Below are 136,714 nucleotides of genomic sequence, written 5' to 3' on the forward strand. Positions count from 1 at the left end.
GACAGGCTGTGGGTAGGCACATGGGGCTTCTCCCGATGTCGATGCACTGGCTGCTGCTGCGGCCCACTCCTGCGGGGTGTCAGTCGTGGCCTCCCGTCCTTCTTCTCCAGCTGAGATGTCCAAATCTCTGGGGCCTCAGAGACTTTGACCCTGAGTGTGACGGGTCCACCCATGTTCAGCTGTCTTGATGGCTGTTTATGTGGTCAGTAACACTTGGAAAGGTCCACGCCACTTTGCCACCAGTGGTGCTTCTTTCCACTCCTTAACTAGGACCCAGTATCCTGGCTGAATGTTATGAGCAGCAAAGTCCAAAGGCAGGGTCTATGCAAGCTGAGCTTCCTGTCGAAGAGATTTCATAAGGGACAGTATCCGGGCCACATATTGTTTTAAATAGACATTATTTATTTCTACCCTCCCACTAGGCTGAGAATTACAAAGGTAAGGAATTCCAAACATCAATTCAAAGGCAGATAATTGAATGTCTCCTCTGGCTCTGGCCCTTATTCTTGCTAAAGCCAGTGGCAAAAGCCATACCCATGGCATCTTGGTCTCTATCACCAGCGTCAGAAGGTGTTCCTTTATTTCTCCATTCATTCTTTCAACCCAGCCTGACTCTGGGAGTGCCAGGGGCTATGGAGGTTCCATTGTATTCCTAAAGCAGTCCTAACCCCTTGAAAATTTTTCCTGTAAAATGAGTTCCCCTATCTGAGTTTATTGCTTCCTTTATAAACAACCCAGATCTGATATGGCAATGAGTTATTACAATTTGTTGAGAACTCAATAAAAACGGCAAAGCAAAAGGGGACAGCGCTGGGAGCATGGCTGGGTGCCAGAGGCTCGCCCAGAAAATGGTGATCCTGCCTTTCATACCCTTGTGATTGCATCAGCCTGATGCACATTTGTTGACAGCTTTGCAGAGTCTCGCCCCCTTGTCAATCTTTTGGGAGCCCGTGCTTTTCTGGTGCTGTGGCCTTCAGGCTCCTCGTTGGTTGGAGTCCCATTCCTTTTGTGGTGGTGCTTTCGAAGTCTGGCTGGCAACAGCCCGGCCCTTTGCACACCCCACAGAACTGGTATTACAACACACAGATCATACAGCCCCTAGAAAAACCAACCTCACAACCAGACCACCCCAACTACCAATAAACAAGTCTCAATATGTAATATTATAACTCATAATCCATAACCCGGACAACATGTGGCAAAAGCCAACTCTCAATCATTCATCTATAACAATCTTATTTTTTTGAAAATACATTTGGCTTGAGCTGTATGTTGAATTTGACACCTGTGTTCCTAATTCATACCTTTTGTATATCTGTTGTGCTTCCTCAAGTGGGTCTCTCATTTTGTTGTTTCTTTTTAGAGCCATGATCTTTTGGAGGCCCCACAGACTGTTTTGGATCCATAGGTATTGTTACCAACTGCGTGTGTTGTAGCACATGGTTTATTAGTCTAATAAAACAGGATATAAGGCAGGGGAGATACAAGAATCCCGCTAAAGAGCATAATACCATGAATCCAAAGCTTTCCCACCATGCTCCTCCAAATAAATTATTCCACCAGTCACTGTTTAACATGGATTCCCACTTCTGAACAGGTACATGTGCAATTTTTCTTCATTATTTGGCCAAATCAATCACTGCCTCTCTATTATCATCTATGTGTAAGCAGCAGTCTGATGTGTTGAATTTTCCACATGTAATAAATGAGGGCCAGTTATCCGCAAAGGTGACTAACTGGTGATTTATTAAAAGAAAAGAGAACAAAACAAACAGACCAGGTGGAAGAACCAGGAGGGGAAGTAGCCCTCTCCTCTTAACCCAGAGGTGGGAGGACCTCGCTGTGGTAGGCTTCAATCACAGGAGGACTTCACTGTGACAGACTCGAAGCCACAGGAGGCCCAACTCTCAGGTGAACACCGCCTTTTGTGCTCTCTTGCAGTCCTTCTGATTGGTCAGTCCACGGGGTTGCTGCTCAGCAACTCAGTGCATTGGCTTAGATTTCCTGCTTCTCAGGTGATGGTTGGCTCGTCACTAGGTCTCTCCCTCTCCCCTCACGATGACTGGTGCAAGGTCCGGCTTGGAGGGAGGCTGGTGATTGGTGGGTGCAGCTGCCTCTCTCAAGGCTGATGTCATCCCGAGGGGGCTTAGGGACCTTCAGTACTCTACATCAACACCTCCTGGCCTCCTTTATTAACTGCAGTCCTCCAAACAAAGGGCTTCTAACTCCATTCAACACTTTGAACAGCATAACTTCATACAACCCAAATCATAACATTCAACCATCCTACCTAACACCTGTACAACCCGAATTAGGACGCACAAAACCGCCTAAACTGGAATAGCTCCTATAACAACTCCAGCCTCTAAAATGTGATGGGACTTTCGCCCGCATCAGTTCTTTTCCTCTTTTCACAGGACTCTCATAGTCTTTGTATATTTTTCTCCGCTTTTTATACTGCTTTTCCAGCTTCTTAGCACTCCATGGGGTATCTGGGAGAGGACTTCTTTGCATCAACATAACTTTTGTCACTTTTTCTTCAGACATCTTTTCTAATGACTGTTGTACCACAGAAGTGCTCTCCGACTAACTACTTTCAGCGTTGTAGTTACTGCTCTGATAACACAAGGGAGAATACATGGAAGAAAGATTATTCCTGAGAGTACAAAGATACCGATTACCACAGCCTTCCTCCACCATTCCCCTCTAAACCATTTTTCTAACCATGTACCTTTAAATAAGGGGGTCCATGTTTGAGGGGGAACATGTGCTAATTTACGGGTGTTGCTGGTAATATTGCGGATGATTTCCCCGTTACCGTCGATCTCCAAGCAGCATTCGGAGGTGTTAAACTCTCCGCATACACCCCCTTCCTCGGCCAATCAGTAATCTAAGGCTAATCTATTTTGGTAAATTGCAGTCCTTATCTGATCCTGTTGGGTGGTTAACAGATCGATGGCCAAAGCACTTCGATTGGTGACTATATCTAAGACCACTTGCAATCGGATGATGAGGTTTATCATCGACATCGGGGTCCTTGGCCCCCCCTTGGTCCTTGGTCATTAGTGGTCCTCCACACACCCAACAGTGAGGTTGAATTCCTTGCTTATCCGTTCCCCCAGGTCCACAAATAAGTTCCGTCCCCGCCGGGGTAGTTCTATTTCATTTTTCAATGTCTCTTGCATCTGTGCATGTATGTCTGGTTTCTGTAGCTGAGTGGATACAGGTGGGCTCACCTGTGGCAAGCCTTTTGGTGGTATTCTGTATTATTTCTTGCTTTAGCAGATCTTGTACTCCACCTCCATCTGAGATATCCCAATGTCCACTTTCAGTGAAACAAATCCATCCTTCTCCTCGGGGGCATCCTAATCCTTTTCTTATTCCCCTAGGTCCTAAGTTTTTTGCCACCCAGTAGGGTGGTCCCTGAATGCTGCAAGTCTCTAATCTCTTTGGATCGTAACACTGTTGATGTGAGTGTGGGCCACCAGATAAGAACCCCAGGTCTTTCCAAAATACAGGTTTTGATAGCACTTCCAGCAGGAGTCTGCTTGAGTCTCTGAGCAGATAAGAAGTAAAATCAACATCGGAGGTCCAAGAGGATTCCCAATCCCACCGCCGTAGCTGGTGGGGTTGCTGCCCATAGCTAACTTCTTGCGTGGCAAATGGGGATATCCATCTGGCCTTGCCCTCTGCTCCTGTAGACTCATATCCACATCAGCTGGAGTTCCTGCTGGTAGTGGGAATACGGGGTTTGACTTTTTCTGGTGTCCTTCCCCCATTTGGATTTGGTTAATTATTGATTCTCTTGCAGCAATGCTTTGAACTCACAACATCAATTACAGAGAGGGTTGGTTTGTTGGAATAATGATACTATCAATATTGGTCACACCTTTGTATTTATATTCAACCCAATTAGCATGTGTCACATTGGGATACTTCAGATAAGGTATGTAGGTTAGAGAGAACTCCCTAAATTTCAAAGGGTCACGTGGGGTTTTCCTTCTCCTATACTTCACAAAGGCAAAAGTTTTATTGTCCTTTGAAGTTAGTGCTGGATATGTCCCAGAACTCCCATTTGTAGAGGGATCAGACTATCGCAGGGATGATGTCAGGACTTAGACAGTTTTCTTTGGCTATCTCAAACCACCAATATAGTCTGTAAGGAGCTTCCCAAGTCTCTTTAATGGGAGCGCAGTCTACTTGCCACACCAGAGGCTGGTGTCCTTGTGCCGGTTTGGGCAAATTTGGAAATATATCCTCTGAGAGAAGGCAGGTTACAACCATCTCTCCCCCCACCAGGTTCAGGAAAAAAAGAATTTTCCTCGAAGGAAAGTGAAAGAGATAAAAACTATTTCTTTAACAAACACACAGGAAAAGAAGAATAATGCTAAATAATAAAACCTCTCGCTCTGCTGAGAGAAACCTGGGAAAATTTCAGAGTCCATCCGTAGATCTCTCTCCTCTCTTTCCCTCGGAGCTGGGACGGGGTGGGCTCCCTCCTCCAGGGCCTCCACCTCAGTGAAAAAAGTCCCAATGTGTTCTGATGTTGAAACAGTACAAAAAAGAAGAAGGAAAAAACCCCCCAAAGTCCCAGGAAAACCAAGGTTCAACTCTCTGTTTCTCTCCAGAGAAAAAGGAGCTGAAAAACTGGCTGGAAAGCAAGCTGCTTCTTCCTGCTCCCCCTGCTGCTGTTAGAGGCAAGAGAGGTTTATCTGTGTCCTTGAAAACATGAAAACAAAGTGCAAACTGCTTTGAAAAAGTGCACTTTTCTCTCCCCCCTCTCAGGCTCAGTTTAAAGGCATAGAAAGGCACCAATTTAATTTCTGGGCATACAACAGCGATATGGGATACAACATTATAAAGTCACCCCAAGACAGTCCTGCTTTTAGAATCGTCCTCAATTGTCCCAGTGATAATGTCACAGTCCACTGGCAGGGTTCCTCTACAGATCCTTTGGTTCTGTTGGCGTGCGTCTACCTTCACTCGACAGTTCTGACTGCTGTCTCTGCTGTTATTAGCACCTGAAAGGGACCTTCTCACTGTGGTATTAATGGTTGTTCATTTCAAGATTTCAAAGGTTATATGAATTAGTGACCACAGGGTATCAGTCAAAAGTCCTCTTATTTTATTCTCGTAATTCTTGTACCTATCCATAGGTACCATCTAATTTCTTAATAGGCACATAGGGGTGTTATAATGTATACAGCTCAAGGATTCCTCTTTAATCAAAGAATTGTTAACAGATAATTCCTATGCCCTTCTGAGAAAATAGGATATCAATGGATTTGTATTGGGCAACTTTTATTAGTTCTTTTAATCATATTGAGTATCATGTCTAATTTACCCTGATTCTTTGATCCTGCCCACACAATTTGGTTTATCCAATTTTCATCCCTTTTAATTGGAGCAATTTAACTACCATTTCCCTTCTTTTTAGCAACGCCCCAATTCCTAATTGTACTTACAAGCCCCTCCCGAGGAAATGCCATTCTACTCCTGGTATTAGTAATATACCTCCCATTCCTGTTCCATAACCTCCCTTTAAAATCACTTGTTTAATACTAATCACTGAAAAGCCTTCCCCTTTCTATACTTCCCTGAAAACCTCCAGATCTTGACTCCTCTGAGGGCAATCCCTCCTTAGATATCCCCTCCTTTTACAATCAAAACGTACAGGACTGTGACTGGTATTTTGTCCTTACTTCACCCTGTTTGTTATTATTTCTGAATGTCTCCTGTTGACACCTCCTATCCTGTCGAGGGGTTCCACTTCTCATAGGTCGATTCCCTTCTCTCACAGCTGCTGCCATAACTTTGGCTTTTGTCTTTATTTTCTCCTTCTCCCTTCCAACATGGACCTTCTGAGCCTCCCTCAATAGTTCATTTAATTCTCGTTCCTGCCAGTCCTCAAGCTTTTGTAACTTCCTCCTGATATCCGGCCAGGCGTGTGTGACAAAGTTGACCTTTAACAGGGCCTGGCCAGCCAGTGTCTCTGGATCTATGCTGGAGTATTGCCTCATTTTTCTCCTGAGCCTTCCCAACCGTTCTGTGGGGGTTTCCTCTTTCCCTTGCTGTTCACCAAAAGCCTTATTAGCATTCTGATTTCACGGGGTTGCCTCCTTTATTCTCCTAATTATCAAAGCCATATAGTCCTCCATATTCCGTCTTCCCTCTCCGTTGTTGTGATTCCAGGGAGGACGTCGGATTGACATTTTCTCCTCCCCATTTTGTTGCCCATTTTGGTGTTCCCTGTCCCAGATTCTCATACCTGCCACCCTGACTGTTATAAACGAGGCATGAACTTTTTGGGTGGGGTAAAAGTCTGCTCGTTTATTTAAAAAGAAAAACCAGGAGCAGAGACTCGAGATAAGCCCGAGTCCCACTCGGCAACCCAGAAAAAGACAACAGTGCGACGCACAGGGCGTTCCTTCAGACTCAGGTTCCTCAGGAAGACCCCCGGGGGCTGAGCCCCGGGGTGGTTTTATAGTCCCTCTGATGTTCTGATTGGTGGAGCTGGAATCCTCCCTCTGATGGCTCATTGCTAGGGTCCTCATTGGTGGTCTGCTCCGTCAGTCTCTGGGGCGTCGAGTGATTGGTTTGCCCCCTAACCAGTAATTCTTCAAGATGTTTACCTCATAGATCATTAAGTCATCTTAAGAACATTCCAGAACGTTCCCCTCTTCTCTATAGACCCATCACTCTTCCCCATTGGTGTCACCATCTAGCGATCACATAGCAGCATTACACCCGCACGGTCGCAATAATAATCAACTTATTAACTGTATATAACAAGTAAATATTAACTTCTTTTTAACCAAAAGAAAAAAACTTGTAACCATTTATTACAGGAGCGCATGGAAAAGCTCCCCTGGGGAATCCAGGATTGACTTCAGCTCATCAGGAATGCAGGGAAGTGTGGAGATACAGCTGGAAAGCAGAAGTGAGAGCACTGCTAACCTCATGTCAGAAGTAGACACGCTAACGCTGCTGGGCTGCAAACCGTGGCAGGCAGTACGGCCTGTAATGAAACAGTCAGCATAAAAGGCATGCTTGGTATGTACCTGTGATAGTCAGTGCTAGCTTCTAGTTTTGCAATGTTATTAAACACATAGATATGGTTGTTATAGGGATTGCTGCTTATATAACTGCTGAAAAGGTATAAATACTCAGCTCAGTATCAATAAAATCGACTCATTGCATCCAAGCAATCTGCCCCGTCTCTTTCATCGCCGAGCGTCTCACAACAACTGGTGCCTGCGTGTGAGGACTGGGCTTCCTCCTACGGGACAGTCGGCGACGCCCTGCAGAACTTCAGTCACTTCACCGAAGGTTAAGCCGCAGGAGAAGCGGGAGCCTTCGGAACTGTGGTTAAGCCGCGGGGAGAAGTGGGAGCCTTCGGAACTGTAGTTAAGCCGCGGGAGAAGCGGGAGCCACGCCGGCCGGCAAGTGATCCTCTGAAAAAGAGGTGAGTCACTGCGGGAACTATGGGCCAGGGTCAGGGTCAGGGGATGAGCACCCTAGAGAGAGACGTGCTTGAGCTTATGTCTATGCTGCTTGGCAAGCAAGGCAAATCTTTGCCTGGACACAATTTAAGAACTTTACTCCGATGGACTGCTTCTAAACTGGAAGGAGTAACTCAGTCCATGATTTTTACGGCAGATTTTTTGGGATAAAGTAGGGGTGGAACTTTGGAATGCTGCGGCTAACGGTGATAAAAATGCTGCACAAATGATTTCCTCCTGGAAAGTAATTTTTGAAGCTTTAAAACTCAGGAAAGATCTCTTGCTAAAGATAACGGGGATGCCCCTTGCTCCCCCTCCGCAGAAGCGGGGCCTCAGAACTCTTTGCACTTTGAAGAGACTGTGCCTCCTTCACCAAAGGCTTCGGCCCCCCTTGCAACAAAAAGGGAGAAGGGCTCCTCACGATCTATAAAAGCACTCACTGCTGGCTACGGTCCAGCTGAGAGCAGCGAGGATGAAGGAGAGGAGGATCCCTTTGACCCTGGATCTATCAATCCTGAAAGAGAGCCAGATTTATTTCCCCTCAGCCCTCACGAGGCCTGGGTCCGCTTGAAACAACAAGCATTAAAAGAAGGGGACTTAGACTTTGCAGACAAAATTGTGGCACCTGTCTTGTACATGGGACCGAGAAAACGGAACGCCCATTGGGGACAGATATCTTTCTCAGAGATCAAAGAGCTTCAGCGGGCAGCCACAGAGCACGGTATCAGTTCACCGTATTTTGTGACCCTGCTAGATTCTGTGCTTGCAGCCCATATTGTGACACCATATGATTTAAAAACAGTGGCACAGCTGCTGCTATCTCCCGCTCAAAACGCTTAATGGGAAAAGGAGTGGGAAGAAGGTCTACAGGACCTGCTCCTAACTTACATGGGTCATGCTACTCAGACCCTGGTGGCCCTCACAATTAGACAGCTTATGGGAATGGGACCATATATCAACCCTAATGTCCAAGCTGGAGACATTCCTTAGGGGACTCTTGAGGGAGTCTGAAACGCGGCTCGCCAAGCTTTCCTGAAGGTCCCTGATGCAAAGACGCCTCAGAAATCATTTACGGTCGTTGTCCAGGGGCCCCAAGAATCCTATATGCAGTTTATGGACCGTCTTAAGCAGGCGCTCGAACGCCAAATTGATAATGCAGCAGCCCGTGAAATTTTGCTTCTGAAGCTCGCAGTTGAGAATGCCAACGCAGACTGTAAAAAACTCCTTAAGTCTCTGCCTAAGCAGAATCCAACTCTGGTTGAAATGATTGAAGCCTGCAATCGTGTTGGCACCCTAGAACACCAATATTCAGCCATGGCTGCAGCCCTTGCAGCCATGAGAGGGCCCCCTGCAACTTCAGGAGTCTGTTTTGGCTGCGGCCAACCCGGTCATTTGAGAAGGGACTGTTCTGCTCCAAAAAGAGATAAACCCAAAGCCACTCCTGTGTGCTCACGGTGCCGCCCAGGCCCACATTCTGCTGACCAATGTCGCTCTAAGTATGATTGCGAAGGTGTCCTGCTCCAAGGATAACAGGGAAACTGGAACTCTTAGGAAAGTCCTCCAACAGCCTTCCAGGGCTTTCTGTTCTCCCTGCAGTTCTGGACTTAAATTTTAAGGACAAACTTAAGATCATAGTTTGGACCTCCAATCCACTGTGTTTTATCCCACAAGGTACCTGTATTGCTAAATTAATTCCTCTCCCATATGATTCACCATCCTTTGTAGAAAAATATGAACCCAAAGTGGGAGCATCTGGTTTTGTAAGGACCCCACTATGGGCACAAACAATTTCTGATGAGCGTCCTGCCTGGCAGTGCACCCTGTCATTGCTGGGACAACAAATAACGCCACCGGTATTTTAGATACCGGAGCTGATGTTACTGTCATTTCTCAAGATACGTGGCCCTCTAACTGGGCCCTTATGGAGGTGGCCATGGCCCTCAGCGGGATAGGAGGAAGCAGTCACAGTTATCCAAGTTTCCATTTGATTCAAGTGACAGGACCAGAAAACCACCCAGCCTCTGTAAGGCCATTTGTTCTAGCTGTGCCCATCGTGTTATGGGGACGAGATGTACTCTCACAATGGGTTTCAGAATTCAGTCAGATTTTTAATAGGGACCATTGAGGCACGGAACAGCCTGGAATTAACCTGGAAAACTGAGACACCCATTTGAGTGAATCAATGATCCCTGCCACTGCCTAAACTGCGTGCACTCACTGAATTGGTCCAGGAACAACTTCAAAAGGGACGTATAGTCCCCTCCGCCAGTCCTTGGAATTCTCCTGTGTTTGTTATTAAAAAACAATCTGGCAAGTGGCGCTTGCTCCATGATCTCTGCAAAATTAATGCTGTTATGGAGGACATGGGAGGCCTCCAGCCTGGCCTCCCATGTCCTACCATGATCCCCCAAAATTGACACTTGACAGTCATTGATTTAAAAGACTGCTTGTTTGACATTCCCTTGCATCCTGATGATGCACTGAAATTTGCCTTTTCTGTCCCGAGCACCAATATGCAGGCACCCTTGCAAAGATATCACTGGGTTGTCCTGCCCCAAGGCATGCAAAATAGCCCCACTCTTTGCCAGTGGTTTGTTGCCAAAATCCTCGGTCCCATTCGCTTAGACATGCCTGACACTCTTCTGTATCATTATATGGATGACATTTGAATTGCTGCAGAAAAACAAGAAGTCATGGAGAAAGCCTTAGCCCTTGTCAGTAATGCTGTAACTCAAGCAGGACTTTGCGTTGCTCCTGAAAAAATTCAGTGTCAACCCCCTAGGAAATACCTGGGCTGGTGAATTAGAACCAAGAGTATTTCTCCTCAACCTTTACAAATTCAAACTAACATTTCTACTTTACATGATGCTCAGAAACTTCTGGGGACAATTAATTGGGTTCCTCCCCTGTTAGGAATCTCAAAGGCAGACTTGAGCCCTCTGTTTGCTCTGTTAAAAGGAGAGCCTGATTTACTGTCACCTCGGCAGCTTACGCTGGAAGCTCGCCAAGCATTGCAAAAGGTAGCTGATGCTATCTCAAACCGGCAATCAACCCATTGTGCTCCAGAGTTGCCCTTTCCTTTAATCATTTTAAATCCAGCTAAACAGCCTCTTGCTTTGATTTTTCAGTGGGACCCTAACTTGCCAGACCCTTTACTAATTATTGAATGGATTTTTCTGCCACAGCACATGTCTAAAACTGTTAGTACCCACCACAAAATGTTAGCTTTGCTCATTGTAAAAGCTAGACAGAGACTTGTTACACTTGCAGGTGTTGATTTCTGCTTGATCTGTTTGCCTGTTACTGCTGTTTATTTACAGGGGCTTTTTCAACAGTGCAAAGTGTTTCAGATGGCTCTTACTGATTTCTCTGGACAACTTTCTACACGCCCCCCCCCAGCACAAGCTCGTGGCAGCAGGTTTTAACCTTCTAACACAACCCAAAAGAAGCGAGGTTCCCTTGCAAGCATTAACTGTTTTTACAGAGGGGTCTGGTCTCAGCAACAAATTTGTGTTGTTTGGTGGGATTCCAATCTCAACTGATGGGACTCGGATGTCACCGCTGTCTCAGGATCCCCTCAAATTGCAGAATTAGCGGCCGCTGTACGAGCCTTTGAACGCTGGTCTGTTCCTTTTAACCGAATAACTGATTCTGCTTATGTTGCAGGACTGGTGGAAAGAGCTGAAGCTGCTGTGTTGAAAGATGTGCCTAATGCAGATTTGTTTTATTGGCTGCAACAACTTGTTTTTCTTTGAGATAACAGACAGGAATCATATTTTGTGAGGCATGTTAGATCTCACACTACCTTACCTGGTTTCATTGCAGAAGGGAGCTGCCAAGCGGATTTACTTACGCTACCTGCGCAAGTAGTGCCTGATCGCTTTTCCCTGGCAAAAATCAGCCACTCATTTTTCCATCAGAACGCTGCTGCACTTGCGAGAACTTTTGCTTTGCCTTCTCGCCAAGCCTCTAACATTGTGGCTGTGTGCCCAGACTGCCAAAGACACTCCTTTCCCTCTCTAGCGGGAGGTGTTAACCCTAGAGGACTCCAGAGCCTCGACATTTGGCAAACAGATGTTACTCACTTTCCTGAATTTGGCAGACTTAAATATATACACTCCTCTAGAGACACCTTTTCAGGTGCCCTGTTTGCACCTGTCTTGTCCTACAGGAGAATCGGCAAAAGATGTTTGCTGTCATTTCGCAAGTGCCTTTGCAGTCTTGGGAATTCCTTCACAAATTAAAACTGATAACGGCCCAGCGTATATTTCCCAGAGAGTTGCCAAGTTTCTTGCCCTCTGGCGAGTGAAACACAAGACAGGGATTCCTCATTCCTCCACAGGCCAAGCTATTATTGAGCAAGCCCACTGTTCACTAAAGCGTCTTTTATTACAACAGAAAGGGGGACTGGGGAATGCTGCCCCAGCTGAACGCTCACAGAAGGCACTGTAGGTGTTTAACTTTTTAAATTGTTCCCTGATGGATCCCAAGCCTCCGATTGGAAGGCACTTTGGCAGTAACCGACAGTTGGAGGTTAAAGAAAAGGCCCCAGTCCTTGTTAAAGATCCAGAAACAGGTCAGATCCTGGGACCTTATCCCCTCATCACATGGGGAAGGGGTTTTGCCTGTGTTTCTACAGAGAATGGCCCAAGGTGGATCCCTGCCAAGAACGTGAGGCCCTTCAGAGAATCCTTCAAAGCTTCTCCTGAGGACTTTGAAGATCTCAATCACCCTGGCACACTATCAGCAGAGACCCCGGCCATCCCGGCCTCTGCCTCGGTTCCAGAGACCACAGAGGACACCTCACCCCAACCATCAGCTCAACCAGCTTCTACTTGATTCCAGGGCACTTTCTGACTTTACACCACCTTTTGATTTCCAGGGACAACCCACTCCAGCAGCAGTACAAAATATAATTGCAGGGCAAGTCTCTCTCCATGAGCAGTCCTGGAAACGGTTTAAAGAGAGACTTGGAGTTGAGAGCAACCCTATTCCTTGTTTTATTTGCAAAAATTATGCTCATCAAGTGTGGGTTTTGTGTTGGTGTCGAAAGTGTCAGAAGCGGTGGTATTGCATATGGCATCGCCGCCGTGGCAACTGTCCACACTGTGATCCTTTGTGCCATTCCTATGGTAACTGTCTCATTTGAAAATTTGTGTGTGGACATGAAGATGGCTGGCCTCCACAATGGTATCTTTGGGAGCCAGAGCTGCCTTGTCAGGCTGGTCCTCTTAGCAGGACTCCTTCTCGACGACGGAGAAGCCACGCAGTGCCACCCCTCCCAGAACGCAATGCTTGGCTTACGCTTGCTGAATCCTTAAAGGAGTCTACGCTGTGCCTGCCCATGACCTCCCCTGGTGACCCTTTCCAAACCTGTTTGGTGGCTCTGCCCCTAGGGAAAAGTGAATGGGATACCTTATTCAATGTAACAGTTCGAAGGGAGTGCACTGCCATGGGCCGAATTGAGCCAACCTGGTGGTGCCAGGAAAGCTGGCGAAAAAGGGCTGGTGAATCGGCTGGATGGTGCTTTTCTAGCAACAAAGGTTTAGGGGTAAATAAGGTCCTTCATTTTCCCCCTCTTCCTATGCAGCCCCAAGAGTTGGATAATTTTGGGTCCACGCAGTCCTTTGCATGTTTTTACCTAAACTATACTAACAGCCCCAACAGAAAACTTGGCTTAGATGTGTCAGGAACAGGAGTTTACACCAATGCTTCTGCCTGGTGTAGTCATACTTTGCCCCAACCTATCCCTCCTGGAAGTGATGCTATTGGACTGCTGGACAATATATTCTTGATATGTGGAAACAGAGCATGGAAAGGGATACCAGGCAGTGCTATAGGAGGTCCTTGCACTTTTGGGTGACCAACCATGGTTTCACTCCTTTTGGGGAAACTTGCCATCTCTGCATAAACTGATGTGAGCAAAACGCAGCACGCACACATATAGCCAAGATTGTGATGAGAATGTTCAATCTTGGAACCTGGGAGCCCGAGTGTTTGCATCTATCATTCCATCTATCAGAACAGCTCATGCCCTGAAAACCCTGAATAACCTTGGCTGCTGGCTTGCAACACAAACTAATGCTACCAGCTGTGCTTTAACAGGCTCATTAACAGACATAGACAGCGTGAGACGTGCTGCACTGCAGAATAGAGCTGCAATTGACTTTTTGCTTTTAGCGCATGGACACGGCTGTGATGAATTTGAAGGCTTATGCTGCATGAACCTGTCTGACCACTCCCTGTCCATTCATGCTAACACACAAGCCCTTTGGGATAGTGTTAGCAAACGGAGAGTTGTAAAGGAGAACGACTGCCTTGGAAGCATACTTGGAGGATGGGGACTGACTGGCTGGCTTAGGCATTTAGCTAAAGCAGGAATTTACATTTTATCCATGCTGCTGCTTATGATGATTTGCCTGCCATGTGTTTTGCAACGTGTTCAGAGACTGATGGATAAGCCAACAGAGAAAATTTTACTCGTGGATAAGAAAGGGGGAGATGTGGAGATACAGCTGGAAAGCAGAAGTGAGAGCACTGCTAACCTCATGTCAGAAGTAGACGCGCTAACGCTGCTGGGCCGCAAACCGTGGCAGGCAGTACGGCCTGTAATGAAACAGTCAGCATAAAAGGCATGCTTGGCATGTACCTGTGATAGTCAGTCCTAGCTTCTAGTTTTGCAATGTTATTAAAAAGCAAAATATGGTTGTTATAGAGATTGCTGCTTATATAACTGCTGAAAAGGTATAAATACTGAGCTCAGTCTACATAAAATCGGCTCATTGCATCCAAGCAATCTGCCCCGTCTCTTTCATCGCCGAGCGTCACACGACAGGGAAGTGGAGGGGAGGATGGGTGCCCCGAGGGTGACTGAAGCACTTGGCACTGGGAGGCCACTTGCCCGAGAGAGAATGGGGGACCCTGGTGTTAAGGACACCCACCCCTTCAAGGTGCCACATCCCTCGGCCTCCCAGCGAGCCCTGTCCCCCAAAAAGGAATTGTGCCAGCCCTGGGGGTGCTGCAAAGGCCAGAAGAGCCCTCTACAAAGAGAGATAACACGGCTTTGGGGCTCCCAGGCAGGGCGGTGAGGTGTTAAAGCCCCGGGGCTCCTGATGAGCCCAGCCCCACTCAAGAGGGCTGTCATTACCGCGGGGGTCCCGTGGAGAGGGGGTGTAATCACTACAGGAGGATCTCAGAATTTGGGGGGTTGATGGTCCTGAGTGTCCTGATGAGCCCTGACCCCCAAAACGGGGCTGCCACAGTTCTGCGAGTCCTACTGAGCCCGGGCTCCCCTCAGCAACGGCTGTGCCAGCCCTGGGGGTGCTGCAAAGTTCAGGAGTCCCCCTAAGAAAAGACAGGATCCTGGCTGTGGGGGTCCCAGGGAGAGGGGTGCCATGTCACCACCCCAAGTGTCCCACGGGTCCTGCCTGCAAGCCCAGCATGCTCAGGAAAGAGGGTCCCGTGGAGGTCCAGGGCCATGCTGCTGCCAGCCCAGCACGCAGGAACAGCAGCCACGGGGCCAACGCTTGCCCACGTGTCCCTGGGGAAGTCACCACGCCCCACAAGGAAGCCAGCACCTCAGCCCTGTCCCCTGCCAGCAGCTGCCCCTGTCCCCAGACCCCCAGCAGAGCCCTCCAGCCCGGCCTGGCCATCCCACCAGCCCCGCATCGGGGGCTCCCACCCCTGCAGCAGCCTGGTGCGGGCAGCGAGAGCTCAGGACACGCCTTTGTTCTCCTGCAATCGGACTTTATTAACAGAGACTGCAGCGAACAATCCTAACAACGGAGACACTCAGAAATATTGATAACAACGAACACAAAACTATTCCTAACCGGAAACAAACACAAAAGTATTTAGAACAACAAACAAACGCAAAAATATTTATAACAACAAACAAACACAAAATATTTCGAACAACGAACAAAAAAATATTTGCAACAACGAACAAACACAAAAATATTTGCAACGAACAAACGCAAAACCGCTCTGAACAAAAACTACCACCCCAAAGCCATCGCAGCAAACCCGAGCGAGCAGGCGAGGCGCATCCGCAGCCAAGGGAAGCCTTCCTCCGTTCCCAGCTCCAGCGCTGCCCCGACGCGGCTGAGAGACCCCCGGGCGCTCACAGGTCCCGCCCGCGGCTGAAGAGCGCCCGCCGGCCGCGCTCGCGGAGCCGCCTCTGCCCGCGGAACTTGCGCAGCTCCTCCTTGAACGCGGAGTGCAGCATGGGCCGATAGTCCCGGGGCTCGCAGTGGCTCTGCAAGCCACGGACGGCTCCGTCAGCCCCCGCAGCACAGCAGCCGCCGGCCCTGCAGATCCCCGCCCGTGGCGGCGAGGATGCTCAGAGCCACAGCTGCCCCTCGCCACCGCCGTGTGCCCCCGCCACTTCTTCCCTCTCGGCGCCGACCGCCTGCCACCGAGGGGACACGGGGACGGCACTCACCGGGAACTGGAGGAAGAACTCCCGGTAGCCGCCCTTCAGCACGTACAGCTCGGGGTAGTGCAGCTGGGGGTACTCGTGGCAGCGGCGATCCCTCTCCCGCAGGAACTTGCACCTGTGCCACGGACAAAACGCGCGGCATCACCCCCGTGCCGGGATCCGCGGCTGGCAGAGCCCAGCGGGCCCCCCGGGCCATCACTCACATTTTGGGCCCCCGCTCAACAGAGAACTCGCAGTGGAAGATGACGATCACCCTCCTGCTGGAGTCCAGGGGCACGATGGGCTGCTCCAGCAGCGATTCCTCCACGTCCCGCTGCAGCGGCAGGTTGACAGCGCCCTGGCGAGGCAGAGAAGGCGCCTTTTCCCCCTCCGTGTCCCATTGCATTTTGTGCAGCGACTCAAGGACGCTGCCCCCAAGCCTCCCCCAGCAGCACCGTCACCCGCGGTCCTGGGACACCGTCACCCTCCTCCTTGCAGCTGCGAACCAGCCCTTCAGGGGGTGGCTCGGCACTGCCCAGGGGCTGCTCCACCCCACCGGGCGGCTCAGTGCCCTCCGGAGGGGCTGCTCGAGCCCTCGCCGTGGGCTCAGCACCTCCGAGGGTGCTTCGGACCCCGCCCTTCCTCCCGGCCCCAGGGCCACGAGGGGCTTCTGACCTTGACGTGGCCCCCCTCGTACTCGTAGGGATAGCGGCAGTCCACGACGAGGCTGCTCTCGATGCTGCTGCTGAAGTGCCCCGCCAGCACCGCCGCCAGCTGCGGGGGGAGCGCGTCACCAAAGGGGGGGACAGCCGGGGGACAGGGCGAGAGCAGGCAGGCAGCCCCTCGGGGGGGCCGGGGAGGGGCTGCAGCCCCCTTACCGTCTCAGGGGAGATGTACTTCAGGCCCGGCTCCTTGCCCTCCACCGTCGGCAGGAGGTGAGGCTGCAACAGACAGGCTCTGGGCTCAGCCCCATTCCAAGGACACCTCCCAGGCCTGCAACCTGTCGCCCCAGCCCACAAGCCCCCGAGCGGCCAGCTGTGCCCCCGCGGGAGGGCAAGGGCCACATAGACGGGGCTGTGCCACACGGCTGGAGCAGAGGAGCGGCCATGGGGCTCTTCATGCACCGCAGCGATGCTGCAGGCTGGCAAGTCACGGCCCCAAGGCCCCGTGGCCCCAGGCATGGGCCACCAGCTCGCTTTGGGCTCTCACAGCGCTGCGGGGCTCCAGCCATGCTCCCCGTTCCGAATGATGGGGGCACCCCCTCACCTGCCCCATCCTCGTGGCCCTACCTTGGAGAAATCCCCGATGAGCTCCTGGTCATCGTTGGCCAGCAGGTTCTCGAGCTCCTCACGCCGGGCGGAGCGGGAAGGCTCCAGCCACGCTCCCTGCCGAGGCACCAGCCAGAGACACCCCCAAATGTCAGCAGCGGCTCTGCCAGAGCCGGGCCGGGGCCCAGGCCCGCCAGGGACACGCTGGCTCTCAGCCCACACCTTCCCCAGCACCCACCGGCTCCAGCGACGCCTCCTGGCCAGGGCTGCCGGCCACCCTCCTCTGCCGCTTGGCCTCCACAGGGCTGTCGCTGTCCGAGGGCTGTCCCCGCTTCAGGACGGGCCTGGCGACACTGCCCGGCTCCGAGGGCGAGCGGGACAGCTGCCGGCACTGGCTGCGCTTCCCCGGCCGCTGTGGGGAGAGCCCGCGCTGCTGCCTGGCGCTCTGGCAAGCCCCAGCACCAGCAGGGCAGCGGCCAAGGCTCCCGCTCCCCGTGACCAAGACAAGCCCACAGTCTCTGGGCTGCTGCTGCTCACCAAGCAGCGGCCCCAGACGCCCCAGTGGAGACCCCAAGAGGGGATTGTGGGGCTCTGTCCACTTCCCAAAGGCTCCCACGTACCAGCTTTGCCTCCTCCTTGCTCATCACCGGCGTGCTCACCACGTTCTCCTTCTCCTGGGGCACGGTGGCATCGCTCTGCCAGGGCAGCAGCTGGGGAGACTTGGGGCACAGGCAGAGGAGATCGTGAAATGGGCACAAGTCCTGCCAGCTGCTTCCCAGCCGCAGGCAGGCACGGATCCCATAGGCGAGCTCCATCCACCACCTGCCGGTGCCTTCCAGCTTTGGAGACGCACGGGCTGTCCCCGTGACCCCCCGGCCCGGCCATCTCCCACTTCCGCAGCTCTCCAGGCCACGCGGGCAGCTCGGAGCGGCAGCTCCCACGCGTGCAGCCCCGGCATCACCCATCGCTGCTGCCCTCCCGAGCCCTCCAGCCTCTCTCACCAGCAGCTCTGATGCGGCCCAGGGGCTCTCGGCAAGGGGCTCCCTCCTGGCGGCCCCATGGCTCCGCTGGCCCGGCCTCGGCAGCTTCTTGGCCACAAAGCCCTCCTGCAGCGGGGGGGACACGGCGTCAGCACCCCTCTGTCCCCTCCCTGCCCCCCAGCTCTCGCTGCCCCCCTCACCTCATCCTCGGGCTCCCTGCGGCGCCGCCGCGCTCTGTCCCTGCGCTCCTGCAGCTGCGAGATGTCCTTCAGGACGCGGCTGCCGTCCCGCTGCCACGCCTGTGGGACAGCCAGCGGTGAGAGGTGCGCACCAGCCCTGCCCCCTCTCCTGCCTCCATCCTCCTCGTCCCGGCTCGCCCAGGGACTCGGCAGGATCCTGCCTCGCTCTGCTCAGCCCTGCGCAGCCTCCAGCACTCACCGGCAACGCGTGCATCCTCTGCCGAAGGAGCTTCCTGCTGCAAGAGCCGGCAGAGGAAAGGGTCAAATGACAGCAGGTGGCCTGGGCCGCTGAGTCCCACCCCTCTGCCATTGCCACCTCTGTCCCCCACGTGCTCAGGGCGGGGTGAGACGCCCCCCCCCCCCCCCACCCGGGGCTGTCACAGCTCCCCAAAGGGACCTGGGGCAAAACCACCTCCAGGCACTGAGGAAACACCAACGGCCTGAGCGGGACCCCAGCAGGGGGAACGGGGACAGCCTGGCTTTTGGCTGTGGGACAGGGACAGCCTGGGCACGGGGACAGCCCGGCATTCATGTCCTGCGGCAGGGACAGAGCCCCTGCACTTACTCTTTGAGCGCTCTCCCGAACGCCGGCATCGTTCTCTGGGAGCTGTGGGGAGAGCAGAGATGGGGTCAGTGGCGGTGGCATCCACGTCGCCGCCCAAGCAGGCCAGCTTGCCACCGCCCAGGCACAGCCTGGGGCTCACAGCTGGCTGCACAGCCGCCAGCGAGGCTGAGAGCGGGCCCTGCTGCGCGGGGGAGGGACAGGGGGTGTCCCCGGGAGGACACGGGCATGGGGCCGCTCACTCTTCCTGCGCGGCCGCGGGCTTCTGCTGCGTGGGGAAGTCCGGCTCCAGTCCTGCGGGAACAAGGCACTGGGCTAGTAGCCCCGCTGCGGGGATCGGCCTCCTGCCCCCAGCCCGGGGCCCCGGGCACTTCGGGGCCGGGCACGGAGTCCCCCAGCAGGCGGGTGCCAACGGCCCTGCGAGCACCGCTGCCCATGGAATGTCGCGTGTCCCCCGGAGCAGGCTGTCACCGCAGCGCTTCCCGGCTGCGCCCCGGCCAGCGCAGCTCTAGGCTCCCGCCCATCCCTCCCCACCAGCTGCCCCGCCTCGAGCCCCTCGCCAGCCCCTCGGCCAAGCCCTCCCGCCACAGCCCTGTCCCCTTAGGCTAACACCCTCTGCAGGAGCCCAGGCCCGGGCAGCGCCCGGGGACGGAGCAGCCGCATCCCTCACCTGCATCCGGGGGCTGGCAAGAGAGCGAGTGGCGGCCACAGTCCGAGGCCAGCGGCTGCGGGGACGGCGTGTGCCACAGCCGCGGCAGGGGCAGCCCCCCGTGGCCCCGCTTCGGGGTGTCCCGGTGCCTGCGGGCGGTCAGGACGGGGCAGTGTCAGCGGCCCGCTTGGGCCTCGCCCCTTGTGGCCCTGCCGGGCCGGGGGCAGGAGCTGCAGCAGGGGATCCCCAAAGCGTGCCAGCCCCCTTTGGCACGGCCCCGCCGCCGAGCCCCGCGCGGAGCAGCCGTGTCCCGTCGGGGCAGTCCCGCGTGCGGCGGGCGGCCAAAGCCCCTCCCAGCCGCTGGCCCTCGGCCACCCCCTCACCTGGCGGGGCCCGCCGGGTCACCCTTGTCCAGCGGCGTGAGCGGGGCCGTGCCCGGCGAGGGCAGCGGGGAGATGGCCGCCAGCCCGGGCAGCCCGCGGCCGCCGCACAGTGACATGGCCCGGGCAGGGAGCGAGCGAGCGAGCGACGATCGAGCTGCGGCAAGAGAGCGGCGCCAGGGGACAGGGGACAGGTGGCAAGAGATGGTAAGGAGTGGGAGGGGAAGAGAGCTAAGAGGTGAGAGGTGCTAAGAAGGGCCCAGAGGCGATAAGATGCGCTAAGTGGCGAAGAGAGGGGACGAGAGGTGCCAGGTGAGCCCCGGGCCGCTCCTGCTGCCAGGAACAGCACGAACAACAACAGCGGCGCCCGCAGCCAATGGCAAAGCGCAGCCGGCACGAGGCGACGGCGGCAGCCAATGAGAGGTGGCGCTGGGCGCGAGGGGACGGCGGCGGCCAATGAGAGCTGCGGAGGGCGCGTGGGGGCGGAGCCTGAGCCGAAGGGGCGGTTGATGGTCGAAAGGGGCGTGGCCAACGAGGAAAGGGGCGTGGCTAACGAGGAAAGGGGCGTGGCTAACGAGGAAAGGGGCGTGGCCAACGAGGAAAGGGGCGTGGCCAGCCCGGTCCCCGCGCCTGGCCTGGCCGGACCTTGGCACTGCAGGGGACACTCGGTCACCCCTGATGGCCCTCGAGTGTCACCTGCAGGGTAATAAAGTTATGACCTAACTGTTATTAAAAAGAAACAACTCCTGAATGTCCTCAAAAACAGGTAATTTACTGAAGAAGAGGAAATTCAGAAATTATTACAGAAATGAAAAGATTTAAAATTGAAATATTTTAAAATCCCGGGCACCGAGATAAAAGACCTTTGAGCCGTTCCGGCTATGAGCCCTAGGCCAGCAATCCAGCAGCTCTCTCTTGGCTTTAGCCATTCCAAAGGCAGGAATATTTATTCGGGTCTCTAGGGTGAGACTTGGACCGAGAGTCACAGCGCCGGCTCCCGCCTGCGCCCAGTCCAAGGAGAAAGGACACTCCCTCCGGAGGAGTTCCATTTTTCGAAGCTTTGTTCCCTCCCAGATCTGCCCACAGTCCCGCCCACAGTGCAGCCCAGGAGGCTTCACTTGATTGGGGCCGGTGGTCGATGAGGTGATGCTCTGTATGCAATGGCTCGGGCTTACTCGGGGTCAGTCCTTGGGGTGATGGCGCTGGGTCGAGTGGTGGGAAAAGTCCCTCCTTTGCATTCATGGTGTCCGTGCTGTGGGGTTACCGTCCCTCAGAGGGGGTCTAAAAATAGTCTGGGAGTTGTTAATATCAACACTTAACTGCTGCAGCTCCTGGAAGGGAGACACTTACAACAAGGTTCTTAACTTTTCCATGAAACATTCCAACATTAACTAATTTAATAACAAGCGGTTGATAGAAACATCCCACTTAGATCTATCACTGATAACCTTCGATAGAATTATTGTAACTGTTACTTGAGGGGTGTAAGCAATCAGTAGTGTTAAAAGCCATCACTGAGACAGGCAACCTATTTGTAACAAGGAATTTAACACTAACCAACCACCTTTAAGCAACCAGAAGATGTACGTAATTATTTTATTAATTTATCATTTGAATCTTAAACAACTCACCGTGAAAAAGCCAACCAAGTCTACTTTATGCATGACCTAACAGCACCCTGAGAACCAGGCCATGGCACTGAGCGCCACGTCCAGGGTTGAGAAAGCAGGGTTGAAATCTCGGAGGCTGGGTTTTTATTGGTGGAGTTTCTGGTTTCTAAAGGCACTTGTGAACAGCCTGTTATAAACGAGGCTTGGACTTTTTGGGTGGAATAAAAGTCTGCTCGTTTATTAAAAAGAAAACCAGGAGCAGAGACTCGAGGGAAGCCCAAGTCCCAGTCGACAACCCAGAAAAAACAAACGGTGCGAGGCACAGGGCGCTCCCTTGGACTCAGGTTCCTCAGGAAGACCCCAGGGGGCTGAGCCCCGGGGCAGTTCTTATGGTCTCTTTTGATGCTGTGATTGGTGCAGCTCAGATCCTCCCTCTGAGGGCTCATTGCTAGGCTCCTCATTGCTGTTCAATTCTGTCAGTCTCTGGGGCGTCGAGTGATTGGTTTGCCCCCTAACCAGTAATCCCCCAAAGTGTTTACCTCATGATTATTGGGTTATCTTAAGAACATTCTCGAACATTCTCCTCCTTTCTATAGACCCACTACTTTCCCCCATTGGTGTCCCCATCTAGTAGGCACATGGCAACATTACACCCGTTCAATCGCAATACCAATTAACTCATTAACTGCATACCCCCACTCCTCTAACAAGCAACTTTTAACTTCTTCTCAACCAAAAAAAAGAACTTTTACCCATTTATTACAAGCCTGCTCTGTTCACCTGCTGAAAACTTTTCTTTCTGTACCAGACTTCAAAGAAACCAAATCTGTTTGTTGCCACTTGTGCTTAAGGGCACTTGATTTCTTTGCTCTTCAAACGTGCCCTCGACATGGAGTCCCTGGTGTTGATGTCCTCGGTGGTTCCAACCTGCCTCACTTTCCTCATGGATGTGCCAAAGCAGATGGAACTTTAGTGGAGCTGAAGACTGGGGGCAAAAAGAATCATGACCTAGAACTAATCCCAAAGGTGTTCGACTGGGCCTCCCTTTCCTCCCACCTGGAGATCAAAGCCGGCCAGGGAGTCCAAACCCACTTTGTGGGTGTTGGGAAGGCGCCCCGTTCCTTTGTGGAGGGCCAAGAGCTCTGACAGGAGCCTGCAGAAAGCACCACTTCCTCCTGCTCACGGTGAATTTCCGTGTATTTTTCTAGATACCTGTATTTCTATAGAAATCAGGAATTCTGAGAAAGCTGGGTGTCACGCCCGTGACCTTTGATGCTATTCAAGCACTGCCGACTGCTGCCCTGAAACATTTGAAGAGCTGCAAAGGGATTATTTGACAAAGAATAAAATTGCGGGTGATTTTAGGAAAGGTCTTGGTTTTTTGCCATTTTGTGCTGATGCCTTTTCCACTCTTAAAATCAAGAGTCATACACGGTTAGAAGGGGAAAAGGGATTTTACCTTGGTGTTCGTTTTTAAGGATTCTTAGGTGTACACGTCCAGGTCATATGCATCGAGATGCACCCCGCCGAGACTCTCTGTGTCCCCCTCTCCCCCAACATTGGGTATAACATTATAGGTTTTACTAATTAGCATAACTATCAAAGATTCCCCAATGAAAGGCTCAAGTGAGCCCCCCTCCCCAAGGAACCTTCCCCTGTTTGGTTCTATCTTGCTTTACAGAATGTGTTCTGGAGAGGACCTTGGGCTCTGGGGCACACTGATCCCTAGCTACGAAGCTTCTAAAATGTTTAGTCTCTTAGCTTGACAAGCAAGTCCAAGACTGTGGGGAAAAAGCACTAGGAATAGAGAAGTTGTAAAAGGGTATAACTGGGTTATAAAAGAAAAGGCAAAAATCTTCATGGCATCAGTGCAGTCCTCTGTTTTGCTCTTGTGACTTCTCATTGGCTTTGCTGTTTTCTGCTTGAGCTACTCAGCTGTGTGGCCTTCCTGGCACCCCAAAGTCCTCTGATTACTCACCCCCCCAAGGTCTTCTTCAGTAGAGGATGCGCCTCTTTGCCCGTGTGTGTGCCAGTGCTCCTTGTCAGACTTTCAAACCAGGATTGTGCGTGAGGCAGGAGCTGATCCAGGAGCCCATTGGCAGTTTGGGATGGAGCAGGATGTGGATATGGGGCCAAGGAGGTGCAGGCGGGAGCCAGGGCAATTTTGGCCAGAGATGGATTCTCTGGTGGGGCACAAAGCAAAGGCCAGGCCCAACACCCATAACCAGGCCCCTGTCACCTGGCTGGGGAAGGGAGGGCATGGAGAAGCCCCCCTGGGGCATCCAGGAGTGACTTCAGCTCATCAGGAACACAGGGAAGTGGAGGGGAGGATGGGTGCCCCAAGGGTGACTGAAGCACTTGGCACTGGGAGGCCACTTGCCCGAGAGAGAATGGGGGACCCTGGTGTTAAGGACACCCACCCCTTCAAGGTGCCACATCCCTCGGCCTCCCAGCGAGCCCTGTCCCCCAAAAAGGAATTGTGCCAGCCCTGGGGGTGCTGCAAAGGCCAGAAGAGCCCTCTACAAAGAGAGATAACACGGCTTTGGGGCTCCCAGGCAGGGGGATGAGGTGCTAAAGCCCCGGGGCTCCTGATGAGCCCAGCCCCACTCAAGAGGGCTGTCATTACCGCGCGGGTCCCAAACCCCCAAACTCAGCAGTGGGAGGCAGATATTGATTACGTTGAGGGTTTCCCTCAAATTGCTGAGTTGGCTGCTGTCGTCAGAGCCTTTGAGAGGTTCCCTGAGCCATTCAATCTGGTAACAGATTCGGCTTCTGTTGCAGGAGTGGTAGCAAGAGCAGAGAATGCTATTCTGAAAGAGGTGTCAAACCAACATCTCTTCCGGTTGCTCTCAAAGTCAGTATCTCTTGTCTCCCACTGAGAGCACCCGTTCTTTGTGAGGCACGTGAGGTCGCACACAGAGTTGCCAGGCCCGATAGCCGAGGGCAATGAGAGAGCAGATGCCCTCGCCGCCCCCGCAGAGATGGCCAGGACGCCGAAAGTTTTTCGAGCAGGCGAAACTGAGCCATCAAATGTTCCAGCAAAACGTGCCGGGGCTGGTCCGTCAGTTCCACCTGACGCGGAGTCAGGCGAAGGCCATGGTGGATACGTGCCCACATTGCCAGCGGTCAGCCCTCCCCTCATGAGGCACTGGGGTGAACCCCAGAGGGTTGGCTAGCTGGGAGCTGTGGCAGACTGATGTCACACACTTTCCCAAATTCGGCTGACTGAAGTATGTTCATGTCAGCATAGATAGCTTTTCCGGAGCAGTCTACGCCTCTGCCCACGCAGGAGAAAAGGCTGAACACGCCAGGAAACACCTCCTCCAGGTGTTTGCAGTCTTGGGGGTCCCCAAGGAAATCAAAACAGACAATGAGCCCCGCATATAGATCTGAGGCTTTCAAGGAGCTCCTGGACGAGTGGGAAGTAAGACATAAGAAGGGCATCCCTTACTCCCCGACTGGCCAAGCGGTGATTGAGCGGGCTCACCAAACGCTCAAAACCACCCTGAAGCACCAATGGGCGAGCAGTAGAGAGCTTTCCCCACAGGATCGGCTAAGCAAAGCTCTCTTTGTGATCAACTTTTTGAGCTGCTCGTTGAACAGCATGAACCTGCCAGTGGCAAGACACTTTGGCCCACACAGCAATTACCCTCTGCGTGAGCATCCGCCGCTCCTCATTAAAGATCCAGAGAGTGGCAAGGTTGAGGGACCGTACAAGCTGGTCACGTGGGGTCATGGATACTCTTGCATGTCCACACCCCTAGGTGTAAGGTGGATCCCACAAAAATGGGTGAAACCTTACACTCCCAAGCATCCAGTGAGAGCCCCAGACCCCCAGGTAGACGTGTGCAGTGGGAGGAGGAAGCGGCATCACCATCCCCAAGACTTCCCCAAATCCCTATTTATCCCTGAGTTTTCATGTTTATGTTTTGATTTTTTTGCTAGTGATTTTTAAGCCTGTTTTTAGTCACTAACCAGAAAGGAGATGCAAGACCTCCCCCACCTGCTCATCCTGCTAGTCCTGGACTTCCCAGCGTCGCCGTGGGTCATCCCTCAAACGAAGACCAACGTCTGGGTGCTCCTGGCAAAGACCCTCGGGCAAGACCACATTTGCCTAAATATGGCAGCCGCAAATAACCCTACGTCGACCTGCCTGGGGGGGGTTCCCTTAAATGTTTCTGGATACCCTCCACGTTTGATTTCAATCCAAGAGAATTGGAACCGGCAGACTCACTGGGTAGCTTGGTCCTTTATCGCCAGGACCATAAAGACCCCGGTAAAGAAGCCCCTACTCCTCTGGTGGGACTGGCTTGGGAACCTCCCAAAGCTACCCGAGGAGCCTGCTGGGTTTGACATCCTTAGTTCTTCACCCGCCCCGTTTTGTGTTCATTTTATGCTTAACCCCAAGACGCAGAAAGAGTCTTATATTTCCGTTGTCCAGCACGATCAGAAGTACCAGGCCGCCCAGTGGTGCAGAGGCATTGCCCACGTTCAAATGGCCTCCACCCTGGATGGAGCACCCCGGCTGTTACCAAAGGGGGTGCTCCTTATCTGCGGCCATCGTGCTTGGGCAGGCATCCCCTTTCGCCTTCTCGGAGGGCCGTGCACATTTGGGCCACTGTCGCTGTTTACCCCCAACATGTATCAAATTAAAAATTGGCAAAACAAAACAATTGGCTTGCCAAAAGAGAGACACCTAAAATTTGGACGAAAATTGCGCCTCTGAAATTTTTCACTGGTCACACCTAAAAAGATCCTCCGTGTCTCTCTTTTTGCCTTGGGTAGCAGCGCCAAAGGCTCTAGGGGAATTGGGCACCCTAGAGGGTTGGGTGGCTAAACAAGCCAATTTGACTTCAGCCGCTGTCAGTGACCTCCTCGAAGACGAGGAAATAACCGGGAAGGCGACATTGCAGAATCGGGCTGCCATCGATTACCTGCTGCCACTACACAACCATGAATGTGCAGAGTTTGAGGGTCTTTGCTGCATGAGCTTGTCATCCCAATCCCCAGACGTACACGCAACGCTGGGGAAGATGCAGGACATGGTCCAGCAAATCAGAGAAGAATCAAAGGATGGTTCGAAAACTGGCTGAACCAGTGGGGACTTTCTGGTTGGACTTCCTCAATTATTAAGGACCTTCTTTGGATTGTTTTGGTTATTCTGTTAGTTTTGGTTATGCTCAGCTTGTTGAAAAGATTTTGTTTTGCGGCTGTCACCACCGCACCCCCTCAAGTGAACCACATGCAGATGGCTGAAGATCACAGAGAAGAGATAGGTGCACCTCCACCAGAATGGATGTGTGAAGCAGACAGTGTCAAGACAGTTTTTAAATTTTTAAAAACAAAAAAGGGGGAGATGTGATGATGCAAGGTCTTTTATTGTATTTTTATATCTTCTCTGTACCCCGATGGTTCAGCCTTACCTTCCCCACTCCTGTTCCCAGATGGTTTATCCCAGACCCAAGCCACCCACCCGGGGTTCCCTACATGGTTGTTCTCCTCCCCTTGTTCTAGCTCTTTCCCTATCAATCACCCAAACCCCTCCTGTTGTTCTGGAAAGTTCAGTGTCCATCACCCAAACCCTCCCAGTTTACCCTTATATGGTCCCCATCAATCCCCCGAGACCCTACCCCTCTAGATACGTCCCCCTTTGGAAATGCCCTAAACCTCGATGCCCCATTGGGGCATGTGATCCCTTTCCCTCCTCCCCTTAAGGCTATTGGCCCAAGGAAATGTCTATCCTTGTCCCTATCCCTCTCCTAAGGATTTCTATTGGTCCCTAGTTAAGCCATCCCCATTGGACCACCTCCCTTTATAAGGGGTTCCCAGGAGCTGTCTGGGGCTTGTCCCCTGTGAGTTTCCTTCAGGAAAGTTGGACTGCCTCTTGTGGCAAGGCTCCTTGCTACCTTTTATCCTCTCCCTCGTCCTGACTGCTGACACCTACTGTGCTTGGAGCTTCAGCTCCCCTGAGCAGAGCTGAGCTCCTGAGGAGCAGCTTTAAAGCTGAGAGCCTCTGGCTGCTCCCCACTCCTGCTGCACACCGCTGGAGCTCGCCTTGACAAGCGGTCAGTAGCGGTCACTGCGACACCCCCCCAGCATCTTCTTCAGTAGAGGACACGCCTCTTTGCCCGTGTGTGTGCCAGTGCTCCTTGTCAGACTTTCAAACCAGGATTGTGCGTGAGGCAGGAGCTGATCCAGGAGCCCATTGGCAGTTTGGGATGGAGCAGGATGTGGATATGGGGCCAAGGAGGTGCAGGCGGGAGCCAGGGCGATTTTGGCCAGAGATGGATTCTCTGGTGGGGCACAAAGCAAAGGCCAGGCCCAACACCCATAACCAGGCCCCTGCCACCTGTCTGGGAAAGGGAGCGCATGGAAAAGCCCTCATGGGGAATCCAGGAGTGACTTCAGCTCATCAGGAATACAGGGAAGTGTGGAGATACAGCTGGAAAGCAGAAGTGAGAGCACTGCTAACCTCATGTCAGAAGTAGACGCGCTAACGCTGCTGGGCCGCAAACCGTGGCAGGCAGTATGGCCTGTAATGAAACAGTCAGCATAAAAGGCATGCTTGGTATGTACCTGTGATAGTCAGTGCTAGCTTCTGTTCTGCAATGTTATTAAACACATAGATATGGTTGTTATAGGGATTGCTGCTTATATAACTGCTGAAAAGGTATAAATACTCAGCTCAGTGTACATAAAATCATCCAAGCACTCCGGACCGGTCACCTCTTCCTGGGTCAGAGCCACTGACCCCACCACCAGCTGTAATAGACTGTCCAGGTCAACTGTTGTTTTACCATTTTCTCTTCTTCTTCCTGTTCCCACTCAAAGGCAAAATACTGTTTACTGTCTTCTGTAATCAGACACGCCCAGAAAGCATCCTTCAAATCCAGTAGTGAACAATACTGATGTGAAGAAGGGATCTGATTCAGGATGGTACAGGGATCCGGAACTGTGGCACGCCTTGGTTTGACAACCTCGTTTATTATTCTTAAATCCTGCACCATTCTGTAGGTTCCATCTGGTTTCTTAACTGGCAGGACAGGGGTGTTACAGGGAGACATCGCTGGCTCCAAAAGCCCTGCCTTTAGCAGGGACTCCATGACGGACTGTAACCCCTTGCTTTCCTCCCTTGAAAGAGGGTATTGCTTTTAGACACCACTTGGCCTGGTTGCTTCAAAGCAACTTGGAGAGGGTCTATATCTAATTTTCCATATTTCCCTGAGGCTGCCCACACCTGCGGGTTTTTTCAGCAGAAGCCTTCTCAGACACTTTACACAAAGTTACCACAGTGTTAGCCTCTGTGTCGTTTTCACCATACTAATTTGCATTCCCACTTTAGCCATCAAATCCTTTCCCAGTAAATTACAATCACAATTAGGAACAAACAGAAATTCCTGCATTTCAAACCTATTCCTCACACTTACTAATAGTGGTTGAATAAAACGCACCTGCTCATGCTTGCCACTTACCCCTTGAATAATCCAAGAGCTTTTTGACAATTTTCCCCCTTAGGGATAAAATTCAAACTGGATCGAGAGGCCCCTGTGTCTACCAGGAAACGCACCTCCTCTCAATCTGGACCCACCTTAGAAGTTAGCAAGGGCTCCAGTGTGGCGGGTCCCTGGTATAATGGGGGCCCCGACAGCCCTAACAACCCATCTCCGTTATCCTCTGCACTTCCTCCTCCTGAGGATCCAGCTGTTTCTGCGGACATTCTCACTTGCAGTGTCCCTCTGCCCTGCAGACACGCACTGATTCCTTCCCAACCGCTGTTTGGGTCGGCTCTCCCCTGCTGAGGAGGGAATGCCTCTGCTACATCCGTGTGGCAACCCTGTCCCTTCTATCCCCAGGGACTCCTTGGGTCCTGGGATTTATCCCTCGGGGGCCGTAAAAACTCTGCCATCACCTTTGCTTTTGCCTTCACTTTTTCTTCATCCCTTCTTACCTACACCTGCTGTACCTTTCTAACCAGTTCATCCAGAGGCTTATTCTGCCCTTTCTCTAGTCACCCCCGCTGCTGCCTGTGGGTGCTCATTTTCCCACAGCTCAAAATCATTTGTTTCTCCAATGAACCAAACAAAATCCTTAAAGGAAAATCCTAATCCTTCCATGTACAATTTGCATTTCCCGGCTATTCCCTCTTCCTCCTCCTTGTGCTCACTCTCTTCATCACACACCTTTTACCAGAGCCGGTCTCTGTCCTGCCGCAGTGTCCAAACGGCTCCCCTCCCCCAGCACTCCTGGCGGGCACGGCTGGCAGCACCACGGCCAGCTGGGGCGTCCTGCAGCCTCATGGGGGCTGGCAGCCACTGCCACCCCTGCCCGGGGGTGCCGGGGTCAGGCACTGCCCGGCACTGAGCACTGTGGCTACCCCACAGCCCCCACAGGCCCCCAGCCCGTGCTCCCGGTCCTGCAGCTCCACACCTGGTCTTGCCACTCCTTACCTCAACCATATTTCCCTACACTCCCCTTCACCTCATTTTTTTTCACCATATCAACACTATTGCTCCACCTCCTACTGTCAAGACTCCTTCTCGACTCTCCTTATTGCTCCCCCCAGGCATGGACTGTCGAGACCTTTTCTTGACTTTCTCTTGTCCCCCTGCGCATGGATTGGCGAGATCTCTTCTCGACTTTCCCATATTGCCCCCTCTGGGCATGGATTGTCAAGACCCTTTCTCAACTTTCCCTTATTGCCCTTGTGAGAAACAGCTCACTCTTTTAAAAAATTTAACAGTTGATTAACTGTCAATAGGGGACTAATGATAAAAACTCAACAAGCAAAGCAGAGGGGTACAGCGCTGGGTGCGTGACCACCGACAGAGTGCAGCCAGAGGCACACCCTTCTGGCTAGGGGATACAGTTTTTATACCCTCCCTAGCCCCACCTCCTTGGAGAGCTCTGACTGGCTTGTTGTCTCCAGGGTGCTCTTATTGGTCCGTTGTTTGTCCAATTGTTGCCTTCCAGTTATCCCTTTCTATTAAGTAGATCACCAATGTTGACACCCACTTCCCCCCCTGTCGCAACAGCAGTGCCGGGTGGCAGGTGCTGCGATCTTCCCGAAAGCATCTCCCAGGGGAAGCCGCTCGGAGAGGCCACTCCACACACACGCACACACCGTCCACACACGCCGGATAGCTGTCTGGAATAAGTCGACAACAAAGTGACCAGGAAGGGTCTTCATATGGGGTTCCATGGGAGGGGTCTATTCCAGCCACAGGAAGGAGTCCAGGGACGAAGACAAGGGATCAGGGAAGAGTCCAGGGTTATATACAGGGCGGGGAGAGCATCAGGGGTCAATGATCTGAAGGTGCAGGGGCAGTACACAGGCGGGGCTAGGGCAAGGGGGCCAACAGGGAAGGTCCGAGGGAGTGGCAAAAGGACAGGGGCCCATGGGGGAGCGGGAAAGGGAGAACTTTCCACATCAGGGACACAGAAGGTGGAAAAGGGGCAGGGAGGCCAATGGGCCAGTCAGGGAAACAGAACTGGGGTAAATTAACATAACTAAACAAAGCATCCTGGGAGAGGCTTCTTTTGTCTCCATGAGTAAGAGGTAGTAGACTCGGAACTTTTCCTCCAAGGGACCTTCGAGGTCTCTGAATTGGCAGGCCCACCACCTCCACACCTCTCCTCTCTTAACAAGAACTTTTAACACAGCATCCAACAATTAACAAGGGTACATAGCAATTATAAGGATTAACAGTAACATCTAACAATTAATTCACACTCTCAATCATTTACGAAAGCCAACTTCTTAACTGTATTTATAGCACCCTCTTTGGGCATCCATGTCCTTAATTACCTCTTGGAGAATGTGTAAACCAACTCCACATTCTTCCAAGGGATTCGGACACTGAACCGTGCCATAAATCAAATCTCTCCTGATGGGAGAGGGTGTTTTAAAAGTCCTTGCAAGGAGTTTGAGAAACAAACGGAGACTTTCCTGGAGTTTCAATGCTGCCAGATAGCTGTTTCTTAAGTCTTATCAGAGAAACAGAGTCACAAGCGTGACCCAGGCATAACACAGAGCAGAGAATGAAGGAGAAAAGTCCAATTATCAAGATTTACACAGCCTTTTAAAGATCATTTAACCAATGGTGACTAAAAACATATATTATTTTCACTTTCCTACCAATTATTCAGTAACACAGCCAGGAACTGTGGAATTTTTTGTCCAATCATCCCAAATTACTTTTACTGCAGAATATGGAGTAGTAGAAGAAGAAAAAGAAGGTTTGGAGAACAACAACAATCCTCCATTTGGATGTGTTTTGCTCTTATCTCTTTACTACAAAGAGAAGCCTAAAACCTCTAAATTTTTCACCCTGTGACAATCTTACATAGTAGTCTATCACCTAATTCACAACATTGTTTTTTCTAGTTCTTGTCTGACCGTAGGCAGTTTTTCCCAAGGCTGGAGGTTAAAACAGTGTTGTTCAGGAAAAACCCTTCAAAACAGGCAGAGAAATATTCTCAGCACTCTGGGTTCCTACAGATTCTTCGGAGCTATTTTGGGATCATCATCCCTTTTGGTGGGGCCCCTTCCCAGCTTTAGCTGTGCTACCCTCCATGGGTGCCCTGTCAGGTTTACTTCTTGAAGATCCCGTTGTGCTCGCCGGTGAGATTTTCAGTGGTCCTTCCCTGTGAACTCTTCACGGACCACCCTGGTCTGCCACTTGTCTGTCTCCTGGACATTCTCGGGAACCCAATCAATCACCCGGTGCTGGCCACTGCCAAAGGGAACTGATCTCCGAAACCAGGTGAGGTGCGCCTTCAGCTCTGCTCACTGCCCACCAGCCCTGGACAGTGGAAATATCCCAGACAAGAGCCTCCAAATTGTCAGGAAATTAATCAAAAACCACCAGAGGTTTATGTCCAAAAAGGAGACAGAGGAGTCCTTTCACTGTATTTGAATCAAGGGAGAGGCCATGGGGCATTTCCCATGGGGTCTCTCAAATTGTTGGAGGATGCAGCTTCTTTTTCATCCTCCTTTCTTGGCTGCATTTCCCTCTCTCTTTCCCCATTGGCTGAGGTACTTGAGAGGTACAGACTTCCCGAATCACCTAATAGGGACCCCACTTCTAATGTGTAACCCCACTCCCCTTTTTTCTTTTTCCTTGTGTCTCTGTTCTTTTTCTCTAAATTCAGGAATTTATCACAGCCTTGGGTGAGTAATAGTTTGTGTCAATTAGTGGAATTCCTATGGAATTTATGGTTCCTCCCATTGCTTCTTTCACTTCTCAGTATCTGGCTTTATCTCCAGCAGACCCACAGTTTGTAAAGACGCCTCCTTTGCATTCCTTGCAACGGGAAATGAGGAGACATACGCAGAAAACTACAATGGATTAAGGGACCAGACAATCGTAACTTGGAAAGGCTTTTGGCAGTTGCTTGGGAGGTTTACAAGAACAGATCACAGCCAGTTATGTAGCTCTGGCCCAGGCAGCTGGGAGTTTCCCTAAGGGAAGAGGAAGGCCCCTACGTAGAGGACAAAGACAGCAACGCCTGGGCCCTGATCAGTGCGCATGGTGTAAACAGGAGGGGCACTAGAAAAACCAATGTCCCCTGAGCCGTGCTGGGATCCCGACAACACAGCCATCAGCACCATCAGGGCCGGGACCAGTGACTGTAGCACAGCTATACCAAGAGTGACGGGCACCGGCTGGTCCTTCCCTAGCAGACCAACTGGTTAAAGTTAAGCTAGGGGAACGGGAGATTGAATTCTTAGTAGATACTGGAGCCACATTTTCAGTCCTGAACCAGACCTTAAGTCCCATAAGCAATGATTATGTCCAAGTTGTTGGGGCCACAGGAAAAACAGAAAAAGCCTACTTTCTAAGACCCTTAAAATTTGCATTAGGTAAAAAGATGGGGATACATCAATTTTTATATCTTCCAAATTCACCAAAACCCCTATTAGGCAGGGATCTATTAACCTGGTTAGAAGAAAAAATAGAATTCACAGAGCAAGGAATGAGGCTACAGGTTCCCAAAGAAAAGTTAATTATGGTCTTAAGTTTAGCAAATGTCCCTGAAAAATGAGAAATACCCAGAGATAGTGAAATAACAGATCAGGTGATCCCATTAGTATGGGATGCTGAATTTCCAGGGAGATCAAAATGGGCTTCCCCAGTGATTATTGAACTATTGGAAGGGGCACAGCCAGTGTCAGTCAAACAATATCTGCTAAGGCATGAAGCACGAGTAGGAATAGAACCGACAATTACTAAATTCATTAATCAAAGGTTGTTGAAAGAGTGTAGGTCTTCCTACAATACCCCAATTTTACCAGTACAAAAGCCAAATAGAGGTTATCGATTAGTTCAGGACCTGAGGGCAATGAATGCAATAACAAAAGCACTACATCCTGTAATGGCCAGTCCTTACACTTTACTCACAAAATTACAAAGTGACTGGGTGTGGGTTTCAGTTTCAGATTGAAAGGATGCTTTCTTTTGTCTGCCACTAGCTGAACACAGTCAGGAAATTTTTGCCTTTGAATGGGACAACCCTAAAACAGGGAGAAAGAGCCAGCTCACATGGACTGTATTGCCACAAGGGTTTAAGAATAGTCCCAATTAGCCAAATCAATTAGCCAAAGAATTAGAGACTTGGATACCACCAGCTGGAGAGGCTACACTTCTGCAATAGGTTGATGATTCGTTAATTGCCACCAGAACTCAGGAGCATTTTAAGGCATGGACTGGGAGCCTCCTGAATTTCCTAGGACTAAGTCAATACCGAGTATCTCCCGAGAAAGCACAACTCCTTCTCCAACAGTTACATAGAGTGGATACAAATTGGCAGGAGGAGAAAGAGCCCTGGGTAAGGACAGGAAAGAGGCAATCGGCCAAATGCCCCCGCCAGCTGCAATCAAGGAATTAAGAACCTTTCTGGGAATGACAGGATGGTGTGGACTGTGGATTTACAACTATGGACTCATTGTGAAACCTTTATACCGACTCCTAAAAGAAACCAGAGGAACTCACCTATGCTGGACACCAGAGACTAACAATGCATTTGTAACTCTGAAACAGGAGTTAATGCGAGCCCCGGCATTGGGCATACCAGATGTCACTAAACCTTTTCACTCGTTTTCACATGAGAGCCAAGGACTGGTGCTGGGACTTTTGGCACAGAAGCTGGGACCGTACAAAAGGCCAGTGGCTTATTTCTCCAAGCAGCTGGATGTGGTCAGCCAAGGAAGGCCCACCTGCCTGTGTGCAGTGGCAGCTGGGACCCTGAACACAGAGGAAGCCCTCAAGTTCACACTGGGCCAGCAGATAAGTGTTTTTGTCTCTCACACAGTGCCAGCAGTGCTCACACAGAAAGGAAATAGCTGGTTAACCCCATCTCGCTTTCTCAAATACCAGGCTGTCCTAGCAGAATCAGAGGGGGGTTTTTTTGAGTATTCAAGTAACTAACATCTTAAATCCAGCAGCTTACCTCCAGGGCAAAGTTACCGAGGAGCCTGTACAGCATGCCTGCATCGAAACCATGGAGGCAGCTTACTGTGATGACAAATTGTCCCTTCTCTTCTTGTATCCAATTCAAAACATCAGTTGCCATCATTGAAGCAAATCTGTTACCTGTGGGGACATCTGCTCAAAAGGCTGAGGTAACAGCCCTGACTCAAGCTTTGGTATATTAGCCTAGGGAAAACCTATCAACATTTGGACTGATTCAAGGTATGCTTTTGGGGTGGTACACGCTCACGGGGCTATTTGGAAAGGAAGAGGTTTATTAACCTCACAGGAGAAAGAAATCAAGCATGCTACTGAAATCTTAGAGTTGCTGGGAGCAGTCTTAAAACCCTCAAAGGTAGTGCATTGTAAAGGGCACTCCCAGGGTAGCACCATCCCCGAAGTGGGGAATGCTATGGCAGACATAACAGCAAAGGCAGTGGCTAGTGGTGTTCAGATTCAAGTCCTAGCTCTAATCCCTTCTAACATCCTTATGGGTGAAAAACTCCCACCGTATGACAATGATGATTCAAACTGGATACAAGAAGAAAAGGGACAAATAGGATCTGATGGGTGGGCTAGGATAGAGGATCTCATAGTCATACCCTGAATACTGGTAAAATTATTTATCCAAAGCGAGCATCCTAAAATCCACTGGGGAGTTATGCTTTACATGAGCATTTAAAGGACAAAGTGATAGCATCAGAACTAAAGGAAACAATCGAGGACATAACTTCCGCTTGTGCAATCTGTCTCAAAAACAACCCTAATACCACTGTTAGGCTAAACACAGGGACTATCCCTAAAGGAGCTTTACCAGGGGAGGTGTGGCAAATTGACTTTTCTGAATTACCCAGAAAAGAGGGATACAGGTATCTTTTAGTCCTCACAGACACTTTTTCAGGATGGCCGGAAGGCTTCCCTGGTAAAACAAGTAAGGCTAGAGAAGGTGTTAAAGCTTTAGTACAGGAAATGATTCCATGATTTGGGGTGCCCGGGGAAATTAATTCCGATAGGGGATCACACTTTGTAGCCCAGGTGGTGGTGCAGGGAGTGAGCCCTCTACTGAGTATACGCTGGCAATTACATACACCGTACAGGCCTCAGGCAAGTGGGCAAGTAGAAAAGATGAATCACTTCATAAAGCAACAATTGGCCAAAATTTGTCAAGAAACTAACTTATATTGGTACCAGGCTTTACCCGTGGCTTTGCTGAGAATTAGAGAAATTAAGTCCCTTTGAAATTCTGTATGGGAGACCTTACTGGACAAACACGATTCACAGTCATAGTGGGGCTCTGGTGAGGCAGAACTACTTGATTGATTATGTCAAGCAATTGGGCAAGAAATTGCAATCAATACGAAGTAAAGTTGTGAACTGCCAGCCACCACAACTTAATAAGCCATTCCATGATAGAAATCCAGGAAATTGGGTATATGTTAAGTCTCTTACAAGTGATCCTCCGGAGGAGAAGTGGGAAGGACCATACTTGACCCTGCTGACAACTCATACAGCTATAAAAGTACAAGGAAAGTCAATCGGGCTTCATTACACCTTTCTTCACCACAGTGAAGAAAGCACCTGAAGATCAATGGATCATGTCTGATCAATTGCCAGATGGACTCAAGTTGAAACTCAGCTGTAAATCATGAATAATTGGTTGTGTTTTGTTGCTTTTTGGCAAGTTGCAGGGACCTTCCATGAAAACAACTATGTATTCATAATAGGCACAATTGCAAATTATATTGGAATACGGAACTGTTGGTTGTGTGGGGAAATGCAGCAGCTGCAGTTCCCATTCCTAGGCATACCTGCCAGTAACTGGACAGAGATAAAGCCATATACTATACACAATGCTAGTGCACGACGCTGACCTTACCGTTCACCCTTAGGGGCACCTCCTTATCGTTTGGCTCTTGTCAATCAATCTGTGATTTAGGTTAGGACAAGAGTTCCAGGTTGCATCCAGTTTTCCAATACCAATTGGACCACAACCATCACCGCTCCTCCCCAGTGGTGTCCATTTTTGTGTGATGTATAACGCAAGCGGGGGCTTGTAATCACAAGCCCCGGCGTGCCCTCGGGCAGAGGGGACGCAGCGTTGGCCTCCACAACGTCCTCGCTGGACGGCTCAGTAGAATCGGCGTGAGATGGGTGCGTGCGCTGGCTCCTCCTCAGAGGAAGCACGTTGGGCGGCCGATGGATTAGACCCGCGTTAGTCCAGAGGCAAAGAAAGCGGGAGGGGCTTCTGGTGTGGGTTCCAACAGGTTTATTTGCCGGAGGGTCCAGGAACCAGAAAAAAGCGCCTGGAGAAGAAGCGGGCTCACCCCTTTATGGGGGGGTGGAGCAAGGCAGGGAGAGAGAAAACAACCAATGGGGTACAAGCAGAGGGGAGGATACAATTTTTCAGAACAAATGGGGAAAACAGGGAGGCAGGAGTCATAACAGGGAACCAATTAATAACTAAGAAAGGGCAAACTTTCTGGAACAGGGGGAGGTAATTTAGGATTGGGAGCCGCCCAGGGGGAGGTAACCTAGATCTCTTCTGGTCTGCCTTCCGATCCACTGTCCTGGGTGGGGAAATCTACCCAGTGGATGGCCCTGGTTTGACTGACATTTGATGGTTTCAGCCCGAGAGCAGGCTGAGCCACCCCAACAGATGTAGGCTTACAACATACTGGCTGTGGCTTGACAGAAGGCTTTTGGTGGCTGTGCGCAGCCACCAGGCTCATAAACGGCTGTCTGGGTGGTATGACATAAAACAATGCCCTGTGGGATACCTTGTCCCACCTGTACAGGTTGTAAATCATGCTAGCGAGATAAAGGGAATCGTTAAGGGTGTTTGGAAAAGATTGTGTCGGAGTGTATGTTCAAAACTCCTGGTTCGGTACAAAACAGGCTTCCACAGCTTTGTCAGGGCCTTACTATCTCCTTTAGGAATAGCACAATTAGAGACGGCAACAGTAAATATTTCAGCAGACATGGAGAGAATTGCAGATTCGACAGAAGATGCCTTAGAGAGGTTATAAACACAAGTTGAGTAGTCTTTGAAAGGAGTCATTTTCCAGAACCATATGGTACTAGACATGATCACAGCACACATGGGAGGTGTGTGTACCTTAGTCAATTCCAGCTGCTGCACGTATGTGGATCAGAGTGGACAAATATCAACAGATGTCCACACCATTTGGGACCATGCCAAAGTACTACGTGAAGTCATGATGGATGACACTTCCTGGTCAACAAATGTATGGAAAACTCTCGCTTCTTGGCTACCCGATATAGCTTGGCTTAAGAATCTTTGTGCTGTGGCCCTGCTATTTACGCTTCGCATTAGTAGCCACTGTTGTATAACTATAATGACTTGGAACTCACATGCCTATGCACAGTGACGAGAGCATAAGCTTAGAAATAAGATAGAAAAAGGAACTTACTTCCAAGAAATGCAGGAGTTGTAAAAGAATTTAAAAATTTTCAAGAGAAGGGGGAATGAAAGGGTTAAAATCATTGTCCTTGGCCATGCTTTGGTATGCTGAGGTTAGAATAAGATCCATTGTAGCCAGTGTAGAAGTTAGCTGAATAACTTGGCAAGAGATAGGGAACAAAGCCTGCAGAAATAAAGGACAAAGCTTGCTAAAACCAGTTTAAAAACGGCTGAAACAGCTAACAAAACAGCTAGCAAGAGACTGCACATGCCTAGGAAAGAAAGGTGAAAAGTGCAAAGTGAGGAAGAGATGCAGCCTTCACCAAAACTACCACCATGCCTTCCTCAGCACGACCAACAGGGAGCACTGCGCCTGCGCTCTGCGTATGCCAATGATAGCAACGAGTTCTAAGAAATGGTTTGCATAACCACATCTTTTCTAAGGAAAACAATGAATATGCATAAATTGTCCCCATGTATTGTAAACTGCCGGATGCCTGGTGTGTGCGTTCAGAGGCGCCATCCCCCACGCACCCAGCAGGCTGAATAAAGCAAAGACACACTTCTTGGCCTTTGTCTCGGAAGTGTCTCTGGGGCGAATCAGCTCCAGGGAGGATCAGGGAGTGGTGTCACCACAGCCTGGCCACTTCCTGCACCTGATCCAGCAGTACTGAGCCCGCTGGCTCGGGCAGTTTTCCACTCACTTCGCAGCTCACTCGGTCCATACCTCACCAGTCCGGCTGTAAGGAGACTGTGTGGCTGTTGAATGGTTTGCAGTGTCAGGCAGCACCCTCCCTGGTCCCCCATTATTCACAGAGTCCATCAGCTCGGCCAGCCATGATTTCCCCGTGGTAAATCTGTGCTGGCTCTTCCCAGTGCCCTTCCCTCGCAGTTGCTTGAAAGGGTGTCCAGGACCATTTGCTCCATCACCTTCCCAGGCATTCCAAAGGAGCTGATTAGCCTGTAGTTCTTCAGACCCTCCTTTGTGCCCATCTTTAAGACTGGTGTAACACTCTTTGCTGTTCTCAGGAACCACCTTCAATGGCCAGGCTTTTTTGAAGATGACAGACAGCTCCTCAGCCCTGGTGGATGCCTGGCTCAAGAGCTCCCTGGCTATTCTCCCCCTCCCCTACTGCTTCCACAGCAATGTCTGTTCACTCCTTCTGGATAACTTGATTCTTCTTCCACAATTTTTTCTTCCACATTCCTCCTTTCTGAGATGAGGTTGATCACGAGTTCCCCGCTCAGTTGATCTCCTGTCAGCCAGGGCTGTGATTCTGCTTTTCACCTTGCTAAGTTATCTTATTTTAAATTAGGCCCTTGTGAGAAATAGAACTCACTTTTCAATCAAAGTTTGAAAGATTTAATAGGGGAGAAAGTCAACAAGGCAAAAGGTAACAGCGCTGGGTGCATAGAGGCACACAGTCAACAGCAGCAACCCCCCTTACATTCCCCTGGGTATTGCATCAGCTAGTTACATATTTATAAATAATTTTTCACATTAAAACCTTTTTTGAACTAATTGCTCCTCGCCTGTCCCACCTTTTTAGAGCATGTGCAGTTGTCTTTGTCCAGGGCAGTTGTTACTTTTGAATACATTCAAGAGGTTTCGATTCCCTCACTGCTTAGATGTTATCCAGTTACAACCATCCTCCTACCTCAGTACAACCTTCCTGTTAAAAATAGCTCTAAACCCCAGTGAAAGTTAACACCCAGTCTCCTCCCCTCATAACAACAGAACCACTCTCCCGGAGCCAACATTACAGTGCACAACACATCTGCGAAAGCCAACACTATCAAATGTACTTTTCACACCCTCAACCCTGACCTTCTCATCCTCAGCCAGTTCTTGAGCGTTTCCAGGACCAAGAATTCCTCCCTCCTGTCAAAGGTCATAGGAAGATGAGTGCATTATCAACTTCGATCACTCATCATTAATGGAAAAACTGATCTGGAAGGGAAAGGAACTCACAGAATCACAGTTTCAGCCCTTGCCTAGGAATTGTCCCTGATCAAGCCATATAAGCCCACAAAACAGGCACTTATATGGCTTGAAGAACAGCCTTCGAATGATCTCTACACCCCAGCTTTTACCTCCCTCAGAGTGCTCCTTCCCACAGGATGTCACACCAGTCTGGCACAGTTCCTATGCAGGTGACATCCACTGTCACCAACAACAGGGCCACTTTTGCCACTAGTCAGAGTGAGCATGGATCATTACATTTTTTCCCACGTGAGCTATGGAACAGAAATCCCTGTTGTAAATTGTGCCAAATCTTTCTGAATACGTACATACAAGCAAAGACACCTTGCACAAAATCTACCTTCTTGGATCCCTGGTGATCAGGGCCATGAAGTCTAGTGCTGTACCCCGGAGGACAGTGCTGAGTCCAGTCCTTTCTGACACCTTTGTTAGTCATCTGGGTGATGGGGCAGGGTGTGCCCTCCCACAAAACCGGGGGAGTGGCTGATAGGCCAGAGAGAAGTGCTGCCATCCAGAGGGACGACAGTTCAACAAGGGTGACAGTTCAATGACAAGTGCTGAGTCCTGTCCTTGGGGAGGAGCAACCACAGGCACCCGTATCTGCTGGGGGCCACCCAGTTGGAAAACTAAAGTTTGGCAGGGTCCTGCTGGACACCAGGATGCCCATGAGCCAGAAATGTGCTCCTGCAGTAATGCAGAACAGCGTCCTGGGCTGCACTGGGAGCTGTGTCACAGCCGGCGGAGGGAGGGGATCCTTCCGCTCTGCTCCACACCAGTGAGGCCAGCCCTGGGGTGCTGGGCCCAGAGCTGGGCTGCCCAGTACAGGAGACAGGGACAGACTGGAGAGAGTCCAGCACAGGGCCATCAAGGGGATGGAGGGACTGGAGCATCTCTGCCATGAGGAGAGGCTGAGAGAGCTGCCACTGCCCAGCCTGGAGCAGAGCAGGCTCAGGGCATCTCCTCCCTGTGGACAAACACCCGGGGGGAGGCTGCAGAGGGGATGGGGCCAGGGACAGCCCCAGGAGCCATGGGCACAAACTGACACACAGGAGGGGCCCTCTGAGCTCAGGACACATTTCTGCACAGGGAGGGTGGCCGAGCACTGGTGCAGGTGCCCAGGGAGGTGGTGGAGTCTCCATCCCTGGAGAGATTCAAAAGCCGCCTGGACACATCCTGGGCAGCCGGCTCTGGGTGGCCCTGATGGAGCAGGGGGCTGGGCAAGGTGACCTCCAGAGGTGCCTCCAGCCTCCCCCAGCCTGAGATTCTGTGACTCGGAGAAAAAACAGGTTGCAGTTTCCTAAGGACAAATGAAAAAGCTCCACATGTGGCAGGATTCTCCTGCCCTCACCAAAGTGGTTCATGTCACGTGTCTCCCATCTGCAGATTCCTCCCTGGAGTGAGGATGCCCCTCAAGGTCACTCCTTGAGGCTGACAGAAATATTTGCCCACGGTCATTGGTTTGGGTGAGAAGCATCAATCTTTAATTATTAATTGGTTTTGCTGGCTTGAATATAACTGCTTCCATGTTGCTTCAAATATAATGCACTATACTGGAAGTGATAGTTCTCTGTACTGGGTATCAATAACTCTGATAAAGGTCTTTTTGTGTAGTCATAATAAACACTTTCTTTTTCTATAAATATATCCTTCATCCTATGGAACACAGTTGTATAAAGGTTCAATTACACCTATTATCCTACAATCCTACAATTACACCTGCAATCCTTTAAACATAAACTATGGACAAAATCTAAGGCTACGACTGCATCCAGCTGCTGTCTCCTCTCTGACAAGCCTAGGAAGTAAGGAGGTCCTTGTGACTCAACGGGAGCATCTCCTGCCTGCTCCCTGCACAGCTCTCCAGGGAATCCTGCCGGTCCCGGGCCCGCTGTGACTGCAGCAAGGACGCCTGAAAGAGGCAGAAAGCCCAGCTCAGACAAGCCCACGTGGGCAGGAGCATCCGCAGCCCCACGGTACCGGCTGTGGGGGCAGACACAGCCTCCAGTTCCAGCCCTCACCAACACTCTGCCCTTGGGGAAGGGGAAAGGAACAGGCTCCCACACTGCCCCTGAACGGAGCTCAGATGATCAAAGAGTCCAGTTCATGGCTGGCAAACCCTTCCCTCATACAACCCTCAGCCACCACAGGTCTGGGAGAGAGAGTTCCGACAGAATTTAGGAACCCAGCTCTGATTGCCAAAGCACGCATTCTGGCCACTGACCCCTTTCTCCACGGGCTGTGCCTCAGCACGGGGGCTGCAGCTCCCCTGAGCTCCTGGAGGACTCTTGTCTTTCAGGGGTTGATGCATTTTTCTGGTCAGACGCGGAGACAGGCAATGTAAAGTAGTCTGGGGGGAACACTCTCCTAGAAGTTCTGATTCTCCTCCCTACCGGTTCCACCTGCACGTTGGATGGGAGAAAGGGTCACAGAAACCTGTCAGCAACCATGGGGCAAAAGGACCTCTGGACATCAAGGCAAGGAGATCTCTGCTCAGAGACCCTCAGTTGCACCAGACAACACTGGGGGCAAAGAGCTCTCGCTGGGGGCTGTGCAGGAGAGGCCAGGGTGTGTCCGGGGACACGGGGCCAGGGAGGGAGGCAGCGGAGTGAAGGTGCCTTTGTGAAAGCCATGGGCTGCCACAACAGAGAGAACAAACCAAAGGGTGTGCCCACAGCAGGGACAGGGAGAGGCAAGGAAACAAGCAGAGGACTCCAAAGCACTGCCTGGCCACACGAGTCATGATCCAGAGGAGCCTGAGGCTCTGCAGAGGCAGTGAAAGCCCACTTTACCTCAAAAGTTCTCCTGAGCTCACGCTTCTTTGGCTTGTCTTTTGCTGCTGCTGCAAGCTGGTCCCGCACACATTGCACACCCTTCCTGGAGTGCTCAGACAGCCGCTTGCCTTCTGCTCCAACAGCCTGATGGGTATTCAGAGAGGAGATGATTCCCTTCTTTCAAACACCACAAGAGCAGTCCCTCAGAAATCTCCCTCTCAGGAAGCATCCTCAAAGCTCCAGCAGTGCAGCTGCTGTTCAGCCCTCGCTACAGAACTCTGCTCAGTTCAGTCCATCACTCTGCTCACCTGCTCCATTCCTTTCCACACCAAATCCGACCCCCACATCTTGCCTCCCCTTGCCTGGGCATGGGAGAAGCAATTCCCCATGCCCAGCTTTTGGCCTGGAGCTTATTTGGACAGCAGCTCCAGAGCTGCATCAGTTGTTCCAGGCGTGCCAGCAAACAATCTGGCAGCCAATGGGCTCTGGCTGGGGCCAGGCAGACACACAAGGCTGCCTGCTGCAGCCCGGGCTGCTTTGCCGAAGCAGGCCTAGACTGACAGGGATCTAGAATCCCACCTCTTCATGGGAAACTTCATTGGATGCTTTGAGAGACGTTGCAGTGGACTGAAGATCAATGCCAGTGCCTACCTGGGGATGACTCTTTCCCTTCAGGAAGGCCAAGTGTTTCTTCAGAGCCTCTTTGGCCACTGGAGCACACAGGACTTGAGCGTTTCCTCTGCCTTCCTTCAAAGCAGCAGCCCCATGCTCCAACTCTTCCTCTTTTCTTTCATTTTCAGTGTCCAATTGTTGCGTTGTTTCCTTTCTTGGAATTTCAGGTGTTTTCATTTCATTCTTCTTTATCAGATCTCTCATCTGCTCCTCGTACAATTCCCGTTCACGCTGCCAAAACAGGGAGGTCACTCATTCCCTCTCTCGGTTTGCTTTTCATACCAGATCGGGACTCCTGCCACAGGCAGGAAAAGGCTGCCCCTCTCTCTCTGCCTCTCGGGAGGCCTCAGACCTTTGCTGGGACCGCCCTTGACGCTGAGTCTTTCCCAGCTCACTCAGCCCATCCCAGCTCCCTTTCGGCCCTTCCCCGACCTCTTGCAGCTCCACTCGAGTGTTCCTTTGGGGAGCAGCTGCCAGAACTGCAGCCAGGATTCCAAGTCCATGCTAAGCAGGATTTAGGCAGTGCCATGAGGATGTGCTCTCCATCAGGGAGAAAGGGAAGAGCAAACACCCCCAACATTTCATTCCCTGCAGCTGGGGTGACAGGAGTGGTTTTGGAGCTCTCCTGTGTAGAGTTTCCATGGCACTATCCCTGAGAGCCCCACTGCCTTCTCTTGCAGCAGCAATGGCCACATCAGTCTGTCATTCTCTGCTGCCACTCAGGATGAGTTCTCCCCTTGCAGGCACACGTCCTTATCTGCATCAGCACTTTGCTTTTCTCTCTTTTCTCCCCACTGGCTGCTCTCTGATGGCCAAGGCCAAACACCTTTCTATTAACAGCAAACTTGGCCTTCTCACCCCTCTTTCCAGGTCCAGGTATTTGAAATCTGAACGTGAGTTTGGACACGAGGAATTGCCCAGACCATGCAATATCCATAGAGACAGCGTGGACATTGAGAACTACAGCTTGTAGGGCACAAAACTCCAGCATGGAGGACACCCAGCAGCCTCAGCACTAACTGGCTTTGACATGACTACGACATCTTTTCCTCCTTATTCAGAAGAGTGCAATTTGAAAAGTTCAACTGGAAAGAGGTGCTCCTTAGAACGATTAACATAAGGGCCAAACATAGCTAGGAAATGGCCCTTCATGGCATCTGCCGTTCTCACCAGCACATCCTTCCTTTCCTTCTCCAGGCTCTCCAGTTTCCTCTGCAGAGATGCCACCTCCTGACAAAGAGTCACACTCTCTTCCTTCAGGGCAGTGGCCTCTTTCTCCAGGGCAGTTTCTCGAGAGGTCTTCTGGTGTTCTGCCCTCCACAGCGCTGCAGCAGGAAGGAGAAGGAGAATGAGAACAGCAAAGCAAAGGCAAACTGATGTGCATCCTGCAGGGACAACAGCACTGTCTTCTCGGCCGGCCTGCGTTTGCCAGCCCCTAAGGCCACAAGGGCTTCCAAAGCTGACAGAAATGAAGGAGAAAAAAGCAGGAATCAAAGGGGCAAGGTTCAGAGGAATAGGAAAGTGTCTTTGCTCTTGGGCTTGTGCAGAGTGAGCAATCCAAGAGAGACAAAGGGGCGGGGATGCCTGTGCAGCCCTGCTCCAGAGAGGCCAATAGCCTGGGGGCTCTGGCAGGGCCTGGAGTTGGGGGGAATGGAGCTGAGGCATCCAGCTACAGCTCCTCAGCACAGACACAGCACCTGAAAGGCACCACCTGTGCACGGGATCAGCCATAGCTCAGCCAGATGGCACTGCCAGCCACGGCATCTTTCTCGAGAAAAAGCTTTCACTGGCACTGGATGGAGAAATCTCCTGCTGGTTGTTTTTCCTCTCTGCCATCTCTGGGCACTGCCCTTTTTCTCTGGGTGGCATCAGAGAGCCCTGCTGGGACAGGATGGGGCAGTGGGTGGGAGAGGAGAAGGTGTACCTGCTCGAATTGCATCCAACTGTTTCAGCAGCTCCTGATTGCTGGCTCTGAGATTGTCCCTCTGAGCCTGCTCCGTGCCCAGCTCCAGCTCCAAGGCCTGTATCTTCTTCCTTGCATCATTCTGCAAGAGGCAAGAGGAGCAGAATCACCTGTCAGTGCCACTGCTGGCAGGAGACAAAGGGCTACAAACACTAAAGCAGAAGTAGCCTAGGTGGGAGAGGGCAGCTGGACCGTACTGGTAGATGAGATCGTCATCCTCCTGCCTCCCCATGCCAGTGAGACAACCCCCCTACAAGAACTTCCACCCATCCTGGCCTTGGCACTCTGCTTGTCCAGCAGCCCAGCAGCAGGACAAGATTTCTGGGTGCATATTACCAGATCTTTCTGGGAATGCTCCAGGTGCTGCTGCAGGTCTTGCAGAGCTGCTGACACTCTGTCCACTGTGAGCTCTGCGGGGACATCCCCATCCTGAGAAGCACTTAGGCCCAAGACATGACCCTTTTCTGAAAAGAGAAGACATTCTGTTTCAAGATTTAATCCAACGGTCTCCAACAAACAAGGCCTCTTTCTACCTAGGAGGAGGTGCCTTTGTCCTAGAGCTCGCCTTGCAGCAGGATGTGTGTCACAGGCTGACGTTCTTTTGATGACCACTAATGTCAGCACTGCCCCAAAGACAACTGCATGGGCCCTGTGGCTTGACAGGACTTGGGCCCTTCTCCCTTCTGACTGATCATTGCTCTACAAACAAACATGGACTTGTGTCTCTGCAGGGAGACAAGACTTCCCATGGCCTGAGTCAGCCTGAACTGACAGGGTGAGTGTGTCATACCAGGATGACCAGTGTTATAAATCAAGTATGTAATTCGTGCTATTATATATAAAACTGGAATGGAATCAGACCTTACAGAGACCCAGTTTCAAAATCTCTGCACCAGCCGGGCTGAGAGAAAAATTTCACAACACTAAAAGTATTTCTTTCACAATAAGTGAGGATTCTGCCTAGGTGGGGTTGGATCTTATCACCCGGACATTTGCACCATGAAGACTTGATCACCACACTGTGATATCTACATCGCATCTGATAAGGAATCGGACATTCCGGGAACTAAGAATAACTATTCCAGGAAGCAGAGATGGCCCCTCCATCAGCAGAAATGGCCCACTCATCACCCAGGAGGGACAATTCATCAGACCCAGGAAAGGCTTTGTGCGGCCCAACTCCAGGACAAGAAAACTTCATCAATACGAGAAGAATAGAATTAATTCGGACTCTGCCCAAAAACTGTATAAGAAGGGACCAGCCAAAGCAGCAGTCGTGACTTGGGAGGTCTGGTGCGATAGAGATCAGATCTAGGCGTGTTCACCCAGCTCCGACCCCGGGCTCGGTGCTGCTTTTCTCCATCGGGGCTTTTGAAACCGATATTTCAGGCGCATAATAAATGCCATTTCTTTCTAAATTTTGATTGGGCAATTTTGTTTATCCCACCAGGAACCACCCCCTCGCTCCACCTGCTCTCCCAGCCTCCCACACTTGCCTGAGCTCCAGGTGACCAAGTCTCTGCTGTCCCTGATCATGTGGTGCAGAACCAGGAGCAGTTTGTCCAGCTGGGATTGAGTTTCCTGGTGAGCACCACTGGCCTGTTGACACTTTGTGGCCAAGGCCTCTGCTCTGTTCTCAGAGCTCTGGAGCTTCCTACGCAGCTCAGACACCTCAGCCTCCAGCACCTGCACAGAGTCCCTCAAGCTCCCTTCTCCTGCTCGGGACTCCTCCAGCTCCTGCAGCAGCTGCTTCTCTCGAGTTGCCTGGCTAGCCTCCATCTCCAGCACTGCCTCCTGCAGGGCCCGCATCTGGAAGATGGATGCACAGAGCCTCAGGGACAGGGCTGCTCCTGAGGCAGCAGAGCAGGCAGTAGAGCAAGCAACAAAGGAGAAATGACTTCAGGCAAAAAAACATGCCCAAAACAGAAGGCACAGAGCCAAGGATTCCAATGGAAACAAGTGTCCTGAAAATAGGGAAAGGGAGCCAATGGGCATCCTTGAGGCTGCAGCTCTGAACACCGGCTGAACTGGCTGCGCTGGAAGTGCCCTCCCCAGCCTGCCATAGCCACGTCTGTGTGCCCCCATTGCTCGGTGCCCAGCACAGGCACCAACTCCATCTGGGACAACACTGCTAACAGAGGGATGGAGAAGCTCCAAAGGAGTCTGCTGCTGCTTCTCCTCCCACATTTCCCCTGCTGGGACCCGGGAGAGAACGGAGGAAACCATCGGCAGCAGACACCAGATCCAGCCTTGGCCTGTGGCTGCAGCAGCACCCCAGGGCAGAACACGGCAGCAGTGGATGCTGCTGGGAGGGGAAAGCAGTTGGGGCCTCCAAGGCAAAGGTGATGATGTGTGTCCCTGGAGAAGAGGATGCCAGGGCACACATTACCTGGGTGTTGAGCTCCAGCACTTGTCCTCTGCGGTTTGAACAGAGCTGCTTGGCCTTGCGAAGAGCAGAACGAAATTGAGACACCTGATTGTTCAGTGCCTCGTTCTTTTCTTCCAGTGTTCTGAGGCACAGGTTCTTTTCCTCCAGAGCCAGAAGCAGCCTAAAAGGGAAGCATGCAACTCATTACTACACGGTATCACAGTTTAGGAACTCTTAGGACTCGCAGCACCTCTGGGGAAAACTGCTCTGTCTGATGAGGTTTGTCTAAAGAACGTGGCTGTTTGTTTGTTCCCCCTGCAGTCACAGCCCAGCATGTGCCCACTCTGCTTTTATTCATGAAAGAATGGGCAGTTGCTGCCTACATGTCCTACCTTCTTCTTGAGATGGGAATGTGAATGCAGACCTAACAAAGTCTTGCAATGAAGAGATTAGGGGAGAGGAAGAGTTTTCTTCTGACTACCCAGGCTCCAAGGGGGAAAGGTTTGGTCAACGTGGAAGAGACATTTCCTTGCCCCATCTTGTATGTCCAGGTAGGAGGAGCAGCACCCTACAGCCAGTGGATCTCGGGGAAGTTCCCCAGGATTTACCAGCACCCATCCTACTTCCAGCTGGAGAAACAAAGGCCAATAGCAGAAGTGGCAACAGAGCCTTGGAGCACAACCTGATGGAAGATGCAGAAACCTGCAGGCAAGCAAGAGGGCCCTGCCTTTTCTTTGTCTTCTTCTTGGAAGAAGAATCCTGTGGCACTGAAGACCGGCAGCACTTGGTCAGCTGCAGGAGCCCCGCTAACCTTGCTCTTGTTTCTTGCATTCTTTGCACAGTCAGTATTGCCTGTGACTCTGGAGGCTGGCAGGGACCCTGCTTGAGCCCCCCCAGGCACCTGGGGGCATTTTCTGAGGAACGATGCAACAGAGACATTCTTGGTTCTTGGGTGCCTTTGAGGGCAATCTGGCCTAGGTCAGCAATCAGGGCCTTGAGATGGTTCTGCCAAGCAAAGGCATCAGGATGCCAGGCGGGTCCAGATTCCAAAGGCTTCAAGTTACAGGACCCAAGGCGGAGCGGCTGGATGTGTCCAGCTCCTTACACTGCAGCTTGGGCAGTGTTAGCACACCCACCTCACAACAGAACACACCCCTAGAGGGAAAGAGCTACTGCAAAAGCCTTTGTCTTCAGAAAAACTCTAACTGAAGGCTTGAAAGGAAAGAAAATGAAACACAACATCCAGACAACGAGACGCGTCCGCACGGAGAGTTCAGAACTCTGCCACGTAGGAAATGCTGCCAGAGCCCCTGGCAGGTGCAAAGATGGCAAAGAGGGAATCCATTGCCCACAAGGCAGAGTCCCACAGGCTTTCATTTACCTGGCTTTTTCCTTCTCCAGGGTGTTCGAGTAAGCCCGAAATCCTGAATTTTGGTGTGCCACTTCTTGCCATTGACTTCTTTCCATCTCCAAGTTCTTCAGGTGCACTTGCAGCTCCTTGTTCTGATGTTCTGCCTCCTCCAGCATCTTCTGGAGCTGCTCAACCTCCAACAGCTTCTGCCTTGACTGCTCCTGGGCCTCACTCACATCTTGCTGGGCTCTCTGAACAATCGTTGCCTGGGACTCTCGGGAGGCTGCCAGCTGAGATGTCAACTCTCCCACCTCCAGTCAAACAGAACAAAGCAGTCAGAGGCTACAGCCACAGCCTGTCACTGTCAGCCACAGCAGAGGCTGTGAGAAAAGGCAAAGGCCAACTTTCCATTTCTCCCTGTCCTCAGAGCACCAGATTCACAATGCATACGGACAACTTGTTTCAATCTCTACATGGCCCACCAAGGGCACCTGAAAAAGCACCTCCCACACCAAGGCTAGCAAGAAGAGGCCAGCAGGAATCCATGCTGATGGTTGCTGGCCAACAGCCCAGAGGACCAGCCCAGCTGTCCAGGGCAGCAGCTGAGATGCAGCAGAGCACTGAGGGTCCTTCAGAGCAGCTGCCAAGGAGCCCAGAGCACGAGGCAGCCCCAGGGACCACCCCAGCAGCTGCTGCTCTGCCATGGAAAAGCAAGAAGGGCACAGACCCCCTGCTGGATGCTGCGGTGCCACTGCTGTTTCACTCACCTGCTTTTCTAGAGCCTCCCTCTGCTCAAGGAGGAGATTCATTTCCTCTTTGATGCCTCGTAGTTCGTCCTTGTGCCTCTTCTGCGCTGCCTGGATTTGCCCCCAAGCTTCCTGCAGCTCAGCTTGCAGCTTTGCCTGGATGGTCTGGCAACAAAATGCAGAGCAACTTCCTGCCACCTGCCCTCAGGCTCAGCTTTTCCCACTTGCTGTCTCAAAATCCCATTCCTTCAGCGACTTTTTTGGCTTCTCTACCCAGCTCTGCTTCCATTGCAAGCCTTCCTTCCCGGGCCTGAGCTCTGGAGCTTGCCAGGCTCTGTGCTGCCAGGGCCTGAAGCAGCCCTTGCCTCCTCACTCCCAGCACCTGCCTTTTGTGCCCTTGCCACTGCCCTGCACTCTGTTCCCTGCCTGCTCAGACTTACCTGCCCCTTCTCTTGCTGCTCTTTCACCTCCTGCCTGAGCTGCTGCACCTGCTGGCAGGCTTGGCTTAGCTGTCCCCGAGTTTGGAGCAGTGTCTCTGATAAAGAATTCTTCTCCTTCTGCTTTTCCAGCAGGACCTGCACAGAAGGAAAGAGCAGAGGGCTTGACACTTCCCCTGCAAACTCTGTGTGGCAAGACGCAAAGACTGATGGGCTCACGCGCTCTCAGAGCACTTGGCTGCTGCTCCCCTGGGCCACTGTCTGCCCTGGGGGGGACACAGCTCCCCAGGAAGTGACTTAGAACACAGCCCAGGAGACATCTCTGGGTTGCTGTTCAGAAATACTCCAGGCGAGTCTTCAAAAAGATTTGTCTCTTGTCAGCGTTCCCGCTGCGCCCTCCCTGTGCCCACAAAAGAAAAGTCCTACAAACTCAGTTTGGCTATGGACTCCGACCAGTACACACCAAAAGAGGACCCATAAGAGAACAGTGAAGATCCTCCGAGGTAAGTCTTAGGAAAACAGAGCACAAGAGCAGCACAAAAATCCCAATGGAAAGCTGATGTTTCTGCCTAGTTTCCTATGAGAGGGCTCATTCCTGGGCTCAAAGATAGCCCTGTTCACCTTTCACCTCCCCAAATTCAATGTAGAAGACATGGAGGGCATGCTCCACACAGCCCCATAGCCTGCCATCTCCCACAGCTCCAGCCTTGCAAAAAATCACACCAATTCTCAATTCTCCTTGCACAATCATTACCTCTTGCTTGGCATTTTCAAATCTAGTTTGTTCCTCTTGTCTTTGAGCCTGCAGGGTGGCAACTTTCTGCCTCATCTCAACCAGCACCTTCTCGTGCTCCTGCTCTCTCTCTGCCTTCTCTTTTCCCCATTGCTGCAGCGTCTCCTGCATCTCTGCATGGTGCCTTTCCCGCTCACTTGCCTGAGGAGGGGAGGAAAAATCTTCAAGTTGAAGTGCCCAGGCAAGCTCCTCGCTGAAAAACGTGAAGCTTCATCCCTCCCACAAACCCCAACCTGAAAAGACAACAGCACTGGCTCTCTGCTCTCCAGAAACCGTGTCCTGTCAGGGAATTTAAAAGCAGGCTCAGCAGAGCCCAGAAGAATCCCAGAACCATGGAATCATTTCTGTTGGGAAAGACCTGCACAAGCATTGAGGCCAACCATTCAGAAAAGGAGGTGTCACCTTCTGGCACCCTGATGCCCCAGTCACAAGGACTGAAGGACCGGGGCCTGTTCCATTTGCTTCCAGCCCAAAGCTAATCCCTCTGTCCACCGTGGGAGCACAGCAAGACAGGAACCGAGTTCCAGCATGGAGGACACCCAGCAGCCTCAGCACTAACTGGCTTTGACATGACTACGACATCTTTTCCTCCTTATTCAGAAGAGTGCAATTTGAAAAGTTCAACTGGAAAGAGGTGCTCCTTAGAACGATTAACATAAGGGCCAAACATAGCTAGGAAATGGCCCTTCATGGCATCTGCCGTTCTCACCAGTGCATCCTTCCTTTCCTTCTCCAGGCTCTCCAGTTTCCTCTGCAGAGATGCCACCTCCTGACAAAGAGTCACACTCTCTTCCTTCAGGGCAGTGGCCTCTTTCTCCAGGGCAGTTTCTCGAGAGGTCTTCTGGTGTTCTGCCCTCCACAGCGCTGCAGCAGGAAGGAGAAGGAGAATGAGAACAGCAAAGCAAAGGCAAACTGATGTGCATCCTGCAGGGACAACAGCACTGTCTTCTCGGCCGGCCTGCGTTTGCCAGCCCCTAAGGCCACAAGGGCTTCCAAAGCTGACAGAAATGAAGGAGAAAAAAGCAGGAATCAAAGGGGCAAGGTTCAGAGGAATAGGAAAGTGTCTTTGCTCTTGGGCTTGTGCAGAGTGAGCAATCCAAGAGAGACAAAGGAGCGGGGATGCCTGTGCAGCCCTGCTCCAGAGAGGCCAATAGCCTGGGGGCTCTGGCAGGGCCTGGAGTTGGGGGGAATGGAGCTGAGGCATCCAGCTACAGCTCCTCAGCACAGACACAGCACCTGAAAGGCACCACCTGTGCACGGGATCAGCCATAGCTCAGCCAGATGGCACTGCCAGCCACGGCATCTTTCTCGAGAAAAAGCTTTCACTGGCACTGGATGGAGAAATCTCCTGCTGGTTGTTTTTCCTCTCTGCCATCTCTGGGCACTGCCCTTTTTCTCTGGGTGGCATCAGAGAGCCCTGCTGGGACAGGATGGGGCAGTGGGTGGGAGAGGAGAAGGTGTACCTGCTCGAATTGCATCCAACTGTTTCAGCAGCTCCTGATTGCTGGCTCTGAGATTGTCCCTCTGAGCCTGCTCCGTGCCCAGCTCCAGCTCCAAGGCCTGTATCTTCTTCCTTGCATCATTCTGCAAGAGGCAAGAGGAGCAGAATCACCTGTCAGTGCCACTGCTGGCAGGAGACAAAGGGCTACAAACACTAAAGCAGAAATAGCCTAGGTGGGAGAGGGCAGCTGGACCGTACTGGTAGATGAGATCGTCATCCTCCTGCCTCCCATGCCAGTGAGACAACCCCCCTACAAGAACTTCCACCCATCCTGGCCTTGGCACTCTGCTTGTCCAGCAGCCCAGCAGCAGGACAAGATTTCTGGGTGCATATTACCAGATCTTTCTGGGAATGCTCCAGGTGCTGCTGCAGGTCTTGCAGAGCTGCTGACACTCTGTCCACTGTGAGCTCTGCGGGGACATCCCCATCCTGAGAAGCACTTAGGCCCAGGACATGACCCTTTTCTGAAAAGAGAAGACATTCTGTTTCAAGATTTAATCCAACGGTCTCCAACAAACAAGGCCTCTTTCTACCTAGGAGGAGGTGCCTTTGTCCTAGAGCTCGCCTTGCAGCAGGATGTGTGTCACAGGCTGACGTTCTTTTGATGACCACTAATGTCAGCACTGCCCCAAAGACAACTGCATGGGCCCTGTGGCTTGACAGGACTTGGGCCCTTCTCCCTTCTGACTGATCATTGCTCTACAAACAAACATGGACTTGTGTCTCTGCAGGGAGACAAGACTTCCCATGGCCTGAGTCAGCCTGAACTGACAGGGTGAGTGTGTCATACCAGGATGACCAGTGTTATAAATCAAGTATGTAATTCGTGCTATTATATATAAAACTGGAATGGAATCAGACCTTACAGAGACCCAGTTTCAAAATCTCTGCACCAGCCGGGCTGAGAGAAAAATTTCACAACACTAAAAGTATTTCTTTCACAATAAGTGAGGATTCTGCCTAGGTGGGGTTGGATCTTATCACCAGGACATTTGCACCATGAAGACTTGATCACCACACTCTGATATCTACATCGCATCTGATAAGGAATCGGACATTCCGGGAACTAAGAATAACTATTCCAGGAAGCAGAGATGGCCCCTCCATCAGCAGAAATGGCCCACTCATCACCCAGGAGGGACAATTCATCAGACCCAGGAAAGGCTTTGTGCGGCCCAACTCCAGGACAAGAAAACTTCATCAATACGAGAAGAATAGAATTAATTCGGACTCTGCCCAAAAACTGTATAAGAAGGGACCAGCCAAAGCAGCAGTCGTGACTTGGGAGGTCTGGTGCGATAGAGATCAGATCTAGGCGTGTTCACCCAGCTCCGACCCCGGGCTCGGTGCTGCTTTTCTCCATCGGGGCTTTTGAAACCGATATTTCAGGCGCATAATAAATGCCATTTCTTTCTAAATTTTGATTGGGCAATTTTGTTTATCCCACCAGGAACCACCCCCTCGCTCCACCTGCTCTCCCAGCCTCCCACACTTGCCTGAGCTCCAGGTGACCAAGTCTCTGCTGTCCCTGATCATGTGGTGCAGAACCAGGAGCAGTTTGTCCAGCTGGGATTGAGTTTCCTGGTGAGCACCACTGGCCTGTTGACACTTTGTGGCCAAGGCCTCTGCTCTGTTCTCAGAGCTCTGGAGCTTCCTACGCAGCTCAGACACCTCAGCCTCCAGCACCTGCACAGAGTCCCTCAAGCTCCCTTCTCCTGCTCGGGACTCCTCCAGCTCCTGCAGCAGCTGCTTCTCTCGAGTTGCCTGGCTAGCCTCCATCTCCAGCACTGCCTCCTGCAGGGCCCGCATCTGGAAGATGGATGCACAGAGCCTCAGGGACAGGGCTGCTCCTGAGGCAGCAGAGCAGGCAGTAGAGCAAGCAACAAAGGAGAAATGACTTCAGGCAAAAAAACATGCCCAAAACAGAAGGCACAGAGCCAAGGATTCAAATGGAAACAAGTGTCCTGAAAATAGGGAAAGGGAGCCAATGGGCATCCTTGAGGCTGCAGCTCTGAACACCGGCTGAACTGGCTGCGCTGGAAGTGCCCTCCCCAGCCTGCCATAGCCACGTCTGTGTGCCCCCATTGCTCGGTGCCCAGCACAGGCACCAACTCCATCTGGGACAACACTGCTAACAGAGGGATGGAGAAGCTCCAAAGGAGTCTGCTGCTGCTTCTCCTCCCACATTTCCCCTGCTGGGACCCGGGAGAGAACGGAGGAAACCATCGGCAGCAGACACCAGATCCAGCCTTGGCCTGTGGCTGCAGCAGCACCCCAGGGCAGAACACGGCAGCAGTGGATGCTGCTGGGAGGGGAAAGCAGTTGGGGCCTCCAAGGCAAAGGTGATGATGTGTGTCCCTGGAGAAGAGGATGCCAGGGCACACATTACCTGGGTGTTGAGCTCCAGCACTTGTCCTGTGCGGTTTGAACAGAGCTGCTTGGCCTTGCGAAGAGCAGAACGAAATTGAGACACCTGATTGTTCAGTGCCTCGTTCTTTTCTTCCAGTGTTCTGAGGCACAGGTTCTTTTCCTCCAGAGCCAGAAGCAGCCTAAAAGGGAAGCATGCAACTCATTACTACACGGTATCACATTTTAGGAACTCTTAGGACTCGCAGCACCTCGGGGGAAAACTGCTCTGTCTGATGAGGTTTGTCTAAAGAACGTGGCTGTTTGTTTGTTCCCCCTGCAGTCACAGCCCAGCATGTGCCCACTCTGCTTTTATTCATGAAAGAATGGGCAGTTGCTGCCTACATGTCCTACCTTCTTCTTGAGATGGGAATGTGAATGCAGACCTAACAAAGTCTTGCAATGAAGAGATTAGGGGAGAGGAAGAGTTTTCTTCTGACTACCCAGGCTCCAAGGGGGAAAGGTTTGGTCAACGTGGAAGAGACATTTCCTTGCCCCATCTTGTATGTCCAGGTAGGAGGAGCAGCACCCTACAGCCAGTGGATCTCGGGGAAGTTCCCCAGGATTTACCAGCACTCATCCTACTTCCAGCTGGAGAAACAAAGGCCAATAGCAGAAGTGGCAACAGAGCCTTGGAGCACAACCTGATGGAAGATGCAGAAACCTGCAGGCAAGCAAGAGGGCCCTGCCTTTTCTTTGTCTTCTTCTTGGAAGAAGAATCCTGTGGCACTGAAGACCGGCAGCACTTGGTCAGCTGCAGGAGCCCCGCTAACCTTGCTCTTGTTTCTTGCATTCTTTGCACAGTCAGTATTGCCTGTGACTCTGGAGGCTGGCAGGGACCCTGCTTGAGCCCCCCCAGGCACCTGGGGGCATTTTCTGAGGAACGATGCAACAGAGACATTCTTGGTTCTTGGGTGCCTTTGAGGGCAATCTGGCCTAGGTCAGCAATCAGGGCCTTGAGATGGTTCTGCCAAGCAAAGGCATCAGGATGCCAGGCGGGTCCAGATTCCAAAGGCTTCAAGTTACAGGACCCAAGGCGGAGCGGCTGGATGTGTCCAGCTCCTTACACTGCAGCTTGGGCAGTGTTAGCACACCCACCTCACAACAGAACACACCCCTAGAGGGAAAGAGCTACTGCAAAAGCCTTTGTCTTCAGAAAAACTCTAACTGAAGGCTTGAAAGGAAAGAAAATGAAACACAACATCCAGACAACGAGACGCGTCCGCACGGAGAGTTCAGAACTCTGCCACGTAGGAAATGCTGCCAGAGCCCCTGGCAGGTGCAAAGATGGCAAAGAGGGAATCCATTGCCCACAAGGCAGAGTCCCACAGGCTTTCATTTACCTGGCTTTTTCCTTCTCCAGGGTGTTCGAGTAAGCCCGAAATCCTGAATTTTGGTGTGCCACTTCTTGCCATTGACTCCTTTCCATCTCCAAGTTCTTCAGGTGCCCTTGCAGCTCCTTGTTCTGATGTTCTGCCTCCTCCAGCATCTTCTGGAGCTGCTCAACCTCCAACAGCTTCTGCCTTGACTGCTCCTGGGCCTCACTCACATCTTGCTGGGCTCTCTGAACAATCGTTGCCTGGGACTCTCGGGAGGCTGCCAGCTGAGATGTCAACTCTCCCACCTCCAGTCAAACAGAACAAAGCAGTCAGAGGCTACAGCCACAGCCTGTCACTGTCAGCCACAGCAGAGGCTGTGAGAAAAGGCAAAGGCCAACTTTCCATTTCTCCCTGTCCTCAGAGCACCAGATTCACAATGCATACGGACAACTTGTTTCAATCTCTACATGGCCCACCAAGGGCACCTGAAAAAGCACCTCCCACACCAAGGCTAGCAAGAAGAGGCCAGCAGGAATCCATGCTGATGGTTGCTGGCCAACAGCCCAGAGGACCAGCCCAGCTGTCCAGGGCAGCAGCTGAGATGCAGCAGAGCACTGAGGGTCCTTCAGAGCAGCTGCCAAGGAGCCCAGAGCACGAGGCAGCCCCAGGGACCACCCCAGCAGCTGCTGCTCTGCCATGGAAAAGCAAGAAGGGCACAGACCCCCTGCTGGATGCTGCGGTGCCACTGCTGTTTCACTCACCTGCTTTTCTAGAGCCTCCCTCTGCTCAAGGAGGAGATTCATTTCCTCTTTGATGCCTCGTAGTTCGTCCTTGTGCCTCTTCTGCGCTGCCTGGATTTGCCCCCAAGCTTCCTGCAGCTCAGCTTGCAGCTTTGCCTGGATGGTCTGGCAACAAAATGCAGAGCAACTTCCTGCCACCTGCCCTCAGGCTCAGCTTTTCCCACTTGCTGTCTCAAAATCCCATTCCTTCAGCGACTTTTTTGGCTTCTCTACCCAGCTCTGCTTCCATTGCAAGCCTTCCTTCCCGGGCCTGAGCTCTGGAGCTTGCCAGGCTCTGTGCTGCCAGGGCCTGAAGCAGCCCTTGCCTCCTCACTCCCAGCACCTGCCTTTTGTGCCCTTGCCACTGCCCTGCACTCTGTTCCCTGCCTGCTCAGACTTACCTGCCCCTTCTCTTGCTGCTCTTTCACCTCCTGCCTGAGCTGCTGCACCTGCTGGCAGGCTTGGCTTAGCTGTCCCCGAGTTTGGAGCAGTGTCTCTGATAAAGAATTCTTCTCCTTCTGCTTTTCCAGCAGGACCTGCACAGAAGGAAAGAGCAGAGGGCTTGACACTTCCCCTGCAAACTCTGTGTGGCAAGACGCAAAGACTGATGGGCTCACGCGCTCTCAGAGCACTTGGCTGCTGCTCCCCTGGGCCACTGTCTGCCCTGGGGGGGACACAGCTCCCCAGGAAGTGACTTAGAACACAGCCCAGGAGACATCTCTGGGTTGCTGTTCAGAAATACTCCAGGCGAGTCTTCAAAAAGATTTGTCTCTTGTCAGCGTTCCCGCTGCGCCCTCCCTGTGCCCACAAAAGAAAAGTCCTACAAACTCAGTTTGGCTATGGACTCCGACCAGTACACACCAAAAGAGGACCCATAAGAGAACAGTGAAGATCCTCCGAGGTAAGTCTTAGGAAAACAGAGCACAAGAGCAGCACAAAAATCCCAATGGAAAGCTGATGTTTCTGCCTAGTTTCCTATGAGAGGGCTCATTCCTGGGCTCAAAGATAGCCCTGTTCACCTTTCACCTCCCCAAATTCAATGTAGAAGACATGGAGGGCATGCTCCACACAGCCCCATAGCCTGCCATCTCCCACAGCTCCAGCCTTGCAAAAAATCACACCAATTCTCAATTCTCCTTGCACAATCATTACCTCTTGCTTGGCATTTTCAAATCTAGTTTGTTCCTCTTGTCTTTGAGCCTGCAGGGTGGCAACTTTCTGCCTCATCTCAACCAGCACCTTCTCGTGCTCCTGCTCTCTCTCTGCCTTCTCTTTTCCCCATTGCTGCAGCGTCTCCTGCATCTCTGCATGGTGCCTTTCCCGCTCACTTGCCTGAGGAGGGGAGGAAAAATCTTCAAGTTGAAGTGCCCAGGCAAGCTCCTCGCTGAAAAACGTGAAGCTTCATCCCTCCCACAAACCCCAACCTGAAAAGACAACAGCACTGGCTCTCTGCTCTCCAGAAACCGTGTCCTGTCAGGGAATTTAAAAGCAGGCTCAGCAGAGCCCAGAAGAATCCCAGAACCATGGAATCATTTCTGTTGGGAAAGACCTGCACAAGCATTGAGGCCAACCATTCAGAAAAGGAGGTGTCACCTTCTGGCACCCTGATGCCCCAGTCACAAGGACTGAAGGACCGGGGCCTGTTCCATTTGCTTCCAGCCCAAAGCTAATCCCTCTGTCCACCGTGGGAGCACAGCAAGACAGGAACCGAGTTCCAGCATGGAGGACACCCAGCAGCCTCAGCACTAACTGGCTTTGACATGACTACGACATCTTTTCCTCCTTATTCAGAAGAGTGCAATTTGAAAAGTTCAACTGGAAAGAGGTGCTCCTTAGAACGATTAACATAAGGGCCAAACATAGCTAGGAAATGGCCCTTCATGGCATCTGCCGTTCTCACCAGTGCATCCTTCCTTTCCTTCTCCAGGCTCTCCAGTTTCCTCTGCAGAGATGCCACCTCCTGACAAAGAGTCACACTCTCTTCCTTCAGGGCAGTGGCCTCTTTCTCCAGGGCAGTTTCTCGAGAGGTCTTCTGGTGTTCTGCCCTCCACAGCGCTGCAGCAGGAAGGAGAAGGAGAATGAGAACAGCAAAGCAAAGGCAAACTGATGTGCATCCTGCAGGGACAACAGCACTGTCTTCTCGGCCGGCCTGCGTTTGCCAGCCCCTAAGGCCACAAGGGCTTCCAAAGCTGACAGAAATGAAGGAGAAAAAAGCAGGAATCAAAGGGGCAAGGTTCAGAGGAATAGGAAAGTGTCTTTGCTCTTGGGCTTGTGCAGAGTGAGCAATCCAAGAGAGACAAAGGAGCGGGGATGCCTGTGCAGCCCTGCTCCAGAGAGGCCAATAGCCTGGGGGCTCTGGCAGGGCCTGGAGTTGGGGGGAATGGAGCTGAGGCATCCAGCTACAGCTCCTCAGCACAGACACAGCACCTGAAAGGCACCACCTGTGCACGGGATCAGCCATAGCTCAGCCAGATGGCACTGCCAGCCACGGCATCTTTCTCGAGAAAAAGCTTTCACTGGCACTGGATGGAGAAATCTCCTGCTGGTTGTTTTTCCTCTCTGCCATCTCTGGGCACTGCCCTTTTTCTCTGGGTGGCATCAGAGAGCCCTGCTGGGACAGGATGGGGCAGTGGGTGGGAGAGGAGAAGGTGTACCTGCTCGAATTGCATCCAACTGTTTCAGCAGCTCCTGATTGCTGGCTCTGAGATTGTCCCTCTGAGCCTGCTCCGTGCCCAGCTCCAGCTCCAAGGCCTGTATCTTCTTCCTTGCATCATTCTGCAAGAGGCAAGAGGAGCAGAATCACCTGTCAGTGCCACTGCTGGCAGGAGACAAAGGGCTACAAACACTAAAGCAGAAATAGCCTAGGTGGGAGAGGGCAGCTGGACCGTACTGGTAGATGAGATCATCATCCTCCTGCCTCCCCATGCCAGTGAGACAACCCCCCTACAAGAACTTCCACCCATCCTGGCCTTGGCACTCTGCTTGTCCAGCAGCCCAGCAGCAGGACAAGATTTCTGGGTGCATATTACCAGATCTTTCTGGGAATGCTCCAGGTGCTGCTGCAGGTCTTGCAGAGCTGCTGACACTCTGTCCACTGTGAGCTCTGCGGGGACATCCCCATCCTGAGAAGCACTTAGGCCCAAGACATGACCCTTTTCTGAAAAGAGAAGACATTCTGTTTCAAGATTTAATCCAACGGTCTCCAACAAACAAGGCCTCTTTCTACCTAGGAGGAGGTGCCTTTGTCCTAGAGCTCGCCTTGCAGCAGGATGTGTGTCACAGGCTGACGTTCTTTTGATGACCACTAATGTCAGCACTGCCCCAAAGACAACTGCATGGGCCCTGTGGCTTGACAGGACTTGGGCCCTTCTCCCTTCTGACTGATCATTGCTCTACAAACAAACATGGACTTGTGTCTCTGCAGGGAGACAAGACTTCCCATGGCCTGAGTCAGCCTGAACTGACAGGGTGAGTGTGTCATACCAGGATGACCAGTGTTATAAATCAAGTATGTAATTCGTGCTATTATATATAAAACTGGAATGGAATCAGACCTTACAGAGACCCAGTTTCAAAATCTCTGCACCAGCCGGGCTGAGAGAAAAATTTCACAACACTAAAAGTATTTCTTTCACAATAAGTGAGGATTCTGCCTAGGTGGGGTTGGATCTTATCACCAGGACATTTGCACCATGAAGACTTGATCACCACACTCTGATATCTACATCGCATCTGATAAGGAATCGGACATTCCGGGAACTAAGAATAACTATTCCAGGAAGCAGAGATGGCCCCTCCATCAGCAGAAATGGCCCACTCATCACCCAGGAGGGACAATTCATCAGACCCAGGAAAGGCTTTGTGCGGCCCAACTCCAGGACAAGAAAACTTCATCAATACGAGAAGAATAGAATTAATTCGGACTCTGCCCAAAAACTGTATAAGAAGGGACCAGCCAAAGCAGCAGTCGTGACTTGGGAGGTCTGGTGCGATAGAGATCAGATCTAGGCGTGTTCACCCAGCTCCGACCCCGGGCTCGGTGCTGCTTTTCTCCATCGGGGCTTTTGAAACCGATATTTCAGGCGCATAATAAATGCCATTTCTTTCTAAATTTTGATTGGGCAATTTTGTTTATCCCACCAGGAACCACCCCCTCGCTCCACCTGCTCTCCCAGCCTCCCACACTTGCCTGAGCTCCAGGTGACCAAGTCTCTGCTGTCCCTGATCATGTGGTGCAGAACCAGGAGCAGTTTGTCCAGCTGGGATTGAGTTTCCTGGTGAGCACCACTGGCCTGTTGACACTTTGTGGCCAAGGCCTCTGCTCTGTTCTCAGAGCTCTGGAGCTTCCTACGCAGCTCAGACACCTCAGCCTCCAGCACCTGCACAGAGTCCCTCAAGCTCCCTTCTCCTGCTCGGGACTCCTCCAGCTCCTGCAGCAGCTGCTTCTCTCGAGTTGCCTGGCTAGCCTCCATCTCCAGCACTGCCTCCTGCAGGGCCCGCATCTGGAAGATGGATGCACAGAGCCTCAGGGACAGGGCTGCTCCTGAGGCAGCAGAGCAGGCAGTAGAGCAAGCAACAAAGGAGAAATGACTTCAGGCAAAAAAACATGCCCAAAACAGAAGGCACAGAGCCAAGGATTCCAATGGAAACAAGTGTCCTGAAAATAGGGAAAGGGAGCCAATGGGCATCCTTGAGGCTGCAGCTCTGAACACCGGCTGAACTGGCTGCGCTGGAAGTGCCCTCCCCAGCCTGCCATAGCCACGTCTGTGTGCCCCCATTGCTCGGTGCCCAGCACAGGCACCAACTCCATCTGGGACAACACTGCTAACAGAGGGATGGAGAAGCTCCAAAGGAGTCTGCTGCTGCTTCTCCTCCCACATTTCCCCTGCTGGGACCCGGGAGAGAACGGAGGAAACCATCGGCAGCAGACACCAGATCCAGCCTTGGCCTGTGGCTGCAGCAGCACCCCAGGGCAGAACACGGCAGCAGTGGATGCTGCTGGGAGGGGAAAGCAGTTGGGGCCTCCAAGCCAAAGGTGATGATGTGTGTCCCTGGAGAAGAGGATGCCAGGGCACACATTACCTGGGTGTTGAGCTCCAGCACTTGTCCTGTGCGGTTTGAACAGAGCTGCTTGGCCTTGCGAAGAGCAGAACGAAATTGAGACACCTGATTGTTCAGTGCCTCGTTCTTTTCTTCCAGTGTTCTGAGGCACAGGTTCTTTTCCTCCAGAGCCAGAAGCAGCCTAAAAGGGAAGCATGCAACTCATTACTACACGGTATCACATTTTAGGAACTCTTAGGACTCGCAGCACCTCGGGGGAAAACTGCTCTGTCTGATGAGGTTTGTCTAAAGAACGTGGCTGTTTGTTTGTTCCCCCTGCAGTCACAGCCCAGCATGTGCCCACTCTGCTTTTATTCATGAAAGAATGGGCAGTTGCTGCCTACATGTCCTACCTTCTTCTTGAGATGGGAATGTGAATGCAGACCTAACAAAGTCTTGCAATGAAGAGATTAGGGGAGAGGAAGAGTTTTCTTCTGACTACCCAGGCTCCAAGGGGGAAAGGTTTGGTCAACGTGGAAGAGACATTTCCTTGCCCCATCTTGTATGTCCAGGTAGGAGGAGCAGCACCCTACAGCCAGTGGATCTCGGGGAAGTTCCCCAGGATTTACCAGCACTCATCCTACTTCCAGCTGGAGAAACAAAGGCCAATAGCAGAAGTGGCAACAGAGCCTTGGAGCACAACCTGATGGAAGATGCAGAAACCTGCAGGCAAGCAAGAGGGCCCTGCCTTTTCTTTGTCTTCTTCTTGGAAGAAGAATCCTGTGGCACTGAAGACCGGCAGCACTTGGTCAGCTGCAGGAGCCCCGCTAACCTTGCTCTTGTTTCTTGCATTCTTTGCACAGTCAGTATTGCCTGTGACTCTGGAGGCTGGCAGGGACCCTGCTTGAGCCCCCCCAGGCACCTGGGGGCATTTTCTGAGGAACGATGCAACAGAGACATTCTTGGTTCTTGGGTGCCTTTGAGGGCAATCTGGCCTAGGTCAGCAATCAGGGCCTTGAGATGGTTCTGCCAAGCAAAGGCATCAGGATGCCAGGCGGGTCCAGATTCCAAAGGCTTCAAGTTACAGGACCCAAGGCGGAGCGGCTGGATGTGTCCAGCTCCTTACACTGCAGCTTGGGCAGTGTTAGCACACCCACCTCACAACAGAACACACCCCTAGAGGGAAAGAGCTACTGCAAAAGCCTTTGTCTTCAGAAAAACTCTAACTGAAGGCTTGAAAGGAAAGAAAATGAAACACAACATCCAGACAACGAGACGCGTCCGCACGGAGAGTTCAGAACTCTGCCACGTAGGAAATGCTGCCAGAGCCCCTGGCAGGTGCAAAGATGGCAAAGAGGGAATCCATTGCCCACAAGGCAGAGTCCCACAGGCTTTCATTTACCTGGCTTTTTCCTTCTCCAGGGTGTTCGAGTAAGCCCGAAATCCTGAATTTTGGTGTGCCACTTCTTGCCATTGACTCCTTTCCATCTCCAAGTTCTTCAGGTGCCCTTGCAGCTCCTTGTTCTGATGTTCTGCCTCCTCCAGCATCTTCTGGAGCTGCTCAACCTCCAACAGCTTCTGCCTTGACTGCTCCTGGGCCTCACTCACATCTTGCTGGGCTCTCTGAACAATCGTTGCCTGGGACTCTCGGGAGGCTGCCAGCTGAGATGTCAACTCTCCCACCTCCAGTCAAACAGAACAAAGCAGTCAGAGGCTACAGCCACAGCCTGTCACTGTCAGCCACAGCAGAGGCTGTGAGAAAAGGCAAAGGCCAACTTTCCATTTCTCCCTGTCCTCAGAGCACCAGATTCACAATGCATACGGACAACTTGTTTCAATCTCTACATGGCCCACCAAGGGCACCTGAAAAAGCACCTCCCACACCAAGGCTAGCAAGAAGAGGCCAGCAGGAATCCATGCTGATGGTTGCTGGCCAACAGCCCAGAGGACCAGCCCAGCTGTCCAGGGCAGCAGCTGAGATGCAGCAGAGCACTGAGGGTCCTTCAGAGCAGCTGCCAAGGAGCCCAGAGCACGAGGCAGCCCCAGGGACCACCCCAGCAGCTGCTGCTCTGCCATGGAAAAGCAAGAAGGGCACAGACCCCCTGCTGGATGCTGCGGTGCCACTGCTGTTTCACTCACCTGCTTTTCTAGAGCCTCCCTCTGCTCAAGGAGGAGATTCATTTCCTCTTTGATGCCTCGTAGTTCGTCCTTGTGCCTCTTCTGCGCTGCCTGGATTTGCCCCCGAGCTTCCTGCAGCTCAGCTTGCAGCTTTGCCTGGATGGTCTGGCAACAAAATGCAGAGCAACTTCCTGCCACCTGCCCTCAGGCTCAGCTTTTCCCACTTGCTGTCTCAAAATCCCATTCCTTCAGCGACTTTTTTGGCTTCTCTACCCAGCTCTGCTTCCATTGCAAGCCTTCCTTCCCGGGCCTGAGCTCTGGAGCTTGCCAGGCTCTGTGCTGCCAGGGCCTGAAGCAGCCCTTGCCTCCTCACTCCCAGCACCTGCCTTTTGTGCCCTTGCCACTGCCCTGCACTCTGTTCCCTGCCTGCTCAGACTTACCTGCCCCTTCTCTTGCTGCTCTTTCACCTCCTGCCTGAGCTGCTGCACCTGCTGGCAGGCTTGGCTTAGCTGTCCCCGAGTTTGGAGCAGTGTCTCTGATAAAGAATTCTTCTCCTTCTGCTTTTCCAGCAGGACCTGCACAGAAGGAAAGAGCAGAGGGCTTGACACTTCCCCTGCAAACTCTGTGTGGCAAGACGCAAAGACTGATGGGCTCACGCGCTCTCAGAGCACTTGGCTGCTGCTCCCCTGGGCCACTGTCTGCCCTGGGGGGGACACAGCTCCCCAGGAAGTGACTTAGAACACAGCCCAGGAGACATCTCTGGGTTGCTGTTCAGAAATACTCCAGGCGAGTCTTCAAAAAGATTTGTCTCTTGTCAGCGTTCCCGCTGCGCCCTCCCTGTGCCCACAAAAGAAAAGTCCTACAAACTCAGTTTGGCTATGGACTCCGACCAGTACACACCAAAAGAGGACCCATAAGAGAACAGTGAAGATCCTCCGAGGTAAGTCTTAGGAAAACAGAGCACAAGAGCAGCACAAAAATCCCAATGGAAAGCTGATGTTTCTGCCTAGTTTCCTATGAGAGGGCTCATTCCTGGGCTCAAAGATAGCCCTGTTCACCTTTCACCTCCCCAAATTCAATGTAGAAGACATGGAGGGCATGCTCCACACAGCCCCATAGCCTGCCATCTCCCACAGCTCCAGCCTTGCAAAAAATCACACCAATTCTCAATTCTCCTTGCACAATCATTACCTCTTGCTTGGCATTTTCAAATCTAGTTTGTTCCTCTTGTCTTTGAGCCTGCAGGGTGGCAACTTTCTGCCTCATCTCAACCAGCACCTTCTCGTGCTCCTGCTCTCTCTCTGCCTTCTCTTTTCCCCATTGCTGCAGCGTCTCCTGCATCTCTGCATGGTGCCTTTCCCGCTCACTTGCCTGAGGAGGGGAGGAAAAATCTTCAAGTTGAAGTGCCCAGGCAAGCTCCTCGCTGAAAAACGTGAAGCTTCATCCCTCCCACAAACCCCAACCTGAAAAGACAACAGCACTGGCTCTCTGCTCTCCAGAAACCGTGTCCTGTCAGGGAATTTAAAAGCAGGCTCAGCAGAGCCCAGAAGAATCCCAGAACCATGGAATCATTTCTGTTGGGAAAGACCTGCACAAGCATTGAGGCCAACCATTCAGAAAAGGAGGTGTCACCTTCTGGCACCCTGATGCCCCAGTCACAAGGACTGAAGGACCGGGGCCTGTTCCATTTGCTTCCAGCCCAAAGCTAATCCCTCTGTCCACCGTGGGAGCACAGCAAGACAGGAACCGAGTTCCAGCATGGAGGACACCCAGCAGCCTCAGCACTAACTGGCTTTGACATGACTACGACATCTTTTCCTCCTTATTCAGAAGAGTGCAATTTGAAAAGTTCAACTGGAAAGAGGTGCTCCTTAGAACGATTAACATAAGGGCCAAACATAGCTAGGAAATGGCCCTTCATGGCATCTGCCGTTCTCACCAGTGCATCCTTCCTTTCCTTCTCCAGGCTCTCCAGTTTCCTCTGCAGAGATGCCACCTCCTGACAAAGAGTCACACTCTCTTCCTTCAGGGCAGTGGCCTCTTTCTCCAGGGCAGTTTCTCGAGAGGTCTTCTGGTGTTCTGCCCTCCACAGCGCTGCAGCAGGAAGGAGAAGGAGAATGAGAACAGCAAAGCAAAGGCAAACTGATGTGCATCCTGCAGGGACAACAGCACTGTCTTCTCGGCCGGCCTGCGTTTGCCAGCCCCTAAGGCCACAAGGGCTTCCAAAGCTGACAGAAATGAAGGAGAAAAAAGCAGGAATCAAAGGGGCAAGGTTCAGAGGAATAGGAAAGTGTCTTTGCTCTTGGGCTTGTGCAGAGTGAGCAATCCAAGAGAGACAAAGGAGCGGGGATGCCTGTGCAGCCCTGCTCCAGAGAGGCCAATAGCCTGGGGGCTCTGGCAGGGCCTGGAGTTGGGGGGAATGGAGCTGAGGCATCCAGCTACAGCTCCTCAGCACAGACACAGCACCTGAAAGGCACCACCTGTGCACGGGATCAGCCATAGCTCAGCCAGATGGCACTGCCAGCCACGGCATCTTTCTCGAGAAAAAGCTTTCACTGGCACTGGATGGAGAAATCTCCTGCTGGTTGTTTTTCCTCTCTGCCATCTCTGGGCACTGCCCTTTTTCTCTGGGTGGCATCAGAGAGCCCTGCTGGGACAGGATGGGGCAGTGGGTGGGAGAGGAGAAGGTGTACCTGCTCGAATTGCATCCAACTGTTTCAGCAGCTCCTGATTGCTGGCTCTGAGATTGTCCCTCTGAGCCTGCTCCGTGCCCAGCTCCAGCTCCAAGGCCTGTATCTTCTTCCTTGCATCATTCTGCAAGAGGCAAGAGGAGCAGAATCACCTGTCAGTGCCACTGCTGGCAGGAGACAAAGGGCTACAAACACTAAAGCAGAAATAGCCTAGGTGGGAGAGGGCAGCTGGACCGTACTGGTAGATGAGATCATCATCCTCCTGCCTCCCCATGCCAGTGAGACAACCCCCCTACAAGAACTTCCACCCATCCTGGCCTTGGCACTCTGCTTGTCCAGCAGCCCAGCAGCAGGACAAGATTTCTGGGTGCATATTACCAGATCTTTCTGGGAATGCTCCAGGTGCTGCTGCAGGTCTTGCAGAGCTGCTGACACTCTGTCCACTGTGAGCTCTGCGGGGACATCCCCATCCTGAGAAGCACTTAGGCCCAAGACATGACCCTTTTCTGAAAAGAGAAGACATTCTGTTTCAAGATTTAATCCAACGGTCTCCAACAAACAAGGCCTCTTTCTACCTAGGAGGAGGTGCCTTTGTCCTAGAGCTCGCCTTGCAGCAGGATGTGTGTCACAGGCTGACGTTCTTTTGATGACCACTAATGTCAGCACTGCCCCAAAGACAACTGCATGGGCCCTGTGGCTTGACAGGACTTGGGCCCTTCTCCCTTCTGACTGATCATTGCTCTACAAACAAACATGGACTTGTGTCTCTGCAGGGAGACAAGACTTCCCATGGCCTGAGTCAGCCTGAACTGACAGGGTGAGTGTGTCATACCAGGATGACCAGTGTTATAAATCAAGTATGTAATTCGTGCTATTATATATAAAACTGGAATGGAATCAGACCTTACAGAGACCCAGTTTCAAAATCTCTGCACCAGCCGGGCTGAGAGAAAAATTTCACAACACTAAAAGTATTTCTTTCACAATAAGTGAGGATTCTGCCTAGGTGGGGTTGGATCTTATCACCAGGACATTTGCACCATGAAGACTTGATCACCACACTCTGATATCTACATCGCATCTGATAAGGAATCGGACATTCCGGGAACTAAGAATAACTATTCCAGGAAGCAGAGATGGCCCCTCCATCAGCAGAAATGGCCCACTCATCACCCAGGAGGGACAATTCATCAGACCCAGGAAAGGCTTTGTGCGGCCCAACTCCAGGACAAGAAAACTTCATCAATACGAGAAGAATAGAATTAATTCGGACTCTGCCCAAAAACTGTATAAGAAGGGACCAGCCAAAGCAGCAGTCGTGACTTGGGAGGTCTGGTGCGATAGAGATCAGATCTAGGCGTGTTCACCCAGCTCCGACCCCGGGCTCGGTGCTGCTTTTCTCCATCGGGGCTTTTGAAACCGATATTTCAGGCGCATAATAAATGCCATTTCTTTCTAAATTTTGATTGGGCAATTTTGTTTATCCCACCAGGAACCACCCCCTCGCTCCACCTGCTCTCCCAGCCTCCCACACTTGCCTGAGCTCCAGGTGACCAAGTCTCTGCTGTCCCTGATCATGTGGTGCAGAACCAGGAGCAGTTTGTCCAGCTGGGATTGAGTTTCCTGGTGAGCACCACTGGCCTGTTGACACTTTGTGGCCAAGGCCTCTGCTCTGTTCTCAGAGCTCTGGAGCTTCCTACGCAGCTCAGACACCTCAGCCTCCAGCACCTGCACAGAGTCCCTCAAGCTCCCTTCTCCTGCTCGGGACTCCTCCAGCTCCTGCAGCAGCTGCTTCTCTCGAGTTGCCTGGCTAGCCTCCATCTCCAGCACTGCCTCCTGCAGGGCCCGCATCTGGAAGATGGATGCACAGAGCCTCAGGGACAGGGCTGCTCCTGAGGCAGCAGAGCAGGCAGTAGAGCAAGCAACAAAGGAGAAATGACTTCAGGCAAAAAAACATGCCCAAAACAGAAGGCACAGAGCCAAGGATTCCAATGGAAACAAGTGTCCTGAAAATAGGGAAAGGGAGCCAATGGGCATCCTTGAGGCTGCAGCTCTGAACACCGGCTGAACTGGCTGCGCTGGAAGTGCCCTCCCCAGCCTGCCATAGCCACGTCTGTGTGCCCCCATTGCTCGGTGCCCAGCACAGGCACCAACTCCATCTGGGACAACACTGCTAACAGAGGGATGGAGAAGCTCCAAAGGAGTCTGCTGCTGCTTCTCCTCCCACATTTCCCCTGCTGGGACCCGGGAGAGAACGGAGGAAACCATCGGCAGCAGACACCAGATCCAGCCTTGGCCTGTGGCTGCAGCAGCACCCCAGGGCAGAACACGGCAGCAGTGGATGCTGCTGGGAGGGGAAAGCAGTTGGGGCCTCCAAGCCAAAGGTGATGATGTGTGTCCCTGGAGAAGAGGATGCCAGGGCACACATTACCTGGGTGTTGAGCTCCAGCACTTGTCCTGTGCGGTTTGAACAGAGCTGCTTGGCCTTGCGAAGAGCAGAACGAAATTGAGACACCTGATTGTTCAGTGCCTCGTTCTTTTCTTCCAGTGTTCTGAGGCACAGGTTCTTTTCCTCCAGAGCCAGAAGCAGCCTAAAAGGGAAGCATGCAACTCATTACTACACGGTATCACATTTTAGGAACTCTTAGGACTCGCAGCACCTCGGGGGAAAACTGCTCTGTCTGATGAGGTTTGTCTAAAGAACGTGGCTGTTTGTTTGTTCCCCCTGCAGTCACAGCCCAGCATGTGCCCACTCTGCTTTTATTCATGAAAGAATGGGCAGTTGCTGCCTACATGTCCTACCTTCTTCTTGAGATGGGAATGTGAATGCAGACCTAACAAAGTCTTGCAATGAAGAGATTAGGGGAGAGGAAGAGTTTTCTTCTGACTACCCAGGCTCCAAGGGGGAAAGGTTTGGTCAACGTGGAAGAGACATTTCCTTGCCCCATCTTGTATGTCCAGGTAGGAGGAGCAGCACCCTACAGCCAGTGGATCTCGGGGAAGTTCCCCAGGATTTACCAGCACTCATCCTACTTCCAGCTGGAGAAACAAAGGCCAATAGCAGAAGTGGCAACAGAGCCTTGGAGCACAACCTGATGGAAGATGCAGAAACCTGCAGGCAAGCAAGAGGGCCCTGCCTTTTCTTTGTCTTCTTCTTGGAAGAAGAATCCTGTGGCACTGAAGACCGGCAGCACTTGGTCAGCTGCAGGAGCCCCGCTAACCTTGCTCTTGTTTCTTGCATTCTTTGCACAGTCAGTATTGCCTGTGACTCTGGAGGCTGGCAGGGACCCTGCTTGAGCCCCCCCAGGCACCTGGGGGCATTTTCTGAGGAACGATGCAACAGAGACATTCTTGGTTCTTGGGTGCCTTTGAGGGCAATCTGGCCTAGGTCAGCAATCAGGGCCTTGAGATGGTTCTGCCAAGCAAAGGCATCAGGATGCCAGGCGGGTCCAGATTCCAAAGGCTTCAAGTTACAGGACCCAAGGCGGAGCGGCTGGATGTGTCCAGCTCCTTACACTGCAGCTTGGGCAGTGTTAGCACACCCACCTCACAACAGAACACACCCCTAGAGGGAAAGAGCTACTGCAAAAGCCTTTGTCTTCAGAAAAACTCTAACTGAAGGCTTGAAAGGAAAGAAAATGAAACACAACATCCAGACAACGAGACGCGTCCGCACGGAGAGTTCAGAACTCTGCCACGTAGGAAATGCTGCCAGAGCCCCTGGCAGGTGCAAAGATGGCAAAGAGGGAATCCATTGCCCACAAGGCAGAGTCCCACAGGCTTTCATTTACCTGGCTTTTTCCTTCTCCAGGGTGTTCGAGTAAGCCCGAAATCCTGAATTTTGGTGTGCCACTTCTTGCCATTGACTCCTTTCCATCTCCAAGTTCTTCAGGTGCCCTTGCAGCTCCTTGTTCTGATGTTCTGCCTCCTCCAGCATCTTCTGGAGCTGCTCAACCTCCAACAGCTTCTGCCTTGACTGCTCCTGGGCCTCACTCACATCTTGCTGGGCTCTCTGAACAATCGTTGCCTGGGACTCTCGGGAGGCTGCCAGCTGAGATGTCAACTCTCCCACCTCCAGTCAAACAGAACAAAGCAGTCAGAGGCTACAGCCACAGCCTGTCACTGTCAGCCACAGCAGAGGCTGTGAGAAAAGGCAAAGGCCAACTTTCCATTTCTCCCTGTCCTCAGAGCACCAGATTCACAATGCATACGGACAACTTGTTTCAATCTCTACATGGCCCACCAAGGGCACCTGAAAAAGCACCTCCCACACCAAGGCTAGCAAGAAGAGGCCAGCAGGAATCCATGCTGATGGTTGCTGGCCAACAGCCCAGAGGACCAGCCCAGCTGTCCAGGGCAGCAGCTGAGATGCAGCAGAGCACTGAGGGTCCTTCAGAGCAGCTGCCAAGGAGCCCAGAGCACGAGGCAGCCCCAGGGACCACCCCAGCAGCTGCTGCTCTGCCATGGAAAAGCAAGAAGGGCACAGACCCCCTGCTGGATGCTGCGGTGCCACTGCTGTTTCACTCACCTGCTTTTCTAGAGCCTCCCTCTGCTCAAGGAGGAGATTCATTTCCTCTTTGATGCCTCGTAGTTCGTCCTTGTGCCTCTTCTGCGCTGCCTGGATTTGCCCCCGAGCTTCCTGCAGCTCAGCTTGCAGCTTTGCCTGGATGGTCTGGCAACAAAATGCAGAGCAACTTCCTGCCACCTGCCCTCAGGCTCAGCTTTTCCCACTTGCTGTCTCAAAATCCCATTCCTTCAGCGACTTTTTTGGCTTCTCTACCCAGCTCTGCTTCCATTGCAAGCCTTCCTTCCCGGGCCTGAGCTCTGGAGCTTGCCAGGCTCTGTGCTGCCAGGGCCTGAAGCAGCCCTTGCCTCCTCACTCCCAGCACCTGCCTTTTGTGCCCTTGCCACTGCCCTGCACTCTGTTCCCTGCCTGCTCAGACTTACCTGCCCCTTCTCTTGCTGCTCTTTCACCTCCTGCCTGAGCTGCTGCACCTGCTGGCAGGCTTGGCTTAGCTGTCCCCGAGTTTGGAGCAGTGTCTCTGATAAAGAATTCTTCTCCTTCTGCTTTTCCAGCAGGACCTGCACAGAAGGAAAGAGCAGAGGGCTTGACACTTCCCCTGCAAACTCTGTGTGGCAAGACGCAAAGACTGATGGGCTCACGCGCTCTCAGAGCACTTGGCTGCTGCTCCCCTGGGCCACTGTCTGCCCTGGGGGGGACACAGCTCCCCAGGAAGTGACTTAGAACACAGCCCAGGAGACATCTCTGGGTTGCTGTTCAGAAATACTCCAGGCGAGTCTTCAAAAAGATTTGTCTCTTGTCAGCGTTCCCGCTGCGCCCTCCCTGTGCCCACAAAAGAAAAGTCCTACAAACTCAGTTTGGCTATGGACTCCGACCAGTACACACCAAAAGAGGACCCGTAAGAGAACAGTGAAGATCCTCCGAGGTAAGTCTTAGGAAAACAGAGCACAAGAGCAGCACAAAAATCCCAATGGAAAGCTGATGTTTCTGCCGGGCTTCCTATGAGAGGGCTCATTCCTGGGCCCAAAGATAGCCCTGTTCACCTTTCACCTCCCCAAATTCAATGTAGAAGACATGGAGGGCATGCTCCACACAGCCCCATAGCCTGCCATCTCCCACAGCTCCAGCCTTGCAAAAAATCACACCAATTCTCCTTGCACAATCATTAACAGCAAAATGTCTATCAGGATCTATTCCAGTACTGGACATTTTCAGGATGGCTGAGGAAAGCAATTTTGCTTGCTGAAGCAAGTGAAAATTCACTGAGTTTCTCCTTCTTGGACAAAACCCACATCCAAGTGTCCCCTCCTCCAGTGTGCAAAGCAGCTCTCTGCAACGAGGGCATGCCTGGCAGGGAAACAGCTCTTGTGGTGAGCAGTCCTTTAGTGACTGATGGCAGTCTGGCTGATGTGGCCAAAGCAGACTCTATTTGTGCAGCAGTTCACACCAACAATACCATTTACTTGTCTTACACAAAGAAGGTGTCTCATGGCCCTTGCTGGTATTCAAGCCTGAAGACTACACTGTGCTTTTGAGCTTTTGTCTTCAAAAGCAAAACCTCTGCTGTGTATTTGCCAAACCTACCACATACTCCAGAACTGAGACTGTCTGACAGAGACCATCAGAAACAAACCCTTCTCTCACAGCTCTCCTGTACCACCCAATCCAAACCTCCCCTGGCACACTTGGGGCCGTTTCCTCTTGTCCTGTTCCTTGTTCCCTGGGAGCAAAGACCAACCCTCACCTGGCTGCACCTTCCTGTCACAGGGAGTTGGAGAGAGCAAGAAGGTGCCCCCTGAGCCTCCTTTTCTCCAGGCTCAGCCCCCCCAGCTCCCTCAGCCACTCCTTGTCACACCTGTGCTCCAGACCCTTCCCCAGCTCCGTTCCCTCTTTTAGAAGCTCTGGGGCTGCCCAAAGGAACAAATTTTGCAGAAGCATGTAACCCTTTGCTGATGAACATGCATATGCCTGGCTAATAAATGCGTGGGCCATCTTGAGCCAGGTGTGCACAGCCGTGTCCCTCTCTTCTACTGCCAGAAACGGCATCTGGCCTGATCTGGCTGGCACAACTCCCACTCCCACAGGTGCTGCCTAGGAATAAGGTGTCCAGAGCCACGGTAACATCATGCCCCTCTTGCTCCAGCAGCTCCCTCTGAAGCTGCAATTCCTCCAGTGCCTGCCTGTTGACTTCCAGCTCCCTCTGCAGTGATGGGTCTTCTCCCTCGAGTGCAGCCAAGTCCTCCACTGTACAAGAAGGGGCAAGACAAGTTTTCAACGGAAAACCAGCCTCATTTCCAAAACCAACCTCCATCCTGTCCTGCTGCTCCGCCTTTTCTGTCTGGGCTGACACTTCCTTCAGCTGCTTGGTGTTCTTCTGGCGCAGACTCAAGGCTCCTGGCTCCGGAATTCCAGTACATTGCTGCAGCTTCTCCTTGGACTTCTCAAGGTTTTCACAGTCACTGCAGAGACAAGGCTCAGCCAGAAGAAGGAAGAGGCCTGAAGAGCCATCGATCCCATTTTCAGCCCTCCACCATGGAGCTGGGGGCAGTGGGCTAAGGAAGACCTTGCTCTTTCCCTCCCAAGCAAATCCTCCAGAGGCAAAGGGAAAGGAAGGCAGGATTTTGCCTTCCTTCAGTGACAAGCAGTGGCTGGACAGGGGCTCTCAAAGAACAGAATTCAGGGAAGCAGCACGGTGAGAGGAAGGAGTCTTCTATTCCAACATCGCTGTGCATCTCCCAGGCAGCCTTGGGAGTCACAGTAGAGCATGAAAAGCCCTGACAGGACGATGCTCGAGAGCCACACTGAGGCCTGCACATGGTAGGGCAGGTGAGTTCTTCGCCCAGAACACCTCCGAACTCCCAGACCTGGATGCAGATTGCCTCTGGAACTCAGGAGCAGGAGGAAGAAACACTCACCCCCTTCTGATTTCTTCAATCACAGAGTCTATGTGCTCCTGCTGGCTTCTGAGCCTCTTGCATTGCTCCTCCATTTTCTCAAAACATCGCTGCAAGCGCCCACAATTCTCTGTGGCTTCCCAAACCAAGTCCAAGGGATGCTGTGCATGAGTGGATGTCGGAGTTGAGAGGCGGTTCCTGAAGGCTGCATGCTGGGAACGGTCAGCGCCGGTGATGGAACTGGCCATGCTGTCACTGCCGTCTAACAGCACCTGAAAGCCCACATCCAGCTGTTAGGCAGGTACTCTGTTCCTATTCCAAAGTACCACTGAGATGCCTCTTCTGATTCCACAAGAACCAGTGTCCATCCGTGGAGGACCAGTTTCAAATCCGAGCCAGCTCAGCACAGTTTACTCACCTCAGGGGCTCTGGAGAAACGTCCCTGGTGAGAAAGGCCTCGAGCTCCCTGGAAGAGCACAGGGAAGAGCACACTCAGACTGCATGGCTGCCCCTGAGGCAGTCGCCTCTAAATGCTTCCCAGCCTGGAATTCCAGCTCAGCTCCTTCCTCTCCTCCTTGGGAATATTTTCAGCCCAGTAGGTTGACAGCAGCACAAACAAACATGCTGGAAGGTGTCTCATCACTTCTTACAACACCACAAGGGGAATTGCCCAGAGCCCCATCCCACCTGGTCTTGAACACTGCCAGGGATCCAGGGGCAGCCACAGCTTCTCTGGGCAACCTGTGCCAGGGCCTCAGCAGCCTCACAGGGAAGAATTCCCTCCCAATATGCCATTAAACCCTGTCCTTTCCCTGCAGGCCCCTGGCTTAAGTCTCTCTCCAGCTCTCTTCCAGCCCCTTCATGCATTGGAAGGTCACCCTGGAACCTTCTCCAGGCTGGACAACCCCAACTCTTGCATCCTTTTCCCTTGGCACAGGTGCTCCAGCCCCTGGAGCATCTTCCTATCATCCTCGTGGCCTCTTCTGCACCACTGGGGATCATCTTGGAGATGTCTGGGAGAAACCCATTCTTGTCTCTGGGAAGCACTCAGGCTGCGCTGTGAATTGGGCTGAGGGGAAGGCAGTGAAAGCTGCTCCCTTGTTTGTGCCCACACCCTCCAGTGGGACAAGGACAGAGGAGGAGATGTGGGTGTGCTCTGGGATGGCCAGGAGCCCCCCCATTCCCTCCCAGGCCTGTCCCCATGGCCAGCACCAAAGCTGCTGCCAGCTCTGGAACAGCCAACTGTTAATCCCTTGCTATTCCCCAAGGGAACTGTTCCCAGTGGCACAGCCCAGGCCCACCCAGGCCCCTGCTGGGCTTGGCACAAAGAGGGCAGCAGCTCTCTCACTCACCCGCCGGCTCTCCATCTGCCCCTTGGCACGAGCAGTGACCAAATGTCAGTGTCCAAAGGCCCTTGGCCTTTGCAGGGTCTAAACCTCAGTGTCCAAAGGCTTTTGGCCTTTGCAGGGTCTAAACCCCAATCTCCAAAGGCTTTTGGCCTTTGCAGGGTCTAAACCCCAATCTCCAAAGGCTTTTGGCCTTTGCAGGGTCTAAACCCCAATCTCCAAAGGCTTTTGGCCTTTGCAGGGTCTAAACCCCAATCTCCAAAGGCTTTTGGCCTTCGCAGGGTCAAACCCCAATCTCCAAAGGTCGTTGGCCTTTGCAGGGTCAAGAGCACAAGATCAAAGTGCTGTTGGCCGTTGCAAGGTCAAAGCCCCAATGTTCAGGAGCTGTTGACAGTTGCCAGGGTGCAAACCCCAACATTCCATGGGCTGTTGATGGTTGCCAGGCTCCAAACCCCAACATTCCAGGGGCTGTTGATGGTTGCCAGGCTCCAAACCCCAACATTCCAGGGGCTGTTGATGGTTTCCAGGCTCCAAACCACAACATTCCAGGGGCTGTTGGAGAGGCCCTCCCCTGGCTCTCCACCCATCCCAGCTCACTGCTGCCCCGGCACCTGCACCAGCACCCCCACATCCCCACAGCCCAGCTGGGCAGCTGGGCAGGGACCTGGCTCAAAACATGAGTTCAAAGTTGCTGGCCCAGACAGCATCAGTTTTAAGGCTCAGCATTCCTGAGACCCGCATGCTCTTTAGGGATGCGCTTAGTTCCTGAGTCACAGGAATTCGTCTGTCTCCCCTGACAAAGGGGAGCTGTAAGAAAAAGCCTAAAAAGGTTCTTGGTGCTTACAAATATTCATGGAAAGTAAAGCTTTGCATCTAGAACAGCCCCATGAGGAGGAAATGGTGTTTCAGGGTTTTTTCAAATTCCTACAGAGAAATGCCAAGAGTTGCAGTGTTTAAGGCTCATAAAAGAGATGAAGAATCCTGAAACAGACACGAGTGCATTTTTTTCTCTGCTCTCTGTTTGGCAATATATCACTAGGTCTTTAGGCAGAAGAAAAGTCTTGCTGCTTATTTCAAAGATTCCTCGCTAGGAACAGACCTTCCAGAACCAAATGCTTGGGAAAGCTTTGGTAGATATTTTTCTCCCTCATCTTGAGAGCGTTTTTCTGTGTTCTAGGGAGGATTTTTGTGCCCCAGTTGACAGGAATTGGTTTCTGGCCGGGTACAAATCGTCTGGGGAAGAGAAGAACGGCACCTGCCTTCTCCAGGGCCTCTCCAGTCTCTCTCCAGAGACTGACAGCCCAGGGATGTCACTGCCAAGTTCAGCTTCAGAGACCGATGCAGCTTCGAGTCTCTGCTTCCAGAACAGCAGCTCTGGGCTCCTTGAGCACAGCTGCAAAGGAGCAGGACAGCTCCCGGTGAAGCTCTGAGCTCCTGGCTGGTCCTTGCACACCTCTCAGTGTAGTTCTGCCAGTGCTGTTGGTCTCGGGCCAGCTGTGACTGCAGCAAGGACGCCTGAAAGAGGCAGAAAGCCCAGCTCAGACAAGCCCACGTGGGCAGGAGCATCCGCAGCCCCACGGTACCGGCTGTGGGGGCAGACACAGCCTCCAGTTCCAGCCCTCACCAACACTCTGCCCTTGGGGAAGGGGAAAGGAACAGGCTCCCACACTGCCCCTGAACGGAGCTCAGATGATCAAAGAGTCCAGTTCATGGCTGGCAAACCCTTCCCTCATACAACCCTCAGCCACCACAGGTCTGGGAGAGAGAGTTCCGACAGGATTTAGGAACCCAGCTCTGATTGCCAAAGCACGCATTCTGGCCACTGACCCCTTTCTCCACGGGCTGTGCCTCAGCACGGGGGCTGCAGCTCCCCTGAGCTCCTGGAGGACTCTCCTACTTGAGCTGCTGGACAGTCAGCCCCGGCAGGAGGGGAATTTGGTGCTTGGCGTGTTTTGGTGCTTTCTTGAAGCATTTTAGCACCCAAAGCCCCTTTCACACCGCCCCGGTTTTTAATTATACATTAAAAAGGGCTTTAACTTCTTTACATTTATTCATATTTATTATGCTTTCACTCAATTTTACTTAATCCCAAGGGATTCTTAAAGGGGTTTTGGGGTTTTTTTGGGGGGTTTCCCCACTTCAGTGCACAATATGCCTTTTCAACTCTCCACTGTTTAAATGTAACTGAAATAGAGCCTTAAATCTTTCGTAGCTATTCAAATTTATTCCATTTTCGTCAGTTTTGTTGAAATTCCGAGGAGGCGTTGGGCCTTTTCTGAGTCCCTTTGTGTACCCGCCCAGCCAATGGCTGAGGGGAGTTGGGCTGAGGCGGGAACAGCTCTCGCCCCGCCCCCTGTCCCGCCCAGCCAATGGCTGAGGGCGCTTTTCCCCGCCCGCCGGTTGGGCGGGAGCCGCTCCCCCCTTGTCAATCAATGAGGGGGGTCCGGCTGAGGCTGGAACTTCCCCCTCTCCCCCTCCCCGGCCGATCACTCCCGCCCCTCCCTGCCTCGCTGCTGCTGGCCCCTTGTGACTCGGAATTTTCTCCACCTGCCCCACTCTGCACTGGTTTATACTGGTTTATACTCCCCCCTCCCCAGGTAGTCAAGCTCCTGCACCCCCCACACCCACCCCGCAGTGGGTAAAATTCATGTCGCTTGAGGTTCGTGTCCACAAAGGAGACACAGGAGTCCTGTACAAGTCCCTTGATCCTGTCAGGAAAATTAATCCACAAACACCAGAGGTTTAGGTTCAAAAAGGAGACAGAGGAGTCCTTTTACTTTTTTGGAATAAAGGGAGAGGCCATGGAGTCTTTCCCATGGGGTCTCTCAAGTTGTTGGAGGATGCAGCCTCCTTTTTATCCTAATTTCCCAGCCGCATTTCCCTCTCTCTTTCCCCATTGGCTGAGGTACTTGAGAGGTACAGACTTCCCAAATCGCCTAATAAAGACCCCCTTCTAATGTATACCCCCCTCTTACTTTTTTCCTTGTGTCTCCGTTCTTTTTCTCTAAATCCAGGGATTTAGCGCAGTCTTGAGTAACAGTCTGTGTCAATTAATGGAATTCCTATTGTTGTAAACGACCCAGATCCAATATGGAAATGAGTTATTAAAAATTTTATCGAGAACTATAAAATTCAGCAAAGCAAAAGGGATTGTGCTGGGAGCACGGCCAGGGGCCAGAGGCTCAATCACAAAATGGTGGTGCTACCTTTTATACCCCTGTGGTTGCATCAGCCTTATGCACACTGGTGTACAGTTTTGCATAGTCTCACCCCACGTCACTCTTTTAGGAGCCGGCGCAGTTCTGTTGCTGTGCTCCTCGGGGTCCTCGTTGGATGGAATCCCACTCCTTTTATGGTTGCGTCTTCAAAGTCGGATTAGCAGCAGCAGCTTGTCCTATTATAAGCTTACAGAACTGACATTACCACACACAAAACCACACAACCCCCACAAAAGCCAGCCCCATAACCAGACCACCCCAACAACATTCCAACATATCCCCCCATCCTTACACTTTTCAAGGAGAACATCACAATATTTAATATTCCAACTCATAATATGATTCATAATATAACTCTCAACTCATACAACATACGGCGAAAGCCAACTCTGAATAACTTGTTTATAACACTATGGAATGTATGGTTCCTCCCACTGCTTCTTTCACCTCTCCGTATCTGGCTTTATCTACCAGCAGACCCACAGTTTGTAAACACACCTCCTTCTCATTTCTTTCAATCTCTCCTCTTTCTATTTTCTCAAGAACTGTCTTTACAAACTTTAGTTACCATTGACTGGGTAACTTCTGTTCCTGGGTCTTTTTTGCTTTTGCTATTATTTGCAGTGACATCATATTCTCTCCTTCTGTAGCCCTTTCTGGATCAGGAAGCCTGGCTGCCACTTGCATCCCCTTGATCACCTGCTGAAGGAGCTGAGCTCAGCAAGGTGTCATGCATGGCAAAAATATTAGAGTTGCTACAGCACATAAGAGGAAAAAAAAAAGCATTCGTTTAACCCATAGTCCACCAGGTAACCACAAAACGTGTCCCATTCCTGTCTTTTCCATGTTTGAACCAGTACATATGCTAACTTTCAAGAAGGTCAAGAGCTGTAGTTGTCCGGTTGGTTATTATTTTAAAGACGGCTTGTAACTTAATTATCCAATTTAAATTATAAATGGGTTGTCTGGCACCTGATATTAATTCATTTGGATTCCAAGTGGCTGCTCCACAGTGTTGTATGATTCGCTCAGGCGGCCATTCATCTTTTCCCCACTTTTGCATGCTCACTTCAGCCAGGCATGCATCAATTGACTGCTTTTCCCTAAGATGGTCATAGACCTTGATTCCTAACTGATTTCCCTGAACTTGTGGTAGCAAGCAGAACGACAGTCTAATATACCCTACAGAACATATCCCTGACCAGTTTGGAGGTAACCTGTGATGTTACCCATGGCCAGTTGTTGGAGAATGGTTAGAGGATCAGGGACATGGGTCATTGATAAAGGGTACAAATCAATAACAGAACTGTACAAGCAAAGGCCTGCAAGAGAAAATGTTTGCATGAGAAAATGCCTGTGTGAGAAACAGGCCTGAGAACCAAAAGGGAGTTTTAAGGAGGTACAGTCCTGTGCTGATAAGATATACTGACCATGAGAAGGGAGGAAGATCTTTGATCTCTCAAGTCAAAACATAAATCATAGAAGCTTGCCAAATGTAGTCTTTTCTCTAACCCAATTATGTACAAGTAAGAATGCGCTTTTGTAAGTTTAAGGTAATTAAAGAACTGATAAGCATGTACTTTCACACGATATAAGTGCCTCTGTATTGCTAATAAACGAAGCTTGCTTTATCAATCACATTGATTGTCTGCATGTTTTCCCCCGCCGAAGTCAGCAGCCAGTCTTCAGCTTCTCCTGGCCCTCTGCAGACCCAACAATTGCAAGGGTTAAAGGTTTTTGCTACTTTTCCCAGGACTAAAAGACGATTCTCCCACCTCTGGTGCAAACCTAACTGACAATGTAAAGAGAAGATTATTAAGAAAACCATTCTAATGGTGTCATCTAATCACCTAATCTAATTCTCACGTTGTCTTCCGCACCACCTGTGGCGCAGAACAGAAACAGCTTAACATAAAGAAAACAATGACAGCAAGGATTGGCCCCCCAGTGACTGGAGATCCGAGAGGAGGGATGCCCGTGCAGGCTGCTCCAGCAGACAGGCTGTGGGTAGGCACATGGGGCTTCTCCCGATGTCGATGCACTGGCTGCTGCTGCGGCCCACTCCTGCGGGGTGTCAGTCGTGGCCTCCCGTCCTTCTTCTCCAGCTGAGATGTCCAAATCTCTGGGGCCTCAGAGACTTTGACCCTGAGTGTGACGGGTCCACCCATGTTCAGCTGTCTTGATGGCTGTTTATGTGGTCAGTAACACTTGGAAAGGTCCACGCCACTTTGCCACCAGTGGTGCTTCTTTCCACTCCTTAACTAGGACCCAGTATCCTGGCTGAATGTTATGAGCAGCAAAGTCCAAAGGCAGGGTCTATGCAAGCTGAGCTTCCTGTCGAAGAGATTTCATAAGGGACAGTATCCGGGCCACATATTGTTTTAAATAGACATTATTTATTTCTACCCTCCCACTAGGCTGAGAATTACAAAGGTAAGGAATTCCAAACATCAATTCAAAGGCAGATAATTGAATGTCTCCTCTGGCTCTGGCCCTTATTCTTGCTAAAGCCAGTGGCAAAAGCCATACCCATGGCATCTTGGTCTCTATCACCAGCGTCAGAAGGTGTTCCTTTATTTCTCCATTCATTCTTTCAACCCAGCCTGACTCTGGGAGTGCCAGGGGCTATGGAGGTTCCATTGTATTCCTAAAGCAGTCCTAACCCCTTGAAAATTTTTCCTGTAAAATGAGTTCCCCTATCTGAGTTTATTGCTTCCTTTATAAACAACCCAGATCTGATATGGCAATGAGTTATTACAATTTGTTGAGAACTCAATAAAAACGGCAAAGCAAAAGGGGACAGCGCTGGGAGCATGGCTGGGTGCCAGAGGCTCGCCCAGAAAATGGTGATCCTGCCTTTCATACCCTTGTGATTGCATCAGCCTGATGCACATTTGTTGACAGCTTTGCAGAGTCTCGCCCCCTTGTCAATCTTTTGGGAGCCCGTGCTTTTCTGGTGCTGTGGCCTTCAGGCTCCTCGTTGGTTGGAGTCCCATTCCTTTTGTGGTGGTGCTTTCGAAGTCTGGCTGGCAACAGCCCGGCCCTTTGCACACCCCACAGAACTGGTATTACAACACACAGATCATACAGCCCCTAGAAAAACCAACCTCACAACCAGACCACCCCAACTACCAATAAACAAGTCTCAATATGTAATATTATAACTCATAATCCATAACCCGGACAACATGTGGCAAAAGCCAACTCTCAATCATTCATCTATAACAATCCTCCCTCTTATTTTTTTGAAAATATATTTGGCTTGAGCTGTATGTTGAATTTGACACCTGTGTTCCTAATTCATACCTTTTGTATATCTGTTGTGCTTCCTCAAGTGGGTCTCTCATTTTGTTGTTTCTTTTTAGACCCATGATCTTTTGGAGGCCCCACAGACTGTTTTGGATCCATAGGTATTGTTACCAACTGCGTGTGTTGTAGCACATGGTTTATTAGTCTAATAAAACAGGATATAAGGCAGGGGAGATACAAGAATCCCGCTAAAGAGCATAATACCATGAATCCAAAGCTTTCCCACCATGCTCCTCCAAATAAATTATTCCACCAGTCACTGTTTAACATGGATTCCCACTTCTGAACAGGTACATGTGCAATTTTTCTTCATTATTTGGCCAAATCAATCACTGCCTCTCTATTATCATCTATGTGTAAGCAGCAGTCTGATGTGTTGAATTTTCCACATGTAATAAATGAGGGCCAGTTATCCGCAAAGGTGACTAACTGGTGATTTATTAAAAGAAAAGAGAACAAAACAAACAGACCAGGTGGAAGAACCAGGAGGGGAAGTAGCCCTCTCCTCTTAACCCAGAGGTGGGAGGACCTCGCTGTGGTAGGCTTCAATCACAGGAGGACTTCACTGTGACAGACTCGAAGCCACAGGAGGACCAACTCTCAGGTGAACACCGCCTTTTGTGCTCTCTTGCAGTCCTTCTGATTGGTCAGTCCACGGGGTTGCTGCTCAGCAACTCAGTGCATTGGCTTAGATTTCCTGCTTCTCAGGTGATGGTTGGCTCGTCACTAGGTCTCTCCCTCTCCCCTCACGATGACTGGTGCAAGGTCCGGCTTGGAGGGAGGCTGGTGATTGGTGGGTGCAGCTGCCTCTCTCAAGGCTGATGTCATCCCGAGGGGGCTTAGGGACCTTCAGTACTCTACATCAACACCTCCTGGCCTCCTTTATTAACTGCAGTCCTCCAAACAAAGGGCTTCTAACTCCATTCAACACTTTGAACAGCATAACTTCATACAACCCAAATCATAACATTCAACCATCCTACCTAACACCTGTACAACCCGAATTAGGACGCACAAAACCGCCTAAACTGGAATAGCTCCTATAACAACTCCAGCCTCTAAAATGTGATGGGACTTTCGCCCGCATCAGTTCTTTTCCTCTTTTCACAGGACTCTCATAGTCTTTGTATATTTTTCTCCGCTTTTTATACTGCTTTTCCAGCTTCTTAGCACTCCATGGGGTATCTGGGAGAGGACTTCTTTGCATCAACATAACTTTTGTCACTTTTTCTTCAGACATCTTTTCTAATGACTGTTGTACCACAGAAGTGCTCTCCGACTAACTACTTTCAGCGTTGTAGTTACTGCTCTGATAACACAAGGGAGAATACATGGAAGAAAGATTATTCCTGAGAGTACAAAGATACCGATTACCACAGCCTTCCTCCACCATTCCCCTCTAAACCATTTTTCTAACCATGTACCTTTAAATAAGGGGGTCCATGTTTGAGGGGGAACATGTGCTAATTTACGGGTGTTGCTGGTAATATTGCGGATGATTTCCCCGTTACCGTCGATCTCCAAGCAGCATTCGGAGGTGTTAAACTCTCCGCATACACCCCCTTCCTCGGCCAATCAGTAATCTAAGGCTAATCTATTTTGGTAAATTGCAGTCCTTATCTGATCCTGTTGGGTGGTTAACAGATCGATGGCCAAAGCACTTCGATTGGTGACTATATCTAAGACTACTTGCAATCGGATGATGCGGTTTATCATCGACATCGGGGTCCTTGGCCCCCCCTTGGTCCTTGGTCATTAGTGGTCCTCCACACACCCAACAGTGAGGTTGAATTCCTTGCTTATCCGTTCCCCCAGGTCCACAAATAAGTTCCGTCCCCGCCGGGGTAGTTCTATTTCATTTTTCAATGTCTCTTGCATCTGTGCATGTATGTCTGGTTTCTGTAGCTGAGTGGATACAGGTGGGCTCACCTGTGGCAAGCCTTTTGGTGGTATTCTGTATTATTTCTTGCTTTAGCAGATCTTGTACTCCACCTCCATCTGAGATATCCCAATGTCCACTTTCAGTGAAACAAATCCATCCTTCTCCTCGGGGGCATCCTAATCCTTTTCTTATTCCCCTAGGTCCTAAGTTTTTTGCCACCCAGTAGGGTGGTCCCTGAATGCTGCAAGTCTCTAATCTCTTTGGATCGTAACACTGTTGATGTGAGTGTGGGCCACCAGATAAGAACCCCAGGTCTTTCCAAAATACAGGTTTTGATAGCACTTCCAGCAGGAGTCTGCTTGAGTCTCTGAGCAGATAAGAAGTAAAATCAACATCGGAGGTCCAAGAGGATTCCCAATCCCACCGCCGTAGCTGGTGGGGTTGCTGCCCATAGCTAACTTCTTGCGTGGCAAATGGGGATATCCATCTGGCCTTGCCCTCTGCTCCTGTAGACTCATATCCACATCAGCTGGAGTTCCTGCTGGTAGTGGGAATACGGGGTTTGACTTTTTCTGGTGTCCTTCCCCCATTTGGATTTGGTTAATTATTGATTCTCTTGCAGCAATGCTTTGAACTCACAACATCAATTACAGAGAGGGTTGGTTTGTTGGAATAATGATACTATCAATATTGGTCACACCTTTGTATTTATATTCAACCCAATTAGCATGTGTCACATTGGGATACTTCAGATAAGGTATGTAGGTTAGAGAGAACTCCCTAAATTTCAAAGGGTCACGTGGGGTTTTCCTTCTCCTATACTTCACAAAGGCAAAAGTTTTATTGTCCTTTGAAGTTAGTGCTGGATATGTCCCAGAACTCCCATTTGTAGAGGGATCAGACTATCGCAGGGATGATGTCAGGACTTAGACAGTTTTCTTTGGCTATCTCAAACCACCAATATAGTCTGTAAGGAGCTTCCCAAGTCTCTTTAATGGGAGCGCAGTCTACTTGCCACACCAGAGGCTGGTGTCCTTGTGCCGGTTTGGGCAAATTTGGAAATATATCCTCTGAGAGAAGGCAGGTTACAACCATCTCTCCCCCCACCAGGTTCAGGAAAAAAAGAATTTTCCTCGAAGGAAAGTGAAAGAGATAAAAACTATTTCTTTAACAAACACACAGGAAAAGAAGAATAATGCTAAATAATAAAACCTCTTGCTCTGCTGAGAGAAACCTGGGAAAATTTCAGAGTCCATCCGTAGATCTCTCTCCTCTCTTTCCCTCGGAGCTGGGACGGGGTGGGCTCCCTCCTCCAGGGCCTCCACCTCAGTGAAAAAAGTCCCAATGTGTTCTGATGTTGAAACAGTACAAAAAAGAAGAAGGAAAAAACCCCCCAAAGTCCCAGGAAAACCAAGGTTCAACTCTCTGTTTCTCTCCAGAGAAAAAGGAGCTGAAAAACTGGCTGGAAAGCAAGCTGCTTCTTCCTGCTCCCCCTGCTGCTGTTAGAGGCAAGAGAGGTTTATCTGTGTCCTTGAAAACATGAAAACAAAGTGCAAACTGCTTTGAAAAAGTGCACTTTTCTCTCCCCCCTCTCAGGCTCAGTTTAAAGGCATAGAAAGGCACCAATTTAATTTCTGGGCATACAACAGCGATATGGGATACAACATTATAAAGTCACCCCAAGGCAGTCCTGCTTTTAGAATCGTCCTCAATTGTCCCAGTGATAATGTCACAGTCCACTGGCAGGGTTCCTCTACAGATCCTTTGGTTCTGTTGGCGTGCGTCTACCTTCACTCGACAGTTCTGACTGCTGTCTCTGCTGTTATTAGCACCTGAAAGGGACCTTCTCACTGTGGTATTAATGGTTGTTCATTTCAAGATTTCAAAGGTTATATGAATTAGTGACCACAGGGTATCAGTCAAAAGTCCTCTTATTTTATTCTCGTAATTCTTGTACCTATCCATAGGTACCATCTAATTTCTTAATAGGCACATAGGGGTGTTATAATGTATACAGCTCAAGGATTCCTCTTTAATCAAAGAATTGTTAACAGATAATTCCTATGCCCTTCTGAGAAAATAGGATATCAATGGATTTGTATTGGGCAACTTTTATTAGTTCTTTTAATCATATTGAGTATCATGTCTAATTTACCCTGATTCTTTGATCCTGCCCACACAATTTGGTTTATCCAATTTTCATCCCTTTTAATTGGAGCAATTTAACTACCATTTCCCTTCTTTTTAGCAACGCCCCAATTCCTAATTGTACTTACAAGCCCCTCCCGAGGAAATGCCATTCTACTCCTGGTATTAGTAATATACCTCCCATTCCTGTCCCATAACCTCCCTTTAAAATCACTTGTTTAATACTAATCACTCAAAAGCCTTCCCCTTTCTATACTTCCCTGAAAACCTCCAGATCTTGACTCCTCTGAGGGCAATCCCTCCTTAGATATCCCCTCCTTTTACAATCAAAACGTACAGGACTATGACTGGTATTTTGTCCTTACTTCACCCTGTTTGTTATTATTTCTGAATGTCTCCTGTTGACACCTCCTATCCTGTCGAGGGGTTCCACTTCTCATAGGTCGATTCCCTTCTCTCACAGCTGCTGCCATAACTTTGGCTTTTGTCTTTATTTTCTCCTTCTCCCTTCCAACATGGACCTTCTGAGCCTCCCTCAATAGTTCATTTAATTCTCGTTCCTGCCAGTCCTCAAGCTTTTGTAACTTCCTCCTGATATCCGGCCAGGCGTGTGTGACAAAGTTGACCTTTAACAGGGCCTGGCCAGCCAGTGTCTCTGGATCTATGCTGGAGTATTGCCTCATTTTTCTCCTGAGCCTTCCCAACCGTTCTGTGGGGGTTTCCTCTTTCCCTTGCTGTTCACCAAAAGCCTTATTAGCATTCTGATTTCACGGGGTTGCCTCCTTTATTCTCCTAATTATCAAAGCCATATAGTCCTCCATATTCCGTCTTCCCTCTCCGTTGTTGTGATTCCAGGGAGGACGTCGGATTGACATTTTCTCCTCCCCATTTTGTTGCCCATTTTGGTGTTCCCTGTCCCAGATTCTCATACCTGCCACCCTGACTGTTATAAACGAGGCATGAACTTTTTGGGTGGGGTAAAAGTCTGCTCGTTTATTTAAAAAGAAAAACCAGGAGCAGAGACTCGAGATAAGCCCGAGTCCCACTCGGCAACCCAGAAAAAGACAACAGTGCGACGCACAGGGCGTTCCTTCAGACTCAGGTTCCTCAGGAAGACCCCCGGGGGCTGAGCCCCGGGGTGGTTTTATAGTCCCTCTGATGTTCTGATTGGTGGAGCTGGAGTCCTCCCTCCGATGGCTCATTGCTAGGGTCCTCATTGGTGGTCTGCTCCGTCAGTCTCTGGGGCGTCGAGTGATTGGTTTGCCCCCTAACCAGTAATTCTTCAAGATGTTTACCTCATAGATCATTAAGTCATCTTAAGAACATTCCAGAACGTTCCCCTCTTCTCTATAGACCCACCACCCTTCCCCATTGCTGTCACCATCTAGCGATCACATAGCAGCATTACACCCGCACGGTCGCAATAATAATCAACTTATTAACTGTATATAACAAGTAAATATTAACTTCTTTTTAACCAAAAGAAAAAAACTTGTAACCATTTATTACAGGAGCGCATGGAAAAGCTCCCCTGGGGAATCCAGGATTGACTTCAGCTCATCAGGAATGCAGGGAAGTGTGGAGATACAGCTGGAAAGCAGAAGTGAGAGCACTGCTAACCTCATGTCAGAAGTAGACGCGCTAACGCTGCTGGGCCGCAAACCGTGGCAGGCAGTACGGCCTGTAATGAAACAGTCAGCATAAAAGGCATGCTTGGTATGTACCTGTGATAGTCAGTGCTAGCTTCTAGTTTTGCAATGTTATTAAACACATAGATATGGTTGTTATAGGGATTGCTGCTTATATAACTGCTGAAAAGGTATAAATACTCAGCTCAGTATCAATAAAATCGACTCATTGCATCCAAGCAATCTGCCCCGTCTCTTTCATCGCCGAGCGTCTCACAACAACTGGTGCCTCCGTGTGAGGACTGGGCTTCCTCCTACGGGACAGTCGGCGACGCCCTGCAGAACTTCAGTCACTTCACCGAAGGTTAAGCCGCAGGAGAAGCGGGAGCCTTCGGAACTGTGGTTAAGCCGCGGGGAGAAGCGGGAGCCACGCCAGCCGGCAAGTGATCCTCTGAAAAAGAGGTGAGTCACTGCGGGAACTATGGGCCAGGGTCAGGGTCAGGGGATGAGCACCCTAGAGAGAGACGTGCTTGAGCTTATGTCTATGCTGCTTGGCAAGCAAGGCAAATCTTTGCCTGGACACAATTTAAGAACTTTACTCCGATGGACTGCTTCTAAACTGGAAGGAGTAACTCAGTCCATGATTTTTACGGCAGATTTTTTGGGATAAAGTAGGGGTGGAACTTTGGAATGCTGCGGCTAACGGTGATAAAAATGCTGCACAAATGATTTCCTCCTGGAAAGTAATTTTTGAAGCTTTAAAACTCAGGAAAGATCTCTTGCTAAAGATAACGGGGATGCCCCTTGCTCCCCCTCCGCAGAAGCGGGGCCTCAGAACTCTTTGCACTTTGAAGAGACTGTGCCTCCTTCACCAAAGGCTTCGGCCCCCCTTGCAACAAAAAGGGAGAAGGGCTCCTCACGATCTATAAAAGCACTCACTGCTGGCTACGGTCCAGCTGAGAGCAGCGAGGATGAAGGAGAGGAGGATCCCTTTGACCCTGGATCTATCAATCCTGAAAGAGAGCCAGATTTATTTCCCCTCAGCCCTCACGAGGCCTGGGTCCGCTTGAAACAACAAGCATTAAAAGAAGGGGACTTAGACTTTGCAGACAAAATTGTGGCACCTGTCTTGTACATGGGACCGAGAAAACGGAACGCCCATTGGGGACAGATATCTTTCTCAGAGATCAAAGAGCTTCAGCGGGCAGCCACAGAGCACGGTATCAGTTCACCGTATTTTGTGACCCTGCTAGATTCTGTGCTTGCAGCCCATATTGTGACACCATATGATTTAAAAACAGTGGCACAGCTGCTGCTATCTCCCGCTCAAAACGCTTAATGGGAAAAGGAGTGGGAAGAAGGTCTACAGGACCTGCTCCTAACTTACATGGGTCATGCTACTCAGACCCTGGTGGCCCTCACAATTAGACAGCTTATGGGAATGGGACCATATATCAACCCTAATGTCCAAGCTGGAGACATTCCTTAGGGGACTCTTGAGGGAGTCTGAAACGCGGCTCGCCAAGCTTTCCTGAAGGTCCCTGATGCAAAGACGCCTCAGAAATCATTTACGGTCGTTGTCCAGGGGCCCCAAGAATCCTATATGCAGTTTATGGACCGTCTTAAGCAGGCGCTCGAACGCCAAATTGATAATGCAGCAGCCCGTGAAATTTTGCTTCTGAAGCTCGCAGTTGAGAATGCCAACGCAGACTGTAAAAAACTCCTTAAGTCTCTGCCTAAGCAGAATCCAACTCTGGTTGAAATGATTGAAGCCTGCAATCGTGTTGGCACCCTAGAACACCAATATTCAGCCATGGCTGCAGCCCTTGCAGCCATGAGAGGGCCCCCTGCAACTTCAGGAGTCTGTTTTGGCTGCGGCCAACCCGGTCATTTGAGAAGGGACTGTTCTGCTCCAAAAAGAGATAAACCCAAAGCCACTCCTGTGTGCTCACGGTGCCGCCCAGGCCCACATTCTGCTGACCAATGTCGCTCTAAGTATGATTGCGAAGGTGTCCTGCTCCAAGGATAACAGGGAAACTGGAACTCTTAGGAAAGTCCTCCAACAGCCTTCCAGGGCTTTCTGTTCTCCCTGCAGTTCTGGACTTAAATTTTAAGGACAAACTTAAGATCATAGTTTGGACCTCCAATCCACTGTGTTTTATCCCACAAGGTACCTGTATTGCTAAATTAATTCCTCTCCCATATGATTCACCATCCTTTGTAGAAAAATATGAACCCAAAGTGGGAGCATCTGGTTTTGTAAGGACCCCACTATGGGCACAAACAATTTCTGATGAGCGTCCTGCCTGGCAGTGCACCCTGTCATTGCTGGGACAACAAATAACGCCACCGGTATTTTAGATACCGGAGCTGATGTTACTGTCATTTCTCAAGATACGTGGCCCTCTAACTGGGCCCTTATGGAGGTGGCCATGGCCCTCAGCGGGATAGGAGGAAGCAGTCACAGTTATCCAAGTTTCCATTTGATTCAAGTGACAGGACCAGAAAACCACCCAGCCTCTGTAAGGCCATTTGTTCTAGCTGTGCCCATCGTGTTATGGGGACGAGATGTACTCTCACAATGGGTTTCAGAATTCAGTCAGATTTTTAATAGGGACCATTGAGGCACGGAACAGCCTGGAATTAACCTGGAAAACTGAGACACCCATTTGGGTGAATCAATGATCCCTGCCACTGCCTAAACTGCGTGCACTCACTGAATTGGTCCAGGAACAACTTCAAAAGGGACGTATAGTCCCCTCCGCCAGTCCTTGGAATTCTCCTGTGTTTGTTATTAAAAAACAATCTGGCAAGTGGCGCTTGCTCCATGATCTCTGCAAAATTAATGCTGTTATGGAGGACATGGGAGGCCTCCAGCCTGGCCTCCCATGTCCTACCATGATCCCCCGAAATTGACACTTGACAGTCATTGATTTAAAAGACTGCTTGTTTGACATTCCCTTGCATCCTGATGATGCACTGAAATTTGCCTTTTCTGTCCCGAGCACCAATATGCAGGCACCCTTGCAAAGATATCACTGGGTTGTCCTGCCCCAAGGCATGCAAAATAGCCCCACTCTTTGCCAGTGGTTTGTTGCCAAAATCCTCGGTCCCATTCGCTTAGACATGCCTGACACTCTTCTGTATCATGATATGGATGACATTTGAATTGCTGCAGAAAAACAAGAAGTCATGGAGAAAGCCTTAGCCCTTGTCAGTAATGCTGTAACTCAAGCAGGACTTTGCGTTGCTCCTGAAAAAATTCAGTGTCAACCCCCTAGGAAATACCTGGGCTGGTGAATTAGAACCAAGAGTATTTCTCCTCAACCTTTACAAATTCAAACTAACATTTCTACTTTGCATGATGCTCAGAAACTTCTGGGGACAATTAATTGGGTTCCTCCCCTGTTAGGAATCTCAAAGGCAGACTTGAGCCCTCTGTTTGCTCTGTTAAAAGGAGAGCCTGATTTACTGTCACCTCGGCAGCTTACGCTGGAAGCTCGCCAAGCATTGCAAAAGGTAGCTGATGCTATCTCAAACCGGCAATCAACCCATTGTGCTCCAGAGTTGCCCTTTCCTTTAATCATTTTAAATCCAGCTAAACAGCCTCTTGCTTTGATTTTTCAGTGGGACCCTAACTTGCCAGACCCTTTACTAATTATTGAATGGATTTTTCTGCCACAGCACATGTCTAAAACTGTTAGTACCCAACATGAAATGTTAGCTTTGCTCATTGTAAAAGCTAGACAGAGACTTGTTACACTTGCAGGTGTTGATTTCTGCTTGATCTGTTTGCCTGTTACTGCTGTTTATTTACAGGGGCTTTTTCAACAGTGCAAAGTGTTTCAGATGGCTCTTACTGATTTCTCTGGACAACTTTCTACACGCCCCCCCCAGCACAAGCTCGTGGCAGCAGGTTTTAACCGTCTAACACAACCCAAAAGAAGCGAGGTTCCCTTGCAAGCATTAACTGTTTTTACAGAGGGGTCTGGTCGCAGCAACAAATTTGTGTTGTTTGGTGGGATTCCAATCTCAACTGATGGGACTCGGATGTCACCGCTGTCTCAGGATCCCCTCAAATTGCAGAATTAGCGGCCGCTGTACGAGCCTTTGAACGCTGGTCTGTTCCTTTTAACCGAATAACTGATTCTGCTTATGTTGCAGGACTGGTGGAAAGAGCTGAAGCTGCTGTGTTGAAAGATGTGCCTAATGCAGATTTGTTTTATTGGCTGCAACAACTTGTTTTTCTTTGAGATAACAGACAGGAATCATATTTTGTGAGGCATGTTAGATCTCACACTACCTTACCTGGTTTCATTGCAGAAGGGAGCTGCCAAGCGGATTTACTTACGCTACCTGCGCAAGTAGTGCCTGATCGCTTTTCCCTGGCAAAAATCAGCCACTCATTTTTCCATCAGAACGCTGCTGCACTTGCGAGAACTTTTGCTTTGCCTTCTCGCCAAGCCTCTAACGTTGTGGCTGTGTGCCCAGACTGCCAAAGACACTCCTTTCCCTCTCTAGCGGGAGGTGTTAACCCTAGAGGACTCCAGAGCCTCGACATTTGGCAAACAGATGTTACTCATTTTCCTGAATTTGGCAGACTTAAATATATACACTCCCCTATAGACACCTTTTCAGGTGCCCTGTTTGCACCTGTCTTGTCCTACAGGAGAATCGGCAAAAGATGTTTGCTGTCATTTCGCAAGTGCCTTTGCAGTCTTGGGAATTCCTTCACAAATTAAAACTGATAACGGCCCAGCGTATATTTCCCAGAGAGTTGCCAAGTTTCTTGCCCTCTGGCGAGTGAAACACAAGACAGGGATTCCTCATTCCTCCACAGGCCAAGCTATTATTGAGCAAGCCCACTGTTCACTAAAGCGTCTTTTATTACAACAGAAAGGGGGACTGGGGAATGCTGCCCCAGCTGAACGCTCGCAGAAGGCACTGTAGGTGTTTAACTTTTTAAATTGTTCCCTGATGGATCCCAAGCCTCCGATTGGAAGGCACTTTGGCAGTAACCGACAGTTGGAGGTTAAAGAAAAGGCCCCAGTCCTTGTTAAAGATCCAGAAACAGGTCAGATCCTGGGACCTTATCCCCTCATCACATGGGGAAGGGGTTTTGCCTGTGTTTCTACAGAGAATGGCCCAAGGTGGATCCCTGCCAAGAACGTGAGGCCCTTCAGAGAATCCTTCAAAGCTTCTCCTGAGGACTTTGAAGATCTCAATCACCCTGGCACACTATCAGCAGAGACCCCGGCCATCCCGGCCTCTGCCTCGGTTCCAGAGACCACAGAGGACACCTCACCCCAACCATCAGCTCAACCAGCTTCTACTTGATTCCAGGGCACTTTCTGACTTTACACCACCTTTTGATTTCCAGGGACAACCCACTCCAGCAGCAGTACAAAATATAATTGCAGGGCAAGTCTCTCTCCATGAGCAGTCCTGGAAACGGTTTAAAGAGAGACTTGGAGTTGAGAGCAACCCTATTCCTTGTTTTATTTGCAAAAATTATGCTCATCAAGTGTGGGTTTTGTGTTGGTGTCGAAAGTGTCAGAAGCGGTGGTATTGCATATGGCATCGCCGCCGTGGCAACTGTCCACACTGTGATCCTTTGTGCCATTCCTATGGTAACTGTCTCATTTGAAAATTTGTGTGTGGACATGAAGATGGCTGGCCTCCACAATGGTATCTTTGGGAGCCAGAGCTGCCTTGTCAGGCTGGTCCTCTTAGCAGGACTCCTTCTCGACGACGGAGAAGCCACGCAGTGCCACCCCTCCCAGAACGCAATGCTTGGCTTACGCTTGCTGAATCCTTAAAGGAGTCTACGCTGTGCCTGCCCATGACCTCCCCTGGTGACCCTTTCCAAACCTGTTTGGTGGCTCTGCCCCTAGGGAAAAGTGAATGGGATACCTTATTCAATGTAACAGTTCGAAGGGAGTGCACTGCCATGGGCCGAATTGAGCCAACCTGGTGGTGCCAGGAAAGCTGGCGAAAAAGGGCTGGTGAATCGGCTGGATGGTGCTTTTCTAGCAACAAAGGTTTAGGGGTAAATAAGGTCCTTCATTTTCCCCCTCTTCCTATGCAGCCCCAAGAGTTGGATAATTTTGGGTCCACGCAGTCCTTTGCATGTTTTTACCTAAACTATACTAACAGCCCCAACAGAAAACTTGGCTTAGATGTGTCAGGAACAGGAGTTTACACCAATGCTTCTGCCTGGTGTAGTCATACTTTGCCCCAACCAATCCCTCCTGGAAGTGATGCTATTGGACTGCTGGACAATATATTCTTGATATGTGGAAACAGAGCATGGAAAGGGATACCAGGCAGTGCTATAGGAGGTCCTTGCACTTTTGGGTGACCAACCATGGTTTCACTCCTTTTGGGGAAACTTGCCATCTCTGCATAAACTGATGTGAGCAAAACGCAGCACGCACACATATAGCCAAGATTGTGATGAGAATGTTCAATCTTGGAACCTGGGAGCCCGAGTGTTTGCATCTATCATTCCATCTATCAGAACAGCTCATGCCCTGAAAACCCTGAATAACCTTGGCTGCTGGCTTGCAACACAAACTAATGCTACCAGCTGTGCTTTAACAGGCTCATTAACAGACATAGACAGCGTGAGACGTGCTGCACTGCAGAATAGAGCTGCAATTGACTTTTTGCTTTTAGCGCATGGACACGGCTGTGATGAATTTGAAGGCTTATGCTGCATGAACCTGTCTGACCACTCCCTGTCCATTCATGCTAACACACAAGCCCTTTGGGATAGTGTTAGCAAACGGAGAGTTGTAAAGGAGAACGACTGCCTTGGAAGCATACTTGGAGGATGGGGACTGACTGGCTGGCTTAGGCATTTAGCTAAAGCAGGAATTTACATTTTATCCATGCTGCTGCTTATGATGATTTGCCTGCCATGTGTTTTGCAATGTGTTCAGAGACTGATGGATAAGCCAACAGAGAAAATTTTACTCGTGGATAAGAAAGGGGGAGATGTGGAGATACAGCTGGAAAGCAGAAGTGAGAGCACTGCTAACCTCATGTCAGAAGTAGACGCGCTAACGCTGCTGGGCCGCAAACCGTGGCAGGCAGTACGGCCTGTAATGAAACAGTCAGCATAAAAGGCATGCTTGGCATGTACCTGTGATAGTCAGTCCTAGCTTCTAGTTTTGCAATGTTATTAAAAAGCAAAATATGGTTGTTATAGAGATTGCTGCTTATATAACTGCTGAAAAGGTATAAATACTGAGCTCAGTCTACATAAAATCGGCTCATTGCATCCAAGCAATCTGCCCCGTCTCTTTCATCGCCGAGCGTCACACGACAGGGAAGTGGAGGGGAGGATGGGTGCCCCGAGGGTGACTGAAGCACTTGGCACTGGGAGGCCACTTGCCCGAGAGAGAATGGGGGACCCTGGTGTTAAGGACACCCACCCCTTCAAGGTGCCACATCCCTCGGCCTCCCAGCGAGCCCTGTCCCCCCCAAAAAAATTGTGCCAGCCCTGGGGGTGCTGCAAAGGCCAGAAGAGCCCTCTACAAAGAGAGAGAACACGGCTTTGGGGCTCCCAGGCAGGGGGATGAGGTGTTAAAGCCCCGGGGCTCCTGATGAGCCCAGCCCCACTCAAGAGGGCTGTCATTACCGCGGGGGTCCCGTGGAGAGGGGGTGTAATCACTACAGGAGGATCTCAGAATTTGGGGGGTTGATGGTCCTGAGTGTCCTGATGAGCCCTGACCCCCAAAACGGGGCTGCCACAGTTCTGCGAGTCCTACTGAGCCCGGGCTCCCCTCAGCAACGGCTGTGCCAGCCCTGGGGGTGCTGCAAAGTTCAGGAGTCCCCCTAAGAAAAGACAGGATCCTGGCTGTGGGGGTCCCAGGGAGAGGGGTGCCATGTCACCACCCCAAGTGTCCCACGGGTCCTGCCTGCAAGCCCAGCATGCTCAGGAAAGAGGGTCCCGTGGAGGTCCGGGGCCATGCTGCTGCCAGCCCAGCACGCAGGAACAGCAGCCACGGGGCCAACGCTTGCCCACGTGTCCCTGGGGAAGTCACCACGCCCCACAAGGAAGCCAGCACCTCAGCCCTGTCCCCTGCCAGCAGCTGCCCCTGTCCCCAGACCCCCGGCAGAGCCCTCCAGCCCGGCCTGGCCATCCCACCAGCCCCGCATCGGGGGCTCCCACCCCTGCAGCAGCCTGGTGCGGGCAGCGAGAGCTCAGGACACGCCTTTGTTCTCCTGCAATCGGACTTTATTAACAGAGACTGCAGCGAACAATCCTAACAACGGAGACACTCAGAAATATTGATAACAACGAACACAAAACTATTCCTAACCGGAAACAAACACAAAAGTATTTAGAACAACAAACAAACGCAAAAATATTTATAACAACAAACAAACACAAAATATTTCGAACAACGAACAAAAAAATATTTGCAACAACGAACAAACACAAAAATATTTGCAACGAACAAACGCAAAACCGCTCTGAACAAAAACTACCACCCCAAAGCCATCGCAGCAAACCCGAGCGAGCAGGCGAGGCGCATCCGCAGCCAAGGGAAGCCTTCCTCCGTTCCCAGCTCCAGCGCTGCCCCGACGCGGCTGAGAGACCCCCGGGCGCTCACAGGTCCCGCCCGCGGCTGAAGAGCGCCCGCCGGCCGCGCTCGCGGAGCCGCCTCTGCCCGCGGAACTTGCGCAGCTCCTCCTTGAACGCGGAGTGCAGCATGGGCCGATAGTCCCGGGGCTCGCAGTGGCTCTGCAAGCCACGGACGGCTCCGTCAGCCCCCGCAGCACAGCAGCCGCCGGCCCTGCAGATCCCCGCCCGTGGCGGCGAGGATGCTCAGAGCCACAGCTGCCCCTCGCCACCGCCGTGTGCCCCCGCCACTTCTTCCCTCTCGGCGCCGACCGCCTGCCACCGAGGGGACACGGGGACGGCACTCACCGGGAACTGGAGGAAGAACTCCCGGTAGCCGCCCTTCAGCACGTACAGCTCGGGGTAGTGCAGCTGGGGGTACTCGTGGCAGCGGCGATCCCTCTCCCGCAGGAACTTGCACCTGTGCCACGGACAAAACGCGCGGCATCACCCCCGTGCCGGGATCCGCGGCTGGCAGAGCCCAGCGGGCCCCCCGGGCCATCACTCACATTTTGGGCCCCCGCTCAACAGAGAACTCGCAGTGGAAGATGACGATCACCCTCCTGCTGGAGTCCAGGGGCACGATGGGCTGCTCCAGCAGCGATTCCTCCACGTCCCGCTGCAGCGGCAGGTTGACAGCGCCCTGGCGAGGCAGAGAAGGCGCCTTTTCCCCCTCCGTGTCCCATTGCATTTTGTGCAGCGACTCAAGGACGCTGCCCCCAAGCCTCCCCCAGCAGCACCGTCACCCGCGGTCCTGGGACACCGTCACCCTCCTCCTTGCAGCTGCGAACCAGCCCTTCAGGGGGTGGCTCGGCACTGCCCAGGGGCTGCTCCACCCCACCGGGCGGCTCAGTGCCCTCCGGGGGGGCTGCTCGAGCCCTCGCCGTGGGCTCAGCACCTCCGAGGGTGCTTCGGACCCCGCCCTTCCTCCCGGCCCCAGGGCCACGAGGGGCTTCTGACCTTGACGTGGCCCCCCTCGTACTCGTAGGGATAGCGGCAGTCCACGACGAGGCTGCTCTCGATGCTGCTGCTGAAGTGCCCCGCCAGCACCGCCGCCAGCTGCGGGGGGAGCGCGTCACCAAAGGGGGGGACAGCCGGGGGACAGGGCGAGAGCAGGCAGGCAGCCCCTCGGGGGGGCCGGGGAGGGGCTGCAGCCCCCTTACCGTCTCAGGGGAGATGTACTTCAGGCCCGGCTCCTTGCCCTCCACCGTCGGCAGGAGGTGAGGCTGCAACAGACAGGCTCTGGGCTCAGCCCCATTCCAAGGACACCTCCCAGGCCTGCAACCTGTCGCCCCAGCCCACAAGCCCCCGAGCGGCCAGCTGTGCCCCCGCGGGAGGGCAAGGGCCACATAGACGGGGCTGTGCCACACGGCTGGAGCAGAGGAGCGGCCATGGGGCTCTTCATGCACCGCAGCGATGCTGCAGGCTGGCAAGTCACGGCCCCAAGGCCCCGTGGCCCCAGGCATGGGCCACCAGCTCGCTTTGGGCTCTCACAGCGCTGCGGGGCTCCAGCCATGCTCCCCGTTCCGAATGATGGGGGCACCCCCTCACCTGCCCCATCCTCGTGGCCCTACCTTGGAGAAATCCCCGATGAGCTCCTGGTCATCGTTGGCCAGCAGGTTCTCGAGCTCCTCACGCCGGGCGGAGCGGGAAGGCTCCAGCCACGCTCCCTGCCGAGGCACCAGCCAGAGACACCCCCAAATGTCAGCAGCGGCTCTGCCAGAGCCGGGCCGGGGCCCAGGCCCGCCAGGGACACGCTGGCTCTCAGCCCACACCTTCCCCAGCACCCACCGGCTCCAGCGACGCCTCCTGGCCAGGGCTGCCGGCCACCCTCCTCTGCCGCTTGGCCTCCACAGGGCTGTCGCTGTCCGAGGGCTGTCCCCGCTTCAGGACGGGCCTGGCGACACTGCCCGGCTCCGAGGGCGAGCGGGACAGCTGCCGGCACTGGCTGCGCTTCCCCGGCCGCTGTGGGGAGAGCCCGCGCTGCTGCCTGGCGCTCTGGCAAGCCCCAGCACCAGCAGGGCAGCGGCCGAGGCTCCCGCTCCCCGTGACCAAGACAAGCCCACAGTCTCTGGGCTGCTGCTGCTCACCAAGCAGCGGCCCCAGACGCCCCAGTGGAGACCCCAAGAGGGGATTGTGGGGCTCTGTCCACTTCCCAAAGGCTCCCACGTACCAGCTTTGCCTCCTCCTTGCTCATCACCGGCGTGCTCACCACGTTCTCCTTCTCCTGGGGCACGGTGGCATCGCTCTGCCAGGGCAGCAGCTGGGGAGACTTGGGGCACAGGCAGAGGAGATCGTGAAATGGGCACAAGTCCTGCCAGCTGCTTCCCAGCCGCAGGCAGGCACGGATCCCATAGGCGAGCTCCATCCACCACCTGCCGGTGCCTTCCAGCTTTGGAGACGCACGGGCTGTCCCCGTGACCCCCCGGCCCGGCCATCTCCCACCTCCGCAGCTCTCCAGGCCACGCGGGCAGCTCGGAGCGGCAGCTCCCACGCGTGCAGCCCCGGCATCACCCATCGCTGCTGCCCTCCCGAGCCCTCCAGCCTCTCTCACCAGCAGCTCTGATGCGGCCCAGGGGCTCTCGGCAAGGGGCTCCCTCCTGGCGGCCCCATGGCTCCGCTGGCCCGGCCTCGGCAGCTTCTTGGCCACAAAGCCCTCCTGCAGCGGGGGGGACACGGCGTCAGCACCCCTCTGTCCCCTCCCTGCCCCCCAGCTCTCGCTGCCCCCCTCACCTCATCCTCGGGCTCCCTGCGGCGCCGCCGCGCTCTGTCCCTGCGCTCCTGCAGCTGCGAGATGTCCTTCAGGACGCGGCTGCCGTCCCGCTGCCACGCCTGTGGGACAGCCAGCGGTGAGAGGTGCGCACCAGCCCTGCCCCCTCTCCTGCCTCCATCCTCCTCGTCCCGGCTCGCCCAGGGACTCGGCAGGATCCTGCCTCGCTCTGCTCAGCCCTGCGCAGCCTCCAGCACTCACCGGCAACGCGTGCATCCTCTGCCGAAGGAGCTTCCTGCTGCAAGAGCCGGCAGAGGAAAGGGTCAAATGACAGCAGGTGGCCTGGGCCGCTGAGTCCCACCCCTCTGCCATTGCCACCTCTGTCCCCCACGTGCTCAGGGCGGGGTGAGACGCCCCCCCCCCCCCACCCGGGGCTGTCACAGCTCCCCAAAGGGACCTGGGGCAAAACCACCTCCAGGCACTGAGGAAACACCAACGGCCTGAGCGGGACCCCAGCAGGGGGAACGGGGACAGCCTGGCTTTTGGCTGTGGGACAGGGACAGCCTGGGCACGGGGACAGCCCGGCATTCATGTCCTGCGGCAGGGACAGAGCCCCTGCACTTACTCTTTGAGCGCTCTCCCGAACGCCGGCATCGTTCTCTGGGAGCTGTGGGGAGAGCAGAGATGGGGTCAGTGGCGGTGGCATCCACGTCGCCGCCCAAGCAGGCCAGCTTGCCACCGCCCAGGCACAGCCTGGGGCTCACAGCTGGCTGCACAGCCGCCAGCGAGGCTGAGAGCGGGCCCTGCTGCGCGGGGGAGGGACAGGGGGTGTCCCCGGGAGGACACGGGCATGGGGCCGCTCACTCTTCCTGCGCGGCCGCGGGCTTCTGCTGCGTGGGGAAGTCCGGCTCCAGTCCTGCGGGAACAAGGCACTGGGCTAGTAGCCCCGCTGCGGGGATCGGCCTCCTGCCCCCAGCCCGGGGCCCCGGGCACTTCGGGGCCGGGCACGGAGTCCCCCAGCAGGCGGGTGCCAACGGCCCTGCGAGCACCGCTGCCCATGGAATGTCGCGTGTCCCCCGGAGCAGGCTGTCACCGCAGCGCTTCCCGGCTGCGCCCCGGCCAGCGCAGCTCTAGGCTCCCGCCCATCCCTCCCCACCAGCTGCCCCGCCTCGAGCCCCTCGCCAGCCCCTCGGCCAAGCCCTCCCGCCACAGCCCTGTCCCCTTAGGCTAACACCCTCTGCAGGAGCCCAGGCCCGGGCAGCGCCCGGGGACGGAGCAGCCGCATCCCTCACCTGCATCCGGGGGCTGGCAAGAGAGCGAGTGGCGGCCACAGTCCGAGGCCAGCGGCTGCGGGGACGGCGTGTGCCACAGCCGCGGCAGGGGCAGCCCCCCGTGGCCCCGCTTCGGGGTGTCCCGGTGCCTGCGGGCGGTCAGGACGGGGCAGTGTCAGCGGCCCGCTTGGGCCTCGCCCCTTGTGGCCCTGCCGGGCCGGGGGCAGGAGCTGCAGCAGGGGATCCCCAAAGCGTGCCAGCCCCCTTTGGCACGGCCCCGCCGCCGAGCCCCGCGCGGAGCAGCCGTGTCCCGTCGGGGCAGTCCCGCGTGCGGCGGGCGGCCAAAGCCCCTCCCAGCCGCTGGCCCTCGGCCACCCCCTCACCTGGCGGGGCCCGCCGGGTCACCCTTGTCCAGCGGCGTGAGCGGGGCCGTGCCCGGCGAGGGCAGCGGGGAGATGGCCGCCAGCCCGGGCAGCCCGCGGCCGCCGCACAGTGACATGGCCCGGGCAGGGAGCGAGCGAGCGAGCGACGATCGAGCTGCGGCAAGAGAGCGGCGCCAGGGGACAGGGGACAGGTGGCAAGAGATGGTAAGGAGTGGGAGGGGAAGAGAGCTAAGAGGTGAGAGGTGCTAAGAAGGGCCCAGAGGCGATAAGATGCGCTAAGTGGCGAAGAGAGGGGACGAGAGGTGCCAGGTGAGCCCCGGGCCGCTCCTGCTGCCAGGAACAGCACGAACAACAACAGCGGCGCCCGCAGCCAATGGCAAAGCGCAGCCGGCACGAGGCGACGGCGGCAGCCAATGAGAGGTGGCGCTGGGCGCGAGGGGACGGCGGCGGCCAATGAGAGCTGCGGAGGGCGCGTGGGGGCGGAGCCTGAGCCGAAGGGGCGGTTGATGGTCGAAAGGGGCGTGGCCAACGAGGAAAGGGGCGTGGCTAACGAGGAAAGGGGCGCGGCTAACGAGGAAAGGGGCGTGGCCAACGAGGAAAGGGGCGTGGCCAGCCCGGTCCCCGCGCCTGGCCTGGCCGGACCTTGGCACTGCAGGGGACACTCGGTCACCCCTGATGGCCCTCGAGTGTCACCTGCAGGGTAATAAAGTTATGACCTAACAGCACCCTGAGAACCAGGCCATGGCACTGAGTGCCACGTCCACTGTCGAGAAAGCAGGGTTGAAATCCTGCAGGTTGGGTTTTTATGGGTGGAGTTTCTGGTTTCTAATGGCACTTGTGAACAGCCTGCTTTGTTCACCTGCTGAAAACTTTTCTTTCTGTACCGGACTTCAAAGAAACCAAATCAGCTGGTTGTCACTTTTACTTAAGGGCACTTGATTTCTTTGCTCTTCAAACGTGCCCTCGACATGGAGTCCCTGGTGTTGATGTCCTCGGTGGTTCCAACCTGCCTCACTTTCCTCATGGATGTGCCAAAGCAGATGGAACTTTAGCGGAGCTAAAGACTGGGGGCAAAAAGAATCATAACCTAGAACTAATCCCAAAGGTGTTCGACTGGGCCTCCCTTTTCTCCCACCTGGAGATCAAAGCCGGCCAGGGAGTCCAAACCCACTTTGTGGGTGTTGGGAAGGCGCCCCGTTCCTTTGTGGAGGGCCAAGAGCTCTGACAGGAGCCTGCAGAAAGCACCACTTCCTCCTGCTCACGGTGAATTTCCGTGTATTTTTCTAGATACCTGTACTTCTATAGAAATCAGGAATTCTGAGAAAGCTGGGTGTCACGCCCGTGACCTTTGATGCTATTCAAGCACTGCCGACTGCTGCCCTGAAACATTTGAAGAGCTGCAAGGGGATTATTTGACAAAGAATAAAATTGCGGGTGATTTTAGGAAAGGTCTTTGTTTTTGCCATTTTGTGCTGATGCCTTTTCCACTCTTAAAATCAAGAGTCATACATGGTTAGAAGGGGAAAAGGGATTTTACCTTGGTGTTCGTTTTTAAGGATTCTTAGGTGTACACGTCCAGGTCATATGCATCGAGATGCACCCCGCCGAGACTCTCTGTGTCCCCCTCTCCCCCAACATTGGGTATAACATTATAGGTTTTACTAATTAGCATAACTATCAAAGATTCCCCAATGAGAGGCTCAAGTGAGCCCCCCTCCCCAAGGAACCTTCCCCTGTTTGGTTCTATCTTGCTTTACAGAATGTGTTCTGGAGAGGACCTTGGGCTCTGGGGCACACTGATCCCTAGCTACGAAGCTTCTAAAATGTTTAGTCTCTTAGCTTGACAAGCAAGTCCAAGACTGTGGGGAAAAAGCACTAGGAATAGAGAAGTTGTAAAAGGGTATAACTGGTATAAAAGAAAAGGCAAAAATCTTCATGGCATCAGTGCAGTCCTCTGTTTTGCTCTTGTGACTTCTCATTGGCGTTGCTGTTTTCTGCTTGAGCTACTCAGCTGTGTGGCCTTCCTGGCACCCCAAAGTCCTCTGATTACTCACCCCCCCCCCCAAGGTCTTCTTCAGTAGAGGACACGCCTCTTTGCCCGTGTGTGTGCCAGTGCTCCTTGTCAGACTTTCAAACCAGGATTGTCCGTGAGGCAGGAGCTGATCCAGGAGCCCATTGGCAGTTTGGGATGGAGCAGGATGTGGATATGGGGCCAAGGAGGTGCAGGCAGGAGCCAGGGCAATTTTGGCCAGAGATGGATTCTCTGGTGGGGCACAAAGCAAAGCAAAGGCCAGGCCCAACACCCATAACCAGGCCCCTGTCACCTGGCTGGGGAAGGGAGGGCATGGAGAAGCCCCCCTGGGGCATCCAGGAGTGACTTCAGCTCATCAGGAACACAGGGAAGTGGAGGGGAGGATGGGTGCCCCAAGGGTGACTGAAGCACTTGGCACTGGGAGGCCACTTGCCCGAGAGAGAATGGGGGACCCTGGTGTTAAGGACACCCACCCCTTCAAGGTGCCACATCCCTCGGCCTCCCAGCGAGCCCTGTCCCCCAAAAAGGAATTGTGCCAGCCCTGGGGGTGCTGCAAAGGCCAGAAGAGCCCTCTACAAAGAGAGATAACACGGCTTTGGGGCTCCCAGGCAGGGCGGTGAGGTGTTAAAGCCCCGGGGCTCCTGATGAGCCCAGCCCCACTCAAGAGGGCTGTCATTACCGCGGGGGTCCCGTGGAGAGGGGGTGTAATCACTACAGGAGGATCTCAGAATTTGGGGGGTTGATGGTCCTGAGTGTCCTGATGAGCCCTGACCCCCAAAACGGGGCTGCCACAGTTCTGCGAGTCCTACTGAGCCCGGGCTCCCCTCAGCAACGGCTGTGCCAGCCCTGGGGGTGCTGCAAAGTTCAGGAGTCCCCCTAAGAAAAGACAGGATCCTGGCTGTGGGGGTCCCAGGGAGAGGGGTGCCATGTCACCACCCCAAGTGTCCCACGGGTCCTGCCTGCAAGCCCAGCATGCTCAGGAAAGAGGGTCCCGTGGAGGTCCGGGGCCATGCTGCTGCCAGCCCAGCACGCAGGAACAGCAGCCACGGGGCCAACGCTTGCCCACGTGTCCCTGGGGAAGTCACCACGCCCCACAAGGAAGCCAGCACCTCAGCCCTGTCCCCTGCCAGCAGCTGCCTCTGTCCCCAGACCCCCGGCAGAGCCCTCCAGCCCGGCCTGGCCATCCCACCAGCCTCGCATCGGGGGCTCCCACCCCTGCAGCAGCCTGGTGCGGGCAGCGAGAGCTCAGGACACGCCTTTGTTCTCCTGCAATCGGACTTTATTAACAGAGACTGCAGCGAACAATCCTAACAACGGAGACACTCAGAAATATTGATAACAACGAACACAAAACTATTCCTAACCGGAAACAAACACAAAAGTATTTAGAACAACAAACAAACGCAAAAATATTTATAACAACAAACAAACACAAAATATTTCGAACAACGAACAAAAAAATATTTGCAACAACGAACAAACACAAAAATATTTGCAACGAACAAACGCAAAACCGCTCTGAACAAAAACTACCACCCCAAAGCCATCGCAGCAAACCCGAGCGAGCAGGCGAGGCGCATCCGCAGCCAAGGGAAGCCTTCCTCCGTTCCCAGCTCCAGCGCTGCCCCGACGCGGCTGAGAGACCCCCGGGCGCTCACAGGTCCCGCCCGCGGCTGAAGAGCGCCCGCCGGCCGCGCTCGCGGAGCCGCCTCTGCCCGCGGAACTTGCGCAGCTCCTCCTTGAACGCGGAGTGCAGCATGGGCCGATAGTCCCGGGGCTCGCAGTGGCTCTGCAAGCCACGGACGGCTCCGTCAGCCCCCGCAGCACAGCAGCCGCCGGCCCTGCAGATCCCCGCCCGTGGCGGCGAGGATGCTCAGAGCCACAGCTGCCCCTCGCCACCGCCGTGTGCCCCCGCCACTTCTTCCCTCTCGGCGCCGACCGCCTGCCACCGAGGGGACACGGGGACGGCACTCACCGGGAACTGGAGGAAGAACTCCCGGTAGCCGCCCTTCAGCACGTACAGCTCGGGGTAGTGCAGCTGGGGGTACTCGTGGCAGCGGCGATCCCTCTCCCGCAGGAACTTGCACCTGTGCCACGGACAAAACGCGCGGCATCACCCCCGTGCCGGGATCCGCGGCTGGCAGAGCCCAGCGGGCCCCCCGGGCCATCACTCACATTTTGGGCCCCCGCTCAACAGAGAACTCGCAGTGGAAGATGACGATCACCCTCCTGCTGGAGTCCAGGGGCACGATGGGCTGCTCCAGCAGCGATTCCTCCACGTCCCGCTGCAGCGGCAGGTTGACAGCGCCCTGGCGAGGCAGAGAAGGCGCCTTTTCCCCCTCCGTGTCCCATTGCATTTTGTGCAGCGACTCAAGGACGCTGCCCCCAAGCCTCCCCCAGCAGCACCGTCACCCGCGGTCCTGGGACACCGTCACCCTCCTCCTTGCAGCTGCGAACCAGCCCTTCAGGGGGTGGCTCGGCACTGCCCAGGGGCTGCTCCACCCCACCGGGCGGCTCAGTGCCCTCCGGGGGGGCTGCTCGAGCCCTCGCCGTGGGCTCAGCACCTCCGAGGGTGCTTCGGACCCCGCCCTTCCTCCCGGCCCCAGGGCCACGAGGGGCTTCTGACCTTGACGTGGCCCCCCTCGTACTCGTAGGGATAGCGGCAGTCCACGACGAGGCTGCTCTCGATGCTGCTGCTGAAGTGCCCCGCCAGCACCGCCGCCAGCTGCGGGGGGAGCGCGTCACCAAAGGGGGGGACAGCCGGGGGACAGGGCGAGAGCAGGCAGGCAGCCCCTCGGGGGGGCCGGGGAGGGGCTGCAGCCCCCTTACCGTCTCAGGGGAGATGTACTTCAGGCCCGGCTCCTTGCCCTCCACCGTCGGCAGGAGGTGAGGCTGCAACAGACAGGCTCTGGGCTCAGCCCCATTCCAAGGACACCTCCCAGGCCTGCAACCTGTCGCCCCAGCCCACAAGCCCCCGAGCGGCCAGCTGTGCCCCCGCGGGAGGGCAAGGGCCACATAGACGGGGCTGTGCCACACGGCTGGAGCAGAGGAGCGGCCATGGGGCTCTTCATGCACCGCAGCGATGCTGCAGGCTGGCAAGTCACGGCCCCAAGGCCCCGTGGCCCCAGGCATGGGCCACCAGCTCGCTTTGGGCTCTCACAGCGCTGCGGGGCTCCAGCCATGCTCCCCGTTCCGAATGATGGGGGCACCCCCTCACCTGCCCCATCCTCGTGGCCCTACCTTGGAGAAATCCCCGATGAGCTCCTGGTCATCGTTGGCCAGCAGGTTCTCGAGCTCCTCACGCCGGGCGGAGCGGGAAGGCTCCAGCCACGCTCCCTGCCGAGGCACCAGCCAGAGACACCCCCAAATGTCAGCAGCGGCTCTGCCAGAGCCGGGCCGGGGCCCAGGCCCGCCAGGGACACGCTGGCTCTCAGCCCACACCTTCCCCAGCACCCACCGGCTCCAGCGACGCCTCCTGGCCAGGGCTGCCGGCCACCCTCCTCTGCCGCTTGGCCTCCACAGGGCTGTCGCTGTCCGAGGGCTGTCCCCGCTTCAGGACGGGCCTGGCGACACTGCCCGGCTCCGAGGGCGAGCGGGACAGCTGCCGGCACTGGCTGCGCTTCCCCGGCCGCTGTGGGGAGAGCCCGCGCTGCTGCCTGGCGCTCTGGCAAGCCCCAGCACCAGCAGGGCAGCGGCCGAGGCTCCCGCTCCCCGTGACCAAGACAAGCCCACAGTCTCTGGGCTGCTGCTGCTCACCAAGCAGCGGCCCCAGACGCCCCAGTGGAGACCCCAAGAGGGGATTGTGGGGCTCTGTCCACTTCCCAAAGGCTCCCACGTACCAGCTTTGCCTCCTCCTTGCTCATCACCGGCGTGCTCACCACGTTCTCCTTCTCCTGGGGCACGGTGGCATCGCTCTGCCAGGGCAGCAGCTGGGGAGACTTGGGGCACAGGCAGAGGAGATCGTGAAATGGGCACAAGTCCTGCCAGCTGCTTCCCAGCCGCAGGCAGGCACGGATCCCATAGGCGAGCTCCATCCACCACCTGCCGGTGCCTTCCAGCTTTGGAGACGCACGGGCTGTCCCCGTGACCCCCCGGCCCGGCCATCTCCCACCTCCGCAGCTCTCCAGGCCACGCGGGCAGCTCGGAGCGGCAGCTCCCACGCGTGCAGCCCCGGCATCACCCATCGCTGCTGCCCTCCCGAGCCCTCCAGCCTCTCTCACCAGCAGCTCTGATGCGGCCCAGGGGCTCTCGGCAAGGGGCTCCCTCCTGGCGGCCCCATGGCTCCGCTGGCCCGGCCTCGGCAGCTTCTTGGCCACAAAGCCCTCCTGCAGCGGGGGGGACACGGCGTCAGCACCCCTCTGTCCCCTCCCTGCCCCCCAGCTCTCGCTGCCCCCCTCACCTCATCCTCGGGCTCCCTGCGGCGCCGCCGCGCTCTGTCCCTGCGCTCCTGCAGCTGCGAGATGTCCTTCAGGACGCGGCTGCCGTCCCGCTGCCACGCCTGTGGGACAGCCAGCGGTGAGAGGTGCGCACCAGCCCTGCCCCCTCTCCTGCCTCCATCCTCCTCGTCCCGGCTCGCCCAGGGACTCGGCAGGATCCTGCCTCGCTCTGCTCAGCCCTGCGCAGCCTCCAGCACTCACCGGCAACGCGTGCATCCTCTGCCGAAGGAGCTTCCTGCTGCAAGAGCCGGCAGAGGAAAGGGTCAAATGACAGCAGGTGGCCTGGGCCGCTGAGTCCCACCCCTCTGCCATTGCCACCTCTGTCCCCCACGTGCTCAGGGCGGGGTGAGACGCCCCCCCCCCCCCACCCGGGGCTGTCACAGCTCCCCAAAGGGACCTGGGGCAAAACCACCTCCAGGCACTGAGGAAACACCAACGGCCTGAGCGGGACCCCAGCAGGGGGAACGGGGACAGCCTGGCTTTTGGCTGTGGGACAGGGACAGCCTGGGCACGGGGACAGCCCGGCATTCATGTCCTGCGGCAGGGACAGAGCCCCTGCACTTACTCTTTGAGCGCTCTCCCGAACGCCGGCATCGTTCTCTGGGAGCTGTGGGGAGAGCAGAGATGGGGTCAGTGGCGGTGGCATCCACGTCGCCGCCCAAGCAGGCCAGCTTGCCACCGCCCAGGCACAGCCTGGGGCTCACAGCTGGCTGCACAGCCGCCAGCGAGGCTGAGAGCGGGCCCTGCTGCGCGGGGGAGGGACAGGGGGTGTCCCCGGGAGGACACGGGCATGGGGCCGCTCACTCTTCCTGCGCGGCCGCGGGCTTCTGCTGCGTGGGGAAGTCCGGCTCCAGTCCTGCGGGAACAAGGCACTGGGCTAGTAGCCCCGCTGCGGGGATCGGCCTCCTGCCCCCAGCCCGGGGCCCCGGGCACTTCGGGGCCGGGCACGGAGTCCCCCAGCAGGCGGGTGCCAACGGCCCTGCGAGCACCGCTGCCCATGGAATGTCGCGTGTCCCCCGGAGCAGGCTGTCACCGCAGCGCTTCCCGGCTGCGCCCCGGCCAGCGCAGCTCTAGGCTCCCGCCCATCCCTCCCCACCAGCTGCCCCGCCTCGAGCCCCTCGCCAGCCCCTCGGCCAAGCCCTCCCGCCACAGCCCTGTCCCCTTAGGCTAACACCCTCTGCAGGAGCCCAGGCCCGGGCAGCGCCCGGGGACGGAGCAGCCGCATCCCTCACCTGCATCCGGGGGCTGGCAAGAGAGCGAGTGGCGGCCACAGTCCGAGGCCAGCGGCTGCGGGGACGGCGTGTGCCACAGCCGCGGCAGGGGCAGCCCCCCGTGGCCCCGCTTCGGGGTGTCCCGGTGCCTGCGGGCGGTCAGGACGGGGCAGTGTCAGCGGCCCGCTTGGGCCTCGCCCCTTGTGGCCCTGCCGGGCCGGGGGCAGGAGCTGCAGCAGGGGATCCCCAAAGCGTGCCAGCCCCCTTTGGCACGGCCCCGCCGCCGAGCCCCGCGCGGAGCAGCCGTGTCCCGTCGGGGCAGTCCCGCGTGCGGCGGGCGGCCAAAGCCCCTCCCAGCCGCTGGCCCTCGGCCACCCCCTCACCTGGCGGGGCCCGCCGGGTCACCCTTGTCCAGCGGCGTGAGCGGGGCCGTGCCCGGCGAGGGCAGCGGGGAGATGGCCGCCAGCCCGGGCAGCCCGCGGCCGCCGCACAGTGACATGGCCCGGGCAGGGAGCGAGCGAGCGAGCGACGATCGAGCTGCGGCAAGAGAGCGGCGCCAGGGGACAGGGGACAGGTGGCAAGAGATGGTAAGGAGTGGGAGGGGAAGAGAGCTAAGAGGTGAGAGGTGCTAAGAAGGGCCCAGAGGCGATAAGATGCGCTAAGTGGCGAAGAGAGGGGACGAGAGGTGCCAGGTGAGCCCCGGGCCGCTCCTGCTGCCAGGAACAGCACGAACAACAACAGCGGCGCCCGCAGCCAATGGCAAAGCGCAGCCGGCACGAGGCGACGGCGGCAGCCAATGAGAGGTGGCGCTGGGCGCGAGGGGACGGCGGCGGCCAATGAGAGCTGCGGAGGGCGCGTGGGGGCGGAGCCTGAGCCGAAGGGGCGGTTGATGGTCGAAAGGGGCGTGGCCAACGAGGAAAGGGGCGTGGCTAACGAGGAAAGGGGCGCGGCTAACGAGGAAAGGGGCGTGGCCAACGAGGAAAGGGGCGTGGCCAGCCCGGTCCCCGCGCCTGGCCTGGCCGGACCTTGGCACTGCAGGGGACACTCGGTCACCCCTGATGGCCCTCGAGTGTCACCTGCAGGGTAATAAAGTTATGACCTAACAGCACCCTGAGAACCAGGCCATGGCACTGAGTGCCACGTCCACTGTCGAGAAAGCAGGGTTGAAATCCTGCAGGTTGGGTTTTTATGGGTGGAGTTTCTGGTTTCTAATGGCACTTGTGAACAGCCTGCTTTGTTCACCTGCTGAAAACTTTTCTTTCTGTACCGGACTTCAAAGAAACCAAATCAGCTGGTTGTCACTTTTACTTAAGGGCACTTGATTTCTTTGCTCTTCAAACGTGCCCTCGACATGGAGTCCCTGGTGTTGATGTCCTCGGTGGTTCCAACCTGCCTCACTTTCCTCATGGATGTGCCAAAGCAGATGGAACTTTAGCGGAGCTAAAGACTGGGGGCAAAAAGAATCATAACCTAGAACTAATCCCAAAGGTGTTCGACTGGGCCTCCCTTTTCTCCCACCTGGAGATCAAAGCCGGCCAGGGAGTCCAAACCCACTTTGTGGGTGTTGGGAAGGCGCCCCGTTCCTTTGTGGAGGGCCAAGAGCTCTGACAGGAGCCTGCAGAAAGCACCACTTCCTCCTGCTCACGGTGAATTTCCGTGTATTTTTCTAGATACCTGTACTTCTATAGAAATCAGGAATTCTGAGAAAGCTGGGTGTCACGCCCGTGACCTTTGATGCTATTCAAGCACTGCCGACTGCTGCCCTGAAACATTTGAAGAGCTGCAAGGGGATTATTTGACAAAGAATAAAATTGCGGGTGATTTTAGGAAAGGTCTTTGTTTTTGCCATTTTGTGCTGATGCCTTTTCCACTCTTAAAATCAAGAGTCATACATGGTTAGAAGGGGAAAAGGGATTTTACCTTGGTGTTCGTTTTTAAGGATTCTTAGGTGTACACGTCCAGGTCATATGCATCGAGATGCACCCCGCCGAGACTCTCTGTGTCCCCCTCTCCCCCAACATTGGGTATAACATTATAGGTTTTACTAATTAGCATAACTATCAAAGATTCCCCAATGAGAGGCTCAAGTGAGCCCCCCTCCCCAAGGAACCTTCCCCTGTTTGGTTCTATCTTGCTTTACAGAATGTGTTCTGGAGAGGACCTTGGGCTCTGGGGCACACTGATCCCTAGCTACGAAGCTTCTAAAATGTTTAGTCTCTTAGCTTGACAAGCAAGTCCAAGACTGTGGGGAAAAAGCACTAGGAATAGAGAAGTTGTAAAAGGGTATAACTGGTATAAAAGAAAAGGCAAAAATCTTCATGGCATCAGTGCAGTCCTCTGTTTTGCTCTTGTGACTTCTCATTGGCGTTGCTGTTTTCTGCTTGAGCTACTCAGCTGTGTGGCCTTCCTGGCACCCCAAAGTCCTCTGATTACTCACCCCCCCCCCCAAGGTCTTCTTCAGTAGAGGACACGCCTCTTTGCCCGTGTGTGTGCCAGTGCTCCTTGTCAGACTTTCAAACCAGGATTGTCCGTGAGGCAGGAGCTGATCCAGGAGCCCATTGGCAGTTTGGGATGGAGCAGGATGTGGATATGGGGCCAAGGAGGTGCAGGCAGGAGCCAGGGCAATTTTGGCCAGAGATGGATTCTCTGGTGGGGCACAAAGCAAAGCAAAGGCCAGGCCCAACACCCATAACCAGGCCCCTGTCACCTGGCTGGGGAAGGGAGGGCATGGAGAAGCCCCCCTGGGGCATCCAGGAGTGACTTCAGCTCATCAGGAACACAGGGAAGTGGAGGGGAGGATGGGTGCCCCAAGGGTGACTGAAGCACTTGGCACTGGGAGGCCACTTGCCCGAGAGAGAATGGGGGACCCTGGTGTTAAGGACACCCACCCCTTCAAGGTGCCACATCCCTCGGCCTCCCAGCGAGCCCTGTCCCCCAAAAAGGAATTGTGCCAGCCCTGGGGGTGCTGCAAAGGCCAGAAGAGCCCTCTACAAAGAGAGATAACACGGCTTTGGGGCTCCCAGGCAGGGCGGTGAGGTGTTAAAGCCCCGGGGCTCCTGATGAGCCCAGCCCCACTCAAGAGGGCTGTCATTACCGCGGGGGTCCCGTGGAGAGGGGGTGTAATCACTACAGGAGGATCTCAGAATTTGGGGGGTTGATGGTCCTGAGTGTCCTGATGAGCCCTGACCCCCAAAACGGGGCTGCCACAGTTCTGCGAGTCCTACTGAGCCCGGGCTCCCCTCAGCAACGGCTGTGCCAGCCCTGGGGGTGCTGCAAAGTTCAGGAGTCCCCCTAAGAAAAGACAGGATCCTGGCTGTGGGGGTCCCAGGGAGAGGGGTGCCATGTCACCACCCCAAGTGTCCCACGGGTCCTGCCTGCAAGCCCAGCATGCTCAGGAAAGAGGGTCCCGTGGAGGTCCGGGGCCATGCTGCTGCCAGCCCAGCACGCAGGAACAGCAGCCACGGGGCCAACGCTTGCCCACGTGTCCCTGGGGAAGTCACCACGCCCCACAAGGAAGCCAGCACCTCAGCCCTGTCCCCTGCCAGCAGCTGCCTCTGTCCCCAGACCCCCGGCAGAGCCCTCCAGCCCGGCCTGGCCATCCCACCAGCCTCGCATCGGGGGCTCCCACCCCTGCAGCAGCCTGGTGCGGGCAGCGAGAGCTCAGGACACGCCTTTGTTCTCCTGCAATCGGACTTTATTAACAGAGACTGCAGCGAACAATCCTAACAACGGAGACACTCAGAAATATTGATAACAACGAACACAAAACTATTCCTAACCGGAAACAAACACAAAAGTATTTAGAACAACAAACAAACGCAAAAATATTTATAACAACAAACAAACACAAAATATTTCGAACAACGAACAAAAAAATATTTGCAACAACGAACAAACACAAAAATATTTGCAACGAACAAACGCAAAACCGCTCTGAACAAAAACTACCACCCCAAAGCCATCGCAGCAAACCCGAGCGAGCAGGCGAGGCGCATCCGCAGCCAAGGGAAGCCTTCCTCCGTTCCCAGCTCCAGCGCTGCCCCGACGCGGCTGAGAGACCCCCGGGCGCTCACAGGTCCCGCCCGCGGCTGAAGAGCGCCCGCCGGCCGCGCTCGCGGAGCCGCCTCTGCCCGCGGAACTTGCGCAGCTCCTCCTTGAACGCGGAGTGCAGCATGGGCCGATAGTCCCGGGGCTCGCAGTGGCTCTGCAAGCCACGGACGGCTCCGTCAGCCCCCGCAGCACAGCAGCCGCCGGCCCTGCAGATCCCCGCCCGTGGCGGCGAGGATGCTCAGAGCCACAGCTGCCCCTCGCCACCGCCGTGTGCCCCCGCCACTTCTTCCCTCTCGGCGCCGACCGCCTGCCACCGAGGGGACACGGGGACGGCACTCACCGGGAACTGGAGGAAGAACTCCCGGTAGCCGCCCTTCAGCACGTACAGCTCGGGGTAGTGCAGCTGGGGGTACTCGTGGCAGCGGCGATCCCTCTCCCGCAGGAACTTGCACCTGTGCCACGGACAAAACGCGCGGCATCACCCCCGTGCCGGGATCCGCGGCTGGCAGAGCCCAGCGGGCCCCCCGGGCCATCACTCACATTTTGGGCCCCCGCTCAACAGAGAACTCGCAGTGGAAGATGACGATCACCCTCCTGCTGGAGTCCAGGGGCACGATGGGCTGCTCCAGCAGCGATTCCTCCACGTCCCGCTGCAGCGGCAGGTTGACAGCGCCCTGGCGAGGCAGAGAAGGCGCCTTTTCCCCCTCCGTGTCCCATTGCATTTTGTGCAGCGACTCAAGGACGCTGCCCCCAAGCCTCCCCCAGCAGCACCGTCACCCGCGGTCCTGGGACACCGTCACCCTCCTCCTTGCAGCTGCGAACCAGCCCTTCAGGGGGTGGCTCGGCACTGCCCAGGGGCTGCTCCACCCCACCGGGCGGCTCAGTGCCCTCCGGGGGGGCTGCTCGAGCCCTCGCCGTGGGCTCAGCACCTCCGAGGGTGCTTCGGACCCCGCCCTTCCTCCCGGCCCCAGGGCCACGAGGGGCTTCTGACCTTGACGTGGCCCCCCTCGTACTCGTAGGGATAGCGGCAGTCCACGACGAGGCTGCTCTCGATGCTGCTGCTGAAGTGCCCCGCCAGCACCGCCGCCAGCTGCGGGGGGAGCGCGTCACCAAAGGGGGGGACAGCCGGGGGACAGGGCGAGAGCAGGCAGGCAGCCCCTCGGGGGGGCCGGGGAGGGGCTGCAGCCCCCTTACCGTCTCAGGGGAGATGTACTTCAGGCCCGGCTCCTTGCCCTCCACCGTCGGCAGGAGGTGAGGCTGCAACAGACAGGCTCTGGGCTCAGCCCCATTCCAAGGACACCTCCCAGGCCTGCAACCTGTCGCCCCAGCCCACAAGCCCCCGAGCGGCCAGCTGTGCCCCCGCGGGAGGGCAAGGGCCACATAGACGGGGCTGTGCCACACGGCTGGAGCAGAGGAGCGGCCATGGGGCTCTTCATGCACCGCAGCGATGCTGCAGGCTGGCAAGTCACGGCCCCAAGGCCCCGTGGCCCCAGGCATGGGCCACCAGCTCGCTTTGGGCTCTCACAGCGCTGCGGGGCTCCAGCCATGCTCCCCGTTCCGAATGATGGGGGCACCCCCTCACCTGCCCCATCCTCGTGGCCCTACCTTGGAGAAATCCCCGATGAGCTCCTGGTCATCGTTGGCCAGCAGGTTCTCGAGCTCCTCACGCCGGGCGGAGCGGGAAGGCTCCAGCCACGCTCCCTGCCGAGGCACCAGCCAGAGACACCCCCAAATGTCAGCAGCGGCTCTGCCAGAGCCGGGCCGGGGCCCAGGCCCGCCAGGGACACGCTGGCTCTCAGCCCACACCTTCCCCAGCACCCACCGGCTCCAGCGACGCCTCCTGGCCAGGGCTGCCGGCCACCCTCCTCTGCCGCTTGGCCTCCACAGGGCTGTCGCTGTCCGAGGGCTGTCCCCGCTTCAGGACGGGCCTGGCGACACTGCCCGGCTCCGAGGGCGAGCGGGACAGCTGCCGGCACTGGCTGCGCTTCCCCGGCCGCTGTGGGGAGAGCCCGCGCTGCTGCCTGGCGCTCTGGCAAGCCCCAGCACCAGCAGGGCAGCGGCCGAGGCTCCCGCTCCCCGTGACCAAGACAAGCCCACAGTCTCTGGGCTGCTGCTGCTCACCAAGCAGCGGCCCCAGACGCCCCAGTGGAGACCCCAAGAGGGGATTGTGGGGCTCTGTCCACTTCCCAAAGGCTCCCACGTACCAGCTTTGCCTCCTCCTTGCTCATCACCGGCGTGCTCACCACGTTCTCCTTCTCCTGGGGCACGGTGGCATCGCTCTGCCAGGGCAGCAGCTGGGGAGACTTGGGGCACAGGCAGAGGAGATCGTGAAATGGGCACAAGTCCTGCCAGCTGCTTCCCAGCCGCAGGCAGGCACGGATCCCATAGGCGAGCTCCATCCACCACCTGCCGGTGCCTTCCAGCTTTGGAGACGCACGGGCTGTCCCCGTGACCCCCCGGCCCGGCCATCTCCCACCTCCGCAGCTCTCCAGGCCACGCGGGCAGCTCGGAGCGGCAGCTCCCACGCGTGCAGCCCCGGCATCACCCATCGCTGCTGCCCTCCCGAGCCCTCCAGCCTCTCTCACCAGCAGCTCTGATGCGGCCCAGGGGCTCTCGGCAAGGGGCTCCCTCCTGGCGGCCCCATGGCTCCGCTGGCCCGGCCTCGGCAGCTTCTTGGCCACAAAGCCCTCCTGCAGCGGGGGGGACACGGCGTCAGCACCCCTCTGTCCCCTCCCTGCCCCCCAGCTCTCGCTGCCCCCCTCACCTCATCCTCGGGCTCCCTGCGGCGCCGCCGCGCTCTGTCCCTGCGCTCCTGCAGCTGCGAGATGTCCTTCAGGACGCGGCTGCCGTCCCGCTGCCACGCCTGTGGGACAGCCAGCGGTGAGAGGTGCGCACCAGCCCTGCCCCCTCTCCTGCCTCCATCCTCCTCGTCCCGGCTCGCCCAGGGACTCGGCAGGATCCTGCCTCGCTCTGCTCAGCCCTGCGCAGCCTCCAGCACTCACCGGCAACGCGTGCATCCTCTGCCGAAGGAGCTTCCTGCTGCAAGAGCCGGCAGAGGAAAGGGTCAAATGACAGCAGGTGGCCTGGGCCGCTGAGTCCCACCCCTCTGCCATTGCCACCTCTGTCCCCCACGTGCTCAGGGCGGGGTGAGACGCCCCCCCCCCCCCACCCGGGGCTGTCACAGCTCCCCAAAGGGACCTGGGGCAAAACCACCTCCAGGCACTGAGGAAACACCAACGGCCTGAGCGGGACCCCAGCAGGGGGAACGGGGACAGCCTGGCTTTTGGCTGTGGGACAGGGACAGCCTGGGCACGGGGACAGCCCGGCATTCATGTCCTGCGGCAGGGACAGAGCCCCTGCACTTACTCTTTGAGCGCTCTCCCGAACGCCGGCATCGTTCTCTGGGAGCTGTGGGGAGAGCAGAGATGGGGTCAGTGGCGGTGGCATCCACGTCGCCGCCCAAGCAGGCCAGCTTGCCACCGCCCAGGCACAGCCTGGGGCTCACAGCTGGCTGCACAGCCGCCAGCGAGGCTGAGAGCGGGCCCTGCTGCGCGGGGGAGGGACAGGGGGTGTCCCCGGGAGGACACGGGCATGGGGCCGCTCACTCTTCCTGCGCGGCCGCGGGCTTCTGCTGCGTGGGGAAGTCCGGCTCCAGTCCTGCGGGAACAAGGCACTGGGCTAGTAGCCCCGCTGCGGGGATCGGCCTCCTGCCCCCAGCCCGGGGCCCCGGGCACTTCGGGGCCGGGCACGGAGTCCCCCAGCAGGCGGGTGCCAACGGCCCTGCGAGCACCGCTGCCCATGGAATGTCGCGTGTCCCCCGGAGCAGGCTGTCACCGCAGCGCTTCCCGGCTGCGCCCCGGCCAGCGCAGCTCTAGGCTCCCGCCCATCCCTCCCCACCAGCTGCCCCGCCTCGAGCCCCTCGCCAGCCCCTCGGCCAAGCCCTCCCGCCACAGCCCTGTCCCCTTAGGCTAACACCCTCTGCAGGAGCCCAGGCCCGGGCAGCGCCCGGGGACGGAGCAGCCGCATCCCTCACCTGCATCCGGGGGCTGGCAAGAGAGCGAGTGGCGGCCACAGTCCGAGGCCAGCGGCTGCGGGGACGGCGTGTGCCACAGCCGCGGCAGGGGCAGCCCCCCGTGGCCCCGCTTCGGGGTGTCCCGGTGCCTGCGGGCGGTCAGGACGGGGCAGTGTCAGCGGCCCGCTTGGGCCTCGCCCCTTGTGGCCCTGCCGGGCCGGGGGCAGGAGCTGCAGCAGGGGATCCCCAAAGCGTGCCAGCCCCCTTTGGCACGGCCCCGCCGCCGAGCCCCGCGCGGAGCAGCCGTGTCCCGTCGGGGCAGTCCCGCGTGCGGCGGGCGGCCAAAGCCCCTCCCAGCCGCTGGCCCTCGGCCACCCCCTCACCTGGCGGGGCCCGCCGGGTCACCCTTGTCCAGCGGCGTGAGCGGGGCCGTGCCCGGCGAGGGCAGCGGGGAGATGGCCGCCAGCCCGGGCAGCCCGCGGCCGCCGCACAGTGACATGGCCCGGGCAGGGAGCGAGCGAGCGAGCGACGATCGAGCTGCGGCAAGAGAGCGGCGCCAGGGGACAGGGGACAGGTGGCAAGAGATGGTAAGGAGTGGGAGGGGAAGAGAGCTAAGAGGTGAGAGGTGCTAAGAAGGGCCCAGAGGCGATAAGATGCGCTAAGTGGCGAAGAGAGGGGACGAGAGGTGCCAGGTGAGCCCCGGGCCGCTCCTGCTGCCAGGAACAGCACGAACAACAACAGCGGCGCCCGCAGCCAATGGCAAAGCGCAGCCGGCACGAGGCGACGGCGGCAGCCAATGAGAGGTGGCGCTGGGCGCGAGGGGACGGCGGCGGCCAATGAGAGCTGCGGAGGGCGCGTGGGGGCGGAGCCTGAGCCGAAGGGGCGGTTGATGGTCGAAAGGGGCGTGGCCAACGAGGAAAGGGGCGTGGCTAACGAGGAAAGGGGCGCGGCTAACGAGGAAAGGGGCGTGGCCAACGAGGAAAGGGGCGTGGCCAGCCCGGTCCCCGCGCCTGGCCTGGCCGGACCTTGGCACTGCAGGGGACACTCGGTCACCCCTGATGGCCCTCGAGTGTCACCTGCAGGGTAATAAAGTTATGACCTAACAGCACCCTGAGAACCAGGCCATGGCACTGAGTGCCACGTCCACTGTCGAGAAAGCAGGGTTGAAATCCTGCAGGTTGGGTTTTTATGGGTGGAGTTTCTGGTTTCTAATGGCACTTGTGAACAGCCTGCTTTGTTCACCTGCTGAAAACTTTTCTTTCTGTACCGGACTTCAAAGAAACCAAATCAGCTGGTTGTCACTTTTACTTAAGGGCACTTGATTTCTTTGCTCTTCAAACGTGCCCTCGACATGGAGTCCCTGGTGTTGATGTCCTCGGTGGTTCCAACCTGCCTCACTTTCCTCATGGATGTGCCAAAGCAGATGGAACTTTAGCGGAGCTAAAGACTGGGGGCAAAAAGAATCATAACCTAGAACTAATCCCAAAGGTGTTCGACTGGGCCTCCCTTTTCTCCCACCTGGAGATCAAAGCCGGCCAGGGAGTCCAAACCCACTTTGTGGGTGTTGGGAAGGCGCCCCGTTCCTTTGTGGAGGGCCAAGAGCTCTGACAGGAGCCTGCAGAAAGCACCACTTCCTCCTGCTCACGGTGAATTTCCGTGTATTTTTCTAGATACCTGTACTTCTATAGAAATCAGGAATTCTGAGAAAGCTGGGTGTCACGCCCGTGACCTTTGATGCTATTCAAGCACTGCCGACTGCTGCCCTGAAACATTTGAAGAGCTGCAAGGGGATTATTTGACAAAGAATAAAATTGCGGGTGATTTTAGGAAAGGTCTTTGTTTTTGCCATTTTGTGCTGATGCCTTTTCCACTCTTAAAATCAAGAGTCATACATGGTTAGAAGGGGAAAAGGGATTTTACCTTGGTGTTCGTTTTTAAGGATTCTTAGGTGTACACGTCCAGGTCATATGCATCGAGATGCACCCCGCCGAGACTCTCTGTGTCCCCCTCTCCCCCAACATTGGGTATAACATTATAGGTTTTACTAATTAGCATAACTATCAAAGATTCCCCAATGAGAGGCTCAAGTGAGCCCCCCTCCCCAAGGAACCTTCCCCTGTTTGGTTCTATCTTGCTTTACAGAATGTGTTCTGGAGAGGACCTTGGGCTCTGGGGCACACTGATCCCTAGCTACGAAGCTTCTAAAATGTTTAGTCTCTTAGCTTGACAAGCAAGTCCAAGACTGTGGGGAAAAAGCACTAGGAATAGAGAAGTTGTAAAAGGGTATAACTGGTATAAAAGAAAAGGCAAAAATCTTCATGGCATCAGTGCAGTCCTCTGTTTTGCTCTTGTGACTTCTCATTGGCGTTGCTGTTTTCTGCTTGAGCTACTCAGCTGTGTGGCCTTCCTGGCACCCCAAAGTCCTCTGATTACTCACCCCCCCCCCCAAGGTCTTCTTCAGTAGAGGACACGCCTCTTTGCCCGTGTGTGTGCCAGTGCTCCTTGTCAGACTTTCAAACCAGGATTGTCCGTGAGGCAGGAGCTGATCCAGGAGCCCATTGGCAGTTTGGGATGGAGCAGGATGTGGATATGGGGCCAAGGAGGTGCAGGCAGGAGCCAGGGCAATTTTGGCCAGAGATGGATTCTCTGGTGGGGCACAAAGCAAAGCAAAGGCCAGGCCCAACACCCATAACCAGGCCCCTGTCACCTGGCTGGGGAAGGGAGGGCATGGAGAAGCCCCCCTGGGGCATCCAGGAGTGACTTCAGCTCATCAGGAACACAGGGAAGTGGAGGGGAGGATGGGTGCCCCAAGGGTGACTGAAGCACTTGGCACTGGGAGGCCACTTGCCCGAGAGAGAATGGGGGACCCTGGTGTTAAGGACACCCACCCCTTCAAGGTGCCACATCCCTCGGCCTCCCAGCGAGCCCTGTCCCCCAAAAAGGAATTGTGCCAGCCCTGGGGGTGCTGCAAAGGCCAGAAGAGCCCTCTACAAAGAGAGATAACACGGCTTTGGGGCTCCCAGGCAGGGCGGTGAGGTGTTAAAGCCCCGGGGCTCCTGATGAGCCCAGCCCCACTCAAGAGGGCTGTCATTACCGCGGGGGTCCCGTGGAGAGGGGGTGTAATCACTACAGGAGGATCTCAGAATTTGGGGGGTTGATGGTCCTGAGTGTCCTGATGAGCCCTGACCCCCAAAACGGGGCTGCCACAGTTCTGCGAGTCCTACTGAGCCCGGGCTCCCCTCAGCAACGGCTGTGCCAGCCCTGGGGGTGCTGCAAAGTTCAGGAGTCCCCCTAAGAAAAGACAGGATCCTGGCTGTGGGGGTCCCAGGGAGAGGGGTGCCATGTCACCACCCCAAGTGTCCCACGGGTCCTGCCTGCAAGCCCAGCATGCTCAGGAAAGAGGGTCCCGTGGAGGTCCGGGGCCATGCTGCTGCCAGCCCAGCACGCAGGAACAGCAGCCACGGGGCCAACGCTTGCCCACGTGTCCCTGGGGAAGTCACCACGCCCCACAAGGAAGCCAGCACCTCAGCCCTGTCCCCTGCCAGCAGCTGCCCCTGTCCCCAGACCCCCGGCAGAGCCCTCCAGCCCGGCCTGGCCATCCCACCAGCCTCGCATCGGGGGCTCCCACCCCTGCAGCAGCCTGGTGCGGGCAGCGAGAGCTCAGGACACGCCTTTGTTCTCCTGCAATCGGACTTTATTAACAGAGACTGCAGCGAACAATCCTAACAACGGAGACACTCAGAAATATTGATAACAACGAACACAAAACTATTCCTAACCGGAAACAAACACAAAAGTATTTAGAACAACAAACAAACGCAAAAATATTTATAACAACAAACAAACACAAAATATTTCGAACAACGAACAAAAAAATATTTGCAACAACGAACAAACACAAAAATATTTGCAACGAACAAACGCAAAACCGCTCTGAACAAAAACTACCACCCCAAAGCCATCGCAGCAAACCCGAGCGAGCAGGCGAGGCGCATCCGCAGCCAAGGGAAGCCTTCCTCCGTTCCCAGCTCCAGCGCTGCCCCGACGCGGCTGAGAGACCCCCGGGCGCTCACAGGTCCCGCCCGCGGCTGAAGAGCGCCCGCCGGCCGCGCTCGCGGAGCCGCCTCTGCCCGCGGAACTTGCGCAGCTCCTCCTTGAACGCGGAGTGCAGCATGGGCCGATAGTCCCGGGGCTCGCAGTGGCTCTGCAAGCCACGGACGGCTCCGTCAGCCCCCGCAGCACAGCAGCCGCCGGCCCTGCAGATCCCCGCCCGTGGCGGCGAGGATGCTCAGAGCCACAGCTGCCCCTCGCCACCGCCGTGTGCCCCCGCCACTTCTTCCCTCTCGGCGCCGACCGCCTGCCACCGAGGGGACACGGGGACGGCACTCACCGGGAACTGGAGGAAGAACTCCCGGTAGCCGCCCTTCAGCACGTACAGCTCGGGGTAGTGCAGCTGGGGGTACTCGTGGCAGCGGCGATCCCTCTCCCGCAGGAACTTGCACCTGTGCCACGGACAAAACGCGCGGCATCACCCCCGTGCCGGGATCCGCGGCTGGCAGAGCCCAGCGGGCCCCCCGGGCCATCACTCACATTTTGGGCCCCCGCTCAACAGAGAACTCGCAGTGGAAGATGACGATCACCCTCCTGCTGGAGTCCAGGGGCACGATGGGCTGCTCCAGCAGCGATTCCTCCACGTCCCGCTGCAGCGGCAGGTTGACAGCGCCCTGGCGAGGCAGAGAAGGCGCCTTTTCCCCCTCCGTGTCCCATTGCATTTTGTGCAGCGACTCAAGGACGCTGCCCCCAAGCCTCCCCCAGCAGCACCGTCACCCGCGGTCCTGGGACACCGTCACCCTCCTCCTTGCAGCTGCGAACCAGCCCTTCAGGGGGTGGCTCGGCACTGCCCAGGGGCTGCTCCACCCCACCGGGCGGCTCAGTGCCCTCCGGGGGGGCTGCTCGAGCCCTCGCCGTGGGCTCAGCACCTCCGAGGGTGCTTCGGACCCCGCCCTTCCTCCCGGCCCCAGGGCCACGAGGGGCTTCTGACCTTGACGTGGCCCCCCTCGTACTCGTAGGGATAGCGGCAGTCCACGACGAGGCTGCTCTCGATGCTGCTGCTGAAGTGCCCCGCCAGCACCGCCGCCAGCTGCGGGGGGAGCGCGTCACCAAAGGGGGGGACAGCCGGGGGACAGGGCGAGAGCAGGCAGGCAGCCCCTCGGGGGGGCCGGGGAGGGGCTGCAGCCCCCTTACCGTCTCAGGGGAGATGTACTTCAGGCCCGGCTCCTTGCCCTCCACCGTCGGCAGGAGGTGAGGCTGCAACAGACAGGCTCTGGGCTCAGCCCCATTCCAAGGACACCTCCCAGGCCTGCAACCTGTCGCCCCAGCCCACAAGCCCCCGAGCGGCCAGCTGTGCCCCCGCGGGAGGGCAAGGGCCACATAGACGGGGCTGTGCCACACGGCTGGAGCAGAGGAGCGGCCATGGGGCTCTTCATGCACCGCAGCGATGCTGCAGGCTGGCAAGTCACGGCCCCAAGGCCCCGTGGCCCCAGGCATGGGCCACCAGCTCGCTTTGGGCTCTCACAGCGCTGCGGGGCTCCAGCCATGCTCCCCGTTCCGAATGATGGGGGCACCCCCTCACCTGCCCCATCCTCGTGGCCCTACCTTGGAGAAATCCCCGATGAGCTCCTGGTCATCGTTGGCCAGCAGGTTCTCGAGCTCCTCACGCCGGGCGGAGCGGGAAGGCTCCAGCCACGCTCCCTGCCGAGGCACCAGCCAGAGACACCCCCAAATGTCAGCAGCGGCTCTGCCAGAGCCGGGCCGGGGCCCAGGCCCGCCAGGGACACGCTGGCTCTCAGCCCACACCTTCCCCAGCACCCACCGGCTCCAGCGACGCCTCCTGGCCAGGGCTGCCGGCCACCCTCCTCTGCCGCTTGGCCTCCACAGGGCTGTCGCTGTCCGAGGGCTGTCCCCGCTTCAGGACGGGCCTGGCGACACTGCCCGGCTCCGAGGGCGAGCGGGACAGCTGCCGGCACTGGCTGCGCTTCCCCGGCCGCTGTGGGGAGAGCCCGCGCTGCTGCCTGGCGCTCTGGCAAGCCCCAGCACCAGCAGGGCAGCGGCCGAGGCTCCCGCTCCCCGTGACCAAGACAAGCCCACAGTCTCTGGGCTGCTGCTGCTCACCAAGCAGCGGCCCCAGACGCCCCAGTGGAGACCCCAAGAGGGGATTGTGGGGCTCTGTCCACTTCCCAAAGGCTCCCACGTACCAGCTTTGCCTCCTCCTTGCTCATCACCGGCGTGCTCACCACGTTCTCCTTCTCCTGGGGCACGGTGGCATCGCTCTGCCAGGGCAGCAGCTGGGGAGACTTGGGGCACAGGCAGAGGAGATCGTGAAATGGGCACAAGTCCTGCCAGCTGCTTCCCAGCCGCAGGCAGGCACGGATCCCATAGGCGAGCTCCATCCACCACCTGCCGGTGCCTTCCAGCTTTGGAGACGCACGGGCTGTCCCCGTGACCCCCCGGCCCGGCCATCTCCCACCTCCGCAGCTCTCCAGGCCACGCGGGCAGCTCGGAGCGGCAGCTCCCACGCGTGCAGCCCCGGCATCACCCATCGCTGCTGCCCTCCCGAGCCCTCCAGCCTCTCTCACCAGCAGCTCTGATGCGGCCCAGGGGCTCTCGGCAAGGGGCTCCCTCCTGGCGGCCCCATGGCTCCGCTGGCCCGGCCTCGGCAGCTTCTTGGCCACAAAGCCCTCCTGCAGCGGGGGGGACACGGCGTCAGCACCCCTCTGTCCCCTCCCTGCCCCCCAGCTCTCGCTGCCCCCCTCACCTCATCCTCGGGCTCCCTGCGGCGCCGCCGCGCTCTGTCCCTGCGCTCCTGCAGCTGCGAGATGTCCTTCAGGACGCGGCTGCCGTCCCGCTGCCACGCCTGTGGGACAGCCAGCGGTGAGAGGTGCGCACCAGCCCTGCCCCCTCTCCTGCCTCCATCCTCCTCGTCCCGGCTCGCCCAGGGACTCGGCAGGATCCTGCCTCGCTCTGCTCAGCCCTGCGCAGCCTCCAGCACTCACCGGCAACGCGTGCATCCTCTGCCGAAGGAGCTTCCTGCTGCAAGAGCCGGCAGAGGAAAGGGTCAAATGACAGCAGGTGGCCTGGGCCGCTGAGTCCCACCCCTCTGCCATTGCCACCTCTGTCCCCCACGTGCTCAGGGCGGGGTGAGACGCCCCCCCCCCCCCACCCGGGGCTGTCACAGCTCCCCAAAGGGACCTGGGGCAAAACCACCTCCAGGCACTGAGGAAACACCAACGGCCTGAGCGGGACCCCAGCAGGGGGAACGGGGACAGCCTGGCTTTTGGCTGTGGGACAGGGACAGCCTGGGCACGGGGACAGCCCGGCATTCATGTCCTGCGGCAGGGACAGAGCCCCTGCACTTACTCTTTGAGCGCTCTCCCGAACGCCGGCATCGTTCTCTGGGAGCTGTGGGGAGAGCAGAGATGGGGTCAGTGGCGGTGGCATCCACGTCGCCGCCCAAGCAGGCCAGCTTGCCACCGCCCAGGCACAGCCTGGGGCTCACAGCTGGCTGCACAGCCGCCAGCGAGGCTGAGAGCGGGCCCTGCTGCGCGGGGGAGGGACAGGGGGTGTCCCCGGGAGGACACGGGCATGGGGCCGCTCACTCTTCCTGCGCGGCCGCGGGCTTCTGCTGCGTGGGGAAGTCCGGCTCCAGTCCTGCGGGAACAAGGCACTGGGCTAGTAGCCCCGCTGCGGGGATCGGCCTCCTGCCCCCAGCCCGGGGCCCCGGGCACTTCGGGGCCGGGCACGGAGTCCCCCAGCAGGCGGGTGCCAACGGCCCTGCGAGCACCGCTGCCCATGGAATGTCGCGTGTCCCCCGGAGCAGGCTGTCACCGCAGCGCTTCCCGGCTGCGCCCCGGCCAGCGCAGCTCTAGGCTCCCGCCCATCCCTCCCCACCAGCTGCCCCGCCTCGAGCCCCTCGCCAGCCCCTCGGCCAAGCCCTCCCGCCACAGCCCTGTCCCCTTAGGCTAACACCCTCTGCAGGAGCCCAGGCCCGGGCAGCGCCCGGGGACGGAGCAGCCGCATCCCTCACCTGCATCCGGGGGCTGGCAAGAGAGCGAGTGGCGGCCACAGTCCGAGGCCAGCGGCTGCGGGGACGGCGTGTGCCACAGCCGCGGCAGGGGCAGCCCCCCGTGGCCCCGCTTCGGGGTGTCCCGGTGCCTGCGGGCGGTCAGGACGGGGCAGTGTCAGCGGCCCGCTTGGGCCTCGCCCCTTGTGGCCCTGCCGGGCCGGGGGCAGGAGCTGCAGCAGGGGATCCCCAAAGCGTGCCAGCCCCCTTTGGCACGGCCCCGCCGCCGAGCCCCGCGCGGAGCAGCCGTGTCCCGTCGGGGCAGTCCCGCGTGCGGCGGGCGGCCAAAGCCCCTCCCAGCCGCTGGCCCTCGGCCACCCCCTCACCTGGCGGGGCCCGCCGGGTCACCCTTGTCCAGCGGCGTGAGCGGGGCCGTGCCCGGCGAGGGCAGCGGGGAGATGGCCGCCAGCCCGGGCAGCCCGCGGCCGCCGCACAGTGACATGGCCCGGGCAGGGAGCGAGCGAGCGAGCGACGATCGAGCTGCGGCAAGAGAGCGGCGCCAGGGGACAGGGGACAGGTGGCAAGAGATGGTAAGGAGTGGGAGGGGAAGAGAGCTAAGAGGTGAGAGGTGCTAAGAAGGGCCCAGAGGCGATAAGATGCGCTAAGTGGCGAAGAGAGGGGACGAGAGGTGCCAGGTGAGCCCCGGGCCGCTCCTGCTGCCAGGAACAGCACGAACAACAACAGCGGCGCCCGCAGCCAATGGCAAAGCGCAGCCGGCACGAGGCGACGGCGGCAGCCAATGAGAGGTGGCGCTGGGCGCGAGGGGACGGCGGCGGCCAATGAGAGCTGCGGAGGGCGCGTGGGGGCGGAGCCTGAGCCGAAGGGGCGGTTGATGGTCGAAAGGGGCGTGGCTAACGAGGAAAGGGGCGTGGCCAACGAGGAAAGGGGCGTGGCCAGCCCGGTCCCCGCGCCTGGCCTGGCCGGACCTTGGCACTGCAGGGGACACTCGGTCACCCCTGATGGCCCTCGAGTGTCACCTGCAGGGTAATAAAGTTATGACCTAACAGCACCCTGAGAACCAGGCCATGGCACTGAGTGCCACGTCCACTGTCGAGAAAGCAGGGTTGAAATCCTGCAGGTTGGGTTTTTATGGGTAGAGTTTCTGGTTTCTAATGGCACTTGTGAACAGCCTGCTTTGTTCACCTGCTGAAAACTTTTCTTTCTGTACCGGACTTCAAAGAAACCAAATCAGCTGGTTGTCACTTTTACTTAAGGGCACTTGATTTCTTTGCTCTTCAAACGTGCCCTCGACATGGAGTCCCTGGTGTTGATGTCCTCGGTGGTTCCAACCTGCCTCACTTTCCTCATGGATGTGCCAAAGCAGATGGAACTTTAGCGGAGCTAAAGACTGGGGGCAAAAAGAATCATAACCTAGAACTAATCCCAAAGGTGTTCGACTGGGCCTCCCTTTTCTCCCACCTGGAGATCAAAGCCGGCCAGGGAGTCCAAACCCACTTTGTGGGTGTTGGGAAGGCGCCCCGTTCCTTTGTGGAGGGCCAAGAGCTCTGACAGGAGCCTGCAGAAAGCACCACTTCCTCCTGCTCACGGTGAATTTCCGTGTATTTTTCTAGATACCTGTACTTCTATAGAAATCAGGAATTCTGAGAAAGCTGGGTGTCACGCCCGTGACCTTTGATGCTATTCAAGCACTGCCGACTGCTGCCCTGAAACATTTGAAGAGCTGCAAGGGGATTATTTGACAAAGAATAAAATTGCGGGTGATTTTAGGAAAGGTCTTTGTTTTTGCCATTTTGTGCTGATGCCTTTTCCACTCTTAAAATCAAGAGTCATACATGGTTAGAAGGGGAAAAGGGATTTTACCTTGGTGTTCGTTTTTAAGGATTCTTAGGTGTACACGTCCAGGTCATATGCATCGAGATGCACCCCGCCGAGACTCTCTGTGTCCCCCTCTCCCCCAACATTGGGTATAACATTATAGGTTTTACTAATTAGCATAACTATCAAAGATTCCCCAGTGAGAGGCTCAAGTGAGCCCCCCTCCCCAAGGAACCTTCCCCTGTTTGGTTCTATCTTGCTTTACAGAATGTGTTCTGGAGAGGACCTTGGGCTCTGGGGCACACTGATCCCTAGCTACGAAGCTTCTAAAATGTTTAGTCTCTTAGCTTGACAAGCAAGTCCAAGACTGTGGGGAAAAAGCACTAGGAATAGAGAAGTTGTAAAAGGGTATAACGGGTATAAAAGAAAAGGCAAAAATCTTCATGGCATCAGTGCAGTCCTCTGTTTTGCTCTTGTGACTTCTCATTGGCGTTGCTGTTTTCTGCTTGAGCTACTCAGCTGTGTGGCCTTCCTGGCACCCCAAAGTCCTCTGATTACTCACCGCCCCCCAAGGTCTTCTTCAGTAGAGGACACGCCTCTTTGCCCGTGTGTGTGCCAGTGCTCCTTGTCAGACTTTCAAACCAGGATTGTCCGTGAGGCAGGAGCTGATCCAGGAGCCCATTGGCAGTTTGGGATGGAGCAGGATGTGGATATGGGGCCAAGGAGGTGCAGGCGGGAGCCAGGGCAATTTTGGCCAGAGATGGATTCTCTGGTGGGGCACAAAGCAAAGCAAAGGCCAGGCCCAACACCCATAACCAGGCCCCTGTCACCTGGCTGGGGAAGGGAGGGCATGGAGAAGCCCCCCTGGGGCATCCAGGAGTGACTTCAGCTCATCAGGAACACAGGGAAGTGGAGGGGAGGATGGGTGCCCCAAGGGTGACTGAAGCACTTGGCACTGGGAGGCCACTTGCCCGAGAGAGAATGGGGGACCCTGGTGTTAAGGACACCCACCCCTTCAAGGTGCCACATCCCTCGGCCTCCCAGCGAGCCCTGTCCCCCAAAAAGGAATTGTGCCAGCCCTGGGGGTGCTGCAAAGGCCAGAAGAGCCCTCTACAAAGAGACATAACACGGCTTTGGGGCTCCCAGGCAGGGCGGTGAGGTGTTAAAGCCCCGGGGCTCCTGATGAGCCCAGCCCCACTCAAGAGGGCTGTCATTACCGCGGGGGTCCCGTGGAGAGGGGGTGTAATCACTACAGGAGGATCTCAGAATTTGGGGGGTTGATGGTCCTGAGTGTCCTGATGAGCCCTGACCCCCAAAACGGGGCTGCCACAGTTCTGCGAGTCCTACTGAGCCCGGGCTCCCCTCAGCAACGGCTGTGCCAGCCCTGGGGGTGCTGCAAAGTTCAGGAGTCCCCCTAAGAAAAGACAGGATCCTGGCTGTGGGGGTCCCAGGGAGAGGGGTGCCATGTCACCACCCCAAGTGTCCCACGGGTCCTGCCTGCAAGCCCAGCATGCTCAGGAAAGAGGGTCCCGTGGAGGTCCCGGGCCATGCTGCTGCCAGCCCAGCACGCAGGAACAGCAGCCACGGGGCCAACGCTTGCCCACGTGTCCCTGGGGAAGTCACCACGCCCCACAAGGAAGCCAGCACCTCAGCCCTGTCCCCTGCCAGCAGCTGCCCCTGTCCCCAGACCCCCGGCAGAGCCCTCCAGCCCGGCCTGGCCATCCCACCAGCCCCGCATCGGGGGCTCCCACCCCTGCAGCAGCCTGGTGCGGGCAGCGAGAGCTCAGGACACGCCTTTGTTCTCCTGCAATCGGACTTTATTAACAGAGACTGCAGCGAACAATCCTAACAACGGAGACACTCAGAAATATTGGTAACAACGAACACAAAACTATTCCTAACGGGAAACAAACACAAAAGTATTTAGAACAACAAACAAACGCAAAAATATTTATAACAACAAACAAACACAAAATATTTCGAACAACGAACAAAAAAATATTTGCAACAACGAACAAACACAAAAATATTTGCAACGAACAAACGCAAAACCGCTCTGAACAAAAACTACCACCCCAAAGCCATCGCAGCAAACCCGAGCGAGCAGGCGAGGCGCATCCGCAGCCAAGGGAAGCCTTCCTCCGTTCCCAGCTCCAGCGCTGCCCCGACGCGGCTGAGAGACCCCCGGGCGCTCACAGGTCCCGCCCGCGGCTGAAGAGCGCCCGCCGGCCGCGCTCGCGGAGCCGCCTCTGCCCGCGGAACTTGCGCAGCTCCTCCTTGAACGCGGAGTGCAGCATGGGCCGATAGTCCCGGGGCTCGCAGTGGCTCTGCAAGCCACGGACGGCTCCGTCAGCCCCCGCAGCACAGCAGCCGCCGGCCCTGCAGATCCCCGCCCGTGGCGGCGAGGATGCTCAGAGCCACAGCTGCCCCTCGCCACCGCCGTGTGCCCCCGCCACTTCTTCCCTCTCGGCGCCGACCGCCTGCCACCGAGGGGACACGGGGACGGCACTCACCGGGAACTGGAGGAAGAACTCCCGGTAGCCGCCCTTCAGCACGTACAGCTCGGGGTAGTGCAGCTGGGGGTACTCGTGGCAGCGGCGATCCCTCTCCCGCAGGAACTTGCACCTGTGCCACGGACAAAACGCGCGGCATCACCCCCGTGCCGGGATCCGCGGCTGGCAGAGCCCAGCGGGCCCCCCGGGCCATCACTCACATTTTGGGCCCCCGCTCAACAGAGAACTCGCAGTGGAAGATGACGATCACCCTCCTGCTGGAGTCCAGGGGCACGATGGGCTGCTCCAGCAGCGATTCCTCCACGTCCCGCTGCAGCGGCAGGTTGACAGCGCCCTGGCGAGGCAGAGAAGGCGCCTTTTCCCCCTCCGTGTCCCATTGCATTTTGTGCAGCGACTCAAGGACGCTGCCCCCAAGCCTCCCCCAGCAGCACCGTCACCCGCGGTCCTGGGACACCGTCACCCTCCTCCTTGCAGCTGCGAACCAGCCCTTCAGGGGGTGGCTCGGCACTGCCCAGGGGCTGCTCCACCCCACCGGGCGGCTCAGTGCCCTCCGGGGGGGCTGCTCGAGCCCTCGCCGTGGGCTCAGCACCTCCGAGGGTGCTTCGGACCCCGCCCTTCCTCCCGGCCCCAGGGCCACGAGGGGCTTCTGACCTTGACGTGGCCCCCCTCGTACTCGTAGGGATAGCGGCAGTCCACGACGAGGCTGCTCTCGATGCTGCTGCTGAAGTGCCCCGCCAGCACCGCCGCCAGCTGCGGGGGGAGCGCGTCACCAAAGGGGGGGACAGCCGGGGGACAGGGCGAGAGCAGGCAGGCAGCCCCTCGGGGGGGCCGGGGAGGGGCTGCAGCCCCCTTACCGTCTCAGGAGAGATGTACTTCAGGCCCGGCTCCTTGCCCTCCACCGTCGGCAGGAGGTGAGGCTGCAACAGACAGGCTCTGGGCTCAGCCCCATTCCAAGGACACCTCCCAGGCCTGCAACCTGTCGCCCCAGCCCACAAGCCCCCGAGCGGCCAGCTGTGCCCCCGCGGGAGGGCAAGGGCCACATAGACGGGGCTGTGCCACACGGCTGGAGCAGAGGAGCGGCCATGGGGCTCTTCATGCACCGCAGCGATGCTGCAGGCTGGCAAGTCACGGCCCCAAGGCCCCGTGGCCCCAGGCATGGGCCACCAGCTCGCTTTGGGCTCTCACAGCGCTGCGGGGCTCCAGCCATGCTCCCCGTTCCGAATGATGGGGGCACCCCCTCACCTGCCCCATCCTCGTGGCCCTACCTTGGAGAAATCCCCGATGAGCTCCTGGTCATCGTTGGCCAGCAGGTTCTCGAGCTCCTCACGCCGGGCGGAGCGGGAAGGCTCCAGCCACGCTCCCTGCCGAGGCACCAGCCAGAGACACCCCCAAATGTCAGCAGCGGCTCTGCCAGAGCCGGGCCGGGGCCCAGGCCCGCCAGGGACACGCTGGCTCTCAGCCCACACCTTCCCCAGCACCCACCGGCTCCAGCGACGCCTCCTGGCCAGGGCTGCCGGCCACCCTCCTCTGCCGCTTGGCCTCCACAGGGCTGTCGCTGTCCGAGGGCTGTCCCCGCTTCAGGACGGGCCTGGCGACACTGCCCGGCTCCGAGGGCGAGCGGGACAGCTGCCGGCACTGGCTGCGCTTCCCCGGCCGCTGTGGGGAGAGCCCGCGCTGCTGCCTGGCGCTCTGGCAAGCCCCAGCACCAGCAGGGCAGCGGCCGAGGCTCCCGCTCCCCGTGACCAAGACAAGCCCACAGTCTCTGGGCTGCTGCTGCTCACCAAGCAGCGGCCCCAGACGCCCCAGTGGAGACCCCAAGAGGGGATTGTGGGGCTCTGTCCACTTCCCAAAGGCTCCCACGTACCAGCTTTGCCTCCTCCTTGCTCATCACCGGCGTGCTCACCACGTTCTCCTTCTCCTGGGGCACGGTGGCATCGCTCTGCCAGGGCAGCAGCTGGGGAGACTTGGGGCACAGGCAGAGGAGATCGTGAAATGGGCACAAGTCCTGCCAGCTGCTTCCCAGCCGCAGGCAGGCACGGATCCCATAGGCGAGCTCCATCCACCACCTGCCGGTGCCTTCCAGCTTTGGAGACGCACGGGCTGTCCCCGTGACCCCCCGGCCCGGCCATCTCCCACCTCCGCAGCTCTCCAGGCCACGCGGGCAGCTCGGAGCGGCAGCTCCCACGCGTGCAGCCCCGGCATCACCCATCGCTGCTGCCCTCCCGAGCCCTCCAGCCTCTCTCACCAGCAGCTCTGATGCGGCCCAGGGGCTCTCGGCAAGGGGCTCCCTCCTGGCGGCCCCATGGCTCCGCTGGCCCGGCCTCGGCAGCTTCTTGGCCACAAAGCCCTCCTGCAGCGGGGGGGACACGGCGTCAGCACCCCTCTGTCCCCTCCCTGCCCCCCAGCTCTCGCTGCCCCCCTCACCTCATCCTCGGGCTCCCTGCGGCGCCGCCGCGCTCTGTCCCTGCGCTCCTGCAGCTGCGAGATGTCCTTCAGGACGCGGCTGCCGTCCCGCTGCCACGCCTGTGGGACAGCCAGCGGTGAGAGGTGCGCACCAGCCCTGCCCCCTCTCCTGCCTCCATCCTCCTCGTCCCGGCTCGCCCAGGGACTCGGCAGGATCCTGCCTCGCTCTGCTCAGCCCTGCGCAGCCTCCAGCACTCACCGGCAACGCGTGCATCCTCTGCCGAAGGAGCTTCCTGCTGCAAGAGCCGGCAGAGGAAAGGGTCAAATGACAGCAGGTGGCCTGGGCCGCTGAGTCCCACCCCTCTGCCATTGCCACCTCTGTCCCCCACGTGCTCAGGGCGGGGTGAGACGCCCCCCCCCCCCACCCGGGGCTGTCACAGCTCCCCAAAGGGACCTGGGGCAAAACCACCTCCAGGCACTGAGGAAACACCAACGGCCTGAGCGGGACCCCAGCAGGGGGAACGGGGACAGCCTGGCTTTTGGCTGTGGGACAGGGACAGCCTGGGCACGGGGACAGCCCGGCATTCATGTCCTGCGGCAGGGACAGAGCCCCTGCACTTACTCTTTGAGCGCTCTCCCGAACGCCGGCATCGTTCTCTGGGAGCTGTGGGGAGAGCAGAGATGGGGTCAGTGGCGGTGGCATCCACGTCGCCGCCCAAGCAGGCCAGCTTGCCACCGCCCAGGCACAGCCTGGGGCTCACAGCTGGCTGCACAGCCGCCAGCGAGGCTGAGAGCGGGCCCTGCTGCGCGGGGGAGGGACAGGGGGTGTCCCCGGGAGGACACGGGCATGGGGCCGCTCACTCTTCCTGCGCGGCCGCGGGCTTCTGCTGCGTGGGGAAGTCCGGCTCCAGTCCTGCGGGAACAAGGCACTGGGCTAGTAGCCCCGCTGCGGGGATCGGCCTCCTGCCCCCAGCCCGGGGCCCCGGGCACTTCGGGGCCGGGCACGGAGTCCCCCAGCAGGCGGGTGCCAACGGCCCTGCGAGCACCGCTGCCCATGGAATGTCGCGTGTCCCCCGGAGCAGGCTGTCACCGCAGCGCTTCCCGGCTGCGCCCCGGCCAGCGCAGCTCTAGGCTCCCGCCCATCCCTCCCCACCAGCTGCCCCGCCTCGAGCCCCTCGCCAGCCCCTCGGCCAAGCCCTCCCGCCACAGCCCTGTCCCCTTAGGCTAACACCCTCTGCAGGAGCCCAGGCCCGGGCAGCGCCCGGGGACGGAGCAGCCGCATCCCTCACCTGCATCCGGGGGCTGGCAAGAGAGCGAGTGGCGGCCACAGTCCGAGGCCAGCGGCTGCGGGGACGGCGTGTGCCACAGCCGCGGCAGGGGCAGCCCCCCGTGGCCCCGCTTCGGGGTGTCCCGGTGCCTGCGGGCGGTCAGGACGGGGCAGTGTCAGCGGCCCGCTTGGGCCTCGCCCCTTGTGGCCCTGCCGGGCCGGGGGCAGGAGCTGCAGCAGGGGATCCCCAAAGCGTGCCAGCCCCCTTTGGCACGGCCCCGCCGCCGAGCCCCGCGCGGAGCAGCCGTGTCCCGTCGGGACAGTCCCGCGTGCGGCGGGCGGCCAAAGCCCCTCCCAGCCGCTGGCCCTCGGCCACCCCCTCACCTGGCGGGGCCCGCCGGGTCACCCTTGTCCAGCGGCGTGAGCGGGGCCGTGCCCGGCGAGGGCAGCGGGGAGATGGCCGCCAGCCCGGGCAGCCCGCGGCCGCCGCACAGTGACATGGCCCGGGCAGGGAGCGAGCGAGCGAGCGACGATCGAGCTGCGGCAAGAGAGCGGCGCCAGGGGACAGGGGACAGGTGGCAAGAGATGGTAAGGAGTGGGAGGGGAAGAGAGCTAAGAGGTGAGAGGTGCTAAGAAGGGCCCAGAGGCGATAAGATGCGCTAAGTGGCGAAGAGAGGGGACGAGAGGTGCCAGGTGAGCCCCGGGCCGCTCCTGCTGCCAGGAACAGCACGAACAACAACAGCGGCGCCCGCAGCCAATGGCAAAGCGCAGCCGGCACGAGGCGACGGCGGCAGCCAATGAGAGGTGGCGCTGGGCGCGAGGGGACGGCGGCGGCCAATGAGAGCTGCGGAGGGCGCGTGGGGGCGGAGCCTGAGCCGAAGGGGCGGTTGATGGTCGAAAGGGGCGTGGCTAACGAGGAAAGGGGCGTGGCCAACGAGGAAAGGGGCGTGGCCAGCCCGGTCCCCGCGCCTGGCCTGGCCGGACCTTGGCACTGCAGGGGACACTCGGTCACCCCTGATGGCCCTCGAGTGTCACCTGCAGGGTAATAAAGTTATGACCTAACAGCACCCTGAGAACCAGGCCATGGCACTGAGTGCCACGTCCACTGTCGAGAAAGCAGGGTTGAAATCCTGCAGGTTGGGTTTTTATGGGTAGAGTTTCTGGTTTCTAATGGCACTTGTGAACAGCCTGCTTTGTTCACCTGCTGAAAACTTTTCTTTCTGTACCGGACTTCAAAGAAACCAAATCAGCTGGTTGTCACTTTTACTTAAGGGCACTTGATTTCTTTGCTCTTCAAACGTGCCCTCGACATGGAGTCCCTGGTGTTGATGTCCTCGGTGGTTCCAACCTGCCTCACTTTCCTCATGGATGTGCCAAAGCAGATGGAACTTTAGCGGAGCTAAAGACTGGGGGCAAAAAGAATCATAACCTAGAACTAATCCCAAAGGTGTTCGACTGGGCCTCCCTTTTCTCCCACCTGGAGATCAAAGCCGGCCAGGGAGTCCAAACCCACTTTGTGGGTGTTGGGAAGGCGCCCCGTTCCTTTGTGGAGGGCCAAGAGCTCTGACAGGAGCCTGCAGAAAGCACCACTTCCTCCTGCTCACGGTGAATTTCCGTGTATTTTTCTAGATACCTGTACTTCTATAGAAATCAGGAATTCTGAGAAAGCTGGGTGTCACGCCCGTGACCTTTGATGCTATTCAAGCACTGCCGACTGCTGCCCTGAAACATTTGAAGAGCTGCAAGGGGATTATTTGACAAAGAATAAAATTGCGGGTGATTTTAGGAAAGGTCTTTGTTTTTGCCATTTTGTGCTGATGCCTTTTCCACTCTTAAAATCAAGAGTCATACATGGTTAGAAGGGGAAAAGGGATTTTACCTTGGTGTTCGTTTTTAAGGATTCTTAGGTGTACACGTCCAGGTCATATGCATCGAGATGCACCCCGCCGAGACTCTCTGTGTCCCCCTCTCCCCCAACATTGGGTATAACATTATAGGTTTTACTAATTAGCATAACTATCAAAGATTCCCCAATGAGAGGCTCAAGTGAGCCCCCCTCCCCAAGGAACCTTCCCCTGTTTGGTTCTATCTTGCTTTACAGAATGTGTTCTGGAGAGGACCTTGGGCTCTGGGGCACACTGATCCCTAGCTACGAAGCTTCTAAAATGTTTAGTCTCTTAGCTTGACAAGCAAGTCCAAGACTGTGGGGAAAAAGCACTAGGAATAGAGAAGTTGTAAAAGGGTATAACGGGTATAAAAGAAAAGGCAAAAATCTTCATGGCATCAGTGCAGTCCTCTGTTTTGCTCTTGTGACTTCTCATTGGCGTTGCTGTTTTCTGCTTGAGCTACTCAGCTGTGTGGCCTTCCTGGCACCCCAAAGTCCTCTGATTACTCACCGCCCCCCAAGGTCTTCTTCAGTAGAGGACACGCCTCTTTGCCCGTGTGTGTGCCAGTGCTCCTTGTCAGACTTTCAAACCAGGATTGTCCGTGAGGCAGGAGCTGATCCAGGAGCCCATTGGCAGTTTGGGATGGAGCAGGATGTGGATATGGGGCCAAGGAGGTGCAGGCGGGAGCCAGGGCAATTTTGGCCAGAGATGGATTCTCTGGTGGGGCACAAAGCAAAGCAAAGGCCAGGCCCAACACCCATAACCAGGCCCCTGTCACCTGGCTGGGGAAGGGAGGGCATGGAGAAGCCCCCCTGGGGCATCCAGGAGTGACTTCAGCTCATCAGGAACACAGGGAAGTGGAGGGGAGGATGGGTGCCCCAAGGGTGACTGAAGCACTTGGCACTGGGAGGCCACTTGCCCGAGAGAGAATGGGGGACCCTGGTGTTAAGGACACCCACCCCTTCAAGGTGCCACATCCCTCGGCCTCCCAGCGAGCCCTGTCCCCCAAAAAGGAATTGTGCCAGCCCTGGGGGTGCTGCAAAGGCCAGAAGAGCCCTCTACAAAGAGAGATAACACGGCTTTGGGGCTCCCAGGCAGGGCGGTGAGGTGTTAAAGCCCCGGGGCTCCTGATGAGCCCAGCCCCACTCAAGAGGGCTGTCATTACCGCGGGGGTCCCGTGGAGAGGGGGTGTAATCACTACAGGAGGATCTCAGAATTTGGGGGGTTGATGGTCCTGAGTGTCCTGATGAGCCCTGACCCCCAAAACGGGGCTGCCACAGTTCTGCGAGTCCTACTGAGCCCGGGCTCCCCTCAGCAACGGCTGTGCCAGCCCTGGGGGTGCTGCAAAGTTCAGGAGTCCCCCTAAGAAAAGACAGGATCCTGGCTGTGGGGGTCCCAGGGAGAGGGGTGCCATGTCACCACCCCAAGTGTCCCACGGGTCCTGCCTGCAAGCCCAGCATGCTCAGGAAAGAGGGTCCCGTGGAGGTCCCGGGCCATGCTGCTGCCAGCCCAGCACGCAGGAACAGCAGCCACGGGGCCAACGCTTGCCCACGTGTCCCTGGGGAAGTCACCACGCCCCACAAGGAAGCCAGCACCTCAGCCCTGTCCCCTGCCAGCAGCTGCCCCTGT

At 55.1% G+C, this 136,714-nt stretch overlaps 7 protein-coding genes across 7 annotated transcripts; all 7 read right to left on the minus strand.

Moving 5' to 3' along the window:
• Positions 1-15,624: 15,624 nt before the first annotated feature.
• LOC138100534 (M-phase inducer phosphatase 2-like) lies at positions 15,625-20,118 on the minus strand. The gene is made up of 14 exons (XM_068998410.1): positions 20,003-20,118; positions 19,641-19,768; positions 19,213-19,264; positions 18,974-19,015; positions 18,608-18,644; positions 18,370-18,468; positions 17,810-18,295; positions 17,428-17,601; positions 17,211-17,306; positions 16,800-16,862; positions 16,597-16,695; positions 16,146-16,279; positions 15,946-16,057; positions 15,625-15,759 (listed from the first exon to the last, which is right to left on the minus strand). Exons 1-14 carry the CDS (start codon positions 20,116-20,118, stop codon positions 15,625-15,627), a joined length of 1,773 nt encoding a protein of 590 aa, XP_068854511.1.
• A 22,608-nt stretch (positions 20,119-42,726) lies between these two features.
• LOC138100516 (centrosome-associated protein CEP250-like) lies at positions 42,727-82,006 on the minus strand. The gene is made up of 35 exons (XM_068998392.1): positions 81,947-82,006; positions 81,284-81,300; positions 75,272-75,319; positions 74,265-74,418; positions 71,966-72,109; positions 71,229-71,509; positions 69,869-70,028; positions 68,976-69,288; positions 67,816-67,943; positions 67,441-67,561; positions 66,920-66,975; positions 66,687-66,746; positions 65,939-66,118; positions 65,188-65,322; positions 64,769-64,912; positions 64,032-64,312; positions 62,672-62,831; positions 61,882-62,091; positions 60,244-60,331; positions 59,490-59,644; positions 58,742-58,921; positions 57,572-57,715; positions 56,835-57,115; positions 55,475-55,634; positions 54,685-54,894; positions 53,048-53,135; positions 52,294-52,448; positions 51,546-51,725; positions 50,376-50,519; positions 49,639-49,919; positions 48,279-48,438; positions 47,489-47,698; positions 45,851-45,938; positions 45,097-45,251; positions 42,727-42,882 (listed from the first exon to the last, which is right to left on the minus strand). The coding sequence occupies exons 1-35, from the start codon at positions 82,004-82,006 to the stop codon at positions 42,727-42,729; spliced, it is 5,487 nt and encodes a 1,828-aa protein (XP_068854493.1).
• A 14,998-nt stretch (positions 82,007-97,004) lies between these two features.
• LOC138100531 (M-phase inducer phosphatase 2-like) lies at positions 97,005-101,496 on the minus strand. The gene is made up of 14 exons (XM_068998406.1): positions 101,381-101,496; positions 101,019-101,146; positions 100,591-100,642; positions 100,352-100,393; positions 99,988-100,024; positions 99,750-99,848; positions 99,190-99,675; positions 98,808-98,981; positions 98,591-98,686; positions 98,180-98,242; positions 97,977-98,075; positions 97,526-97,659; positions 97,326-97,437; positions 97,005-97,139 (listed from the first exon to the last, which is right to left on the minus strand). The coding sequence occupies exons 1-14, from the start codon at positions 101,494-101,496 to the stop codon at positions 97,005-97,007; spliced, it is 1,773 nt and encodes a 590-aa protein (XP_068854507.1).
• A 3,570-nt stretch (positions 101,497-105,066) lies between these two features.
• Positions 105,067-109,558, minus strand: LOC138100532 (M-phase inducer phosphatase 2-like). Its single transcript, XM_068998407.1, has 14 exons — positions 109,443-109,558; positions 109,081-109,208; positions 108,653-108,704; positions 108,414-108,455; positions 108,050-108,086; positions 107,812-107,910; positions 107,252-107,737; positions 106,870-107,043; positions 106,653-106,748; positions 106,242-106,304; positions 106,039-106,137; positions 105,588-105,721; positions 105,388-105,499; positions 105,067-105,201 (listed from the first exon to the last, which is right to left on the minus strand). The coding sequence occupies exons 1-14, from the start codon at positions 109,556-109,558 to the stop codon at positions 105,067-105,069; spliced, it is 1,773 nt and encodes a 590-aa protein (XP_068854508.1).
• Positions 109,559-113,128: 3,570 nt separating this feature from the next.
• LOC138100533 (M-phase inducer phosphatase 2-like) lies at positions 113,129-117,620 on the minus strand. The gene is made up of 14 exons (XM_068998408.1): positions 117,505-117,620; positions 117,143-117,270; positions 116,715-116,766; positions 116,476-116,517; positions 116,112-116,148; positions 115,874-115,972; positions 115,314-115,799; positions 114,932-115,105; positions 114,715-114,810; positions 114,304-114,366; positions 114,101-114,199; positions 113,650-113,783; positions 113,450-113,561; positions 113,129-113,263 (listed from the first exon to the last, which is right to left on the minus strand). The coding sequence occupies exons 1-14, from the start codon at positions 117,618-117,620 to the stop codon at positions 113,129-113,131; spliced, it is 1,773 nt and encodes a 590-aa protein (XP_068854509.1).
• A 3,570-nt stretch (positions 117,621-121,190) lies between these two features.
• On the minus strand, positions 121,191-125,682 carry LOC138100529 (M-phase inducer phosphatase 2-like). Its single transcript, XM_068998404.1, has 14 exons — positions 125,567-125,682; positions 125,205-125,332; positions 124,777-124,828; positions 124,538-124,579; positions 124,174-124,210; positions 123,936-124,034; positions 123,376-123,861; positions 122,994-123,167; positions 122,777-122,872; positions 122,366-122,428; positions 122,163-122,261; positions 121,712-121,845; positions 121,512-121,623; positions 121,191-121,325 (listed from the first exon to the last, which is right to left on the minus strand). Exons 1-14 carry the CDS (start codon positions 125,680-125,682, stop codon positions 121,191-121,193), a joined length of 1,773 nt encoding a protein of 590 aa, XP_068854505.1.
• A 3,526-nt stretch (positions 125,683-129,208) lies between these two features.
• LOC138100530 (M-phase inducer phosphatase 2-like) lies at positions 129,209-133,699 on the minus strand. The gene is made up of 14 exons (XM_068998405.1): positions 133,584-133,699; positions 133,222-133,349; positions 132,794-132,845; positions 132,555-132,596; positions 132,192-132,228; positions 131,954-132,052; positions 131,394-131,879; positions 131,012-131,185; positions 130,795-130,890; positions 130,384-130,446; positions 130,181-130,279; positions 129,730-129,863; positions 129,530-129,641; positions 129,209-129,343 (listed from the first exon to the last, which is right to left on the minus strand). Exons 1-14 carry the CDS (start codon positions 133,697-133,699, stop codon positions 129,209-129,211), a joined length of 1,773 nt encoding a protein of 590 aa, XP_068854506.1.
• Between the last annotated feature and the right edge of the window lie 3,015 nt (positions 133,700-136,714).

This window comes from Aphelocoma coerulescens, unplaced genomic scaffold, assembly GCF_041296385.1.
Source record: "Aphelocoma coerulescens isolate FSJ_1873_10779 unplaced genomic scaffold, UR_Acoe_1.0 HiC_scaffold_100, whole genome shotgun sequence".
NCBI classification, from domain to species: domain Eukaryota; kingdom Metazoa; phylum Chordata; class Aves; order Passeriformes; family Corvidae; genus Aphelocoma; species Aphelocoma coerulescens.

What these genes read in the sequence shown, in the direction of transcription:
- LOC138100516 (XM_068998392.1), bottom strand. Translation starts at nt 82,006, where the DNA reads ATGAATGGAGAAATAAAGGAACACCTTCTGACGCTGGTGATAGAGACC. An exon ending in GTTTCTCCAGAGCCCCTGAG is followed by an intron (nt 74,419 to 75,271) that starts GTGAGTAAACTG and finishes TTGTCTCTGCAG; the next exon opens with TGACTGTGAAAACCTTGAGA. An exon ending in AGGAAAGGAAGGATGCACTG is followed by an intron (nt 58,922 to 59,489) that starts GTGAGAACGGCA and finishes TCCCCTCCTCAG; the next exon opens with GCAAGTGAGCGGGAAAGGCA.
- LOC138100529 (XM_068998404.1), bottom strand. Translation starts at nt 125,682, where the DNA reads ATGTCACTGTGCGGCGGCCGCGGGCTGCCCGGGCTGGCGGCCATCTCC. An exon ending in CCCGCGGCCGCGCAGGAAGA is followed by an intron (nt 124,580 to 124,776) that starts GTGAGCGGCCCC and finishes CTCTCCCCACAG; the next exon opens with CTCCCAGAGAACGATGCCGG. An exon ending in GCAAGGAGGAGGCAAAGCTG is followed by an intron (nt 123,168 to 123,375) that starts GTACGTGGGAGC and finishes CTCTCCCCACAG; the next exon opens with CGGCCGGGGAAGCGCAGCCA.
- LOC138100534 (XM_068998410.1), bottom strand. Translation starts at nt 20,118, where the DNA reads ATGTCACTGTGCGGCGGCCGCGGGCTGCCCGGGCTGGCGGCCATCTCC. An exon ending in GACCCGGCGGGCCCCGCCAG is followed by an intron (nt 19,769 to 20,002) that starts GTGAGGGGGTGG and finishes GACCGCCCGCAG; the next exon opens with GCACCGGGACACCCCGAAGC. An exon ending in GTTGAGCGGGGGCCCAAAAT is followed by an intron (nt 16,058 to 16,145) that starts GTGAGTGATGGC and finishes TCCGTGGCACAG; the next exon opens with GTGCAAGTTCCTGCGGGAGA.
- LOC138100531 (XM_068998406.1), bottom strand. Translation starts at nt 101,496, where the DNA reads ATGTCACTGTGCGGCGGCCGCGGGCTGCCCGGGCTGGCGGCCATCTCC. An exon ending in GCAGGGAGCCCGAGGATGAG is followed by an intron (nt 99,676 to 99,749) that starts GTGAGGGGGGCA and finishes CCCCCGCTGCAG; the next exon opens with GAGGGCTTTGTGGCCAAGAA. An exon ending in ACGAGGGGGGCCACGTCAAG is followed by an intron (nt 97,660 to 97,976) that starts GTCAGAAGCCCC and finishes CTGCCTCGCCAG; the next exon opens with GGCGCTGTCAACCTGCCGCT.
- LOC138100533 (XM_068998408.1), bottom strand. Translation starts at nt 117,620, where the DNA reads ATGTCACTGTGCGGCGGCCGCGGGCTGCCCGGGCTGGCGGCCATCTCC. An exon ending in CCCGCGGCCGCGCAGGAAGA is followed by an intron (nt 116,518 to 116,714) that starts GTGAGCGGCCCC and finishes CTCTCCCCACAG; the next exon opens with CTCCCAGAGAACGATGCCGG. An exon ending in GCAAGGAGGAGGCAAAGCTG is followed by an intron (nt 115,106 to 115,313) that starts GTACGTGGGAGC and finishes CTCTCCCCACAG; the next exon opens with CGGCCGGGGAAGCGCAGCCA.
- LOC138100530 (XM_068998405.1), bottom strand. Translation starts at nt 133,699, where the DNA reads ATGTCACTGTGCGGCGGCCGCGGGCTGCCCGGGCTGGCGGCCATCTCC. An exon ending in AGTACATCTCTCCTGAGACG is followed by an intron (nt 130,280 to 130,383) that starts GTAAGGGGGCTG and finishes CTCCCCCCGCAG; the next exon opens with CTGGCGGCGGTGCTGGCGGG. An exon ending in GTTGAGCGGGGGCCCAAAAT is followed by an intron (nt 129,642 to 129,729) that starts GTGAGTGATGGC and finishes TCCGTGGCACAG; the next exon opens with GTGCAAGTTCCTGCGGGAGA.
- LOC138100532 (XM_068998407.1), bottom strand. Translation starts at nt 109,558, where the DNA reads ATGTCACTGTGCGGCGGCCGCGGGCTGCCCGGGCTGGCGGCCATCTCC. An exon ending in TTGCCAGCCCCCGGATGCAG is followed by an intron (nt 108,705 to 109,080) that starts GTGAGGGATGCG and finishes TTGTTCCCGCAG; the next exon opens with GACTGGAGCCGGACTTCCCC. An exon ending in AGAGGATGCACGCGTTGCCG is followed by an intron (nt 107,911 to 108,049) that starts GTGAGTGCTGGA and finishes GCTGTCCCACAG; the next exon opens with GCGTGGCAGCGGGACGGCAG.